Here is a 129,750-nt window from a genome sequence, read left to right on the forward strand (position 1 = left end):
CTGTGGCCTCCTGTGTCCTGGATGCAGGCCAGCTCTGCCTCCCTCAGGCCCCTGGCCACTCCCTGGTGCCCTCCTGGTGGAAGCTGCTTAATGGGGGTGGAAACCCTGGTCTCAGCTTTACTTGAAGTAGTCTAATTTTGCAGTGTGGCTGCTTGTCCCCACCCTGAATCTCAAGCCTTTGAAGGCAAGGTCAGGGCCAGCCAGGGAAGGGGGCAGGGCTCTCCCCAGGACCATCTCTCCAGAGACCTCAGCCTACATTCACAGGGTCTGGTCTGAGCTCGGATTGGTGGTGATGAAAGCTCAAATCAGGAAACACAGCTGAAACATTCTAAGGCTGCCTGGGACACTCACCTTGTATACCGGGTGAAGGATATGTGCATTATCTATGAAAAAGGCCTAGCAGCCAGTGGCTGGTGTAGATTCTGTGAAGTCCTGAGCACAGCCAAGGGACCCAGTTTGGAGGGTAGATGCCTTCACAAGCTGTCTGTCAAGGCTGCTGCCCATAGCAACAGGAAGTGCCAGGTGGTCACTTGAGACAATCTCATTTCACATGCACCCGTGCTGGGGCCCAGCTGTGAGGCTCTTGGCAGGGAGCAGATCCCTTGCAGGAAGGAGCTGCTGGTGAGGATTCCAGAAGGTACCAGGGGCCACCTGTTGTTTTTGCCACCAGCAGCCATCCCTTCACCCTTCTCTCGGCAGTAATCTCCTGAAACAGGGTCCAGTTTGCCTCCTGGAGAACTTCTTCTCTCCTGCTCTCAATCAAGCCGAATGGGCAGAACACGTGACTCCATCCTGGCCAGTCAGTGCTCTGAGCCTGTTCTCCCTGGCCATACTGATTGGCTCAGAGCTGGCACATGACCCAAGCTGGTGACTGAATCAGAGTGAGCCCTGGGATTTTAGATTCAGTTGCTGGGAAGGGAAGAAACTTGGGCCTGGGCCTTGCGCCTTGAACTTAGGCAGCTGAGTGAGAGGCAGAGGCTGTAGCCCATGCAGATAGAAGCAGAGTTGAGCCAAGAGGAAGAGGAACTCTAAGTTCTGACAACATTGCTTGAGCCCCTGGGTCCAGCCATGCCAGAAGCTAGATCAATCTCTGGACTTTTCAGTTATATATCAATCAGTTTCTTCCTGGCTTAGGAAGGTTCAGGTTGGGTGTTCTGTCATCTCTAACTGAGTGATACCAGTAAACAGGAGATTATGGGGCTCCCAGCTCCAGTCTCCAAGACCAACCAGGCCTCCATGAACACAGACAACTAGAGGAGAGAGGAGCTCAGAGTTGTGGGGGATTGCTTCCCTGGTGTGGTCTCAGGTTGATAGGGAACAGAAGGAGATGAATGGGCCTCAGAAGAGGCTGTGATGCCCATGGTCCAACTCTCAATGGAATCGCAGAGTACTGCTTGACTCATTCCCAGCCAGGTGGTGGTGGTGCGGGGGGTGGCCCAGGGTCATCTGAGCTACCCACCTTGTGTCCCCTGCCTGGAGTCCACTTTTCCCTCCTCTCCAGCTGGCGGTGCTCTTGGGTCCTCTGACCTCCCAGGGACCCTCTGAACCTACACTGTTCCCACCCGTGCCTCACAGCCAAACACAGTCTCATTGAACTGAGTCGATTGCTCTGTGAGGCTCCTGGATAAGGGGTGAGACCCCCATCTTCATGCAGCCCGGCGCCTCCTACCTGTCTCTCGGCCCCAAGGTCTGCCTGAGAGATGAGATCCATCCCGTTTGGCAAAGTGCTGGGGTAAGCAGTGTTAAAAGGGTTTTCTTTCTGCAGAACTCATTGGGTCTTTAATAAACCGAGGAGTCTCCAAGAGGAAGGTTTAACATGCAGCTCATCTCAAATTTATTTGACCTGGAGTTTTTTCACCAAAAGCCTATTAACATAGTGAAGGACATTAGTGTCCAGAAAAAGCTGATCTTGCACAACAAGGACCCTCACCAGGGCTCAGGAATATTTGCTGAACTAAACAGATGATGGAAAAGGATTCCTTTTGGGAACCAGTTCCACAGTCTGGCTCTTAGAACCCTGCGTGGGCCTCATGCAGGCTCCCTTGGCTGCAGGGGTTCGGGGCCCTGTGCTCACAGTGGTGTCCCTTGTCAACACAGCCCAGGAGGTGACTGATGTCAGTAGGTCGGGGGACAGTAAAGGGTGGAAACTGGTACAAACCTTTCTGGAAAGCATTTAACCCTATATATCAAGATCCAAAAAATTTACACATTTTTTTTTTACCTAGAAATTCATCTGCAGTCCCATTCTGTATCCTAGGAAAACATCTACTGCTTCCCACAGTTAGTTATTCTCTGGATCCTTCTGGCCAGCCTCCCCACAATGTCCCAACTCTGACTCCTGTGGCTTCCACTGGAGCCTGGGGCCGTGGCCTGCTGGACAGTGATGCTGGGCCGCCACCTAGAAGGTGCTGAGGAAGGACAGGTTCCAGTCCCATAGGAGAGGTGGCAGTGGATTCTACAATTCTGAACCCTTGGGCAACAGTGTGCCTGGTGAGCTTTGAGGGCCTGCTAGCTTCTCTACCGGTCAACCTCTCAGTAACCATCTCTCCCCAGGAGATGCTCATTCCTGTCCTTGGAGACAATGTAGTCTGAATCCATTTTAAAGGTTTTTTTATTTTTCTTTTTTCTCCCCAAAGCCCCCTGGTACATAGTTGTGTATTTTTAGTTGTGGGTCCTTCTAGTTGTGTCATGTGGGATGCTGCCTCAGCATGGCCTGATGAGCGGTGCCATGTCTGCACTCAGGATTCGAACTGGTGAAACCCTGGGCTGCTGAAGTGGAGCGCATGGACTTAACCACTCGGCCATGGGGCCAGCCCCTGAATCCATTTTAAAGAGAGAACATTTCCTGACCTTGGCATCAAATGGGCCCCATTACTAGGTAGGTGGGCTTTCTGTTAATTTTCTGCTCAGCTCTGGGGCCTGCCAAAATCACAAACAGCGACTTCACTTTTAAATGCTTATTCTCTTGTTATGCAATGCCATGTTTTAGCTGTGGCACTTCCAATGGTTACTTGCCTCCCCAGGGAGGCTAAGGAGGTGCCTGTGGGCAGGGGCAAGGTTTTCCTCATCAAATGATTGTGCACCTCCTCCAGAACCCCGCCAGATCCACAACTGAGGTCCCAGAACTCCTGCCATAACAATACCATTGGGGCCAGGAAGTGTCTGAGGATCACTATTGTCATACAAGCATTTCAATATCATAAAATATCTACTTTTAAGTAAGTGTGAACCCTCCAAGAAGAACCTTAGCCTGATTGTGGCAAATGCATTGTAGACTGTTGCTGAATCTAAGCCAATTAAAAGAGAGTAACGATTAGTAGACCATCTGCCAGAAGAGATGGTTTGGATTCCAATCCTGACCAAGGGCTGGGCCCCCAGTACACAGTATGTATGACCAACAATCTCCCATGAAAGAAGAGAAATGACCATTATCAACCTCTGTGATAACATAGAACAGTAAAATGCAATTCTAAGTTCTGTAAATAGGTAGACCAACCATGTATAGCTCTACTACATAGGGGTGCCCTGTGTACCACAAATATTCAGATGCCATAATGTTTAGCTCTCATGCACATAGTTTAGCCCAAAATCAAAGTAATGATTGTAATATAAATGAAACATCCAAGTGACAATAATTTTGCTTATCCTCTAATAATTGAGAAGAGCTATGTGGGGGATGATTTGAATAAATCAAGTCACTTAAAAAGTCATTCTAGGAAATTTGAGTAAATGCATTCTCTTTCTTTGAATGCATTTCTTTAATAAGTACAAGAATTCAAAAGCATTCCCTGGAACCAAGAGCTGTCTCAGAGTTCAGAAGCGGGTGCTGCAGGGGAGGAGGAACTATTCCTGTGCCCTCTGGGTCCTTCTGGCTGGTCTGAGACTTAAATCGACATGAGGCAGAATAACAGGAGGAAATAAAAGTTTAATAACACGTATACATGGGTGAAACCCAGGAAAACTTGAGTAACTCTCCAAAACAGCCAAAGCCACCACCTTAAATACCATCTTTAGCTAAAGACAAAGGAGGATGTTGGGGGTAGTGGTTTGGGACTTCAAAGGGGAGGAAGGCAATTTATATGGAGATGGAAAAGCAAATGTTTGGTAAACAAAAGTTTGCTGGGCCTCTATAGACAATGAGAGCAGAGAACTTTGATAAAAACGGGCTTGCTAGTCTCCTCCTGCACCACACCTAGTTTATATTATGCTAGGGCTATCTTATTGTATTAGCTACTTCCTGGAACAGGCCTTCTATCTTAAATTCTTTTAGGCAATTAGGGGGAAGGTCAACGTTTCTTTCAGAGTCTTTTGTCTCTCAAAATAATCAAGCTAAAGAGACACATTTTGGGGTGGCTAGTTCTGATCCTCCACAGTGGTCAATACCCACTTGTTGTTGCTGCCATCAGTGATGTATGTTTCTATAAGCGCGGGCCCTCCACAACCAGTTCAACTGACCCCATCTTGTCAACAGAGAAATTCAGAGTGGTTTTCTCAGGAACTGAGACCCCTTGTCCAGTTCAGGCCAGTTGAGACCACCAAGCCATCAACTGGGCCTGTGCAAATGCTCAATATTATTGACATCAAGGAGCTAAACTCCACCCTCTGTCATGGTAACACTGCCATTTTGTGACCATGCGTCCTAGAAGAGGCATGAAGCTTGACTGTGCTTGCACAGATCATCAATTACCTCACCTCTCCTCACCTCCCATCATCTATCTCCACACTTCAGACCACCCTGCCCTTCATCCCATAAATTGCCCCATACCCAGGATCAAGGAGAGAGATCTGGGGGGACACACCCTCTATCTCCTTGCAGATCAACCTCGCAAAATAAAGCTGATTTCTTTTCCCAAAAGCTGATGCCATAATTAGCTGGCTTTTTTATGTGCATTGGGTAGGAGAACCCCAATTTTGTGTGCAGTAACATTTCTAACCCTCTGAAAGGCATATTTTAAAACTAAGGGCTTACCAGAGTTCTCCAAACTTTCTCTGTTCCAGCATACTTAGTGTCTTAGTAACTTTTTCACAGTGCAAGTTGACCAAAATAAATAACAATTCTCTTTATTAAGTACTTATATCTTAGTAGCTGTTGTATTATTTTGGAGAAAGAAAAGCCACATCAATTGAGAGGAAAAATACTTTTATTTCATTTATAATCACAATGACTTACTAATGGAGTGAGTGTGCCTGTTGGGCACTGCACAGCTTCTCAGACCTTGGAATCAGATTGGACACCACCATCCTCACTTCCTGTTCACAGTGACTTTTGAAGGGTACTTGCTTTTTGTCACCAAAACCTTCAAAAATCAGGTTTCCCAAAGATAGTTCATCAAAAAGAATGTAGTGTGGTCTAATGTTGAAACCGAACTATCTCAAGCTAATGGTTTGAGCAGCGTGCGACAGATGTCTCGTATTGCTGTGTTTCCTTTGAAAATTAAAAGATCCTGAGGCACCCCTGTGACTTTGCTGCAGTGCCCTGGGGTGCCTTGATGTACAGTTTGAGAACCAAATGTATCCACCAAATCTCTGCTTCTTACTCCATTGTACTCTGCGCCTCAGTTTATTCAAAGCTACAGTCGAAGCCACTGTTTCAGACCAAATAAAAGCACCAAAAGAACTGCTAAAGCAGATTATGTCTTCACTTTGAGGGCCATTGTAACAGTGCATTTTGAATGCTGCAAAACAATTACCAGGGCACTATCAAGTTCTAAAAATAAACTTGACAGTACCAAGGGATTGGTGACCAGATGCACATCTTGGGGCTCTCTCTTGTGATGTGAAGGATAAATCAGAAGGGGAGGCAGTGCCATTCATTGGCTGGACTGGCCCCAGATGGTTATAGGAAGTGCGCCGGGGCAGTGGGGATGGAGGACACAATGGGGGAGATGTTCCTGAAGCTCAGTCAATAGGCCTCCGTCTACTGGATTGTGGGGCAGCCCATTCTCCCCTCTAACCTGCAGGAAGTTCTCATCTTTCTCCCACACCTGGGTGGTTGTTTCTATCTACCCCTCCCGGCCAAGCCTGGGGGGTGAAGGAAGCAGGACATCAGCACCTGACCTCTTTGCCCCTCGTCTTCCTCATTTCTCCTCTCTAACCTGCACCAGGCTGGAGGGGCAACCTTCACTCCTCCCACAAGGCAGGCCTATCCTGTCACATCCTGGGTTCTTTGTAGTAAAGGAGACAAAGGGGGGTGGCACGCCTGATTCTTGCATTGTTGATGATGGTTTAAGGGATTTAAAAAATCTTTTCTTTCAAGTAAAATGTGGCTTTCCAGACTACTGACATGCTGGGGACTGTCCCTCCTGTTTTGGTGGTCAAAAGCTGAATCCTGACTTCTCTCTGTTTTTTCACCTCCTCACTCCAGACTGATGCTGCCATTGTGCTGTGCTGTTTCTTCAGAGTGTTGATTACCACCTGAAATGGTTTGCTTTCTGTCTCCTCTCGTTAGAATCTAACGGTAGGAACTTCACTCATCTTGTCCAGCAAGTATCTCCATCATTTAGAACAACGTCTGGTACATAAAAAGTGCTCAATAAATATGCATGGAGGGAATGTATAATGCTTCAAGAATTTGTACATAGCACGTTCTCAATATACAACAGCTAGAAAAAAAATCCAAAATCCACCAACAAATATTTTAGGGACAAGGCAGCTGGAAGAAAATAAAGAGCCTGCAAAGGAGCAAGGAGAACACCCAGGAAAGGGGCTCCCAGAATCCAAGAAGAGAATTTCCAGGAGATGGCGCAAGAACGGAATGCAGCAGATTAAGCAAGGAGGACTGGAAGGGGTAGATCAGTGGAGTTCGTTGATGCACCCCAGTGGAGGAGAACACTGGCCGGAGCCAGACAGCACGGGCTTGAGGAGCAAATGAGAGGTAGGGAGTGGAGACAATCCCAAGAAGTTTGGATCTGTAGAGAAAGAGGATGGAGCAGGGTCTGAAGGCGATGCAGGATTGAAGGAAAGCCTTATTTTTAAAAATTTATTTTTTAGGGTATCTTGAACATGTTTTGTAGGCTCAGAGTTGAAGGATCCAGAGAAGAGAGGGCTTTCCTGATTTTTCTGAATTGTGTGTAATCTCTTTTTCCTTTAAACTCCCACCTTGTACTTCCCTGCTGGCAGGCATTTCTAATTACTTGTCATATCCCTCTGCTGGAGAGGAAGCTCCGTCAAGGCAGCCCTGTGCCTCACACGACATCTTGTTGATACAGACAATAGGCCTGTGAGTGTGGCCGGAGTGTGGCTAGATCCCCTTTGGTAGACTTTGCTTCCTGCTACCCCCTCATGCCCAAAGAGGGTCAGACTCAGTGCTTCACCACACGCCCCACCACACAAGTCCAACTCTCAAAATACTGCCAAGTAACACAGATGGGGAGATGGATGCACATGGCAGAGGTTAACCACGATTCTTGAAATAGAAATCTATGTTTGAAAGAGTCTCTAAGTTCTCCCAAATCCCTCTGCAGGGCTGTGCTTCCTGATTCTTCTGTCCTCTCCTCCCCACACGGACTCTAAACGTCTTCTTGTTGCCCTGAGCGGCTGAACGCTTCCCCTCAGCCTCACAGGGCAGGACTGGGCCCACACTTTGTTCCTTGAGCATGCTGCTCGGAGACCTGTTTATTTTACGGCCATCGCGCTTGTACGTACGTCTCTAACATTCACTAAGTGCCTCGACCAGTGTTTCTCCAAGTATGGTCCACAGGCCACCTGCATCAAAACCTGGGTGCTTTCACAGGCAGATTTCTGGGCCCCATATCTACTGAATCAGAATCGCTGGGGTGCGGCAGGTGCCCATCAATGTTTGAGAACCAGTGGCTGTACACCGTGCCAGGCCCGGTCTGCATGCTGCTGCTTCCAATAACATTCTGTGGCCCTCGATGTATCCACAAAAACCCCAGACGCAGGCATCTGCACTTGCACCCACCCTACAGGGGCCACCCTGGACCTACCAAGGGTCTTCGTCCCCGCAGCTCCTGTGTCCTCTCCTCTTGCTTGTGTTCACCCCGGCCTGTACCACTTCCCTTGTGCTCCCACCGTAGCGTTCAGCCGTCCCCTCTGCCAGCTCAGATCCCACCTGCACAGCTTACAGAACCCCTTGATCAGTGCTGTCCCTGGAGCACACACTTTTTGCCTTGCTCATTTCCTAATAAAATGATAAATATTTCCTGAGCATATGTATTGTTACCCAGAGAGATGGTAAGCTTCTAACTACAATTGGGCTATAATTCTGTGTTCTCAGAGCAGCTAGCAAAGCAGTGTGTCCCTGACCGTCCGGGCTGGGTGAGCAAGTGGAGAAGACAGTGAAGGAGGCTCTAAGCAGGTGGAGAATTCGCTGGGAAGCCCTTTCTCCATGAGAATGTGTCCCGTGCTCTGAGAGCCTTCCCTGATGGAATTCTGGGGAGCAGATATGGTTCAGGAAATGGGAAGGAGATGGGTTCACTCTGAGAATATTGATGGCATTTTTAGAACGCAAAAGGAATCCTTGACTCATTTTTACCTTGTTTTTTTAAATCCAATCTTTGGTATTTAAAAATCAGCTTTTGGGCCGGCTCCGTGGCCGAGTGGTTAAATTCGCGCGCTCCGCTGCGGCGGCCCAGGGTTCGGATCCTGGGCGCGGACATGGCACCGCTCGTCAGGCCACGTTGAGGCGGTGCCCCATATCCCACAACTAGACGGACATGCAACTAAGATATACAACTGTGTACAGGGGGGGTTTGGGGAGATAAAGCAGAAAAAAAAGGAAAAAAAATCAGCTTTTGAAGACAAGAGATCTAACGTGAGGAACAGAATCATCAGGGAAAGGTGGCGAGAGGATGCTTAAATATACTGCTTCTCCTCCCCCCGCATAGATGCAAACAGACGCTTCAGGAACAACAGAGGAGAGCAGGAACCAGAGCAGGGGCACACCAAAGAAGGCCCATCTCTTGGTGTATTCTGCTCTCCTCTGGCTCAGATCTTACTACTTTGGGAACCAGAAAACTTTTAATTGTTGGTATTTTATAAAGGACAGTGAAGGCTCCTGGTAGCTCAGAGGTAAGTTCCTAAAACAGAACGCTTTTTATTTTTCTCTCTTATGCCAGACTTGAGAGCACTGCAGATGTAATCACTGCTCCCCCACACTGGCTTCCTCTGACCACGGTTTGTAAGGCCTCCCAGCATCCCGCCCCATCCCAATGCTTGCCCATCGTCCTCCAGTTAAGTTCAGGAGATCTTTTCTTCATTTTGTAACTTCTATTCTCTCACTTAGTCCCTACTCTACCAGCTTAGCACTTCTACACTTTCTGGAAACCTCTTGAACAAATGCACATTATAAAGGAATGGAAAAAGTTAAAAACAATGACAATGAACAAACACAAGGGTGCATGTATGTTGTGGAAGAGAACCACTGACTATGCTGCCTGAAGACAAATGTTAAGGTCATGGGTCTTGTTCGGGTTCGTTGTACATTCTTGGAAAGCAGCAACTGAAGCACTCAGGAATCGCAAGATCTATCAGTTGATCTCCGGAGTACAATATAGTTGTGATCCGACGGTCTGATAAATCTTCCTTCTCGTCATGGAGCGAGGTTCACGTTCCAGAAAAAGGAGAGATGAAAGCAGTGCCATGCTAAAGACTGTAGGAATGTTTTAATTCATGTTTTAATTCAGTACATAATAATAATATCACAGTCTATTTTACAAGTTAAATGTATGAGAATGTATGAAATAGAAATGGTAGGAAAAAACTAAACATGGGTCACGAACGTGAAGTTTTCCAAAACGGGGGGCCAAAGGAAGACATGTTGCCTACCGGGCCCAAGGAGGAGGTAGGGAGGGTGACAGGAACAGCATCAGCTCGTGGTATGTGTTCGTCCCCAGGTTTACTCTGGGAGGAGTCGAGGCACGTCCTCTGCCCCGGTCTGGGGTTGGGAATTTAGTCTGGTGGGTGGAAGATGGCAGCTTGAGAGAAAAAAGCCATCTGGCTACCTACACAGAGCTGGTCCCCTGGTGGCCGCAGGTGGGTTTTGCCATAGAGGGAATTAGGGGTAGAAGTGTCAAAAATCAAAAGTGTGGAGGAAAAAAGTAAACCATTTCCTCCTTCCCCCAAAAAACCCCAAATTCTTGAAATGCACACACATTCTTCTCTCAAACGTAGAAAAGTCTCACTCTGGATGTGCTTACAAGAAGGTCGTCGTCAAAAAACTTTGTCTCTATGATAACATTCCCACTATAAGGAAGAAGAGAGGGCGAAAGAGCGAGCATGTTAGGCAACCAATTTCATTGGCGCAAAGTGGTTTCAATCTGGGTCTGCTGGGCCCACGGACGTGCACCCATCTAGAACCTTGGCTCGAGGACATTAAATCTGTGTCCATATGGGGTTAGAAGTCTAACATGACATTTAACTTACGTGACTAGGTGTGTCCTCCTCGAGTTCAGAAATCAGAAGAGAGAGCACGTCTTAATCCTTGGTACACTTATGGCCCTTAGCAGGGTGCTCTGCACACAGAGGTGCTTAGGATACGGCTGGCCTCCTGATACACATGGAAGCCTGCAGAACTCAGAGGGTAGCTGTCCCTCCAACGCCCATGTCAGTCGACAGCTGTGGGTTGGCCTGTCCTGCATCTGCTCTCCTCACTTGCTCTTCTTTTGGGGAACCACCCCATCGCCAGTCCTTGGGTCAATCAAGTGGTCCCTCCCTCACCTGGCAAAGGGGTGGGCACAGGATGGAATTTGGGCCAATCAGACTCTCTCTCCTGAGCAGGATCCTTCCTATGGTTGCTCCTTGAGGAGGAGACCACCCCCACGTTGCTCCATCTTTCTAGTTGCCCAGGTCTTAGCCCTACCCTTTCAACTCTGTCACGTTAGCCAGAGTCAGTTTCTGTGGCTTCAACCAAAGAAACCAAACGGCACAGTTGTATTGTGCAGAGTGGGATTTCATTTTTCTTGGTGGGTATCTCAGGGTTTCCAAACCAAACCACACTTGAATCATGATAAGGGCAAGAGAGGCACTGTTTTGGGTTCTAAAAAGCAAGACAGGACTTAACCTAAGTATGTTATCAGACTTACCGGTTTTAGTACCTGAAAGAAATCAGGCCTGGCCAAGAAGAAGTCAAACGAAGTTTAATGAAACCTAAAAAATGCCCTTCTACATACTATACTGTACTTTCCCAGGGTAATTAATAGCCAGCAGATACTTTTTTTTAGTAATTAGTTATAAAATAGATAAGGAACTCAAGATCTGACTGATTGATAGAATATAAAAATACCCACTATTGTAATGAAAAATCTATTAAAGACTTATAAAGTAAATAACCTCTGTGTATAAATTTCAATGTGGTTTTCCTAAAGGACCTGTTTAAAGAGATGGGCCAATACTACACAATTATCTGTGTGAATAACTTATTACTAGGCACTATGACCAAAACCTTTGAAAGACTGATATCTTTTCCCAAGAAAAAATGGTAGGTGGGCAGTTATTGACTATTTTTGGACAATGGACAAACTATTCTTTGAGCAGGAAGCATAGCTAAGCTATGCTAGTCTCTGAAAAACTGCAACCAAACATTGTCCTCTGAAACAGAATTAGGACTTTGCCAGATTCCATTAAAGGCCATCCAAACAAAGTATAGAGTACCAAAAGTTTGGTAGTCAGGAAAGGGAGCAAATTAGCATAGATTTAATATATATTATATACCAGTTTCTTTCTGTATCATCTCATTTTATCCTCACTACACCTTGGCGAAAGAGAATTATTAATTCTCTGTTTAGAAAGGAGAAGAATAAGGCCCAGAGAGGTAAAGTACATTGTCCCAGATTATATAGCTAGTGAGGGTTAATCAGGAATTTAGTCTAAAAGTCTAATCTAAATCTTTTCACTCTCTCCATTCCATCACACTGTCTTCTTCACATGACAATGTCAGTAACCGGTAACCCGGATTCCCCTGGATACTCTTTTATTCTTATGTTCAGCCTAGGTTGCCTTCCTGCTAAATGGGACCACGAGTCCCACCTGCCTGGAATGCCTGCTTCTAGACATACTCCACAATTCCCGTGGCCTGTCACTCACGTTAGCACGCTGGCTGGCATCATCTGGGACTCGGGTGCTGCCTCTATCAGGGACTGCCAGGTGTTTGTGGAATTAGGGATCACAAAGCCAAACTCGAAGAACCATTCTGAAGGAAGAAGGAAAAGCAGGTGAGAGGGCACCCCAGAGTTTCAGGGCTCCTTGTCCCCCTTATTTAGAGGGAACCTCTTCCTACCTGGAGAACCCGCAAAGAACCCATCAGAAACCTCCCAGGCCAGAGGCATAAGAAAGGACACGGAAGCCCCCTTCAGCCTGTCCTTTGAACCACATGAGGGGCCTGCTCCCTATGCTCTGGGGTCTAAAGGACAAGAACCAGTAGGAGGATACAGTACAAGCAACACTTTCTTAGAAGTAGGCTGGATGTAAAGTATAAAGAGAAGTACAGAATAGGCCCTTTGACTTGGAATTTCAGCTCTGAGACACACATGTGCACTCTTACACTTGTGCTGAAAACTCAGTGCAGAGTGGCCTTGTTGGTCAATCTGTAGGAGACCGTATGGAGAGCACCGTACCAGGCCCTAGTCAGCAGCTGCCTTGTGACCATGTTACAATAACATGTCACTGACAAAGGAGGCACCAACCCCAGGCCCACCAGTGTCAGAAACCCTTTCGTTGGGCTCAAAGCCCCTTGTAGCTGTCAGCGTTGTTTCTGTTTGTTTTCGCTGGGGGTCCCAATCTCACAGGGCGTAGGAATCCTATCACAAACTGAGTTGCAAAATGAATGTTACCGAAGCAGTGCTTTGGTCCCTTGGGACGTGCCTTTTGTCCCTGTGACCTAAGCCCAGATTTCAGGCACGCAGGCAGCAGAATACCTTCTAGGCATTGCCCTTTGAAGTAAACTTTTTGTTCCAAGCGGAATTTTTCCATTTGCTCTGCTGAAGAGAAGTTCAATTCTCGAGACACTGCCTTACACTTGAGGATTTTCTTGGGAACACGGGCTGGTAAAGAAAAAGAAATATCGAAGTCATTCTAAATGAAAACCCCATGCCTGTGGTGCTTCAAGTTTCTGGGAGCTTCTGAGAGCTGATTTAGAGAGCACATTATCTACGTTAAATTTCAGAGAATGCCTTGGTAATAGAATTACAGAATTTTTAGTTAAAGGCAGAGGTCCCCACGTGGTCGAGTGCATTTGAGCGCAGTGTTCGAGGTCTGCCCGATTTAGTGCGTCTCAGAGCCCTACCTACCTACTCTCATCAGGAAGGGGGCTGAATGGGCACCTTCTCTTTACTCTGCTCTGTTGGTTTTAACTCCTTAGTTTTTCTTTTATTGCAGGGAGATAAAAATGCAAATTTTCTTTTGGAAAAGAAAGTTGAGATCTTAGTTTATATATTTGGGTATGTTCTAATGCTAAAATTTCAGCACAAAGTGGGTTTTGGGAAGTGGGAGAAAGAAACAAAGAAAGGAACCGGAAATCTCAACACCATGTGGACCAACATGTTGTGCCTCCAGGAGCTTGCCCCCTGTGAGGTCTGCATTAACTCAGCTCCCTGACGCCTAGGTCCTGCTCCGACTGCCCAGTGCAGACAGACAAAGGGGTGGGGAATACCTTCATGCTCCACTCCAGGGATGGACAGGTCTTCTGTTCCTTGCCAGAGTATCTTCCCTGTCTCAGCATCCCGAAGGTTCATCCAATTTCTGATCAAATATATTAAGGAAAAACAAGGCACTCAAAGTGACTCCTACTTTGTACTCTAGGTGTCTCAGATTTGCTCCTACCAACTCTTGTTTACTTTTCAGTAAGTCAGTCTAACTGCTAAGTGCCATGAAAGTGAATAAGAATGTGTAGGAGAGTCCAAAAGGCAGCTAGAGGAAGAAGCAGAGACCCAGAGGAGATATTTTTGTGTACGACATAAGAACCCAAAGACTGTACACATCTAGAAATGGTAAGAAAGAGGGAGAAAATGAACAGTGCAAAATTTAAAAATTTCCAACAGAATCTGACCAGCCAAGATAAAAGACCTAAAGAAACGGACTTGAGAGGCATCCCAGGAAACGACCCAGGCAGATCGCCCTACAGTGAAGATCATAGTCCAGGAGCTTCACCCACACGCCCAGAGCTCTCCTGTAGCTTGTTAGTGGTCTGCTCTTGAATGTGAGAAGACAGCCAAGCATCGCCAGAAACCCAAGAAAGCATTTACCATGAAAGACAGACCAAGACAAAGAGAAAAAAGCAACTGAGAGGAAAAAAGAGACTACTGAGGAAGACACACTTTTAAAAAGGAGCATTATAAACAAACAAACAATCAGAGACAACATAACCCTTACAGACAGTAAAAATTATATACAATTGAATTTTGTGTATTTTAGGTGATTTTCTCTGGCTCAAGGTTAAAACTTTTGAGGCTGGTGAGTCGATAATCTCTTTCAGTCAGAAAATACCTCTAACTTAAGTATTTTTACTTTCTAGGTCCTGTATTGTTCATCATACAAGATGTGAGGCAATAATACGAATTTAAAAAAAGAACAGAGAACAAAGAAGAACTCCAGAAAACACACATTTTGATGGCAGAACCAAATAACTCAATCCAAGGGTTGGAAGACAAAGTTGAACTCTTTCAGAAAGAAAAATAGAAAGATAACAATGAAAGAAAATAGGAGAGGAAAGATACGAAAACTGGACATTAGTCCAAGAGGTCCGACATCTCGCTAACAGGAGTTCGAGAAAGACAGAGCAGAAAAAACCAGGGAGAGGACGCCATCAGTGAATTAACTCAAGAAAACGTCCCCGATTGAAGGGCTACAGCAAGCGCCCACGCCACATCATTGTGAACTTGCAGAATGTTAAGGATAAAGAGAAGCTTCCAGAGGGAAAACAAGTTCTCACATAAAAGGTCAGAAGTAGAATGGGGAAAAAAAATCAGAGTGAATCAGACTTTTCAATAGGGGCGCCGGAGGATAGAAAAAAATGGAGCAGTGCCTTTAAACTCTCAGGGAAATGATCTCCAAAACTAATGATAATATGCTCTTTCAGAATGACAGGGAAGACCAAGGAAGAGGATGACATGGGATCCAGGAAGCAAGGGATCCAAAACAAGACACAGCTGAAGGGGTCCTGGGAGTGACAGAGAAGGAGACTCCAGAACAACAGCTCTTTAGCAGGCCTGGAGGGCAACTGGTCCGGGGTCCAGACAAGAGCAGGTCAGACGCTCAGGGACAGATTTCCTTTAAAAAGGTGAAATTCATAGAATATCTAATGTGTTTATATGGAAAGAAGATTTATACAATTAGGGAAGATTTGGGGGTTAAATTAGTGAGAAGCACAGAAAATCTAAGCAAATGAATAAAAAATCAAGACAATTAACATCAGGGAAGAATCAAAGGTGGTACGGGAAGAAGGCAATAGTCACAGTATACCACGGGCTTCACCGCAAGCAGAGCTGACATAGTCATAACAATACGGGCCGATGCAATTATCCTGCGATGGGGGAAGGAGAAGAGCACGTAGGTGCGGTTAGGCCTAAAGTGTTGAGAAAAACAAAATTCATTTTCCATAGTAGGAAGTAGATAAATAATGCCTAAAATGGCAATATGAAGACATAGCCACAGTGTACCATTTAGAAATATCAAGATAAATACTGAATAAATCAGCGAGAAAGAATTGAAAATAGTTTTCTCTGGGGCGAAAACAGGAGTGGGAGGACATGGAATGCTGCTCCTCATTAGAAACCGGTAGAACTATGGTTCCAAACAACGTACACATACAACTGTGATAAAAATAAAGACAAAATTTAAAAAGATAGTTCCAAGTTCTAAAAAATTTTAAAACAATGGATGAATCATTAAAGGAAAAGAAAGTGAATATTATCCATGCATGGAGGCTAAGTCTGAGAAAGATGGTTATTATTTGTAAAGAGACTGAGCTTCATATAAATACAGGTGATACAGTTTACAAGCGTCTTTTTTTTTTTTTTTTTTTTTTTTTTGCTGTCTAGCAACCAAACCCTCTTCCCAACAGCACCCTGCAGCCTCGCTTCCCCATGGGAGGCAGTGACTGCTTTGCACTATAGCAACTAGATGATCCAGATCCTTCTCTCCCGATTCTGGTACAGCTGGGGGCAAGCATGTGACCTGGGCTTTGACATCTGGGTGCCTCATTCTGGGGCCCTGAAGCTGTAGTCACACAACGCCTTGAGGAAAAGTCAGCAGTTCTTCAGGGTAGGGCAGTGGGTAGTGCCAACCTGACCCTTCCTTTCATGTCAGTGGCTCTGGTCCTCCAACCGCCAGTCAGTTCTGAAAGGCCCAGAGAGCCTGCGAGCCCCTCCCACTGTTGGGCAGCCTGCAGTGGGGAACCGTGAGCAACACAGGTGATTCACATCGTTGTGTGTGCAATGGTACTACATTTAAGCCTCTGGAGAGATTGCTGCTACATAAAAGAAGTCACAAAAGATACCCAAGGGTTCTCCAGTAGAGGCCTGTGATGTGATGTGGACCCTAGCTTCCTGTGCCCTCAACCTGTGCACTGCCTCCCCCACGCATGGACCTGTCACTGCTTTGAAGCTGTGTTGGTTGTGCTACTCTCCCCTCTGTGTATGCAATCCTAATAAACTCTCCTGGAATGCTCATTACAGTCATGCGTTACTCAGCGATACGTTCTGAGACACGCGTCGTTGGGTGATTTCATTGTGTACAAACAGCAGACTGAACTTATGCAAATCTAGATGGTACAGCCTACTACACACCTCATCTATATGGTGCTAATCTTATGGGACCACTGTTGTATGCTCAGTCTGTCATTAACTGAAACGTTGCTATGTGGCGCATGGCTGTATATTGGCAGATACTGATTAGGTGGTTCTCTCTCCTCTGCTTCATATTTCCAAACTCTACTTGTTTTTTTTCCTCAAGCTTTCTTAATTTTTCCTTTTTCTCCCCAAAGTCCCCCAGCACAGAGTTGTGTACATTTTTAATTGTGGGTCCCTCCAGTTATGGCATGTGGGACGCTGCCCCAGCATGGTTTGACGAGTGGTGCCATGTCCACGCCCAGGATTTGAACTGGTGAAACCCTGGGCTGCCAAAGTGGAGTGCACAAACCCAACCACTAGGCCATGGGGCCAGCCTCACCACTTTTTTTTTTTTAATAACTAAATTCAAAAGCAAGTCAAAAGTATACATACTTGCTTAGGTCATGTCTTAAATTCTAATTACTACAAATATCCTTACCCATTCTGGGGGTCTCCACATATTAAACATTTTATTTTATTTTTTCCTTTTTCTCCCCAAAGCCCCCCAGTACATAGTTGTATATTCTTTGTTGTGGGTCCTTCTAGTTGTGGTATGTGGGACGCTGCCTCAGCATGGTTTGATGAGCAGTGCCATGTCTGCACCCAGGATTCGAACCAACGAAACACTGGGCCGCATGCAGCGGAGCGCGTGAACTTAACCACTTGGCCATGGGGCCAGCCCCGGGTCTCCACATATTAAAAGAACGCTTCCCCAACTGGAGAAATACAACAACACATACTAGTGCTCTAGCAAGTCCACCCTGAACTCAGATCTACACAGAACTGCCTTAGATATTGAAACCCAAGGTTTCCGAAGACACAGTACTCATTCAATCTGCTCTGTACATACTTTTCATTCCTTCTCTACACATAGTCTCTTATGTACCAATACAGCCACATTGGACACCAGACTTCTTAAGTTAAACAACAAAACCAAACAAAACTAAAATTACTTCTAAAGTTCTAAGCTCACAAGCAAATGGGGCATTTTAGCAAAACTACTGCAAGAAAAGCATTGGAGAAGGGACTCCACTCACAGAGCAACAGCTGGATCACACCCAGCAGCTTCCAGAAAAAGCATTACTGCCGCGGGCCCAGGTCAGCAAAGACAAGCCTGGGACCAGGACTTACTCTTCATTCTGTTGGGGGATAATAAGAAAAAAAGCCTTAAATTAGAGGGTTCCTTGTGATAGTTAGCGGGTAGTGGATTTAAGATCCTTCCATTTTATAGCAAGGGAGAGAACCTGCTAAAAATACATGGTTTATCTCCCTAACATAAGCATCTCTTTTTTTTTTCCTTGAGGAAGATTAGCCCTGAGCTAACATCTGCTGCCAATCCTCCTCTACTTTATATGTGGGACGCCTACCACAGCATGGTTTGCCAAGTGGTGCCATGTCCACACCCGGGATCCAAACCGGTGAACCCTGGGCCAGCGAAGAGGAATGTGCGAGCTTAACTGCTGTGCCACCGGCTGGCCCCCATAAGCGTCTCTTGTCTTTATAAATAATCAGGTTAAGGACTTAATTATCTTTTAGGAAAATATATTTTTTCAAAATATCTTTAGCCAGTTCAACGATTAGGCATTTCCTGCAAGTCTTCTAATCTAGAAAACTGTCCATCAGTGTCTATATCACATGCTTCATTTTATAATCCTAACAAGACCTGTAAGATCCTGTCCTCAATAAATGATACACAATTAGAGACGTACAGACAGAGCTCCATCCAACGAGGCTGGGATGGAGGCTACTAGAGCCCCTCCATGTTCTGCAATTTTAGGGGTGAAAAGGAAAGTTCCTAGTTCATGGTAGAGATGCAGACATTTGGGAACAGCTTTACAAATTATAAAAATACAAATCTATGATAGCCTATTAGTAAAAAGAAATAAAAATTATTGAGGTAGGTGTCTTAAAATAGTAACAGAGAGAAAAGCTGGTCCTCAAAAGAGGAAGCATGTTTGGCTAAAAATGTTGGAAATTAAAGGCAAGTTTTGATGGCTGATCATCATCTGGCTGAAAATATTTTTGTTTTAACAGCTTTTTGTTAACCAGAGTTTTCAGAGAAAAAGAGCCTGAGTTTTAAGACTCAAAGGTTAAGTCACTTCCAATCTTGAGAGAGGAGAGGATTAGGTGGACAGGCTTTAAGGAGGGGGCTGGAGGACTATTTATAAATACCACACCTTCTGGGTCAGCCAGGTCTTTTCTCAGTTAAAAGCTCCCTTGCGATCTATACCAGGATGAGCACAAAGGAATGCTCCTGGACCCTGGGAAGCCTCTGCTCAGAGGAGAGCTGTCCCTGGGAGCCTCTTCTTGGAACCAGGAGGACAAAAGAAGCACTCTTATATTTAAAAGTAGGAGCATCTTAAAAATAAGCTTCAGAGCCAAATCAACAGTTTGTAAAGTGTCAAGTCTTAGGAAAGCTAACAAAGGAAATCAACTGAGATAAACATTATGGAAAAATGAGAGACACTTGGCTCAACATGGAAGGATGCATGGTCCTCATGCTTTAAAGAAGTGATGTGGTCTGGAAGGATTTAGGGGGCAGGCCATTGCAGGTGCCGGGGGCAGACCTGAGACGGAGAAGGTGGTCAGGGAGGTGGTGGGGGAGTGGCAGGGGAAGGCTTGGGGACTGGAAGAAACCAGTCAGATGAATGGGGTACTAGGTAAACTTCCTTGAGATGTGAATGCAGGAACTGGGATAAAAGGATTTAAAACTTTTTGTAACAATCATCTATAGAAGCATTTTGGAATGAGTACACTGGCTCTTAGAGTCTTAATGAGTTTTAAATGGAAATGGTCAACATCAATTTTTATATATTAAACAGAACAGATCCACTGTACATGCCAGTGCTTCCCTGGCCAGTTGAGGAAGGAGGAATGCGGGACATCAGGGGAAGGGAAGAGCAGAGAGAGAGGGAATGGGGAAGGCAAAGAGTGGAAAGAGGAAAGAAACACACAAAAACAGAGGGAGAGAGAGAAAGACCCAAGGGAGGGAGGGAAAGAAAAAATGAAACTGAGAAAAAGAGACAAACAGAAATGCCCACATATAACTCAAAACCAAGAGACAGGGTCAAGATAGAAGGGAGCAAAAAGGAAGAGGCTCCGTATGTCTGGAGATGACATTCCACAGTTTTTCCTACTTTAATACTGGATTATAGGGTTGTCTTAGATAGTGGCTGTCACAGAATGGCTTGAAATGGACGGTAGAGGACGAAGACCAAGCACTCCAACCGTTAAGTCCCTCTGAAAATGTTAATTGGTTGGTTGATAGCTTTCTGTAATTTGTCATCCAAGCTGTGGCACTGCTGAGAATGAAAGCGGATGCTAACTGCATAGCACACTTAAATGAGCTGGTTCATGTTTAGTGCTTACTTACAACAGCACCTGGGCATTTTCAGTAAGCAGTGTTGGCTATTACTATTATTATTAATTCATTATCATCTCCTATTTAGCCTCCTGATTGTTTTCCTTGCTTCCTTTCTTGACTCTCCCTCCAATCCATTCTCCTCACAAAAGGAAGTGGTTTCTTAAAACTGTAAGTCAGGTGTCACTCCCTGTTTTCCTTTCTGAGTCCTCTGCATGGTCAACCGGGCCCCGTCACTATGCTCTAGCCACATGGACGCCTTTCTCTCTCTCCAACACACTCCAGTCTCTTCCGCCTGTGATGCCCACCGAGTGTTCTGGCCCTTACTCTCCATACCCTCAGCTCCTGGCCTCAGTGGTTTCTTTTCAGAGAGGCTCTTGGGACCACTCAGTCTACTTCAGTCTCTGGATCCAGATCTGCCTGACTCCCAAGTCAGGGTTCCTATTGTGCCCCCACACCAACAACTGGCCACACCCTGGCCTCCCCTAAGCAGGCAATTCGTGATATCTCCATCTCCCCTGAGAAGAGCCTAAATACACTCCAATTTGGTGTGTTACTTTCCCGGCCAAAGACCTTCAATGGATCCTCACAGACTGATCTAGGGCTCTCTATCTATCTGATCTCAAACTACCATTTATTCACTAAGTGCTTATTGACAACCTACTACGAGTCAGGTATTGACATCAAAGTTGCATGTAAAAAATTTGGGCAATATTGTTTCAGAAAAAGTGACAGGTGAAGGGGGACAGTATTTCTAAATTCATACATTATTTTATAAAATTTATGGTCTTAAATATATATGTGAAAATATATATTTGTCTATTCTATCCACATCTCTTTTAAAAATATTTTTTCACTGGAAAGATAAGATATTACCTTATATTCAGGGTCAACTTATACAGTATTTGGGCATTTTTCTGATAATTTTGTGGGTTTCCTCTGCTTAAAACCAAGTAACTTATTTACTCATCTCCTTCAAAACAATTTATACTCAAGCTGGATAATTCTCAAGGATACTGAGATAATTCTCTAATGATATTAACCCAAATCCTGATTACTAATCTAGGGCTGGAAAATTTACAACATTTCAATTCATAACAATTCATCAAGAAGGGAATTGGTTTATCAGGTGTTATTCTAATCTTTTTTAAAAAATAAACTTTAAATTTTAGAATAGTTTTAGATTTACAGAAAAGTTGTAAAATAGTAGAGTTCTCATATACCCCACACCAGTTTCCCCTATTTATAAACATGTTACATTTGTTACAACTAATGAACCAATATTGATACATTATCATTAACTAAAGTCACCAGGATCCTACATTACATTTAGTTGTCATGTCTCCTGAAGTTCTTCTTGCCTGTGAGTTTCTCAGACTTTCCTTGATTTAACGACCTTGACAGTCGAGGAGTACTGGTCAGGGATTTTCTGGGTGTCGGTGAATTGGGGTTTGTCTGATGATTTTCTCATGATTAGACTGGGGGTGTGGGTTTTTGGGAGGAAGACCACAGAGGCAGTTGTTTTGATTATATCACGTCAAGGGTACATACTATTAACATGACTTAGCACTGTTATGTTGACCTCGATGACCTGGCTGAGGTAGTGCCTGTCAGGCTCCTCCACTGTCACTTTCTCCCTCCTTTCCACATTGTACTCTTGGAAGGAAGTCACTATACGCAGCCCAAATTAAGGGATGGGGAGTCAGGTTCCACCACCTTGAGGGAAGAATAACTATGTGAATTATTTGGAATTATGTGGTGGAGATTTGTCTCTTCTCCCATTTATTTTTAATTCAATTATTTATTTATATCAATCCAGTTGTTTTCTTATCAAATGACTGTGCTCCGATACCTAAATTTTTATTTCCAATATGAAAATATTTCAACATTAACCAGTCTGCTTAAGAATATTTATTTAGGGCCCGGCCCCGTGGCCGAGTGGTTAAGTTCGCGTGCTCCGCTGCAGCAGCCCAGGGTTTCACTGGTTCGGATCGTGGGTGCAGACATAGCACCACTCATGAAGCCATGCTGAGGTGGCATCCCACATGCCACAACTAGAAGGACCCACAACTAAAAATATACAACTATGTACTGGGGGGCTTTGGGGAGAAAAAGGAAAAAAAAATCTTTTAAAAAAATATTTATTTAAGATGCTCATCTCTAAGTCTCAGGGATTCATCTGGGCTGTGGGGAGCAGATAGAGACCACAGGGTGTATTAGAGTATAGTCACAAGAAAAAGCTGAGGGCTGGCCCCGTGGCCCAGTGGTTAAGTTCGCGCGCTCCGCTGCAGGTGGCCCAGTGTTTTGTTGGTTTGAATCCTGGGCGTGGACATGGCACTGATCATCAAACCACGCCGAGGCAGCGTCCCACATGCCACAACTAGAAGGACCCACAACGAAGAAGATACAACTATGTACCGGGGGACTTTGGGGAGAAAAAGGAAAAAAAAAAAATAAAGAAAAAGCTGAGAGAGGGGAAAATAAAATTGGTTTAGAGCAGCACACCTGGATTGGAGTCCAGTCTCTACCACATAATAGCTGTGTGATCTTAGATAAGTCATTTTACCTGCCTGAGGTTAAATGTTTTAGTTTGTAAACTACAGATAATACCAAAGCTGTAAGGTTATCACAGGGTTATATGAAATGGCTACAGAAATGGTTTATAAATCATAAAACATAATACAACTGTAGGACATTATTACATTCTAATTATTCAGGATTGGAAAAAGCAAAAAAAAATTACAGAAATAACTTCTTATGAGTTATTTCAAATTCTCTAATAAAAGCACATATTATCTTAAACCCTCGATAATCTTCACTAAGAGAAAATTCACTGAAAGCTTAGTTGTATTAATTAATGTTTGACTTTGGTTTTATTCACTTAAAATCTTATAATTCTTAGAAAATCTGCTGTAGTCCCTGTGTTGCTCCTATGTTAATCAGCGTCCCTTCTCCCATCTTCATCTAAGAGTACAGATAAGACCTAATTCCATTTTTACACTTGTAAACACTTATATCCTCAATACTAGGTATAAAGAGAGTAGAAACTGTATTTGAGGGGTTTGAGTATCTTAAACTGAAAACAAATTAAAGGATGGGATGGCTCCCTTAGTTTTAGAACTTCAAATACAACCTAACTTTAATTCCTTATGGTTTTCTACTTTACCCACATTTGACACAGACCTCATGACTGATATAGATTAACTAAAATTAAGAGGTAGGTAGAATTTTTTTCAGAAAAATCACTAGAAAACAATGATTTTTTTCTACTCTTGGTACTTGCTGTTAAGCTGGTTCTCTTAAGGTATTTTTTCTCTTTTATATTGTTGATAAATAGCCTCTCAACTAATTTCTCTCCTTCAATCTCTGTTGCATTGTTTCTCAAAGTGTGGTCTGATAATCTTGTTAGAAATGCCATTTCCAAGGCCTCATTTCAGACCTACTTAATCAGAATCTCTCCAGGCGAGGCCTGGGAATGCTCCTTTTAAAAAGCAATTCTTATGTGCAATGAAGTTGAAGTACCTCTTGTCTAGCCTTTACAATTAATACACTGTGATTAGAGTTACATTCCTAAAATACAAGCTGGATCGTGTCATTACTTCTTCAAAAACCTTCAAAAGATTTTCAGTGTTCAGAGAAAATTTCCTAACTTCTTAGCTTAGCATTTAAAGTTCTTTACATTGTGGCCCAAACATCTCCGCAGTCTCCCTTCCTACATCCCACTCATCTAGGCACAGGGAATAAACTCTGCCCTCACACACGCCACGCTCTCTGGTTGGCTTGGACACTTGTCTGAAGTATCTCACAAGAGGAGCCAGCAAAATCAAGAGTTGAGTTGCCTTTTGGAGACCTAGTCAAGTGTTATGATCAGCACAAGGCCACACCAGACAAACTGATAAAAGGAGGGGGGAAGAAACCTTTCTTTAGTTTAGAGGACCCCTGTGGAGGCAATCGGGCAGAGAAAATGGGAGTAACAAAGACACAGTAATTATCACTGGCAGAGGTCAGCTATAAATGCCCCAGATGTACCATTCATACAGCCCCAAGAAAATCTCTCTAAAATACATCAAGTGTGACCAGTCTTCACTTCCACTGCTGAGAGAAGGAAACGCCCTTTGTCTTTTTTGTGTAACGCCATAAACACTGTGCACCAAAATCTGTTCCAAAGAATGGCAGAGATTTTCGTTGTGTGATGAGACTAAGAGAAAGGCAATGAAGCAGAGCTGTTAAGGACCGTAACCAAAGTTACACAGCTGGCAGTAGCAGCCCAGGATTTGGAAGGGTGGTCATACTTTGAAGCTCAAGCTTCTTTCACTATCCCCTGCTGCCTCCCCATAACAATGAAGCAATGACAAAACAAAGATCTTATTCTTCGTGCTCTGCCATCATCTTTCTTATCCTTTTCTCCAAAGATTAAAATTCACCTTTGGGAGGCCAGCCTGGTGGCGTAGTGCTTAAGTTCGCATGCTCCGCTTTGGCAGCACGGGGTTTTCAGGTTTCGATCCCAGGTGTGGATCTACATACCTACCGTTCATCACTCCACACAGTGGTGGTGTCCTACACACAAAATAGAGGAAGACTGGCACAGATGTTGGCTGAGGGCCAATCTTGCTCATACACACACCCCCACCCCCACCCCACCCCCGCCCTTCCCACTCCCAAATTCACCCTTGGTTCTATTACAACTTTTTAAATTACCGTGTTTTTCTCTTAATGAGATAAAAACAATTTATTTGTAAAAAGACTCAGGAAAACTAAGTCTTAAGTGTCTCTATAAACACCAAACTGCTCAAACCAATGGCAATTCTAATTTTAGTCATAGGCTCCCACTCTAGGCAAAGCTGATTGCTCATGAAAGTGATTCACAGGTAAAATACGCTTTTAATCCTTTCAACCAGTAGCAGTTGAGGTCTCCTTTAGTTTGCTCATTCTTGTATGTCTTGAGTTTTATGGTCTTTGGATGACATAGAGTTGAACATGAATATTAGGTGATGGAAGAGGAATATAAGTTTTAATAATGAGTGAAAAGAAATATTTGTATTCAGGGAAGAGAATGAGTCAAGAAATGTTGAGTAAGGAGAAATAAAGATGCTATGTATAAAGTAAGCCATGATTCACGCTTACTGGAGGAACACCAGAAGCACTCCCTTTAAAGTCAGAAATAGGACAGAGATACCGCCCAGCACCACTATTATTTAACATTATTCTGGAGGTACTAGACAATATAATATAAGAGAAAGAAATATAAAAATTGGAAAAGACAAAGTAAAATTATCATTCTTTGAAAGTGAAATGATTATATATCTAGAAAACCCCAAAGAATCAAATGAAAACCTATTGTAAATAATAAATAAGTAAGGCTGCGTGGCTCAAAATTAATATACAAAAAGTAATAAATGTCTTGTATATTAACAAAAATCAGAAAATGTAATGGAACAAAAAATATTGGCAGAAACAACAAAAAGTTAAAATATTTAGGAGGAAATATATCATAAAACTTGTGAGCTCTATAAGAAAAAAATTTTACATACTACTGAGGGACACAAAAGAAATCTTAAATAAATGGAAAAGAATACCCTAATTTTGGATAGAAAAAAACCTGATGTCATAAAGATGTAATACTCCATAAATTCATCTGTAAGTTTAATGCAAGCCAAGTATTTTTCTAAAACCAGATAAACTGATTCTAAAATTCGTATGCAAAGTATGAGAATCACCGTGAAAATTCTGAAGAGTAACAAGAAACAAACAACAAGAAACATATCCTCCAGATATTAAAACTTACAAAGCTACAGTAATTAAAATAGTGTGTAGTGCTGGATATGACTAGACAGTTCAATGGAACAGAATAGAAAGTTCACCAAGAAAACAAAATCGTACAGAATTTAGTATATGTTAATAGCGACACTTTTTTTTTTCTGAGGAAGATTAGCCTTGATCTATCTCTTTTTGCTGAGGAAGACTGGCCCTGAGCTAACATCCGTGCCCGTCTTCCTCTAATTTATACGTGGGACGCCTACCATAGCATAGCTTGCCAAGCGGTGCCATGTCTGTACTTGGGATCCGAACCGGCGAACCTTGGGCCGTCAAAGTGGAATGTGGGCACTTAACCACTGCGCCACCGGGTGGGTCCCAATAGCGACATTTTAAATCAGGGACAAAAAAGATGGACTACTGAATAAATAGTGTTGGGACAAAAGGGTAGCCATCTAGAAAAATTAAATTAAATCTCTCCCTTACTCTTTCCATTAAAATGTATTTCAGGCAGATCAAAGATTAAAAAAAGAAAGAAACCAGAAAAATACTAAGGGAAAATGTGGGAATCTTTTTTATAATCTAGCAGTGGGAAAGGTCTACTATGGCAAAAAATCCAGAAGCCTTTGTAGGCAGTCTCTTCCTTCTCTGACCAAACCTGCCAACTGCCAGGACTCTTACTTCAGTGCCACTGTCATTGTCTTATTCCTCCCACTTAAAGCCTGTAAAGGCTCCCTGTTTCTTTAATATATAATTTATTCCTCCACCTGATGTTTTTAAAAACATAGTCCATCTTTTAAACTGAAAAAACATTTTTGCTTAGGGGAGACTTAGTGTTCACTGTATAACCTTTCATACTGTTTGAGAAACTTTAAATCTGTATATTAGTTAAAAATAAAACCATAAATAACTTTGATAACAATCAACTCTTAATTATTAACCAAAGGACAGGCTTAGTTTTTCATACCCCAGGTCACCTGAATTTCCTTCTTTCACTGGAAGCTTTTCTCTTTAGTGATGATTCGGACCTGGGTTCCTCATTACTCTCATATACAGGAACCTCCTGTGGAAGGAGAGGATTCCAGCAGCATCTGTTGAATTTGATGAGACAATCTTTGCAGCAGCTTCTGCCATGTCGACTCTGATCTCGCTGATTTCCCCTCACCAAAGGCAGAGGTGTGTGGCTTCTTTAGAGGGGCAGAATTGCCAGGCCACACATTTGTACCTCCTGGCTAAAACAGACACTAGAGTCCTACATCTCTGAACCAACATTTAAAAATCAGCTTCCACTTGCCAGATGGCCCCTCCTCGATGCCTGTCTCTTGTCTTCCTCTGTCTGATTTTCTAGCACTACTTGCTCCCAATTACACTTCCTTTTATTCTGAACTCTCCTTGTGCTTTTAGTGGGTGTTTTGTCTACTAGTTACTGTTCCCCTAATTTGATTATGGGCTTCTTGAGGGCAGAGGTGTTTCCTCTTGTTGAGTTGATAGCAAAACAACGGAAATCTTTGGCTGTGAGTTCCTGGCATTTGGTTACGTCAATCAGTAACTTTCCAGTGTACCAAAAGTACTTAGCAAAGATTTTATTTTTCTTTTGGGTAATATGGCTAAGAAGAATGAGCAATGGAGAAGCTGCTTACAGATTATTAGGTTTGGGGTACTCTATATAAGAATAGTCAATATTAATTTTTTATAGGGTACATTTTCTAAGGAAGAATATTTTAGAATTATGTTTGAATTAAGGCAAAAAGAGGACTAATTTCTTAATCAGTATTTTATTTTTATTCTACTTTGTAAAGTCCAAATAAATTTCTCTCTTTTTCATGGCACTTATTAACAAGTATCTTAGAGTTATTGTACAGTTCTTATCTAGGACTTGGTTCTTATTTTCAATCTATTTAAAAAATAATCAAATTTTAGAAATAATGCTTTCCTGCCAGTTTAAGAACATTTTAGAATTATAAACTTTGGAAAATGGAATCTTTTAAAGATGCTACCAAAGTCAAAATAGGGGCACGTTCCTAAAGCTGTGCCAGAGAAACAAAGATCATTAGCTCTATTAGCATGAAACGACCAAGTGCAAAGAATTACTTTTAAATGGGATATTATTATTATAAATAATACAATAATTTAGAAAATATGACGAGTCTCCTTTATATTTTCATACCATTTTTAGAGATTTGCTAGCTTTTGAAAATAAATGAGTATGTCTGCTTGCTGGTCAGTTGAATGTACACATTTAACTAGAAAAAGGTACCATATCAAAAATCCTGTGAGATGCCTTAATGTATGAGCACAGAGAAAACACTTTTTATACAGGTGAATTTAATTTTAGCAATTTAAAACAGTTGTGTGAAAATGAAGATTTTTTTTTGTAAATTAAACAATTTTAAAAGCTCTGTAGGAATTTACTGTTTTTAAAGGCTCCAAATGAGTTATCTTATAAATGGAACAAATTTTCTGTCCTATTAACCTTTAAAGCCCCAATTTGAGAGCTGTAAGTGAATTTCTGTTTACTGTGATTTCTTAAGGCAGGGTGTGTCCATGGTAAGTCTTCATGTGATAGGGAAGAATTCCAGTCATGTTAGATGATAACAATTTCTAAAGATTATACCTCATTTAGATACATTCATATTTCAGATACTGAACCCCCTAAAAAGCCAGAACTTAATTTGTCACACCATTGTAATATATCTTTCCCTACTGCACAAGACCTCTCTTTAAAAAAAGAAAATTCCTTTGATGTCTTCATAAAGCTACATTTTTTTTCCTTTTTTTAAAGCCAAAGAACCTGAAATGCATCACTGTCATATTAATGCCACCTTATAATAACCATACACTTTCAATGTTGCCTCAAGCAAGGGCCAAGCCCCAATGATTTGTATGGGAAACAACTTCCAAGGCAGCACTAGCTTTGCTCCACCTAGAGAACCTGAAACTCTATGCTGTGTTAGGAATTGCAGGCAGAGGTGGCCACTGTCAATGTGCCCCTGTCATATTATTTTCCTTTGTCTCAGAGGCCACAGGGGAGGGCTACAGGGTTTGCTTTTGACTTGTAACAACAGCAGAGGCTATGGATTCCCTCCCCTGCCTAACCTGGCTCCTGGCTCCTGGCTCCTCCCCTGGAAACAGGGTGCAACTGGAGACGGAACATACCAAACAGGACGAGTAATCTGCTAGGTTGGCTACTTGGGGAACATGGAAACGTCTGTCAGAGGAAGGAACGAAAGGAAACTCTGGAGAGGTGGCTTTGACCAGAAAGTCCACTAGGTTCCTGGTGACCCTTTGTTTCTTTGCTCAACTTCTCACTTCTTTTAATATACATTGCTGAGTGTGACTGTAAATAAGACAGCTGAAAGCAGCCGGGTCCCCGACTCTTTTGCACAGTTATTCACAAGATGAACTCTCAGGGCAATTCTAGAATGTATGTTATCCAGGTAAAACGGTAGTTAATGGTATTGCACCAATGTCCATTTCCTGGTTTTGATAACATACTTGGCTATGTAAGATGTTATCATTGAGGGGCAGTGGATAGAAAAGGTCACTGTACTATTTTTGCAACTTGTGAGCTAAAATTATTTTAAAATGAAGTTTAAAAATAAAGAACTAGACACCCATATGTACATCCACACTACTAGTTTCTCAGACATTTAAGACTCTAAGGCTGTGCTTTTCTTTATGGCCTTCAATATCCCATTGTTGTTTTCTTGTGTTTAAACATTATCACTTCATTTTTTTCCTCAGTAATATAACAAAAATTTTCAATAGGGAAATAAGGCAATGAGAGGCCGGGAGGCTATCCAAGAGAAACTTTGGAAAGGACCAGGAGGAGTTTCCTGTCCTCCTTTGACTGGAGTTTTATTTCTCACCCTGAGAATTACAGGCTTTGGGCGAAGGGAAGGATGCAGAGGAGTTAATAGCCGTGGAGAGAGCTGCTGAGTTATAAACAGCTGGCGGTGGTTCTGAACCTAGTCACTAGAAAAATAATGGTACTTTATAAAAATTAAGGAATTCAAGAGAGAAAATTGATTTTATTTTAGAGAGGAGGGGAAAAGAGTTGGTAATAGTCTGATGGAGGAGGATGCCAACAAGGGAGGCCCTTCAAAACCCTCAAGGATGAAATTAAAAAAAAAGCTAATGTAGAACATGTAGGTGGTAGTGGTGGAAAGTACACTAAAGTTACTTCAAGCTACAATTAGTATGCTACTAGCACAAAAATAGGCAAATTGATACACCAGAAAACCTAACCATGACCCCTGCATAGATTAAGGCTTCTGTATATGCCAAATTCCAAATCAGTGAAGAAAAATGGATATCTCACACTGTTACTATAATATACGCCAACTGGTCTCGAGAGTTAGATATCAATAAAATAATATTTATATGACCCAAGGATGAGGAAGGCCTCTAAGCAGAAAAGCAAAAGAGAAGTCATAAAAAGACTAAAGTATATACAATTCCGTAGGAAAAGTTCAGGACCTGAGTGGTTTCAACAGGAGGGGGAGGGGACTAGGGGTGAGGACAGAGATCACGTAGTCGAATTGTTTTAAGTTTTTACAAGGAGAATGTATTTGTGTATTATTTGAGTTAATTAAATTTAATTTTAAAAGTATTTCAGAAAGTAAAAACAGAACATCTTCGACATCGCAAAATCATGATAAAGTCAAATTGAAAAACTAGAAGAATATTTATGACAAGCAAGGGGACAAGGTCTTTATGAGGCGCACTTATATAAGAAAAAGATAATCCGCTTTCAAAAGAACACTAGGCAAAACACAGGAGAAATGCAAATGTTCACCTGTTCAACTGGTCCCTTAGAGTAGCTGAGGGAGAGAGCTGTCCTCCCCAGGGTCCCCAGGGAGCCACCTCCCTGGGGAGGGTCAGGTTCCAGTGAGGCAGCAGTGAGAGGGAGGGGACTTTGTGCAGACTGGAAAGGGCTTTCTGACAGGTGGTGTTGGGGAGCAAGGGGATGAGACCCCCAGAAGGGACTGGTGCCTGGAGGAGCCTGTACTTTGGGAGGTACAGGAAGTTCACAGGAACAGAGTCATGGACTCATTTATAGCCTATTCTCAAGGTTTCCAACTTCAACACATTTATTTTGGTGCCAAAATTGCCTGAGGGCTTTGTCTCTTTGGGCATCGACCTCATGACCTTCCCTGACCTTCCTTTCCAGTCAGTCACCAAGCCTGCTATTTCTTCCATCTTCACGGTTTTTTCAATCCAATCTGTACACTACTGCCAGACTATTGTTTCTAAAATATCACTTGGATTGTGTCACCTCCCAGCTCAAAAACCTTTCAGTGCCTTCCACTGTCACTGGATCAAGCGTAGACACACACCCTTGTCCAACATCCAGAGTTAACTGAGGTGTCTCCAGTTCACCTCAGAAAACATCTGCTCCAGGGAAAGTGGTTCAACCCCTCCGACCTGCCTGTACCTGTGACACCATCCCCCGAAATCATTTCCCTGCTTTTCCCAAGCCTGATTTCCCCCCGAAACACCCTTTTCTTTCCCTTCTGCCTCTCCATATGCGGGCATTCCTTCACACGCAGTTGCTCCTCCCATCAGTGGACCGTGTGGGTAACGCACAGCGCCGAGTCTCATGGCCCTGGTGCGGATCATGGCTCTGCCATTTCAGTTTCGGGAACTCGGGCTTAGCTTCTTACGGCTTAGTTTGCTTCATCTCCATAATGTAATAACTACTTATCTCAGATGATTTTTGTGAAGTTTCAATGAAAATTAATTACTGTAAAATTATACAGTGCCTGGAACACAGTAAGTACTCACTAGATTAGTATTAATATTATTGTCCAAATACACTCTTTTCTCTGAGTATAAAGTCTTACTAGCGTGTAATAGTTTGTGTGCCCTGTTATTTTATCTCTTACATTTAAACTTTTTATACTTAGATCTTGTTTCCTCATACTTTATATACTTCATTTCAGTAACACTGGTGAGCCGAGCCCTGTATTAGGTGCTTTACAGACACAAACCCCATGAGTTAGGTCTCGTTATCTCTATTACTTCACTTTGGGGATGGGAAAACTAAGGTTTGGAGATATTAAAAGCTCTACCTAATATTAAACAGCTAGTAACTAGTGGGATGAGGATGCAGGTGGTTTTTTTGACTGATTTACTATTTTTAAAATTGAAAGTTGCCGAGGATTTCTACAAACGATCACTAGGCAGTCCTAATGAGCCAGTTCTGCTGCTCTTCCCTTACCTGGAGATTTCCCCCAGGAAGGACTGAGCACTGTCACTAGATGTGGCTTCAACATCACTCCCCAAACAGCCAGAACCTGTGTTTTCCTCCAGGGACTGCTGTTACCCTTTGACTTTCAGAAAGAAAGCATACTAGAGGCCCCATGTTTTGTTTTAAGAGAGGAAGATCATTTCCAGTCAGAAATCAAGCCATCAGACATCAAGAACAAAAACCAAGTTTCCATTAGCAAAAAGCATCCTTTATCCTCCTTTAGTTTTCTGGGGGGTGGGGGGGAGGGGGAGGCTCTTAATGGAAGGAGCCAAGTCTTCTGAGTATAGAAGAGGCCAACTTTTCCCAAAGGTAACATTCCAAAGAGTGTGAGTCTTAAGAGTCAGAAAGACAAAACCCTAAAAGGCATGGGAAGGATGGACCCCACTAGTATTTATCCTTTACTCTGATCTATTACATGAGAGTGCAACCACATACAAGTAGAATTTTTTGGGGGGTAAGAATTAAATGAAAAAAAAATGAACCATTAACTGATATTATAATTATGTTTACAAACTGATTTCCAGTGGCATCATCACACATTAGGCCTCTTTAGGAGCCTATAGTTTCCAGATGTGAAAAAGCATGGTCTCTGAGCTAAACCTGGAAATTTTACCTTGCTAACTCTCAAACTATTTTGGCTGATGAAGTTTAAAGAACTCCTCCAAGGGGCTGCCCCGTGGCCGAGTGGTTAAGTTCGCGCACTCTGCGTTCGTGGCCCAGGTTTCACTGGTTCAGATCCTGGGCGCACACATGGCACCGCTCATCAGGCCATGCTGAGGCGGTGTCCCACATAACACAGCCAGAAGGATCTACAACTATGTACTGGGGGGCTTGGGGAGAAGAAGAAGAGGAGAAAAAAAAAGAACTCCAAAATAGCCAAACAAAAGAAACCAACAACCTGCCACTAAGATATACAACTATGTACCGGAGGGGATTTGGGGAGATAAAGCAGAAAAAAAAAAAAAGATTGGCAACAGTTGTTAGCTCAGGTGCCAATCTTTAAGAAAAAAAAGAAGAAGAAACCAACAGCCATAAAACAACACAACAAAAAGCAAACTTCTCATGTCAGGAAAGTTAAAGGCTTAAAGGCTACAAAAACAACAGGTTCATCTACTTAGGAAATAAGTATGCCCCAGGCCCCACCCCTGGCTCTACTGTCTCTAACAACCTAGGATACTAGGAGTGGAATATACATCCCCATCAGTAGGGGACCAGTGCGCTGCCAGCCTCTGGAAACCCTGGAGTGGATTCTCGAAGGCTCTGTAGATTCAACTCCCTGAGCTGGGAGACTGGGATTCATGGATGACTAACAGCCGGTCTGAGGTTTCCCCCTTTGTTCATCCCCTTGTCAAACTCTCCCTAGAGGCTCTTTACTTGTGGAGAGAGAGCAAAGAACTTCTTTCTTTACAATGCTTTTTGTTATTCTTTCAAACAGGTCAAAAAAGAATTACATGGATTGAACAAATTAATACTGTTAAGATGGCTATATTCCCCAAGTTGATCTACAGATTCAACTTAATCTTTATCAAAATCCCAGCTGGCTTTTCTGTGGAAATTGACAAACTGATCCTAAAATTCATCTGGAAATCAAGGAACTCAGAGCAGCCGAACAATCTTAGGAGAACAAAGATGGACAACTCACACTTGCTGATTTCAAAACTTACTACAAAGCTACAGTAATCAAGACAGTGTGGTACTGGCATAAAGACAGACATACAGATCAATTGAGAATCAATAAATAAATCTCACATTTATGGTCAATTGATTTTTGACAAGGGTGCCAAGACAATTCAATGGGAGAAAGAATAGTCTTTTCAAAAAAATGGTGCTAGGACAACAAGATATCTACATGCAAAAAAATAAAGTCAGACCCCCAACTCTCACACAATACTTAAAAATTAACTCAAAATGGATCATAGCCCCAAATGTAAGAGCTAAAATTATAAAACTCTTAGAAAAAAATATAGGAGTAATCTTTGCGACCTTGAGTTAGACAAAGCCTTCTTAGATATGACAACAAAAACACAGTGAGAAAAGAAAAAACAAATTGGACTTCATCAAAATTAAAACCTCTTATGCTTCAAAGGACACTATCAAGAAAGTGAAAAACCCTACAAAATGGGAGAAAATATTTGCAAATCATAGATCTGATAAGGGAATTGGATCCAGAATATATAAAGAATTCTTACAACTCAATTATAAGACAAATAACCTAATTAAAAAATGGGCAAGAATCTGAACAGACATTTCTCCAAAGAAGATACACAAATGGCCAATAAGCATGTGAAAAGATGCTCAATATCATTAGTCATCAGGAAATACAAATTAAAGCCACAACGAGGTATCACTTTATACCCTCTAGAATGGCTATTACCAAAAAGACATAATAAGTGTTGATGAGGAGGTATAGAAATTAGAACTCCCATACACTGCTGTTGGAAATGTAAAATGGTGCAGCCACTTTGGAAAAGAGTCTGGCAGTTCCTCAAAAGGTTAAACATAGAGTCACCATATGGCCCAGCTATTCTACTCCTAGGTATATGCCCAAGAGAAATGAAAACATATGTTCACACAAAAACTTATGCATGAATGTTCATAGCAGCATTATTCATAATAGCCAAAAAAGTGGAAATAGCCCAAATGTTCATCAACTCATGAATGGATAAATAAAAACTGGCATATCCACACGATGGACTATTATTTGGCCATAAAAAGGAATTAAGTTCTGATGCATGCTACAACACAGATGAACCCTGAAAACATTATCTTAAGTGAAAGGCATCAGTCACAAAAGACCACATAACATACTCTATGATTCCATTTATATGAAATATCAAGACTAGGCAAATCTATAGAGACAGAAAGTAGATTAATGGTTTCCTAGGGCTGGGGTGGAAGGGTAGGGGAAATAGAGAATGATTACTGATGGGTACAGGGCTTCTTTTTGGGGTGATGAAATGTCCTAAAAGTGATTGTGCTGATGGTTGCACAACATTGTGAATACACTAATAACCATTGAATAGTATATTTTAAATGGGTGAATTGTATGTTATGGTGAATTATATCCCAATAAAGCTGTTTGTTTTGCTGAGGAAGATTAGCCCTGAGCTAACATCTGTGCCAATCTTCCTCTTTTTTGCTGAGGAAGATTAGCTCTGAGCTAACATCTGTTGTCAATCTTCATCTTTTTCACTGAGGAAGATTTACCCTGAGCTAACATCTGTTGCCATCTTCCTCTACTTTGCATGTGAGCCACTGCCATAGCATGGACACTGACAGATGAGTGGTGTAGGTCTGCACCTGGGAACAAACCTCAGGCTGCCAAAGCAGAGTGCACCAAACTCAACCACTAGGCAACGGGGGCTGGCCCATGTTTTTATATATATATATATAACAATTATACAGATATCAAGAACAGGCCTTCAAAATGAACAAAAGGGTCACAAAATGTTTCAAAAGCAAAAATCCAGAAAAGAATCAGAGACACTTGGTAATCATGTGAAAAAGGGGTCTGTAGGAATGGAAAGGATCCAGCACAAAGATGAAATATTGTCTTCGTCTGGATCTATTCTGAAAAACAAACATATGAAAAACAAAGTCACATTATAAGTCAATTACATCTCAATAAAACTTGGAAAAAATAACACTAAGGAGAATCTAGCGCAACCTGTTCCACCTTTGTTTGCAGTCTTAGTGTGTAAATAATAATAAAAAAAGAGTCTGGTCTGCACATGACCTCTGCATTTATATGAAAAGCTCAATACTAGTTATTTCTCAGGCCCAAATAAACCTTCCACCCTCATGTTTTCTAAACCATTGCTCTAATAATAACAAAAAATACAGAACTGGGCTATCAACCCCACTAAGGCCATCAGTGAAAATCCATCATTCATTTGCACAGCACCTTAAGTTTATAAATCACTTTTGCACACATTATCTCAGCTGACCCTCTTGAAGCAGGTATTATCCCCATTTAAAGATGAAGAAACCGCCTCAGAGACATTAGCAGACTTACTTAAAGCCTCACAGCTGGTGAGACGGAACAGAACCTAGATCTTTCTTCTACTAAGCCACTTTTTAACTTACAAAGAAATGGCTCTTTTGCGTAGAATATTCCTTTATTTTATTACAATTTTTTCTTGATGAATGTTCTCTTATATATAGTGTTTGGAACTCATTTAAAATAGTCATTTGGTACATACTGAAACACAGTTTAATATACAATATATATTTTACACTAATCTCAATCATATATTTCAATTTTTAAAAATCAAAAAACTATTACTCAGGATAAACAGATTCCAAGCTGACTACTACAAATAGTTTTTGACTAAGGGTTAAGAAGTCAAAACAATGCTTCAGAGCAATAGCTTTGCTAGGTATCCCAAAATCAAACATGTGTCTCATCCGTTTAATTTACCTAATACATTAACATCAGTGGTCAGAGCAATATTCTTTCCTTAATTTGAATTATCATATCTTATTTAAGAGTTAAGGCATTATGATAACAGACAGTACAGTATAGACACATCCTCTAAAACACAGTATCATTCTGAACATAAACAAATGTGGTCTAAAAATCGAATCCCCAAATTGTGCTATAATTTTAGATAAAAGTCTTCATAATTATTTTCCCTCCAGAAGGTCCAGAAGTCATCTGCTTTACAGTTGTTAAACACTGGTGTTAAGTAACAATCAACTTACAATTGGTTAAAAAATATCACGTTAACCCAGATTTGAATATGACCAAAGGGTTTTGGATTATAACAAGGCTAAATTGGACATTTCATTCGTCCAGCATTTACCGAACATTTGTGAGTCTTAGGCTCAGGGCTAGGATAGACTATGATTAATAAGACATGATTCCCATAGTTCTCCTCCACGTAGGGAAAACATCAGGTAAAAGAATAATTACAATGCAATGTGAGAAGGACAATCTATAAATGGAGGCTTGTACAAAGTACCATCTTTGGCTTGCTTGTGATCAGGTCTCGCGAGATAAGATAAGTATCAGTGTCTAGAACATGCCTCCAGAGCTGAATATCCACTCACTAACCTGTATCACCTTTCAATACCATGCCGCACCCAGAGGTCTCATCTCTTCCTGATTTGCATATGCAGACAAGATAGCCAAGGTCGATAGTGCTACCATCTCAGGTTAAGGCACAAACTCAGATCAAACTCCACCCTGTCATGACCTTAGTCAACAGGAACAGCTCCTGAAGTCTTTAGGTTGTGAAGTGCCTTGGAATGCTTCTCCTGAGAAGAAACGCTAAGTTTAAAAGCTCTTTTAGTTAGAACTTCAATTCTGTGAGTAAAATACTAAGGCTACTTCTCTGAAACTAAAAACCACCCATTTCTGAAACTTTTATATACAAGTTCTGGTAGAGAAAAGGTTAAACGAGGTAAAAAGTTGAGAAACAGCTTTTCTCCTGCAGAGTAACCTACTGTGCGTCTTTAGAGAGGTTCTCCAACTCCAAAACAAGTCTCCCTTCTCCTGATTGTAAAGAAACCATTAGTAAAATTATTCTTTTTCCATACAATGCAACTGGACCAGGTCAAGAACAGAACAATTTTATAGGCGAATCATTTTTTTTGAAGTTGTAGGACTGGTATTTACTCCCAAGGTTTGGGAAAGAGGATTACTTGACTTTCTTTGATTACAACAGAGCTTGGCCAACCACACACCACTGAGGTTTTCAAGATGTTGCTCTAAGGATTTTCCAGCTTTCCCTATCATAATGTACGTATTAATGCAGAGGAAACTCAAAATGTAAGAGATATTAGTTGTCCTGAAGCACAATTCCAACTAAACCAAAAGGATTTGAAGAGGAAGTTTAGAAAGATAATTCCCTCCACCAGGACACATAGGTTGCAATCCAAACATGGTTAGGAATTCCCTGGGGTGCAGCCTCTTCCAGGACGGTAAAGGCAACTCCTATGTGTTTAGGAGCTCAAAGAAATGCTGGCACTCAACTGACGACAGTTGCAAAAGCCTCTGGGAAGGTCTGCTCTGCCTCACTGCAGTTTCAGCAGCTCCTTGAACACCTCCCCTTCCGTGGACAAGGGAAGCCTCCGAACACGAAAGGTGTCCAGGAGTCAAACGGTCGGTCTCTCAAAGACCCCAGTCAGTATGCAAACGTAAGTTTTAAGGTAAAAATCCAGTCATCTTGGGTAAGGATTCACTTTAAACAATAAAAAGGCCTATGTAAGTGATATTTAATGGTAGGAGAAAATATTTCTAATATACTGATAGGTGAAAAAGGATAAAAATTTTTAAAATTTAAAAAGCAGTTTACAAAGCATGGATGATGTGACCACATTTATTAAAAAGTATATATACACATACGAAGATTCTTTACCAAAAGAATTCATGGCTATTATAGAAAGCTTGGAAAAATAGAGGACAAAAAACAACAAATAGTTGTAATCCATAATTACCATTTAATGTTTTGGTGTATATATTTCCAATTTTTTCTATGCATATATACTTCCTCTCTCATTAAACGGAATTGTAAAAAATATAGTGTTTTTAGTCATTAGTCTTGCATTGATTAGAATACACATGATATTCTAAGAAATAGGACAAATTAAAGATTTATGTACAACAGTGGTTCTCAGCCTTGGCTGCATATTAGCATCACCTAGGGAGTGTTTAAAACTCCCAATGCCTGGACCACCCCTCAGACCAATTACACCAGAATCTCCAGATAGAACCCAAGCATCAGGATTTTTCAAAGTTTCCCAGGTGATTCCACTGAACAGCAGGGCTGAGAACCATTACTTGACAGAGTTTTCCCCGTTTTGAGCAAAACATAATTTACAGCAATGCTTTCTTCAACTTTCACGTGCATACAAATCACCCAGGGATCTTGTTAAAATATAGATTCGGGTTCAGTAGGTCTGGGGTAGGACCCGAGATTCTGCATTTCTAACCAGTTCCTGGGTGATGCCAAGGCTACAGTCTTGGGGACCATACTTTGAGTAGCTTTAGGGTTCTGGGAATGAAAACTTTTAAAGAACAGAAAGAAAAAATTATAGCCACTGAAGCCCATGTTCTATACCACCAATTAGACATAGGGTGTCTACAGTAGATGAACAAAGAACTGATACTGGGAGTTAAAAGTTATTTCTAGGAAATAAGATTTTAGGGAACTGAAAGTCTGGAACAACACATTTTTCAGGGGAAAAATAGTCATTAGAGCTTATATATGTTGTGTGCATAAAGAAGGGCAAGCTAGCATGGGGGAGAAGAGAGGTGGGCAGTGAGAGAAAAAGATCAAATGTCTAAAAATTGTTAAGGAAGAAAAGAAACCCTTGGCTGCAGTACTGGAAAGGGATAGAGAAACACCGAAAGGGGATCTGAAGAATTCATTTCTCTGCCAAAACCATGTTTGAGAACCAGCACAGCTAATAAACTGAAGTTGGTGTAGATTAATAACCATCTTCCATCAACTCCCCGCTGGGGACTTAAGAAGAGACCCCAGGAGTCTAAGTCTCCCCTGGCAGTGCTTTAGGAACCAACAACAAACAGTGAACTGTATGCCCAAATGCTTCCCTTTGTGCGCAGAAAGAACGTCAAGAAGCTCAAGCTTGGGTTCCCTTTGCAGCTTCTTGACAATAGCCTTCTTCAAATTTCTAAACTTCACTAGAGCTGTAACAAAAAAGAGAAGGGAAAAACATTTTTTTCCTGAGGGCTTTTCCATAGAAGTTGGAAACGTTTAGTATATTTTTTAGAATGATAAACTCAATATTTAATATAAAAATATTCCTAAGTCACTACCAGATCGTTATTCCTCCAAAATAATTTCTAAAGACAGTAAAATAGGAAAACTTTCAAATAAAATTATCTGGAGCAATTATATGAATCAGCTGGCACACTTTATCTGACATTCCTTATCAAATGGGCCATATCTAAGTAAATTTCTTTTTTTTTTAAAGATTTTATTTTTCCTTTTTCTCCCAAAGCCCCCCAGTACCTAGTTGTGTACTTTTAGTTGTGGGTCCTTCTAGTAGTGGCATGTGGGATGCTGCCTCAGCATGGCCTGATGAGTGGCGCCATGTCCGCGCCCAGGATTCAAACTGGTAAAACCCTGGGCTGCCGAAGCAGAGCGCGCGAACTTAACCATTCGGCCATGGGGCCAGCCCCAGTAAATTTCTGTATAAATGAACAGAAAAAACTTAAAGGGAAGATTTTACCAAGAAATGGGAAGAATTCTGTCATCAGATGATTCATGTTACACATCTCTCAGGTGTAAGAATCTTTGGCAGAAACATACGCAATCATAACAGCACCACTGATCTTTACATCCAGCACCTCTTTACTGCATAATGACGATGGCTAACGTGTACTGAGTGCCAGATAATGAGCTAACTGCTTTATCTATATCTAAATTAATCCTCACAAGCCTATGAAATAGACATTATTATTAGAGCCCTTACATGGATGAGGAATCTCTGGTTTAGGGATGGCAAGTACCTTGCTTAGGAAGCCAATTAAGTGGTAAAGTTGGTTTTTGACTGCCTGATTTCAACATCCAGGCTCTTAACATTTATATGATATGATCAGCTATCCTACACACCCAGTTTGTACCAGGGAGAGGCTATCCTCAAGACTAGGGGATAGATGAATGAGTCATGATTCCTAAGCTCAGGGTACAGGACAAGCAATCCTTCCAAGACATGAGGCTAGAAAGGCACCTCCAAATACTGCAGGACATAGGATGCCTTTGGTGTCATGGAACACCGGTTCAGATTATGCTGCTAGTGTGTTCCACAGGTTAGAACTCACTCACTTTGGGGGTCCCTGATTCTTTTTTTTTTAAATTAGCATTATTACTATTACTTTTTAAAGATTTTATTTTGCCTTCTTCTCCCCAAAGCCCCCTGGTACACAGTTGTATATTTTTAGTTGTGGGTCCTTCTAGTTGGGGCATGGGGATGCTGCCTCAGTACGGCTTGATGAGCGGTGCCATGTCCGCCTCCAGGATCCGAACTGGGGAAACCCTGGGCTGCCGAAGCAGAGTGCATGAACTTAACCACTCAGCCACGGGGCCGGCCCCCTAATTCTTGATCTTTTATATATCCTTGATGTGTGATAGACATACTTACAAAGAGGACGTGTTGCGTGACTAGAGAAACTATTTTCTAGCTTAGGCAAACTTTCCAGAAATTACTGAATCACATCAAAATAGATAAAATCGAGACAGGATTTGAAGAGGAAGTTTAGAAAAATAATTCCCTCCAATAGGACACAAAGGTTGCAATCCAAACATGGCTAAGAATTCCCTGGTGTGCAGCATCTTCTGGGATGGTCAAGTCAAGTCCTATGACCACGTCCGGGTAGCAGATCTAGTACTAGTTGAGGCGTTGGTCTCTTCCACCTTTAAATGACAAGAGATGTGGCCAGACAATCCAGTCCAGTCAGGATTAGGAGAATAGACGCAGTCTGAGGTTCGGGTGTCTCTTCTGAGTTTCTATAAAATCTCCAAAGGCTAAAGGAGACCCCATTCATTGCATTAGCCTAACAATGCCTGTAAGGGTGGATAATTCTTAATCTATGGTTTATTATCAATGCAGACAGATAAAGCCCTCACTCTTGCCTTTTTCAGAGCTAGCTTCCTAACAGTCTTGTTTAACTTGATAATTGCAGACAGTATAAGGCCAGGGAAAAGGTGAACAATATTTCCAGGTTTCTCTGGCATCTGGTACATTCATCGCTTAAACCTAGTCCTCAAAGACAGAGGAGGCAGGGTAAAAGAATTAACATCTGAGTACCTACATTCAATACACATGCTAAGTGCTGTACTAAGAGCCCCTCTCTTTTTTATTTTTGAGTCCTAATACTGGCGCCCACATGAAATAGCGGTGTTCTCAGAAGTGAAATACATTTCTCAGGAGCTCATAGCTAGTAAATTACATAGCATTCAGACAGAGTTTGTCCAACCTACATACTCTTGGAAAGAGAGTGGCTTCAGTCATCTGCAGGGTCCTGGGTATCTTTGTAGCCCTCCAGAGCTACAAGAGCTGAGGGAACTGAAGAGAGGGAGAGCAAGGCAGGCAGACCCCCAAATATACCATGAAATGGTCCTTTTGCGCTTCTGAACAATGTTCTCTTGGGATATGCTTAGTAGAGAATGAGATGATGTATTGAGTTACTGATGCTGTACTGATCCATGATGGAAACAAAATTCTATTTATGGTAATAAAACTTCTATATTATAAGTTGCATTCAAATATTATTTGAGTTTAAATATTTCAAAATAATGTTCTCCTTCAAATGCAGCTATGTGTTTGAAAGTTGAAAAGCAGAACTCCTATTTTCCTATCCCCTGAATGATTCTGTGAATTCCTCTCATTTGAAGGGGATTCAAGACCTTACAATTTGCTTTTAAGAACTGAAAATCTGCAGTGTTGTAAGCAATCTGAAATTATCTTAATTGACATGGAAGCCTTATTTGTTTGTTACAAAGTTTTTGATAAGAAGACTTATTACCCTATTCAGCTAATCTTCTGAGAAGACACAGACGGAAACAAAATCTCAGGCCAGGAGAGCATTTGGCAGTATGGTCCTTATCACGACATGGAGAAACACTTTGATTCAAACAGCGGGGTTAGTATTTGAAATCAATCCTAGCCAACTGTACATTTGCTCATAAGAGCTAGTTCAGATAAGCAGGTTGATATCTTTCTGCCAACATTTAAGTTTAGAGAGCCAAAGGAACGATGTTCAGAGAGAGTGATGTGAAAAAGTTTGTTTTACATGGAGGGTAACATTATTGTAGTGCAATTTACTTTCTCACTTAATTATTTCCTCCCAATTCTCCAAAGACAGCTGCTACTATCATTTCTTCCTTCCTACTACTATAATCATGCTAACCATCTAATTCACATATTTTTTCCCCAAATATGCACTGAAGTTCTACTGTGTATCAGGCACAAGTTGTACTGGGGTTACTCAAAATGTGTCCACAGAATGGCGCTGGTTTGTGAATCCATTTTTTACCAGTCTGTGACAAGATAAACATTCCAATTTTTTAATAGCAGTTTAGCAGAGTAATCTGTTTGTTGATTCTAATAATAAATTTTTTCACTTTTATTTTATATGTCATTTGTCTAATAATTCGTTTTTATTTATTTTATAAAAACATCGATCTGAAAAATTAGAAGTAAAGACCTGGTTCTTTACCAGTGATAGTTGAATAAGCGCAGTTCTAGAGAAACTCAAGCTCTCTGCTTTGGACTCCGTCTCAGTTTAATCCTATGTGTGTGTCCAATAAAAAAAGTCCTTCCATCCTCAGACATACACATTTCCAAGGAACATATAAAGTTCAGGTTTTGTAAAGAGGTTTGGGGAATACTGACTTTTTTAAAAAAAGGGTTGTAAGTTAAAAAAAAGCAATAGAGAAGGGTGAGATAGGAAGGTAGTGTCAAGTAGAAAGGACAATTTGATAAAGAACAGGAAATCAACAGGCAGTAGGAAGGTTGAAGAAATCAACCAGGAGGCAGCAGGTATAATAAACTGCTATAAGCCTGGGGTGAAGAAGTCAAGAAGGCAACTACTGGAGGGAGGAAGACACTGAGTCTAGTGTCTGCATCCATTCCACTCTCCAGGGTCACCTCCTACACCAGCCCCTAGATGCACACCATCCTCCGGCCGTGCCTAGCTGCTGCACTTCCCAGACATTATATGCCTGTGCTTCAGTGCCTTAGCACAGCTGCTCCACTCTGCCTAGAATGTGCATCCCCCTCCAGTACTCTCCTTAAAGACCTAGTGCTGTTAACCGCCCCTCTAAGCGTGGCCCCTGATACACCCGAGGCAAAGCTATTGGATCCCTCCTCAGTGCTCTTGTACACTTGTTTACACCTGCATCACAGAATGTACTGTGCATATAAGCTTACAAGTGAGCTTCCATTGGCACTAGATTGTTTGTCCTTCTCTTCTCAGTGCTCAGCACATAATCGATACTCAAATATGTGCTGAACCGCACTGAGCATGACAGCAAGTCAGAGGGATTATTAGAATTTTCTTTCAGGCTGAGCAACTAGAAAGCAAGGCTCATTGAAGAGCGTCTAGGAACCAAAGCAGGAGAGCTACGCATTCAGGGTTCAGCGGGCCATGGAAAGGGCAATTTAGAGCTGGAGCTCAGCAAAAAACAAAAAGCAAACAAACCAAAAAAAACCTCCATTCTCCCTAAGGAGAACAGCTCAGTCAGTCAGCGAAATTGCAGGTGAAAACATAGTAGAATTTAAAAGCCCATCCTGCATAAGTTGAATTCATGACTTGGCAGAGTACCTGTAAATTATATACAGACATGCAGCTCATTACCTGTAGTCTGAGGAATTTCAAGGTAAGTCAAATTTTCAGGCAAAATGGCTGACTAAGCACATAATGATGTATGCTAATATCTACCATGGCAGACCACAGCAACGGGAGGCAAAGCTTCAACACCAAGGTCACGGGCATAAGAAAAACCTCTCCCTTCTCATTCCTCGGGGGTGGAAGAGCTGCAGTGACCAGCAGGAAACAAAGGGAGTTTGTATTTAGTGGTATCCTGAGCATTTTCATCATAGCAAGGCCTTTCTTTGCTCTGCTTTCCTAGTTTTTGGTTGTGACTTTTTCTTTTTCTTCTTGTTCTCTGTCTTTTAACACTCTGCCTTTATGATCTCTCCCCTCTCAAACTCTCTCCTCCTTACTCACTTTCTGAACTCACTTCCTTCTTTTACTCCCACCTTCATTACTTCTTAAATATCACTTCTGTCAAAACCCTCCTTCTAGGCTTCTTCTGTACCAGCATTGGTCATACAGAGCATCTTGTCTTTTAGTACATCCTTAAGAACCAATTCCAATTCAGGGACATTTAAACATCTTACTCTGCCCAATAATTTCCCGGTGACTTTCCCTGTGGTATTTTTCCTATTTATGGGGAACATGGTGAGGAAATATAGATGGAGCCCTGAGAAACCAGGCTTCAGTATCCTTGAAACACAATATGCAGCAGTGTAATCAGTGGTGATATCCCTGTAAAATAATACTCTGGCGCTGGCAAAGCTACTGTGCTTGGAAAGCACACAATCCAAATTCAAACTGGCCTGGGAAACAGTGGAGGCAAGTAATTTAGTAATGAGAAAAAGATCGCTATTTGAAACATAACACAGTCTTCTAACTAGCAAAATCAAACAATGAAACAAACTTTTCTTTTTCTACTAGGTCTATTATTCCACTGGTATGTGCAGTTATGTGCCTGAAACCGGTCAGAAACGAGCTAAAATAGACATAGCCAAAGAGATTCTTAAAGACTCCTTTTGCATTTTTATTTGCTTCCCAGAACCTCCTGATCGAAGAAGAGATAATACAAGGCCCTCTCCCAAGGGGACATTCCCAAAAGGATCAGCCACTGTTTCACATATGTTATTCGGACCCATAGAAATATTGCTTTGAATCCTATCAAAATCTACATTCAGAGATCCCTGAATTTAACCTAGTTTTAAAAAAAATGCTACAGTATTAAGAGGGAAATCAACTTCCTCAAGTTACAACCCTCTTACAAAAATAAAAGGTGGGGCCGCCTCTGTGGTTGAGAGGTTAAGTTCACGGACTCTGCTTCAGTAGCCTGGGGTTTGCAGATTCCGATGCTGGGCGAGGACCTAGGACTGCTCATCAAGCCATGTTGTGGTGGCATCCCACATGGAGGAAGTAGATTGACTTGCAACAAGGATGTACAACTATGTACTGGGGCTTTGGGGAGGAAAAAAAAAGAGAGGAAGACTGGCAACAGATGTTAGCTCAGGGCCAATCTTCTAAAAAATTTTTAAAAAATAAAAAGCAAAGCCAAAGATGATTTGGCTTTCAAACGGGACATATGTGTCATATAGAGGGCTTTCTTTGCTATCACTCAACAGCCACCATTACTTCCCAGAAGTGTGAAAAAAGGCTTCAGATATCTAAGCTGGAGTAAAAAAGAATCACTTACACTCTGGCTTTATCAACACCCTGAAACACGAAACCTATAAATTTGCAAAATAGAAAGCAACCTGAACTTTAAAGCAAAGATAAACAAATAATTGTAACAATGCCATAGTAAACATAATGGCTCTGTAGAGCTATGGTTTTTAAAGTGAGTTGGCATATATTATTTCTTTCATGTTTCATAAGATCTCTGTAAGGCTGACAGAGAAAGCATTATCCTTGTTTTATAGATGTTAAGCAACTTGCACAAAGCTAGACGGCTTAAACAAGTGATTTCCATTCTTTAATAAAATCTCTCTACCTGCTCAAGCTACTCCCCTAATGCCTGCTTCTCTAGAACACCAGGTTTCTTGAAAGAGTAATATATTCTTGGTGACTTTATTTTCTCATCTATATTCCATTTTCTAATCTTGGCAGATTATAGTTAATTTGTTTCCTCAAATAGCCTCTCTTCTCAAAAAGATCACCTCTGATCTAAAACGTATCATGGGGCTCTCAGTAGTCTCAAATATTCGTTGAATGAATGAAATTTCCAGAAATTCCAAGGACGTGTTTTTTGATCCTCATTCTTCCTTATTCTTGACCCCAACTCCCCTCTGAAACACTCTCTTCCCTCATTTTTCATGTCATCACTTTCCTTACTGTTACTCTCCAGTATCTTAAAAATTAAACTGCTCAACACCTACTCATCTTTCAAGATAGTAGTGACCTGTCCACGAACCATCCGTTCCCAACAGAACTGTCACCCAGGCAGCAGTGCCACACATGGTATAGTTATGACTCCCCTACCATTTGCCCATCCACTCTCTCTCCACCATGTGAGGACACAGGGAGAAGGTGGCCATCTGCAAGCCAGGAACTGAGCTCTCACCAGGAACCAAATCAGCTGGCCCTGGATCTTGGACTCCCCACCCTCCAGAACTGTTGAGAAATAAACGTCTGTTGTTTAAGCCACCCAGTCTAGGGTATTCTATTATAGCAGCTCTAGCAGACTAAGACTTTCTGGAAAATGTCCGTTTTTTAGGTAACTCTGATTGTTAGGAAATTCTTCCTTAGCCCAGTCTGAACCTTGCCCTCTGTATCCAAGAGTTAAGGAAAAACAAAGAAGAGTATAGGGGATATGACCACAATGGAAGAGAATAATTTTCAAGTGAACGACAAATCGTGACTTAAACACTGAGGAAAAATTTTAAACTCAAAATCAGCGATACAGCAAAAAAATAAATTCTCCAGATGGGCATTATGGTTTACTGTAGAAAACAGCAGTTTATAGAAGGACAAACCAAGGTTTAAATTAAGGTTCTGCATTTATCTGAGCGACATTCTCATCAATCCTTAATTCCCCTTCTATAAAGTGGAGATAATAATGTACAGAATTGTTGTGATAATGTAATAATGTATCTAAGTGCTTTGAAAACCTGAAAAAGACTACAAGAATGTCGGATATTATTAGGCCACCCCTTTTATCCTGGTGGCTATATTTATAGTGTTATTTATATTAGAGTTATTTATGTTTAGTTCTCTAGACTTTATCTAAATTCAGAGGCAATAACTGCTCTGTGTGACTCTGAATCAGTGGATCCACAATGCATTAAACAAATTACTTCACCAATACTGAGTATCTAAGAAAAGAGTCGTCTGAAAAACAAAAAGAAAGTGAGATCTTACTTTAATTACATCAAATCACAAAAAATGTTTTGCCTATTTTAGGTGTAACACATATCTTATTAGAAATATTTGCTGACAAGAATCCTAAGATTAACTAAGGAAGGTTGTGACCAAATCAAGAACTGCAGTGTTAGAAAGGATTTGAGTCCTTCTGGAGATCACCTCCTCTAATGTCTTATCTGACGCATACGTAATTTCCCTCTGCAATACACTTGATGGACAACCATCTATCTGCTGCTTAAAATACTTTCTGGAAAATGGTTTTTTTTTCCCCAGGTAACTCTAATTGTTAGAAACTGGGCTAAACTCTGTCCCCTGTAACTTCTACCCTTGAGTTTTGTACTCACTCTGATAGCCACACAGCACACATTTAATTCTTCCTCTTAAGAACAGTTTTTTAAACGTTAGAACACTCACATCCCTTGCTCAACTCTTTTCATCTTCAGTTCTGCAGTTATTGTATGTATGGCATGTTTCAAGCGCTTCTCCTCTAGACCAGCTCCACTTTGCCGTGCCCCAATTCACTGTAGACTAAATAATTCCTCATGTGTTCTTATAGTGGGATTATCACCTTCTTTGCTACAAACAGTGTGCTTCTTTAGTTCAATCCACTCAGATCTTTATGGATGGTGGACTGTAAGAAAATATATTTGCTTTTCCTTTCACCTTCAAAATTATCACCAGGTCAAAAGCAAGAAAAGAATGCTTCTCCTAAAATCTTGACAATTTGAGTTTTAAGCATTCAAGCAATGGTTTGAACAGTGAGATTACTAGACAAGATGGTCTTTAAAATACCCTCCTATGATGCTAAAGCTCAGGAACAAGGAGAGGTCCATATATTCAGAAGTCAAGTCCTCCTCTATCATGGAGAGTGCTGACAGTGAGGCCTGTGAGGCAAGAGTGAGGTCAATCCTAACAAGAACCTAGAGCTGCCAAACCTCAGCACCACTGCCAGCCCTCTGTCAAATACTGTGATGATACAACTGAATTTTCCATGAAAGTCTTACTGAGTTATGTTCCATTTCTCCAGAAGTTACTATCATGTTTCACTATAAACCACATATACAATCCTGGAAAGAAATTTAGAAGGTCTGAACAAGTCTGTAAGTATCTAATCATACTACAAATTCCTCCCAAAAATGTGAAAGCAGGAAAGCTGGTTTAAAAATCCTAAACACCACGGTCAATAGGACATTATATTTATTTAATCCATTCAGGATAACAATAACAACGTCTCAGAGTCCATGCATGAGGCTCTTGGAAAACAAACTGCCAATCACAGTCTACACGAAGTCCATCACTAGACAATTTGTGACCAACAGTGCTCACTGGCTGTATGGGTGGAATGCTTTGGTTGCTTTCCCAGAACTTTGGTTGACAGACAAAACTTATCATTTTAGAAAATCACAAACCTCAAACTCATTTTTAACATTTAGCCAAGGCATCTATTAGGCAATACTGACATTTAAGAGAAGTTCAACAGTCTACTACTCTTAATAAGAAAATCTAAGTGAATAGAAGATTTAAAGCCAACTATTTTTGACTGGAAGTCAAGTCAAAGATGAAGGTGCTATGAGAAAGAGGATATGGGGGATCCAGGAGCAAATTATGGGAGAGGAAATGCAAGAACACAAGTGAGAGGTGCTTTCAGAAACCTTCGGAGCCAAATTAGTTTTTTTTTTTTGCTAACCTGCCATAAAGTGGAATGTGATTTGTTCCTAGAAAACAAGACAAACACTAAGTCTACATCAATGCTTATTAACTGAATATTCCTTCAAAGAGGCAAAATAGAAATATTATAGCTTTGCAGTAAGAAAAGAGAATAACAGCATGAAGGCATTGGTTACATCTCAGAAAAATAAGTGGCTTTAAATAATATTAACATTACTCTTATTAACAACTTTAATAATTATTAATAAAACAAATACTAACAGCAGTTAATGTTTATTACTTATGATGTGCCAGGCACTGTACTAAGCATTTTACACGCAGTCTCATTTAATCCTCATAACCACCCTCTGAGGAAATGATACAGACATGGAGATTCAGACTCTGAGTGCTCTGCCTAGGGTCACAGTGGAGGCAGGAAGCCTGAACCCACAGTCCACACTCTTAACCTCTGCTCTAGGCTCTACTGCAGTTACATGTAAATTCTAATAGCCACCAATGACTCTCACAAAGGCTACACACACACACACAGAGGAAATGAAGTGTCCCTTTTCCCCAATAGCTACCAACACTGAACATTATCAATCTTTTTAATTTTTGTCAATTAATTGGGGAAAAAAGAGTTAGTTTGTTGTTTTAATAAGGTTGACCATCTCAATTTATTCATTGGTCATTTGTGTTTTTCTTCTGTATCTTTCTTCCTTTGTCCATTTTGAGTTAAAATATTTACCTTATTGATTTGTGGGCAGTCATTTTTATTAACATCTGGAGTATAGATAAATAAATAAATGTGGACAATTAGCTGATCTTAAAAAAATTAAATCACTATTTCATACTAAAGCAAATTCTGGATGGATTAAAAATAATGAAATCATAAAAGCATAATTCTTTCTTATGGCAGTCTGTCATTTTTCATTGATATCAGTTTAATAAAGTTCTATATTTATGTTGAAGAAAAAGTAATTCGAATAGGCAGAACAGTGCATTACAGACTATACTAGAAAACTAGTATAAGAGGACTGTGACAAATCTATGTCACTGAAAGCAACTGAAAGTATCTTTGGAAATTATGAACATGGTAGATTTGTGAAGTGAAAAAAGCAAGTTACAAAATAATACTTACGCTTCCATTTTATAAAAGCAAATATATTAAACATTAGCTATATTAAATATTAACAAACATCATTTCTGGGTGGCTGGAGTTTGTAGTAGAAAGATTAAATACTATTTTAAAAAAATCATTGCCTTTGAAGATACCTCTTCCAAACAGACATAAAGATGGTTAAGCTTCTGGAAAGAAGGGACTGTGACTCCTTCATTTTTGTATCCTCCAAGTGCACAGTGCCCTGTATAGAAGGCACCCAAGAGGGGCCAGCCTGGTGGTGCAGCAGTTAAGTTTGCACGCACTGCTTTGGTGGCCTGGGGGTGCACATACCCAGGTGCACCGCTTATCAAGGCATGCTGTGGCAGGCATTCCAAATATAAAGTAGAGGAAGATGGGCACGGATGTTAGCTCAGGGCCAATCTTCCTCAGCAAAAAAAAAAAGAGGAGGATTGGCAGCAGATATTAGCTCAGGGCTAATCTTCCTCAAAAAAAAAAAAAAGTCACTCAACAGACCTTTGTTGAATGAATGAAATGGGGACCATGGGATTCACAAACACAATATCTATATGAGCTACTTAAAATATTCAAATTCAAAAACTTTGAAGGAGAATCACATTTGTTTCCCAAGTAATATTGCATTCATAACTTTAATTTACGATTAGGAAATGTTATGTTTTTAACAAAGAAGAAAAAAAATGCAAGACTCAATGTGTATGAGCTGAAAGGGGATAGAATGGAGGTGATATGAGAAAGAAATCTTACAAATATTCCTTTTTTGAAATAACTTATGGGAAATACAAAAGCTTTTACTGAATTCTCTCAGACAAAAACTATCCCTGATTTATGAAGTATGTTACTCATACTTATTGAGTATCTATTATGGGCATATGGGCAAGGTTCTATGTGTATAAAAGGGATACAAATATTTATAAGGACCTTATAACATGACTTTAAACATATACACTCTATTCATGACATATCAATCCTACTGTTAACTATGCTAAATCATACCATAAAACAATAATAATTAAACCAATGTGTACAGGCATGGGAAGAGACAAATGGATCAATGAAACAGAAATATTCCAAAAATAAACTTATGTTTTATGTAAAGTATGTATACGACAAAGATAGCATTTCCAAACAGCGGGGAAAGGATGGACTAACTACTTAGTAAATAGTACTGGGACAAGTGGCTATCCAAACAGCAAAAGAAGTTGGATTTCTACCACATACCATATGTGTAAACACATTCCAGGCGGATTAGAGAGCTAAACATTAAAAAGAGAAGAAAACATAGGAGGATATTTAATTAATCTTGGGATAAGGAAGGTTTTCTTAAACAAGACACAAAATGCAGAAGCCACAGTGAAAATACTGATGAATTTGAAATGATAATGTAAAATTCCTTTTCGACAAAAAAAGAACACAAGCAATACATTGAGGGAAAATATTTGCAAGATACTTAACAGGCAAAGGATAGATATTAAAATAAAGAACACCTACGAAGCAATACGAAAAATAAACAATTCAATAGTGAAGTGAGTAAAAACAAAATTAACAAGAAGAAATGGTCAAAAAGAACATTTTGCAACTTCTCTTACAACAAGAATAATAAAGGTTAATACATAATGCTTACTAGGCATCAGGTGCTTTTCGAAACGCTTTAGATATCAACTCATTTAATTTTCACAACAACCCTATGAGACAGGTACTGTTTTTATCCCCATTTACAACCGAGGAAATTGAGGCAGAGGTTAAAGAAGTTGCTCAGGGACACACAGCCAGGAAGGCAGGGCTGGGATTCCCATGCAGGCAGTAGAGCTCTATAGTCCAGTACAGCCCGTAACCGCTATGCTATATTACCTCTCCTGCAATCTAGAGATCCAGGGAAATACAAAGTAAAACAAGACATCATTTGTTGTCCAAATTGGCAAAAATAAAAAAGATCGATATAGTCAATATGGAAACAGTATTGTCAACACTGTTGATAAGAGAATATAACAGTGCTTTCCTTTTGTAGTAAAAACTTCTTAAAACAGACACTCTGAGAGTTTACAAAAAGAATTTACCCAATAAAAGGTAGACAATAGGTAATTTCTTCCTAAAACATTAATTTTATTTTTTTCCTGAAGGTAGCAGCAAATCCTAGAACTCCCTTCCATTTCCGTCATAATCCTCAGATGCCAATAAAGGCTATCAGAGGATAAGCATTCCATCGCTCCCACGCTAACCTTTTATGTGGCGGCTTCCCCTGCGATTTAATCAGCTAAGGTTAAACTTTCACTGAAAGCCCGTTTCTTGATGCATTAACGTCATCACTGAATTGGTTCATTTACCTTCCCTTCTAGTGGGCTGACACAGGCTCTGCTTTCTACTCTTTCCCAGATTTGTCCCTTAGCCTCTTTCTCAACAGGTGCAAGAGCCAAAAGTGTGAAGCTCGAACTTTCCCTTTCTGCTTTGTTCAAAAGCCATTAAAAGGACCCCTTCTTGTTTTCAGCAACATGTTAATTCCAATCAGACAAAAAACTTCTGAAATCTCTCCATTCTCCATAGTCTCCAGTTTACTGTCTATAGCATACATGCTAAGTAACAATACAAATTACTTAAGGGAAAAATAAAATCCATGTCACAGCTGTTGAAACACTTCGGCCATCCCTATCTACTTATAGGCACCGTTATGAAGAGCAACACGGAAAGGTACAGGGAGCTATAAAAGAGCCTGTCATGAAACTTCACTGCATAAAAGTACTGAAAGTATATCATGAATGGCAGTATGCAAAGGCAATAATGCTGTCCATTTAAAAAAAAATACACAGCAGGTCAGCTTCCATTTGAAAAATCTCATTTGTACATCGAAACTTCTTGGAACTTTTTTGCCTTTTGTGTTCTAAAACTGACTGCCAACTTGGTGTCTGATTATGACGAAGTCAATTAAAATGTGCAGGGGTGAAATGGGCATTGTGAACACACACAGGCAGCTCGGAGAACAGCGCTTTACTAAACCTCCAGGGGAGGAGCCCTAAAGGGACGACTACATTTTCACTGAGAGAGGAATTTAAGAATGTTCCATATTGTACGCAGAGGATGTAAGAAGAGATTAAGGTCAGCAGGAAAATGTAAAATTGGAATGCACAAGATTGCATTTTTTTCATCCGCATCATATGGTTAGAGATTAACACTCCAATAAAACACAAAACTTCCTCACTACATTAAGAGGCTTGCACAAGAGGCACCACACAGGCCTAAGGCAATGATTTCTATATCCTATCGTGCCCCCAATGTAATCAAATAATTGCTGGACAGCTCCACCACGTCTACGCGTTAACCACACACGCGAGCACGCAAAGACCCCTTTGCCAAGAGTTCCAGGACAAGACCAAAACCCCTCAAGGCATCTCACGCAAAAGTTTGGGGTCCTCATTTTCTCTGGAAAGAAAACTGGAGGGAGAAGCAGCGACCTTCCAATGCCTCAAAAGGCCAAGAGAGTTCGATCTGGGACTTCCCTCTCCCCACCTTGCTCTGCTCCAGCCCTGGAAGGAGCCACAAGTGAGGAAGAGAAGTTGCAGAAACAAGACGGGGGTGGGGTGGGATGGGATGAGATGCGGGCACCCGAGAGAGTTTAACACAAGCATTTGCGTTTGTCCCACACAAGGTCACTCGCTCCAAGCCACTTTTCCCTGCTCCAGCGGAGGGCTTCCCGCCCAAGAGGCTGCTGGGCTTCAAGGCCAGCCCACCGCGCCCCCTCGGCCCTTCCCCGCGGGCCGCAGCCCCTTCCCGGCTTCCGCGTGCGGGCCGGAGCTCGGACCCACGCTGGCCTCCCTGCCACCCGTTTCCCACGCCCGGCGCCTCTCCCTGACCGATTCCGGGGCTCCGCCGCTTGCACCCCCGGCGCTCCCGTCAACGTCCCCTTCATGCCTCAGGACGCCCCCTTCCCCGCCGTCAGAACCCGGTCCCGCCAGGGGCCCGGGACGCCGCTCCTTCCTTCTCCTCCGCCCGCCCTCTCCTCGGCACCCACCTGGCGCGGCCCCCGTCCCTGGCCCGTGTACTCCACGAGCGGCCACCTCCCAAGTCCTCCCGGCCCCGCCCCGCTCCCGGGCGGATACAGTTTGAAGCCCCTCAGGATCTCCCTGGCCCGCTCGTCCTTGGCTGACATGATGCGGCGGCCGCCGCCTGCGGCTCTCCCACGCTGGCCCGGAGGAGCCTCGTAAACGGTGCCCAGGAGTCGTGGATAGAGCTGCAACCCGGCCTGAAGACCTCGGGCGAGCAGCGGTAGCGGCCAGACCCGGACTGGCCTCTCTCTCCCCTCAGCTCCCGCTCCTGATCCCTTCTCCTTCCCTCTAGCCTCGGAGCGCCCGCCCCGAAGCCAATGGAAAGCCCGTCTTTGCGATTGGCATCCTGACCAGCCAATAGAAACACTCAGCGGCTTCGAAGGGAGACGAGGAGCGTCAATGGGAAGGGCCCTCCCCTGGAAGTCCCGTAGGACAAATTTTTCATTCGGTGTTGTTGCCTAGAGTTTGCCCCAGCGGAGGGTTGGCTTCGGATCTGCAGAGGCTCGAGGGGCCCGATTCTGCTGCTGGGCACACAAGGGCTCTGAGATGACAGCGGGTTGCACCGTGCGATGTGGTGGAGACTACATTTCCCAGCATTCTAGGGGATTGCTCGGGGGACCACAGATCCCAGCACGCAACAAAAAGGCCCAGGGACTACAAATCCCAGCATTCCCTGCAACCTAGTCCTCTGTAACTTAGACTCCAGTGTGCCGCGCAGTGTGCGCAAATTCGTAAACCTTACCTCAGGTTTGGTAGTTTGTGAATCCCGGGACTTGAAACCAGGCGGGAAGACCCTCTTCACCCTCAAAAGAAGATGACAGCCCACAGAGAGGTAACTTCTGTTTACATGGAACTCAGAAGTCTCCTGCAAATCATGGTAAGCCTGCAAACACCAAACAAAAACACTAATTAAACCATGAAAGATAATATTAAAAAAATGACTCCTTCAAGTCGTGGTTGTTTGTTCGTGTGGGGCGTCTTTTAGTGTTTTGCAGGGGTTTTTGGTGTGCTTCTGCGTTGGGCTGGGAGAGATATCAATAGTGTACTCAGAATATCAGTACAGGAAGGGACTTTAGAGAATTTGCTAATCAAACTCCTGTTGTTTTACATATGAGGAAACTGAGGCCCCGAGAGGCGAAGAGATTGTCCATGAAGTTAGAATTCAGCCCTCAGTCTGCTGACCCGCAGTCTGGACTCTTTGCACCACACTAGGGTGGCGATATTTTTAGCAGCATGGCTACGTGATTTTTATTCTTCCTGGTAAAGTTTCCCCAACCAGGTTGAAACACCCAGAGGTTAGGTAAGCATTTATTTGGTGGATTTCCTCCAAGTGAAGGAGTGTGATGTTTATCTTCAGTCTAGGTAGGACTTGGTGTTTGGGTTTGTTCTTTGTTTGTTGCTCAAGGTGACATTTCATGTGATTTCAGGAACTAGGTAATATTGCAGTGTAAGCTAAGGTTTCCTGGGAGATGTTCTATCTCTTTTCCTAGGCCTGCCTTCCTCTTCCTGTCCCCCTTTTACCCCTCTGGGCACCCACCCAATGTTTCCTTCCGTGTAATTCAACAAACAGCTTTTTCAGCTGTCGTTATTTGCCAGGCTCTCTCTGGGTAAAAGATGAAAGTCATGGTCATTGCTGCCAGGAAGATAACCATCTATTTAGGGAAATAAGGAGACTCAACTGAGATTCAAGATGGACTGTGATAAATGTCATTTTAAAAAAGGCCATCAGAATGCTACAGAGGCTCTGATGGAGAGATTTATTCCACATATTGATGGAGGAGGTGGCATTTGAACTTGAAGGATGGGTAGGATTTTTTTCTCTGTTAAAAAATTTTATCTTTACATTTTTTTGTTAATGAGGTATAACACATACAGTAAGGGCACAATATTTGCATATGTATACACCTGTGTCACTGCCCCCCAATCAAGATACAGAACCTTTCCAGCACCCCTTGTGCTTCTTTCCAATCAGTACTGCATCCTCCCACCCAGTAACACTCTTCCGACTTCTATTACCACAGCTCAGTTTTGTCTGTTCTTGAATTTCATTTAAATGTAATCATACAATATGTACAGTATGTCTGGCTTTTTTCATTCATCAATATTTTTGTGAAATTCATCCATGTGGTATGTAGCAGTAGCTTATTTTTTTTAATTGCTGAGTAGTATTCCATTGTATGCACATAGCACTGTTTATCTATTCTATTGTTGATGGGCATTTAGGTTATCAGTTATCAATTTTTGGCTTTCATTAACAAAGCTGCAATGAATTCTTATATGTTGCTTCTTGTGGACTCGTGGACTCATTTCTAGGAGAGGAGTTGCTGGCTTGTATGGTGTGCATATGATCAGCAATAGTAGATATTGCCAGTTTTCCAAAGTGTTTGTACCAATCTTCGCCTTCATCGGCAATGTAAGAGAGTTCTAGTTGACTCTTATCCTTGTCAATAGAGGGTATTGTCAGCCTTTTAATTTTAGCCATTTTGGCTAGATGTGGTATTTCATTATAGTTTATTTACATTGTCTCTGGTGTTGAGCACCTTTTCATATGCTTACTGGCTATTTGAATGTCCTCTTTTTGTGAAGTGCTTGTTAAGTCTTTTGCCCACTTTTTAAATTGGGCTGTTGGTCTTCTTACTGATTTGCAGTTCTTTATATAGTCTGGATATAGAATTCTTTGTCTGATACATGATTTGCAAATATCTTTTCCGAGTGTGTGGCTTATCTCTTCAGTCTCCTCCTGGTGTCTTTTGATATACATAAACTCTTAATTTTAATGTAGTCCAATAGTTCGGTGTTTCTTTTTTGATCAGTGCTTTTTTATTTATTTATTTATTTTTTTTTTTTAAAGATTTTATTTTTTCCTTTTTCTCCCCAAAGCCCCCCGGTCCATAGTTGTGTATTCTTCGTTGTGGGTTCCTCTAGTTGTGGCATGTGGGACGCTGCCTCAGCGTGGTCTGACGAGCAGTGCCATGTCCGCGCCCAGGATTCGAACCGACGAAACACTGGGCCGCCTGCAGCAGAGCGCGCGAACTTAACCACTCGGCCACGGGGCCAGCCCCTTGATCAGTGCTTTTTGCATCGAGTTTAAGAAACCTTTGCCTACAGGGTTAGTAGGATTTTAACAGGCAAATATGAGAGAAGAGCATTGCAAAAAAGAAGAGAGAGCAAGCTTGAGCATAGACCCTGGGATCAGAGAGGGAGGGTGTAAATCATGTTGGGCATGGGAAGGCGTGGAGTTCCGGCTGTAAACAAGCTAGGGTGAAACAAAGCTGGAAGGGCAAGAGGGAGGCATACTGAGAAGGGCTTTAACTGCAGTCTTGAGCCTGGACATTATTCTGGAGGAAGTGGAGGCTCTGCCAGAATATTTATGAATTCAAATAGAACTTAGTTGTCTTCCTTCCGCCACCAAATTTGCCTCTTTTCCTCCACAGCCCTGTTCACACCACCTCCAGACAGCTCTGGCCTCCCCAGCCAGAATCCCGGGTGACATCCTCCTTCCCTAGTCCTGCATTCAACTGGTCACCAAGTCTGACAGATTCTATGGTCTAAATGTCTCCAAAGTGTCCCTTCTTTTTCATGCACAACTGCCGCTACCTTTGCTCAAGACCTCTCAATCTCTTATCTGGAGTATATCAGTCACCTCCAGAGGTCCCTGCTTCCACTACTCTCCACATCCAATCCATTCCTAGAGCAGTCAATGTGATCATTCTAAAATGGCAATTATTCATACCTCTCCAAACCTTAAAAACCCTACATAGCTCCCCAGTGCTCTTAAAATGAAATAAAAACTCCTTTACGTGGCTTACGCCCTTTATGATCTGCTTGCTCATTCTTCCAGGCTCAACTCGAGACTCGTCTCCAGAAGTCTGCCTTAAATCACCTCTCCCCAGGGCACAGTCAGGAGAGCCTTATCTGTACCCCTAGCGTGTGTGGTAGCCAGACAGGCCTGTCTCTCCCAGGGGGCTATGAGCTCTCCCAGGTGGGAACTTTGCTGTATTTAGGTTTTTACTGGATATAGTGACTTGCATGTGGTCTCCAAGACCCTTGATGACCCGACTCCAGCTCTGTAGCCCTCGTTTCTCACCCCTGAACACAGGATTCCAGCCACTCTGGGTTTCTTTCCGACATCAGTATATGCTGCACACTGCAAGCCTCTGTGATTATAGTTACTGCCCCCTTCTCTTCCCCTTTTTGCCTGGAAGATGCCTTTTTTCTCTTCTTCGGTATTCTCTTCTGTGCTTCCAAAGTGTTGTCATCTCTCTCTCCTAGCACTTAATACATTGAAGCTTTCTGAGGGCAAGAACCTTATCTTCATATAAACTTCTAGAACATAACAGGTGCTAAAGAGATTTTTTGAATAAATGAATAGGTTGGTGCCAGGCTCCTGTGCATCTGTCTGATTTCTGCACTCTAATGGGCAAAAGGCAAATATGCACTCTAAGGCACAAAAGGCACCAAGACCTGAAAGTCTGTGGCGCATACTTTAAAGGAATCAACTTAGGCATTCAGTTTATGTAGCATTCTTTAGCCGTCTTCCAAGGGAGTCGGTAACTACCAAATGCAACCCCACGAATGTCATTTCGGTCACAGAACCATAGTTGGCTCAACCCACCTCTTGTTTATTTTAAAACGCTTTTTGAATAGAGTGCGAGAACGTGGTCTTTGGCTTCAGATAGTCTGGGTTCCAATCGGACTTTGCCACTTAGTGGATTTTGGATTTTTAGGTTTAGTTAACTCACCTGAAAAATGGGAATAATATTACAGGCCATAGAGGAGTTATGAGAATTCGACGAGGCAATGTATAGTACCTGTCGCATAGGAAAACGCTCAATAAACGGTATTGTTAATAGGCTTAATATGTCTCTGGACCCCAGGGCAGCGGCAGTCGCCATAGGGAGCTCCTGAGGGGTAAGGCTCCGCCAGACGGGTGGATTTCAGGCCCAGGATGGTGATGGCGATGGTTTGGGCCCCGGTACTGCCCAGGTTGGATTGCTCTGCTCAGGTCCCTCCCCACCCTGCTCCTGGATTATACCCCGGGCTTGGACCCTCTGTCCCCGGCCCGGGCCTCACGGGAGGTCTGAGACTGCGAACGCGCCCGGGGGAACCTAGTGTGGGCGGAACTCGAGTGCAGCGGCGGGAGGCTTCCGGGGGAGCCGCAAGGGCAACGGGTCGGCGGAGGCAGAAAAGCGTCGGACGCCGGGCCGATCATGGACGCTTGACAACCTGCGGGCAGGCGCCGGGAGGCTGAGCCAGCGACCCAGAGGACGGAGAGGCGGCGAGGACAGGTAGGGGCTGGCGAGAGGGCAGGGCCCGGCGCGCCAGCCTAGTTCGAGCCGTCCGACTTCGCGCTCGCCGCCGGGAAAGCCCGCGGCCCCACAGCCCCGCCCCCGCCCCGGGGAGCGCGCCCCGCGGTGCCTCCCTCCGCGTCCGCGGCCCTGCCGGGAGCACGCTCCCTGCCTGGAGTCCACCACGGCTAGCGACCCTCAGCTCCCGCCCCGCGGCTGCTCTCCCTTCCGCACTGCCGAAGACTGCCTCTTTGCCCCTCTGCCGTTATCAAAATAGCGCTCCCCACGATGGGAAGCCATCTCCCTGTGTCCCTAGCCTTCTCCTCGGGCCCTCCCACTCCAGAAGAAAGCGACCAGCAGCGCCTCCTTACCTCTTTGCCTCCACGGACTTTGCTCCTTAGGCCGAGATTATCTTGAGGGACCGAAGTTTCTGTCCATTTCTGTACCCTCTCCCCACCCCCAGGCCCTTCCCTTCAGTCTCTTCACACGTGTCCACTTGGAAGGGAGGTTTTCGGTCCTCCTCTCCTAACCATCACCTCCGCCCCTTCTCCCTCTCCCCCTCTTCCTTCTCTCTCCTCCTTCCCCTTCCCTCCTCAGCAACCTTTATTCCCTAGCACTTCGCTTTGCTGTTTCTGATAAGAGCTTAGGTAACCCTAAGTGAGGCGGCATGCTTGTTTCTCTAATACTGTGAAAGGGCTGCCGCTCTGTGTGCCTGCCTCCACAGGAAAACTTAGTTTCTCTTGCACCCAACTATCCTTCTTTGAATGGTTCTCGGTTTTAGTCTCTTATACCTCTTTTCCTTCATTTTGTCACGCTGCCCCAATATGTATCATTTTTAGAGGAATAATCTTTTCTTATGCAGGATCCCTGTAGAGTAGGTAGGCAGTGTGTGTTCACATACACTCAGCATGTAATTAGATGGTACAGTGGAGGGACCCTCATGTACCTAATGTCTTCGGGATGGCAAAAGAGTATCTTCCTTGTTTTCTCAAGTCTTTTTATTGTCTTCTGGAGGTTTTCTACAAGTTCTGAAGTCATGTTTGGTAAAATGTCGCATATCAGTAGAAGGCCAAATAGAGGGATTTTCCTCGTGGACAGCATGTATTTTCTTAGTTTGAATATGTTATTGCTTATCTTTCAAGATGATTTTTCCGCTTTTTCTATGCTTCAATAAGTTCTTTGATTAAATTCACGTCTTTCTTGTCTGCTTTTTGTGTCTTTTTCTTATCCGTACTTGGCTGTAGGTGAGATTCTAATGACACACTGGAAGCTATAACTGATTGCTTTTGCTCACACCTGCTGCCTCTGTGTATGGGTGAGATTCTCTGTTTCTTAACTAGAGTCTATAAATGAGGTGGATATAAAACGGCTACTGAGAAACTCCTGTGGTTTCTTTAGCTCCTGGTTAGGTTTAAGGGCTTAGAAGGTGCTGCCTCTGGGAGAGGGCTAGATGGGGATGAAGTGGCTTTTACTAAGTGTGTTTCAGACCTCAGAATAAGGACAAAATCTGTTTAACTCCAGGTTGAACCCTACCCATCTCACAAAGTGGTTATAGCATCCGAACTCAGGAGCTGTTTTTCCTTTTTGAGTTCTATAAAGTTAAAGTATTCTGATGTCTGACCCAGCATTAAATAAGCATAGACTTTGTAGAGGAGAAGGAGGAATGACTGAAGCTTTCTTTTGGACAGATCTCAAGGCTGGAGAATGGCAGGTGAACAGAAACCCTCAAGTAACCTCCTGGAACAGTTTATTTTACTAGCCAAAGGTACCAGTGGCTCAGCCCTCACTGCTCTCATAAGCCAAGTCTTGGAGGCTCCTGGAGTGTATGTCTTTGGAGAACTGCTGGAGCTGGCCAATGTGCAGGAGGTAAGAGCATTTTCCAAACAGTTTGTCTTCTTTGTTCTAAGCCTTCCTTTGATTCTCCAGGTTTCCAAGGAGTTCCAGGGCTGAAGCATTATGGACCTGTGAGGTGCCCTGTTGAGGGAGGGCTGGGGATTGGTGGGGCAGGGGAGGAGAGCAAGGATGATGTCCTAGGTTCCTTCTAGTCAATATTTTCATCGGAACTTGGGGTAAAACTAGGTTGGGTTGCTAATTTGAAAAATAAAGAAAAAGCTAATTGAACCTGATAAATTAGAGTATAAGCATGGACTAATGTTGAATGGGTAGTTTCAGGCATTCTTAGGGACAAAAAACCTCCATTGCAAATATAGACAAGGAAGATTGGTTAGGTACATCCATAGCAGAAAGTGATTGCTCCTGGACGTGCAGTGGGTATGAGTAGGGGATATGTTATTCCTGTGGAAAAGGGTGATGTGCTAAAGTAGATGTGTGGAAAAGATACGATGTGACTAGCTGGGAAGCAATCCTTTTTGTTTTGTTTGCTTGTTGTTGTTAAAGCCTTAGGTATCTGATTATGTTTGTTGTGCCTTAAAAATGAGATCTGGTGAAGAATGACCAGGTGGGAAAAAGAGATGTAAAGAAACCTAGACTTTTGCAACCCCTCCTTCCCACTTTGGATACTTTTGTATTGATTGATACTTCTATATTGATTGATTGAAAAGTCTGGTGACATCTTATTACTTTGGTGGTTGTGCTCAGGGGTTCTTGGTGGGGTAGGTTGGTTTCCTCTTCATCATCACAGCTTCTTTCTGACTGTCCAGGATGGTGCTGGCTCTGTGGGTGGGTGCCGGCTCTGCAGATGGCTGCCATTTGCAGATCTAGGCGGTACTTGTTCTTGTGGATCATGTGCATGATGCTGCTGAGGGCTGCCAGGGCGTTCCTGTTTATGGTAATCCACACCTAGGAGGTGGCTTGCTTTTTTTTTTTTTTTTTTTTTGAGGAAGATTAGCCCTGAACTAACATCTGCCACTAATTCTCCTCTTTTTGCTGAGGAAGACTGGCCCTGAGCTAACATCCGTGCCCATCTTCCTCTACTTTATATGTGGGACGCCTCCCACGGCATGGCTTAACAAGCAGTGTGTAGATCCGCACCCAGGATTTGAACTGGCGAGCCCTGGGCCGCTGGAGCAGAGTGTGCAAACTTAACTGCTGCACCACTGGGCAGGCCCTGGGAGGTGGCTGGCTTTTGCTGGCCGGTTCTTCACGTCATGACCACTAGGACACCTTTGCTGTTGGCTACTGGCTCCATGCCCACAGCTTGGTGGTGAATCAGCCCATTGTAGCAGGAGTTGTGGGCCTTCAGGTTACTGGACTTGCTGTTGTATGTGTGCTTATTCCTCTTGATCCGGAAACTGGATCGGGTCCCCATGACTATCCGTTGCAGATGTGTGGACATGGCGTCATCTCCTTTGCCTGCCACAGCTGGAGACAGAAAGAGCCACTTTTATTTTTTAATTGTGAATTTTTATTTATTGTGAGTCTTGCTTGCCAGACTGTAAGCTCTGTGAGGGTGAGATCTACTGTGCTCCCCATTGTTTCTTTACATGAGCTTAACATGTAGCCTGACACACAGTAGGCTTTCAGTAAAAATTTGATATATCAGGTGGAAAAGGAATCTTGTGAGGAAAATATAAGAAAACTGAGTTCATTAAAAAAAAAACTGTATTTTTTAGAGCAGTTTTAGATTCACAGCAAAATTGGAGGAAGGAACAGAGATTTCCTATATGTCCTCTGTCCTCACACATTTATAGCCTACCCCATTATCAACATCCTTCACCAGAGTGGAACCTACACTGACACATCAGTATCACCCAAAGACCACAGTTATGTTAGGGTTCACGCCTGGGGTTGTACGTTCTGTGGGTTTGGACAAATGTATAGTGACATATATCCTCCATTACAGTATCATACAGAGTGGTTTCACTGCCCTAAAAATCCCCTGTATTCTGCTTGTTCATCCCTGTTTCCCCTCTAATCCTTGGCAACCACTGATCTTTTCATTGTTTTGTAATTTTGGCTTTTCCAGAATGTCATTTATGTAGTTGGAATCATACAGTATGTAGCCTTTTCAGATTGGCTTCTTTCACTTAGTAATATGCATTTAAATTTCCTTCACATCTTTTCATGGCTTGATAGCTCTTTATTTTTCAACAGAAGAGATGACCAAGGAGTAATATGTTCCTTCAGGTTCATGAAAGCCTGAATGAATTTCCCAAGCAGTTGTTTTTTAACGATGGAAGATTGGCTAAGAGGAGATGGATGAAAATTAAAGCCTGAAAGACCTTATTGATTTAGGCCAGTGGGAGACATTTTGGAGTATCTGCTCTCGAGAAGATATTCTCAATATGGCTAGTTTTGTCATTGTCTGTTTGAAAAGTAGGGGCTAGATTTGATGTCTTTCCACCTCTGGTTCAGGACCTCAGGAGGTTCTTGATAACCTGAGAAGGTAGACTGCGTATTCGGATGCCAGAGTTCTCACTGGGGTGCTTAGCAAATCACCTTTATCTCCCCACAGTTTGTTTTTTTCCACTTGTGAGCTGGGAATAAGCTAGTGGCCTTTCAGTGGTCTGAAATTATGGATGTAGTTCTTGGAACCTTTTTTTAAAAACATGGTTAGAATTGAGTAGTATTACTATTGATGTCCACAGAATACACTTGGATATTCCTATTTAGACTCTATGAAGTTTGGTAAATTGTGAGTAAAAGAAACACCAGTTAAGGTAACTGACAGCAGAGCAGAGCAGTTCAAAGGAAAACAGTATCTCTTTTGTTTTTCTTCTACAGATGGCTCTTTGCCATCAGCAAAGAGTAAGTAATAAGGAATAGTAATGAAGAATAAGTAATTTTAATGAAAATTTTTATTTGGGGCAGCCTGATATCCTGGGTTCCTGTCCCCACCAGGCTTTTCTGTTGCACCTTAAGCTGTGCTAATCTCTCCCAGCGTTCATGGTACCCACGTAGTCCTGAGACTTGGAACAACCCCTGCTTTGTTCTGTTTGGATTGACAGTGGCTGTGCTGTACCTGCCAGGCTGGTGTGTAGACAAGGCTGCTCCAGTCTTCGTTTTAATGGCCAGGGAATCCTGAGAAAACACAAACTGCTTCCAATACTTACTGCTTTGTGTGCACACAAGTGTGACAAAAGCAGTTACTTGGTTGTGCTATGTGGAGTGTAAAATATGTATTCCTGAGAGAGAAAAATTAATTTTGGGGCCATAATAATCGTATTTATTTTTTTCCCAAAGAATCAAAGAATCAGAAGGGACCTCAGGGACCAACTAATAAAGCTGTACAGAGGCATGGCACCCCCAACCCTCTGCTTGAACCCTGCGGGGCTTGGTAGCAGCTTGGTCTGTGAACTGTTTTCTTTCCTTTTTTTTTTAAGATTTTATTTTTCCTTTTTGTCCCCAAAGCCCCCCGGTACATAGTTGTGTATTTTTAGTTATGGGTCCTTCTAGTTGTGGCATGTGGGATGCCATCTCAGCATGGCCTGGTGAGCGGTGCCATGTCCACACCCGGGATTCGAACCCGTGAAACCCTGGGCCACTGAAGCGGAGTGCGCAGACTTAACCACTCAGCTGTGGGGCCAGCCCCTGTGAACTGTTTTCTTTTCCTCCTCAGCTTGCAGAAGGAGCTAATGCTGCTTATTTGCAGTTGCTGAACCTGTTTGCCTATGGAACATACCCAGATTACATAGGTGAGTTGGTTAAGATCCTCCAAAGATTTGTCTTAATTATGTTGCTTGTTTTGATCTGTTCCCTCCATGAGGATCACGAAGGTCTGGGACGTAAAGTACAGTGTGGGCACTTCTTGACCTGGCTGCTTCCCATTTTACTGTGCGCTGTAGGTGACCCCACAGGAAGACTTTCCCTTTTCACCTTTTATTCCCTCTGGGTAAAATGGGTACTGTGTTTGTGCTCATCCGTAAATGTAGCCCCTGTATATTTTTTAGATGAGATTCTTGAGGACTGGTATTTGTAGAACGCTTGGAGTGCCGTGAAATGTCAGAATACCCACCTGTAAAGTATTAAGCCATTTAAAATATTATCTAAATAATATGACTATATTGAAAATTTGGAAAATAAAAAGTCACTCATGGTTGTACCACCATTAAACACTGTTAGGATTGTGGTGCTGGACTTTTCCCCTTGCACTTTCTATTATGTAGGCGTAATGAGATTATGTCTACAATTTTGTATCTTGCTTTTTCCTCTTATTTCATTGGCATTTATCCATGTTTTTAGTCTTTTTAGTCATTTTTACTAGTCCGTAATCTAATACTCCATAATCTATTTCACCCATTCTATTTTGTAGGTCATTTGAGTTATTTTAAATTAGAATCTTAAATATCAGGAATGAGGTGCATGCACGTCCAAATGCTAACTTACCTTCCACCCAAGCCGTTTTTGTCTGGCTTCCCTTGTTTATTTTAGTGGTCTGACAAAAGCCTGGTAGTTTATTTTAGTGATATGACTCAAGGCCTCCCCTGCTACATCCCTGACTTCCCCTTCTGCCTCCCTTTCTTTCTCACTGGTCACTTCTACTTACTCTGCGCTGCTCTCACACTCAGTAATTTGCCACTTGCCAATCTTTCTGACCTTCTCTTTGTTCCAACGAGTGTGTCTTCTGTTTCTCTCCTCACTAAAGAAGCAGCATTGCACAGACTGTGGAACCAGACTGCCTGTATTATATTCCACCTCCACTTCCACTAGTTGTGGGTCCTTTGGCAAATTAAATAATCTTCTGTACCTCAGTTTCCTTATCTGTAAAATGGGAGTAATAATACAGGTCCACAGTCCCTTACCTGCACTCTTTGGGTTAGAAGTTTTGGAATTTAGAATTTGGGGACTTTAAAAAGGTAATATGATGCATATACCTTTTTATGTAACACCCTCGAGGGATATGGGCAGCACCTGTTGTTAAACACATTCATAATTTTGCAGCAAAACAAGTGAATATTCACAAGTGAGATGAAAAGCCTGCCTCAAATCAGGTCAGGAGTTGCCACCAGGTGAATTTCAGCACCATGCTCAAGAGAAAAACATTAGTTTGGATTCCCCTTTTTGGAATCCAGGATTATGAATAAGGATTTGAAGACATTTGGAATCTATCTCATGGGATTGTTGTGAGGGCTGGCTGGATGAGCGCGTACTCATGGATCTGTGTGTGCATTTGCACTAAGTAAAGCTTGTTGTATATGTTACCCATGGCTGCTGCCATTGCTTCTATCATCGTTATTGTTACTACTAAAATTTTCCCATCCTTCAAGGCTTATCACAAACTCCATCATTCTTCCTTTTCCTCTCTTGTACTTCCCCAGTGTGATTGCACTCACTTGCTCTCTCTTTTTCCCCCTTTTTCTTTTTCTCCCTTTCCCCCTTTCTCCCGTTCTGTCTCTCCTCTTCCTTCTCACCCTTTTGTTCTCTTCTGGTAGTTTGTACCTTTCTTCTGATAGTTCTGTCCTGCATTTGTAACTGTTGAAACATCTGATTGTAAAACTGAGGACAAGTCCAGGGCCATTGAGTTGCACAACTCTGGGTGGTTGCTGCCCCTTGAGCTGTGTAGCATAGCAACCTGGACAAGGCCAATCTGATTTATCTCTGATTCCCCTGAATCACTTAAGACAGTGCATTGCACATAGCAGATGCTCAGTAAAGACGTGTTGAACTTGATTGAATGTCACAAAGGGCACAGATAGTATTCTATTAAGAAAATTGTCGAATCGTTTTGTGCATTCATGGCTGACTCTTCAGGAGACTAAGCTCCTTGAGTCTATTCTTCTTTGGAAGACCATGGGCTTCTCGTGGAGCATTTGCATAATGAATAAGTGAGTCACTTATTCAGAGTCATGACAGTGATTCAGGGGTAGTAGGTTTTGTGTGGGGAGTTAGCTTATTCCATAAAGAAATCCTAATTTTATTTTGTGTCTTGATTTTTGTGGTGGGTGGGACTGAGCAGCCAGCAAGGAGAGCCTGCCAGAACTGAGCACAGCTCAGCAGAACAAGCTGAAGCACCTTACCATCGTGAGCTTGGCATCGAGAATGAAGGTCAGTCCCAAACCCCTTCCTGTCTACCTCCTCACCCAGAGGCAGGTGTCTCATTGCATCAGTGTGGGAGCTCCCAGCTACACACAGTGCAGTCACATCACAAATGCGTAAAATTTGCTTGGCAAAGGACAAAAGAGAAAAAGATAATTAAATTAGTGTAGACAATTACTCACCATTCCATTCAGGAAAAGTATGCCCAGGAGGGATTGTGAATCAGCAGGTCTCAGTTCTGGCATGCCGTGGTGCCTCACTTGGTGTGAGCATTTTGCCACCCTAAAGGGAGACTGCTTAAAGACACATGTTTAAAGATACATGTTTTCCTAACAGCAGGGCGTCTCAAGGCAAGTTAACCACTTCATCTGTTGCTCAGTGCACAGTGAACTGTGCCAGTGCTGGAAGAAAACTTGCTAGATCAGACTTACTGAGATGTAGATCTTTAATATGCTGCCTTCCTCTGGGGATTTTCAAGGTTAATTATACTGATCGGAATTTTTGCTTTATATGCTAAATTTAGACCTTAACTTCTGTAGGATACCACTCCACTACATCTCTCTGAGTTCTCTGCCCCACTTGATTTAGAAGAAGCCTTGCGACCAGCTGCTCATAGCCATTAACAAAGAAGATCCAGGTTCAGTTGATTTTTAATTGATTTTGGCTCTCTGCCCAATCTCAGCCTAAGTGTCTAAAAGTTTTTGTGGGGCTATTTGCACTTTCCCTCTGTGATTGAACTTGAGAGAGATATATTTATTCTTGGATTGCGCTTTCAGTTGCTGAAATCATTGTACCTGCTTGAATTACAGATTTCTCATTCTCAGCCTGGCATTTCGGGTGGAAGGCTTATTTTGTTAGGAAATGAGGACCTGATCTTTTTTCAAATCATGGACTTCTCAAGTGTAGCAAAGAATAGGAGTAAGTTTTTTTCCTCATTTCTGCAACCTGTCATTGTCAGCGCACTTACTGCCCTGGGATTTAAGATGTTTAGTCATCAAAAACCCCTCTAGGAACATTTGCTGTTACTCTCTTCTCTGTATACCTCTTCCTCCTGTCTCTGCAGATTTGATTGCTCTGTTAATTTCCAAACTAATAGTGATGTGTCAGAGGATTTGCAGAGAACTGGATGTTTAGGTATCCAGTGGTCTTGGAGTCATGCAGAATGTTGGTACAGCCCGATAAAGGACTATTGTCGGGGAACTGGCGTTGGTTGCAAGTCTGAGAAAACCCATGTAAACTTGAGGATGACCTCTGAGCTGGCAGTTCCCACTGGCCATCTGTAGGGTGACATGTTACCCTGCAAGTTGTTTCGCTTGCTCTGCTGGGCCCGCAGGCAGTTCGCCTCTCCAGTGTCTGAGATTGTTTGGTGTTTTGTGATGATCTGACATTTTATGCAAAGTCTGCAAGCTTTCAGAAGGCAGTAGAGTGGCATATACCAAGTATTTCCCTTTTTCCTCTGGAAGGATTCTTTAGGGTCTCTAAGAGTATGCTTCATAGCATGAAAGCTGAAGGCTGGGTGAAGTCCAGGAGGCAGAGAATCTAGGAGAATGCGTTCCTAGGTGCTGTGGTCTTGTTTGGATCCCACAGGTCTCACAGCTCATTTATCCATCTCTTGTTGCCGTAGAGGTTGATAATTACCACTAAACTGCATTTCTCAAAGCCCTGAGGCAGCTGTTGGCTATGTGGGTAATGCCTGCATTTTCTTGAATGTTTGTCAGTGGTTTTTGTAAATACCACATGGCCTTATCTACAGTGTATCCCCTACTCCGTGCTGCTGAAGGACCTGGAGATGCGGAATCTCCGGGAATTGGAAGACCTCATCATCGAGGCTGTCTACACTGACATTATTCAAGGCAAGCTGGACCAGCGAAACCAGCTGCTGGAAGTGGATTTCTGCATTGGCCGTGACATCCGAAAGAAGGACATCAATAATATTGTCAAGACCTTGCATGAATGGTGAGGCTGAAGGAAGGAGGGATCCCTTCTCTCTAGGGAGGGGGATATCTAGCATGCCCTTCGTGTATCTGCCTAGGGAAATCTGGTCTCCAGGTATCAGCTGGTGCTGCCTGGGAGCTGGGGCCTTGCGACAGGAAGCCAGAGATGGGCGCTGCATTTGTGACTACAGCTGTGTGGCAACAGGAATCATTTCAGGTCTCCCAGTGCCCTGGTTGTAAAACAGTTCTTGTCCTAGTCCAGCTGGGGGCTACTTAATAGTGGGCCGTGAAATGCCCAGGGTTGGCACATGAAGCCTCTGAAGCCCGGCTGTGTGTCGCTGATCCCAAGCTTTCCAAACTCAGCCGCAGAGTCTGAACCAGCTCAGGAAGTTAGTGTTGGTAAGATTCCTTGGATAAGAGAACCCGTGTTCAGTGTCAGTAACATGTTGGACTCGTGTTTGTAAAACAGTGTGAGGGATATTGAAGTTAAGGATGGGTTATTCTCAGTTGGAACACAGACTCAAACGCAGAATATTTGATAACCGCATTCTGGTATATAAAAGGAAGTGAAATGTTTGCATGTATTCTATTTTAATAGAATTTGATGTTTGCAAGAGCTGTCGCATGTTCTGCAAAGATTTGTTATGGAGTTACTTAAATGATTTGGGGCTTATGAAGCCACCTGGGCTTAGGGGTAAAAGAGGTTTTAGGTGAGTTTTGAAGGAGGTCCAGGGTTAGAGTATGATTGCAGGTGAGGAGAGTATGTTTCCAGGCAGACACTTGGTGTGTCGGGGGTCATGAGGCAGAGCAGGCAAGCTTTGTGCAGAGGGCTGGGGAAATTGTTTTCTTTAAAACAGACGGAATCTCTGGCCTGTCCCCAAGAGGAGTAGATCCAGAGGTGTATGGCCCAGTGTTGATCCCCTGGGGTCCAACGCCCCTGAGTTTCCCTCACTTCAGCTACTATTGGTCCCAAGGACATGTATTGTTCACCCCTTTCCCCAAGTTCTCTCCCAAGTCTGGCCCCAAACACCTTCGCTTTATGTCCAACACAAACAGGAGCTTTCAAAAGATCATAAAACTGTTAAATCAGAATAAATGAGAAATAAACTTAGAAAATACCCCCGACATGAAAATTGTCTGGCGTAGAATCTAGGCTTCCACTTCTACTAAAGTGGGCTCTCTTACTCTGTTTTTGAGATGCTGACACAGTTTTTACTGTGTCCATAGTCTGGCTTCCCACTTTTTAGCCCCCAACATCTTTCTACCCAGAGGTGCCATCCCAGGATGCTTACTAGTGCAGATTCTTAAAACTTGTGTTTAGGTGCGGGAGTTAGATTTGAAACAGAATTGGTGTGTAGAGTGGTACCGTAAATATGGCAAAATGTTCACAACTGTTGGATCTTAAGTGGAGGGTAGGGAGGTGTCCATTGTACTGTTCTTTCAGATTTTTCTTAGGTTTTAAAATTTTCAAAGTAAAAAGAGGAAATAAAATAATGAAGAGGGGGATGGCAATTAGGAAGTAACGTAAGTGTCTGAGAGAAGGGGCGATCTCCAAAATAGGATGCTTTTAGAAAATAATGTTTTCTCTTGGGAAAAGTGGTGAATCAGCCCCCCACCCCCCCGCCCCCGTAAAGTTTCCTAATTCATTTCATCTCACATTCTGTAAAACTTTCCCATGGGATACAAAGTTTGGAAATTAAAGGTATATTCTAAGAATACCCCACAACCTCCATGTTTGTCTCCACGTGCCCTGTGTTATGTATTCAGAAACACTTGTCTTTTGGAAGGAGTGGAGGGGCAAGAGCCCTGGCCAAGGGGGTGTTTCAGGAAGTCCTGGGAGGACTCGGGGAGGGAGATTTCGGAGGCTGGAGGAGAGCTTCCAGGCCTTTCTGTGGCTCAGGGCTGGTTATCTCCTTTGTAGGTGTGATGGCTGCGAAGCAGTTCTGCTAGGCATCGAGCAGCAAGTTCTGCGAGCCAATCAGTACAAGGAGAACCACAGCCGAACTCAGCAGCAGGTAGAGGCAGAGGTAAGGAAGGGAGTGTTTGTTCCCCACTCCAGGGTATCCCTGTCTGTTCCTTTGCCGTGTGAGTCTTGGTGTCGATGAAGCAAACAGTCACCAACAGATAGGCAGTGGGCTAGGTGCTGGGCCAGAGATGACTGGGACATGCTCCCTGCTCTTGGTGCTCCCTGTCTCCTTTCTGATTCTGGTTGGGAGCGGGGGAGCAGGCTTGAAGAGCAGAGAATGTTGTAATTCCTCGGCACATATGCACTCTGCATCTATAGAGCAAGAGAAATGAGTTTGGGGATGGATGTTAAAGACAGATGGAAGGATGGTGGTCACAGGCGCGGTGGAGAGGGGTGCAGTTGGGCAGAGGCATGTGGGGCTTCAGGGCCCTGGTATGGCTCTGCTTCTAAAGCCATGTGGTAGGTGCACAGTTTCATTTTATTCTTCTTTTCTAAACCGTACATATATGTTACAGCCTTTCAAAATGTATGATGTATCTTGTACTGAAAAAGAAGAAAGGGAAAAAATTCAATGGATAAAATGCAAATGATGTGTGTGATTGTGGTTTAGGAGCACCTGGGTGTTCAGGACACTTTTAGCCTCTTGGAGGGACACAGCCCCAGCCTTGAGTGCATGGGGGTTTGTTTGTGTGCCTGTAGCCTGGACACGTGTGGAGTGGCCTCAGAATTTGTTTGGAGCCCTTAAGATCAAGATGTTAGCATTGGAAGTCCTTTTCTAGCATGATGGGGCTTGATGTGTTAATGGTATTTAATGAGTTTTATAAATCAAGTGTCCTAGAGTGTGGCAGATTGGGGCCCAGGGTTACAGCTAAGGAACGTAAGAAATAAGTAGCTGTGCCTTTCAAAGGGGGACTTGTGAACTTTGAAGATTTCTTCTCCTCTGTTATATGTACTCCTTGAAAATAAAACCTGTGTTGTATTTGTCTTTGTTAGACCAGTTCCTTGTCCCATCCTACCCGTAGTAGGTCCTCAAGTGTTTGAGGTACTGTTTCTGGCACACCCTGTAAGTGTGTCAGTGGACTACTGAACTCTGCTTTTTGTGGACTAGAGCAGGTTTATTTTGGATATACACCCCCCACCCCACCCCTGTGTACATATACATACCTACACTGTGGATTTTCAGTCTGTTGTTAATTTCTAACCCTACTTCTAGCCAAAGGTTTATGACCGACATTTCATTTAGTGTTAGCCAGAGACAAATACAGTGAGGAAAGTGAGCCTGCTGCTCCTCTAATAAGCTGTGTCACCCCCCTCTTCAGTATTGTGGCCTCTTCTCTGACCTGGGGTTGAGGTCTGAGCAAAGTAGGAACGGCTAACCACTCTCTCCTCTCCATTGATTCTTCCCTGTAAATCAAACCCTGGAAACAACTGAGGTTTGGAGACGAAACATGCCCACCTGACCTGCGGTGGCCTGCGTGAAACAAACTGTCTTTAACCTGATGGGTAGCCCAGGAGGACCCTGATCCCTGCTGGCTGCCCCATGGTACCTGGACTGTCACTCACTGTGTGGTAGGTGATAGGCTTGGCTTGTGGTCGTTAGCAAAGATGGATGATACTAGTTTTTGGAATTTGAATGGTTCAAGTGTATTTCCGTGACAAATGGCATCTGAAAAAAGAAGGCACTGACTGCTCTTGAGGCATGACCAATCCTTAGACAATAGTGTAGGCTCTTCAGATTATGGTTATTAAAGACAAGAGAGAGCCAGCCCTCGTGGGTTTGTTACTATGGCCCACTGTTTGCAAACACAGCCATGGCTTCCCCTGCTGGCAGAGCCTGATGCTGCCACCAGGTGGCAGTAAGGATTTGAATAAGGTTGAGAGAAAGAAATTTGAGGAAAAGACCAAGGCTACCTCTGCCACCAATTAAAGCACTCTCCTGACTTAATAATCTTCTAGAAATCTGAAACAGACCCGTATGAGAAGAGAAGGCATGTGGTCAAAGCCTAGAGCCTTGTCAGTTTTTCCATTCTGTGAATGTATGATCTGGCTACTACGTGTAGGATGCTGATCCTCAGCCCAGCTTAAGGCAGTAGAAGGCTTGCCAGGTATCTGTTGACTTGAAAACAAATCTACACAGAACAAAGGTGTAATTCTGTCTTCTTTTGCTTGTATTTATGCTTCTGTTACCCTTGACCTAACTTTTCTAGCCATTTTCTCAACTAAGTTGATCTTTTCTTTAATTGTCCTTAAATTGGATTGTTCTCAGAGGGAAAACCATGATGTTTTCCCCGAAAATCTTGTAACAGCAGCTTTTTTCTGGTGAGTATTAGCTTCAAGAGCCTTCCCTCTTAATGAAGTCACCCTATCACATGCTCTCTTTCACAGAAATAACACATATTAGTTAGAATTCCAGCATACCTGGGGGAGATAGAACAATAACATTATGAGCTGTTTCATTATCTCTGAGCAGTCACTCTGGAGGGGGACAGTGATTAGTCAAAGCATTGCAAAGCACCTCATTTATATTTGATTTTGGAGTGTGTTTTTCTTTGTATTTGAGTGTGCTTATGTCTGATGTTCTGTGCAATGTCAATGTACAGCTCTTGCTACATTCACAAAATAGGCTGTGTTCCGGTGATGTAGGTAAGAAAGCGTAATTGGACAAAGTAAGCTCTGTTTTCCATTATGTAGGAAATCCCACAGGAGTTAAGTAAGTGACAGATCTTGATGCTTGTTGGCTGTTAGAGTGCAAAACGTGTGCCTCCTGGTTCCTCCCGGAGAGCTGTTCTCCGTCTCCCAGCTCTCCATGTCTGTGTTGCACTTCTCCAACTGTGGACTCTACTTCCTGTTGTTTACCTTTGCCTTGCCTCACAACTGGAAGTTTTCCTTCCCCAGGAGGCTCCTCTTTGTCCTTTTGCCTGAATATTTAAGGTCTCTGATAGAGCTAGGCTGCAGTTTTGTCAGCTAGTGCAGTCCTGTCAGAAAATCCCCAAGGCCCGTGTTTTGAAGGGCTTGACAAACTATAGGTCATCTGGAGTAGGTAGGACAGAGATGGCCTGCAAGCCAGACCACTCAAGGAAGAAAAGTGGAAAGAACCAGGGACATTTAGGCCAAAGAAGACAGTTTTGTGGGGATTTTTGTCATCATTTGAAGGGCGGCTCTGTGAATAAGGAATTAGACTTCTCAAGAATATTCCACAAAGCCGAAACAGGTTTAATTGGTGGACCTCTTGGGGCAGCCACTCTTGGGTCCCAGAAGGAGCCATCTACAGTTAGACTGCAAGATGCTAGTTCTCTCTTAACTCCCCCTCAACTATGAGAGTCTGCCATTGGTCCAGCAGTCTCCTCTGTGAGTTCTGTGTGTTTAAAATGCTAGTGATCAAGCTGGCTTGAGCAAGGCACATCTGTAGTGGAACCCAGTGTAAGGGCCACGTCACTCCTGTGCAGGCTGAGACTTTGTTGAGCATAAAGGGCCTGATTTCTTAGGCTAAGAGACACTTGCCCAGGAAGGCCTGTTTTCCTCTCTGGGGTGTTTACACGACTATGGAGGCCTTCCATTTGTCAGTAGTCTGACTGGAAGCTGGATGTGAAGTGGCACATGAGGCCGTCTGTCTAAGAGTGAGAGGTACTGCCAGGCAGGCCTAGGTTGAGGGGAGGCAGCTGGGCTTGGCCTAGGAGGGTCAGGACACGTTTGTGGCAGAGGTGCTCGAGTCTGCAGGAAGGGTCGGGGGTGGCTAGCTGAGGAGGAGGCTCGCCCAGGCTAGAGTAACAGGGTGCAGGGAAGGCAAAAAGGTGTAAGTGGAATGCCTCCCTCGGAGCATGGTGCACCAGACTAGCAGGGCTCAAGTGGAGGGCGTGTGCTAAGGAGGAGTGAGGAGGTACAGGATCTTGAGTGACATTTCCGAACTGGAGAAAGAACCGAGTTTTCCTTTGGGGTAAGTCTCATTCCTTTTCCTTGTGCACCAGGGTCACTGGGCACCTACAGTGATAGCTTGTTAGGAGCGTGGTTTCTTTAAGAGAAAACTGCTTGCGATACATAGCATTTGAATGATGAGGGCGTGGTGTCCGTGCTTCTATTTATTCGGTCAAATGCTTTTGACAGGATCCTGAATCAAAGGTGTTTAAATAGAATCGAGCCTCCCTGAGATGGGAGGCTGCATTACCATGGTGGGGAGTGATGGTATAGACCGAATGTGAGTGTGAACAGGCCCTTCTGCGAATGGAGAAGGGTGATGAGCAGGAAGTTTCAGAACTTTTTGAGGGGAAAAAAAAGAATATACACAGCAAAAGAGTCAAACAGCAAAGCACTGGGGTCAGGTAAGCTGGTCAGCTGTTGAGAGGCCGACAGGGGAGCTCTGCCTTGGTGAGTGGGCTGAATGGGGTGCATGGGGTTCTAGTCTGCTCCTTGGGCTGGCAGGTCGGGAACTGGCTTCTCAGCTCAGCCACAGATACTCGACTCCAAAGCTAGCCCAAGTCACCTGAGGCCACGATAGAAAGAGAAATGCCAGCTAATTTCTGCTAGGCTTGAATGACTTATTCTACAGAAACTTAGGTGCAAGAGATTGAAACTAGAACCATTATTTGAGGATTGATTAAATACTTTTTCCTTATTCATGTAGGGATTATGAGACTGAGTAAACCTAAAGATACATTAAGTGGAAGAATCGATATAGAAAACCATTTGTAGTATAAGCTGATTAGTAAAAATTACTGCACAAAGAACTTGAGGAAATAAGGTTAAATGGTATTTATCAGCCAAGATAAAATTAAGGAAACTATACTTTTTAATTTATTTTTAATAAAGCTGTCTTGCTAAATGGGAAAGGTAATCATTTGCTTGGAAAGATACCATTTTAGGGGTGCCAGCCCCATGATGTGGTGGTTGGGTTCAGTGCACTCCACTTTGGTGGGCCAGGTTCGTGGGTTCAGATCCCGGGCTTGGACCTACACCACTTGTCAGCCACACTGTGGCAGCGACCCACATACAAAATAGAGGAAGATTGGCACAGATGTTAGCTCAGGGCAGATCTTCCTCAAGCAAAAAAAGAGGAAGATTCGCAACAGTTGTTAGCTCAGGGTGAATCTTCCTTAGTAAAAAAAAAAATGCCATTTTTGGAAATACAGGCCTGGTAACAAAAACGTATTAGTTTTCTAATGTTTTACTTAAAAATAAAATTTTATCAGCTTTCAGGGAAGCCTTAAAACAAATTTCCCTAGACAGTGCATCTCAGGTACTGAAAATATGAGGCATGGGTCTTTGTCTTTTTCATTTTCTTAATATGTTTTTAAGTTGTAGGATCTTTTAACACATTGGGAGTCAGAAGTAATTGATATACAAAGAAATAAACTTAAGTGATGCTGTTACCGCCTATTAAGATTTTAATTAATCTTTCTCAGAATACCTAGAAAGCGTGTCAAACTGGAGAAACCTTGGAATGTTATTTGATACAGCAGTGAAAACTGAGAAATCACATTTCTTATCTCCTCCAAGGCCGTCAAAATATGCCTTGAAATAAAACAAACAATAACAAATCTCTTTTATAAGAGAAAGCGTGGCGAGCCCTCCACTGCTCCAGATTCTTCATGCCCTGTCTCACCAAGTAACTACCGAACAAGAGAGACAAGCATCACTGAGCCACCGGGAGGAGGTCGCCGGGTTCCAAGCCGGCGCCGCATCGTCCGGCAGGACGCTGGATAAACCCTGACCAGACAGGCTGCCCTCTTGGTTCACAGCCCACACTACTCTGTCGGTGCTCCTTTAAGAAAGGTTATAGTGTTGATTGAAGTGACAGCAGGGTGGGGCATGGCGGTTCTATATCTCAAAACAGCAAAAATCAGAATAAAAAATGACCTACAATCCAGTTGAGACTCCTTCTGCAGATGTTAGATCCTCTCCAGCAAGCTACGTGTGTCTCACTCTCACGGTGTTTCATCTCTGCGGTTGCACTCTCTCCTGCTCCAGCTCCTGATGCTCTGACTGCTGAGAACTTTTGACCCTGATGACTCCCTTCTCGTTTCTATAGAAAACCAGACCTGCTTCCCAGGAAACATGGAAGCACCTTCCTTTCTCACCAACAAACATGTACCTTACTCGGCACCAGCCATATCTTCTTTCTTCCTTTTAATGATTAAAGAAAAAAAAAGGCTAATATTTTCTCTTCTGTTTTTTTCATCCCTTTTTTCTTCCTCTCAGCTAGCTGATGGGCAAAGGCATAGAAGACCCATTAGAACTGGGTTGGGGAATGTATATATAAACAGGCACAAGAGTACACAGTTGGTAGAAGTACGAGTTGGTCCAGCACTTTTCAGAAGGCAGTAGAGCCATAGTTATTAAAAAGGAATGTGCAAACCCTTTGATCTGGAAAGCTCACTTCTAGGAATATGTCCTGCACAGATGTTCACAAAAGTACACAAGGTAAGCACAGAAGGCTGTTCCTAGGAGCACTGTGTGTAAGTGAAAAGCAGATGGCAACCCATGTAAAAATTGTCGAACATCCCTAATGGGATTGTACAGATGCTACAGAGGATGTGCCTTCGGACATGGAAGAATATTCTGGAGATGCTTAAGTATTTCTGAGCCCCTCCTTTGTTAAGTGAAGAAGGGTCTACTGGAAACGGTAGAGGGATTGAATTTTGCCAGTTCTTTTACTGCATTTTTGTCCTTTGTCACTTAGTTGGCTGAAGTCCCTTCTCTAGTTTATTCAAGAAGGGCTCATGGAGCTGTATTCCCAAAGTTGTTGTGAAAATCTGTGGTTTCATATATGAACAACGATAGTTGAGCATAGCATTCTTGGTCACCCTTTCTTTTTCTAAGGCAGCTTTAACCGGTGTTTCTTTCATGTTCTGTGTTGTACCTCTTTGCAAAATGGTCCACTTCCACTTGGGTTGTTCTCTCTTTTCAACCAATAAAGCATTAGTTTTTCAGATTTTTAAAGTAAGTAATTAACTTGCTGAGGAAGATTGGCCCTGAGCTAACATCTGTTGCTAATCTCCCTGTTTTTGCTTGAGGAAGGTTGTCACTGAGCTAATATCTGTGCCCATCTTCCTCTATTTTGTATGTGGGATGCCACCACAACATGACTTGATAAGCAGCGTGTAGGTCTGCGCCTGGGATCCGAACCTGTGAACCCCAGGCCGCCAAAGCAGAGCACGCCAAACTTAACCACTACGTGACTAGGCTGGTCCCTGAGGCATTAGTTTTACTTTTTTGCTTGACCTATTTCCACGTATCTTCCAGGAGTAGCCCCTGCTTGTTTCTCCTCATCTGGGTTTCTGAAGATAATCTCAGATTTTCTTGCAGAGTATTCTGGCTCCTTCCCTGGGTGGCTCCCTTTATAGTAAGAACAGGTCTCAGTGAGTTTCTCATGCTTACAGGCTGAGCACACCAATTCTGTCTCTCTCTCCAGGTTACCAACATCAAGAAGACACTAAAAGCCACCGCGTCCTCCTCAGCACAGGAGATGGAGCAACAGTTGGCCGAACGGGAATGTCCCCCTCATGCTGAGCAGAGGCAGCCCACCAAGAAGATGTCCAAAGTGAAAGGTCTGGTCTCCAGCCGCCACTAGGGCCGGCTGGGGCAGCTGGCACTCACCAGGCCTGGGTCAGGTGGGGAGGGGACACCAAGGGCCTATTTCCTCCCCTCTCTACCTTCAGTGAGTTCCAGACCTGCCCGTCCCCTCACCAGCACCTCCCCACCCTGTTGGTACTGTTCCAGAAGAACCGTTAACTCTTTTTCCCTCGCCCACTCCCTCCTTCCCAGTTGTTCCCTTCAGACTCAGGGGCTCCACTGATGCCATCCCAACAGGGTCAGACACTGCCCAGCTTCCCTCCAGGAGGATCTCGTCTCTGTTTAAGGGCTTGTCTCCTTCCCAGTTTTCTTTTGCTCCGTGTCATTGTGTCAGGCTGGTCATAAGCCGGAGGCATCTTTAACCGGCCCACCGGGATGACTGCGAAGGAGGCCCCTCTCTGATGAGGAGGGGGTATTCCTCCTCCAGCCCCGTGTACCACAGTACCCACAAGGGTGCAGGCGATCTCTAGCCAGGTATCAAATGCTTGTCCCTCTCCTGCCTTGTTCCTTGTTGGCAGCTCCGATCAGGCCATGGAGGGATGTGATGCTGGGCTATGTTTACTAAACCTGCGGGTTTTCAGCCTCTTAAGCCCAGCTCTGATCTCTCAGTTGGGAGCACTGGGTTGGCTAACATCTGGTATCCTGGCACCAGTGAAGGGTGCTGTGGGTCTGCCTGGTGGCAGAAGTTTCTTCCAGCTTGGTGTTCTCTGCTGGCCATGCTTCCTGCTGCTTCTGACTACTCAGACTGGTTTTCGGTGTGAAGTCCCCAGCTGCACACTGGGGCTGTCTGCCAACGTTTGCTCTCCCAAGATCTTTAATTCCTCCTGGCTGCATTCGTGGTGGGGCTGGTGGTGCCAAGGCCCCCCTATCTGGTGAAGGACCTGTTGCTGCTTCTGTCTCTTTCCACCCCTTCCTGGCTGATGACCCAGAGCCCTCTGATGATGGCATTCTCCTGGCAAGAGAAAAGGACTTGACTAGCCTTTCTGAACTTGAACAGTTTCAGGTTATATTTTAATTTTTTTTTTGTACAGGTTCTGATTAATACATTTCAACATGCTTTTTTTCCCCTTTGTGTCAATATTTGTTATAGACTAATCGCCGGGGATTTTTCACCTGGTTGGAGGGTGGCGTGTGTGTATGTGTGTGTGTGTTATGTCTTTTTAAAGGGGAGGTGGAGGTCCTGGACTGATATTAAAGTTCGTTGAGGGAAAAAGCACATTTTAGAACAAAAAATAAAAGTGTAGATTTACTGTATCTGACTTTGGAGTGCGGGGTTGCCTAGCTGGGGGATCTTGAGGGGCTGGGATTAGGGCGGTTCAGGGAAATGTGATGCTGTTTCACTTCCATAGTTAAAAAGTGGATTTCTCCTTCTTCCAAATTGTCCAGTAGCTGCCTACCGTCGATCAAGTGTTAACAAAGTATTCTCATTTCCCTTTGCAGCTGGTCCATATGCCCATATAATATTATGCCCAACTGGAGAGTCTCATTGACAGATGCTCTGTGGAAAAGGGGTTCTGTTGTTAAATAAATTTGGTACATCCTGCATCCCATATTCTCATCGGAAATTCATTATTATGGTCTCAGAGAAGGCCTGGGTGAGGAAGCCTGTTCCCACATGAATGTCACTATCAAATTCTTTTTGGTAATATCTAGTGGAACACATTTGGGGGAAATTTTTGGAAACATTGTCTTTCTCAAAAACACCTCCCAGCCTTATAGGTGTTTTCCACCTATTCTTTCCAGACCCCAGGCAGGCACTCACTCTCGGCAAGTGATCCTTCATCCTTATCCTTCCCACTGGTGAGTAGACCAGGAAGCTGGCCTGACCTACCCTGTGTGACCACTTGTTTGCCCACAGCCCTCAGGATCTCTAGGGTCACCTTCTCAGTGGTTCTGCTGTTTCCCTAAAATTGGAATGACAATAGTGACGCATTTGTAAAGTGCTCTGCAAAGTCTTCACATATGGTGAGTCATTGAATCCCTTCCACCCAAACAGTCCGCTGAGGTCGGTTAGGGTAAGTGTTATTTACAGTCATTCTCACTGTGCATATGAGAAAATGGAAACTTGGAGATTCAAAGGACCCCGTGGTAAGTGGCAAAAGGAAGACTCCTGAATCTCCTGACTTGTGTGTCCTGCCATCTTATCTGTGTTACATTCTCATTTAGAGTCTGCTCTCCAAACTGACCGTTGATATCACTCTACCTGCTTGTTCCTCTGAGGGCTCCTCTTGCTTTTAAAACTGATACCAAATACACCCCAGCCTCTGCTTCTCAAACCCACCCAGCCACTTTATAAGGAAGCAGAGAGTATGGGGGTGGGACCCCAGGAATTGCGGGAATAGCTGGAATGTTCACTGCTCTGTTGGGACTCTGGTAGGAGACCTGGCCTCCGAGCTCTGCAGTTTCCCATCTGGTGTGCTGTGACTAGGCTCGGATTTTAAACGTATGTAGATATTTTGCATATAAATAGAACATTCAGAAGAGGAGTCCTCATGAACAGTGAAACATCTTAGGTCAGGAAGGAGACGCTGCAGGATTAAACAGACTTAGCTTGGTACTAGTGCCTGTGGGCTGGCTCTGCCACCTTCGTGAACTCTGAGCTGTCTGCCTCCTGAGGTCCTCTTTGGTCTTTACTGTCTGTCCAGATGGAAGCATTATGGTTTCTACTTGGGTGACATTAGGGAGATAGTCAGAAGTCCCCAGGACAGGCCATTCTTGTGTTCCAAATCTGGGGTGACCACCATAAAGAGTAGGATTACCCCCCAAACTTTTGAGTCTCAGAAAATGGGGTAGTGAGCAAAGAACCTAATATGATCAACTGCTCGTGATATTTTACGTATTTGCTGTTTTCTCTCTCTCTGATAGGCTGGGTTTCCTGAAACCAAATCACATCCCCATTCTTGTAAATGGAGTCATTATGCTAACAGCCTGAGACTTCAAACAATTTTTTAAAAATGCAGCAATTGGTCAACTTTTACTGGAAGACTGTCACACTACTCATGTAATTGAGTTTCAAGCGTAGCACACTTTGGCCAGTCTGTGACTGTCCCCGAGTCTTCCTGGGGATTCTTTGTAAGACATGAGCATCTGACTGCTTCGTTAAATCTTTCCTTGTAGTTATGCTTGAGATTTACATATTGAAACAGATATTTTATTATAAATTTCACTTTACATCTCCTTTGCATTACCCTGAGGGCATTATATAGATTTTTTAAACTTACGTCTTCTGGGTAGGTTATATATGACTGGACCTCAGGACAGTAAAGGTGGTGTTAACAAAGTGTCCATTATAAAAAGGGAATGTTGGGACTATTAAGGATGAGAACTGTTGTCCTTGGTTAAGGATGAATCACACAAGGAAGTAAGTGAAGGGGAAGGCAAAGATGGGAGGCAGCTCAACTCATTTATGCCCATTCTTACATTGCTTTTCCCTAGCAAAAACCCCACTAGGGGGGCATTCATCTCATTACTTACCTTTCCTCCTCATACAGCTCCTACATGGTGGTGCTACTACATACTTGTTGTCACTAACCTTAACTGGGTCCTCGGAGTTGTTGGGCCATCTGTCACATGTCCTTAGTTTTCACTCATCCCCTACAGCTCTTAGAGAACGTCATCATTCTCTTAGAATAGTTTACCCCATCACACCCCTCTCACTCTCAGTGGATGACTGTATTTTCCTACTTCATAGTGAAAATAGAGAACATTAGATGGGAAAACCCTCAGTTTCTTGTTTTCCACCTACAAAGTCATCTACATCCATCCTTACCTCCTTTGTTCTTATCAGGGTGGAAAAGGCATCCCTCCTTCCATGTGAGTGTAATTTGTCCACCTGTGTGGTATCCATCCACCTCAGCTTCTCTCCCAGGAGTTTTCGCTTCTGCATCTTTAGCCTCCTCTAATGGCTGTATGAGATGAATTTCACACATTAAGGAGACTCTCCCTGAAACCGATGTCTCTCCAGCCACCACCTTTTTTTCTTCAACAAACAAGCTTCTTGAGTTATCCACCCTACTTTCTCCCTGTTCGCACCTAAATTCTTTGCCACACAGCTTCTACTGCCAGCCATCTGATGGTTTTCCTGTCAAGGAGACCATTGATCTCCAACTTGCTAACCTTTTCAGTCTTTATCTGGCTCGATCTTTATGTTACAACTGGCACTGTTGAGTCCACTTCAAGTGTTCTTCTCTTAGTTCTCATGGTCCCAATCTGTCAATTTACCTTGTGTTTCCCTGCCTCTCCTAAAATTTCTTCAGGGGCATCTCTTCCTTTAGAGTCCAGTTGGAGGTGTTTGCTCGGGTTCCATTGTGAGCTTTTTATTTTATGTCTATGTATTCTCCATAGGTATATGATTCACTCCCATGGTTCCACTTCCATTTATAACACCCAAATCTCGATCTCTGGTTCATTCTGTCAATATGTAGAGTCAACAGCCAATTGGGCATCTCTGCTTACCATCTCCCAGATCTACTCATCTAGTCAGTAAATGGTGCCCACCATTCACCTAGTGTATTATTTTGTAGGGCTGCCATAACAAAGTACCACAGACTAGGAGGCTTAAACACAGAAATGTATTTCCTCAGAATTCTGGGGATCGAAAGTCCAAGATGAAGGTGTTCACAGATTTGGTGTCTCCTAAGCCCTCTCCTTGGCTTACAGATACCCACCTTCTTGCTGTGTCCTCACATGGCCTTTTCTCTGCGTGTGCATCCCTGGTGTCTCTTCCTCTTTTTTTTTAAATTTTTTTATTTTTCCTTCTTCCTAAAGCCCCTCAGTACATAGTTGTGTATTCTAGTTGTAGGCCCTTCTGGTTGTGCTACGTGGGACACTGCCTCAGCATGGCTTGATGAACAGTGCCAGGTCCTCGCCCAGGATGCGAACCGGTGAAACCCTGGGCCACTGGAGCAGAGCGCGTGAACTTAACCAGTCAGCCATGGGGCCGGCCCCCTCTTCCTCTTCTTATAAGGACAGTAGTCATATTGGATTAGGGCCCTGCCTTTATGACTTCATTTAACCTTAATCACCTCATGAAAGACCCTATCCCCAAATACAGTCACACTGGGGTTAGGGCTTCAACATAGGAATTTTAGGAGGACATAATTCAGTCCATAAAACTTAATTACCTGAGCCAGAAGCTGGGGTTCATCCTTAACTCTTCCCTCCCCCGCATCTGATTCAGCACATCCTGACTCTTCTACTTCTGTTATTTTTGAACTCATCCTTTTTCTTTCCTCAGCCACTTCAAGCATTTCAGGATTCATTCATTCATCCAGTACACGCTTTGGATACCCATTATATGCTGGAATGCAGCCAAAGAAGGTTAAAAAATACAAGATTAAGAAAAGTAGATAGAGGGGGCTGGTCCAGTGGTGCAGCGGTTAAGTGCGCACGTTCTGCTTCGGTGGCCTGGGGTTCGCCAGTTCGGGTCCCAGGTGCGGGCATGGGACAGTGTGGCAAGCCATGCTGTGGTAGGCGTCCTACATATAAAGTAGAGGAAGATGGGCATGGATGTTAGCTCAGGGCCAGTCTTCCTCAGCAAAAAGAGGAGGATTGGCAGATGTTAGCTCAGGGCTAATCTCCCTAGGAAAAAGAAAAAGGAAAAAAAAAGTATATAGAAGGAAATGGTAAAGATAAATGCAGAAATTAACTGGCAAAATCAAAATCATAAGTCTAAGAGGGTTTTTTTTAAATAATGAAAAAAATATACCTAGCAATCTAATTAATAAAAGATAGCAGAGAATAGTTAATGATTTTAAAAATATAATGTGTTACCTACTATCAATTTGAAACTCTTAATGATATAGACAATTTTCAGGAAAAATATGAATGACCATAATTTACTCATTAGAAATAAAATGATGGAAATGGCTAAAAATCAAGAAATGAAGTTTGGAAGCTACTGAAGGTGTACCTCTAAAAAGGCTCTCTCATCTTGTTCGCTTGGTAGATTCTTGTTATTAAAAGATTCAATGGTTCCCTTTCATCATAAGCTGACCAGGTTTTAGAAAAGGAATGGAAAACTCGGTTTTAAAAAATGTTTCTGGTTGAGCCCTATTACTAAAATGCAACAAAGATTTTTTTCCCTTTTAAAGTAACCTTGTTTATGAATGTAGATGAAAAGAATTCTATAAAATTAGACATACAATCCTAATAAAATCTTTTAGGAAGCTAAGAAAAGGATGCTCCCTTAACATGATGAAGTGTCATATGTATTTAAATGCAGTGACCACATTGACATTTCAGTAAAAACACCAAGGTATTCCCGCTAAAGAACTCCTTTATCTTTTGTCTTGCTTTTATTGCACTTATCTTGCTATGCTGCTGACCTTTCAGAATGAGTTGTAAATTTGAGCAGGGACTGATGGTTCTGGCAAGGAGAGCACCTCCAGCCATGGACAAGTTTCTTGAACAGCTGGGGTCTTGGGTGAGGCAGGGCCAGTGAGAGGCAGTATTGCCTGATGGTTAGGGGCGAGAGGCCTGCAGCAGGGAGTGCGACCTGCCCCTCTTGCCTCTTCCACTTCTGGAAAGAGAGCAGAATAGTAACACCCTCTTCCCAGAGGGGTTGTGAGGATTACAGGAGGCAAAGCCAGACTCGCTGTGAGCATAAGTTGCAGCAATTGTTACTGGTGTTCATATTTTTGTTGTAGATGTTTGGATTCCACTGGTGGTCAGGATCACAGCACACTTTGTTTCAGAACCCTCTAGCTTGATCATTTCAGGATAGAGTGGAGTCAGCAAGATGGGCCCCAGGAATTAGGCTGACAGCTCTGCAAGCCCAAATCTGCCACACCCCAGTGTTCTGTCCCCATGCTGCTTGTTCCTCCCCCTGTGCCCTCGTCGCTTCACTGCAGCCCTCCATCCTTCCCTGCTCTATGGCAGCAGCCTCTCCTGCCATCAGTGTAACCTCCCACTGCCGCCTGCGTTATCTTTTAAGTATTAGTCTCCACTGCAGACTCTCCAGCAGTGTCCCCTCCATAAAGTCCAAGTCTATCAGGGCTTGAGAAGCCCCTCATGCTGGACCCAGACCTTGTCGCATGCGCCCGTCCTCACCCATTCACTTCAGTCTCCCTGAACTGCTGTGGTTCAGAAAGTGCTATGCCCATCTGGGCCAGCTGACCTCTGCCTTTGACTGCTGTTTGCTCTGCCTGCGTTTCCTCCCTTCCCTCCCCCTTGTCCACCTGGCAAACGCTCATCCATGAAACCCTTTTCTGATCTCCCATTGAGGGATAATCCCCCGCTCTGCACTGTTTGGTACCCCACACCTTTTTCTGTGTTCCTGCCTGTTCCCTGCATTACAGTCCTTGTTAATTCTTCTATCCTCCCACTAGCGTGTGAGTTCCTGAGAGCAGAGGCTGTCCTCTCCTCTCCTCATGTCTGCAGCGCCTTGCATGGCGCTCAGCATGTGGAAGGCCTTGCCCAGCCCAGGAGGCCTGTCCTGTGGGAATTGGCAGAGGCACAGTCTGGTCCAGGTGTGGTGGAGAGTGGCTGCTGTGGTTACCCGGAGCTCCAGAATTTGGAGTCACACTCCACTGTGGTGGGACTCACACTAGTGGAACAGCATCCAGTCACTGCCAAAAACGTTCACCAGGGTCTTAGCTCCCAGTGTGTAGGCCTGTGCCGGTCTAGGCTTGTCCAGGTGGAGCCGCTAGCACCTGAGCGCTTACTGTGTACCAGGTGCTGGGTTAACACTTGGGTAGCTCACTGGATCCTCACAACAACTCTAAGGTGGGTACTATTAGAACTCTGGTTTTACTACTAAGGGAACAACTCTGAGTTACTGTCTGGGGGAACAGAGATTATATCCGGATGTGACTCAGCCTACACCTGGAGCTTAGACATGGCTGTACCGCTGGGAGGCTGGGGTGGCCAGGTTCCTTCCGGTCCCAGTACTGGGGGTGGGTGGATAGCAAAGGGGCTGCTAGCTTGGCCAGGCTGTTCATACTGTTCTGTAATTTGCTTTTTTCTCTTAATATATTGTGAACATCTTTCTACGTGGTGGTTTTACTCTATGTCTACAAATTCTTTGACACTCCTCTCACAAAAGACAGAGCCTGAATCCCCTCCCCTTGAATATGAGCTGGTCTAAGTGACACACTTCTATTGAAGAGAACGTGGCAGAAGTGATGCTGAATGACCTCTGAGTCTAGATCAGAGAAGGCAATACAGCCTCCACCCAGCTCTGTCTTTCTTGGCATGCATGCCATGGGATCCCTCAGCTTTGCTGAAGCTGCCCTGCTGGAGAGATCACAAGGAGGGGCAGGGGCAGGACAGGGGAGGGAAGAAGGGAGAGAGAGGGATGCCCAAGGAGTCCTCACAGTCCAGGTGCCACCTGGGAGTGAGTGAGCCTTCAGGAGATTCCAGCGGCTGGCCTTCAAGGTGCCAAATGGAGCAGAGACAAGCTCTGTCTGCCAGCCCTCCCAGACTGCAGATTGGTGAGGAAAATCAATGGTGCTCTTATTTAAGCTCTAAGGTTGGGAGTGGCTTGTTACCGAGCTTTAGCAGACTGGAACAGATGTCAGTAGGAATAGTGCCACTCCCTCCCTTTGAATTCCATCATGTGGATGTATCAATTTGTATAGCCATTCTCCTACAGCTGGTCATCCAATGTTTTCTCTTATCATAAGTAACCCTGTGAAAAATATCCATGTTGATGTAGAGGTTTACACAGATGTAACACAGATGTCAGCCTCCTGTTTTTGAAGGTTGTCACCTTCCTCCAGCATGTTTGGGAGGGCAGGCTATTGTCCCACATCCACCTGGGCCAGTTCTAAACTGCAGCTCCTCAGTGCTCATTGGGCTACTCAGGCTCCTGTTTACTCCCCCGCTGCTGGCCACCCCTTGGAACTCCTGGACGGCATCTCTGCCTCCATTCAGCTTTTGTTCTAGTGAGGAGATAGACAATAAAGGAAAGAGTAAAACAGGTGGAGACTGGCCCCATTACTGTGACTGTGGAGGGGGGTGGGGGAAAGGTTTCAGGTAACAAAGGGCCCCTTGGCGGTCAGCTTCAAAGGAACCACCAGCCTGGTTCTAAATTTTGAAATGGCTGCTTGGTTGGCTTCTGGGAGAAGGATGGGGGCATCTTGTCTGAGAACGTGGCAGTATGAAGATTGGCTCTTCTGCTTATAACTTCTTCACTCAATTGTCTGATAACTTCTTTAGGAAAAATTCCTAGAAGTGGAATGTTTGAGATTCAGAGTGGTTGGAATTTTAAAGGTCATTGGTACATGGAACCAAACTGCTCCCCCAAAAGACCTTGCCGACTTACCCTCACTCCAGCTGTGCAATCCCAATGGGGTACTGGGGCGCCAGAGCCCGGGTGGGTTACAGGGGGTGCCCGGCTGAGGTGATCACTTTCTGTGCATGCCTTGTTGTGACAAGCCAAGTCCCCAGCCCGAGACGTCATTCTTTTCGCTTATCATGAATCTGATTGAGGGGGGATAGTACCTCCTTGCTGTTATAGTGTGCACTTCTTTAATTAGCAGTGAGAGTAAATCTTTTTCATGAGCTTATTATCCCATTGCATTTCTTCTTTTCTGTCTTTCTTGTTCTTGTCCTGTACTCATTTTTCCACTGGGGCTCCGGCTTTTTTCTTCGGGTTTCCAAGTACTGCTGAGAAGCCAGCAGCAGAGGGCAGCAGAGCATCAGGGTGCTGAGGGGCTGTGCTGGAACCTGAATCTCAACAAGACGTTTTGGACAAAGGCAGAGCCGGGGCCCTGGGGCGTTGGCACCAGTGGACTCAGGGGAACTTAGAGCCGAGAAGGTGCATAATTTCCTCTCCCAACTGAGTTATTTGTCTGAAAGTCTATGTATGGGCTAGGAACAAGAAGATGACTTTGAAAGGTCGAGAGTGTAGGTCCCAGAGTGGTAACTGAATTCTGATAGGAGACCTCCGGGAGCCCTTAGATGGAGGGCACTTTTCGTATTGTGGCACTGCATGAGTCTCAGGTTGTTGCAGAGTACGGGGGTGGGTGTGTGTGCATGCACAAATGCCCACCCCGCCCTCAAGAAAAGTAGCTGAAAAGCTTTCACGTATGCTCACCTCTCTCTTTGAGCTGCCTTGTTCTCAGTCTCACTGGGAAATTGAAGCAGCTTAATAGGGAGGGCCTGGGTGGTGATGGTGGGGTGTGGGGTTGTGTGTGGGAGGACCTGTGAATACTGCCCTGGCCTCCTTTCATCCTAGCAAGCTAGATGAGCCCCAGGAAGTTGTGAAGTCCCTGAAATCATGTGCAGAATTGTCCATGCACTTACATATCTTCTTTTTTAAAATGTTTAATTTTGAAATAATTATAGATTCAGAAATTGTTGCAAAAATAATAGATAGGCCCCGTGTACTTTTTACCTAGTTTTCCCCAATGGTAACATCTCCTGTAACTTTAGTACAGTATCTTAACCAGGAAATTGACATTGGTACAATCCAGGCCTTATTTGGATGCCATGACATTCGTTCATACATGCATTCATGTGTGTGCGTGACACCACTGAGCTACGGGAGCAGTTCTGGACCATCACCTTTCCGACTTCATATTTTGTGTAAAAAGTATACCTATATTTGATTAAGTCATTGTTAGTAGAGATTTCTGTTACCTGCAGCCACATGGTTCCTAACATGTCCAGTTGCAAGGTGCAGAAAACTTGATGCAAACTGGTTCAATTAAAAGAAAAAAAAAGGAAGAGGAGGAATATTGGTTCATGTAATGAAACCCAAAGGAATGACTGAACTGGCCCCAGAGGTTCAGAATGTCTTCAGAGAACTTGCTCCATTTCTCTGCAATGTCCATCGCTCTGCACACCTCTGAGTTCCAGCTTTATTCTCAGGGCACCTTCCCTCAAGTTCCCAATAGTGGCTGTGGTAGTTCCAGACCTTTCATCCTCACCCCACACCATGCAGAAGATAGGGAGTTGGGGGGGGGGGGGGCGGGGCGGGGGAATGGAGTGTCTCATTCCCTATAGGAGTTGTAAGGTTCATTCTGATTGGACCAGCCTGAGTCAAGTGCTCATCCCTCAACCAATCACGGGCCAAGGGAACAAGATACAGTGGCACATGCCTGGACTCCTAACCCCTCCATGAACACCTGGCAATAGGCTTAATTTGTTGGCTTAATCCAGTCTCAAACTGCAGATGGGGTTATCCCACCCTGACCACATGGGAGAAGGGAGGTGTCTGAAAAGAAATTTGAGGTGCTCTTAGCAGAGGGAGGGGAAATAGATGCTGGGCAGTAAAGCACATGTGTCCACTACCTCCAGCAGGGGTTTTGTGTCCCTCCCTGGTCAAATCAGCTAGGACCAGGAGGACAGGATCACATAGTACAGGCATGTCTACTGGGTTGTGGGTACAGTTCTTGATGTGGAGAGGTGACAGCTGGACAGGTACCCCCCGAGGTCTCTACCACACTCATGGCTTTTGCCTCCAAGACACTTCTGCTGCAGGTTTCTGTGTACCTCAGGAAGTTAATCTAGCTGTGGCATCTCTGGCCATCCCCACTGGCCTCGCGCAGTTCTGCAGGGGCCAAAGTGGGCTGCCGAGGAGATGCTATGGTTGAAACGGTCCCGGGTTTCAGCCGCATATGTTGGGTAGGACTTGGGATGTATTTAGATAGGAGCTCCTCCACCCACACCATGCCCACTGGCTGTCTCTTGTATCCTCAAGCTGTCCAATACAGACACTAGTTTCCTGCTGTACTCCTCCCCACCCCCGACCTTGAAGTCCATCCACTCCAAGTGGGCACAGAGGGCTTTAGAGAGAGACTTTCCTGGGGCAAGGTGGCTTCTGGTTCCCAGTTATACTCAGGTTTATGGCAAAGGTCAATGTTTCCCAAAGTGTGCTATTCATATGTGCTATATGAATATATGCTAGTCAATATGAATATATGCTAGTCACATATGAATAGCACACACGTGCTATATGAATATGAATATGAATATGCAGTATGTGACTTATTTTAATAGATATGCATCATTTTTTTTTCAAAGATTTTGTTTTTCCTTTTTTTCCCCAAAACTCCCTGGTATATAGTTGTATATTTTTAGTTGTGGGTCCCTCTAGTTGTGGCATGTGGGATGCCGCCTCAGCACGGCTTGATGAGTGGTGCCATGTCCGCGCCCAGGATCCGAACTGGCGAAACCCTGGGCCGCCAAAGTGGAGCACGCAAACTTAACCATTCAGCCACAGGGCCGGCCCCTGCATCAGTTTTTAAGCATTCCTTTTTAAAAAATCTTTTTTTACAGTAAAATAAAATAGAGATACAGAAAAATACACAAAACAAACAGAATTTAATGAAGTAGTGTAAGGCAAACACCCAAAAGCTCTTGTAACCCAAGAGATAGGATGTTGCAGCCACCCCAGCAGCTCCTTCCTGTTCCCTGTCCCAATCGCATCCCCCCCCTCACCCCCCGCAAGAGTAACCACTACCTGGCTTCTACAGTAATCACTTCCTGGCATTTCTTTATAGTTTATCATCCAAGTGTGCATCCCTAGAAACTACAGCTCAGTCTTGCCCACCTTAAAACTGTATCTTTTACCTCTCTTTTAATCTATAGCTTCTCACTTCATCCCTTTTTTTTTCATTTCATGTGTTGAAGAATCCAGGCTCTTTGACTGTGGGTTTCCCACAGTCTGGAGTTTGCTTGCTGCCCACTCATGGGACAGTTTGATGGACTCCACTGCTCATGGTCAGCTGGATCTAGAAGCTTGATCAGACTCAGCTTCTGTCTCTTACACAGGACTCATGGTGGTGATGTTTTCCTTCATCAGGGGCCACATACTGTTGGGCTGCCTCTCCTTCTGTGGTGTTCATAGCCATGGATGCTCGGTCCCTAGATCCATTAACTCACTGGGTGTCCAAAATAGTGACATATATTGTTTTCATTGTGCTGTGATTCAAATTTTATTGCTTATTAATTTTGTCATTCCACACAATTTATAAGTAAATAGGCTTTGAGAAAATATACTGAGAGTGTTAAACAGATGATGGCAACATTGATGAGACTGTTCCAGTGTTTTACATAAGATAATGAAAAGAACCACAGCTGCCACCGCTACAAAATGATATTTTAATTCCATCATTTCTTTTTCATTTACTTGCTGGAATTCTCTATAAACAGATGCTTCCTTTCATCTACCATGAAGTTACCCAGTGATATAGCTCATATAGGAGAGGCAGGATAAATGTGTCCTTCTTCCCCTATATTTACCAGTTTGCAAAATAACAAACTAGTTTTTTATTATCCTCTGGAAGTGACCAATTCATTTTTACAATATATTATGAATTCGTGGATTTACATAAATTTGGTGAGTTTCAATTTGTTGCAATTCTGACTAGGATCAAAGCTCAAATTGTGCTGTCTTTGCCCACTGGCAACCTCTGTGGGTTGGCTCGTGTGTTCTTTTGACACTACCCCACCTACGCATAGCCTATCAGTGATGGATTCCATGCTGTCGTTTATGTCAAGACGTTCCAGACTCCTTTTGTACTTTTCCTCCTCAGACCTGCTCTCAGTCATCTCTCCACACAGCCCTGACTTTTAGTGGGAAATGGCATCTCGTGACCACAATGTGGACTCCAGAGATGCTCGCTCTTACTGGGTTGGTCATTTTTTCTGAGCCTTTTCAGTGGAAAGAGTTAACAGATATAGGTAGAAGGATAGATAAATACCTCATAAGTTCATACTGTTAGTTCCAATTAAATATCAGGGCTACAGATTTTTTATTTAATCTTTAAAAAAATTACAGCTGTACCTCCTTTCTTCCACACTGAGAATCCTGATTTTTTAGGACACAGGGGATGATAGTTAATATATCCCATAATTACTCATTTATTTCAGGCAACATTACACACACCACAGGGAATCACAGTGCTAATGCTGCTGCCACCAGCATGATAACTCAGATAGTTGAGAAGTTCTCACCCCACCTTTTATAGCTGTTCTATATCTACATCGATAGAGCGTATAGCCCTCCGACACCATGTTCTCCTCCTTTTAAGCTTCATATAGTTTTGGTTCTACAAGGAACTGTGTATTTAAGGCTCTCTGCTAGTTCTTATGCTGATGTCTAGAGATTTTAGCAGTCTGAGGCTTGTTTTCTAGTAAATTCTTCAGGAAGTGCTCATGAGAACAATATTCCCTGAGTTCTTGTACACTGATAACAGTTTGTACCTTTTATACTTGAACGTCAGTTTTCCTGGATGTAAAATCCTTGGCTCACCCTTTTGCCCCTTTCAATAGGTCACAGCGCTTTCTTCTGGCACAAGGCAACGCTGTTGTCTATAGAGGGCGCTGTAGGGGCGCCAGAGGAGGAGGGGGTTTCCCTTCTTGATTCCAGCGGGCCTCACGCACCAGGCTCGTGCCGTGCATGCGGCCTCTGCAGTGCTTCGTTCCAGCAGCACCTGGTGGTCAGCAGCACAGGGCCCTTCCCCTTGGAGAGTGTCCCTTGTGCCCACCTTAGGTGGCCCCACAGCGTCAGCAAACTTTTCCACTTTCCAGTGAGTCACAGCTGTGGCCTCTCTGACAACATCTTCATCTCAGCGCTGGGGGTGGGGGTCCTTTTCTTGGTTCCTCTGTCTCAGCGGTAGGTGTGGAGGCTTCTGCCTTACTGTGTTCTTTAGATTTCCTTTTACTCCTTACTGGGCGTTCCTCCCACCCATTACCCCAACCCCACGTTGTGGTTAGTAATTCTTTATGTGAAACGTTCACTCTTCAAATTACTTTGTGGTTTCTCCCTTCTAGATGGATCCTGACTAGTGCAATGTATCAAATCTTCTTTTTTCCTTTTTTTAATTTCAGGAAAACTTCCTCAAATTTTAGTTTTAGTATTTGTTCTGTTCCCTTGCTACAAATTTCATTTTCAGAGACTTTGTCTATCTCCAATACTTGCCATTTTCTCTTGAACCCTTTTAATGCATTCTTTTCTTTTTGATTTAAAATTTTTCCTGCTTTTCACATTCTATTTTTCATGAGGCATCATCTCACTTGCTCTTGTTTCTTCCAGTTTAATCTTTGTACCTGAAATTATTTTTTCTTTTCTTTTTTTTTTGTTTTTTTAAAGATTGGCCCCTGAGCTAACATCTGTTGCCAATCTTTCTTCTTCTTCTTCCTCCTCTTCTTCTCCTTCTCCTCCCTCTTCTTTTTCCTCTTCTCCCCAAAGCCCCACAGTACATAGTTGTATATTATAGTTGTGGGTCCTTCTGGTTGTGGCACATGGGACGCCACCTCAGCATGGCTTGATGAGCGGTGCCATGTCTGCGCCCAGGATCTGAACCAGTGAAACCTCCGGCTGCTGAAGCGGAGCGTGGGAACATAACCACTTGGCCACGGGTCAGCCCCTTTTCTTTTATTTCTAAATCTGTCCTAAGGGCTGTCATCTTATTTCTGAATTTTTCTAATCCTGATGTTTCTAATATCTTTTTCTTGGCTGGAATAGTTGGTATAGTTTTGCTCGTTGTCTGTGTGGATGTTATTCTGCTTCTTATTCTCTTTTTTTCTTACAGACAGTTTGAATGGGATTTGACATTGATACTTTAGTTCAATTTTGATACTTACATGCAACACTAGTTCCCTTGAACTTTCAGAATGAAGGGAGTTGAGAAAACTTTCCTAACTTCTCCTGTTGTTTTCATATAGTGTAAAAAAAAAAATATATGGCAAACTATTGGAACTACATAGTCACCCCCTTATCCCTGGGGGATATGTTCCAAAACCCTCAGTGGATGCCTGAAACCACAGATAGAACCCTATATATCCTGTGTTTTTTCCTATACATACATATTTGAGGTGCAACAGCAAAACTAGCACAAATTTCTTTTTCCTTCTTTACAATTTCACAGATAGAAGATTCATTCTTAGAGTAGATCTTAGCAACCTCAGCATATGATTTTTTTTCTTTCCTTATTAAGTCGAGAGCTTTCACCTTTTCATCTGAAGCAGTTTATGGCTCCCTTTCGCACATTCAAATTGCCCCATCACTCTTCTTGTGCTTTGGGGCCATTATTAAGGAAAATAAGGGTTACTTGAACACAAGCACTGTGATACCCTAACAGTTGATCTAATAACAGAGATGGCTACTAAGTGACTAACCGGCGGGCAGTGTATACAGCCTGGATATGATGGACAAAGGAAGGAGTCAGGTCCCAGGTGGGATGGAGCAGAACGGTGGGAGATTTCATCATGCTGCTCAGAATGATGTGCAATTTAAAACTTATGAATTGTTTACTTCTGGAATTTTCTATTTAGTATTTTCAGACCACAGTTGACCATGGATAACTGAAACTGAAGAAAGCAAAACCATGGATAAGGGGGGACTACTGTAATATACAGGTTCAGCAAGGTTGCAGGATACAAGATCAATATACAAAAATCAATTGTATTTCTATAAACTTGCAATGAACAATCTGAAAATGAAATTAAGTAAACAGTTTCATTCACAATAACATCTAAAAGAATTAAATGCTTAGGAATAAATTTGACAACAGAAGTTATAAGACTTATACTCTTAAAACTACAAAATATTTTTTAAGGAAATTTAAAAATTCCGAATAAATGGAAAGATATGTTATGTTCATGGATCAAAAGACTTAATATTATTAAAATGGTGATAGTCCCGAAACTGATCTGCAGACTCAATGTAATCCCTCTCAGAATTCTTACTGGCTTCTTTGCAAAAACTGACAAACTGATCCTAAAATTCATATGGAAACTGAAGAGGCCCAGAACAGCCAAAACAGTCTTGAAAAAGAATAAAGTTGGAAGACTTCCCGATTTCAAAACTTACTAAAAAGCCACAGTAATTAAGACAGTGGTGGTGGCATAAGGATAGACATATAGATCACTGGAGTAGAATTCAGATCCATAAATAAACCTCACGTTTGCAGTCAATTGACTTTGACACAGGTTCCAAGACAATCAATGAGGGAAAGAATAGCGTTTTCAACAAATGATGCCGAGGCAACTGGATATCCACGAGCAAAAAAAATTCAAATTGTATACCTATCTCATACCAGATACAAAATTAACCCCAAATGAATCATAGATCTAAATATAAGAGCTAAAATTATAAAATTCTTAGGAAAAAACAGGAATAAATCTTTGACATCTTGGGTTTAGTAATGCCTTCTTAGATATGACCCAAAAAACACAAGAAACCAAGAAAAAAATAGGTAAATTGAACTTCTTCAAAACTGAAAACTTGTCCTTCAAAAGACACCAACAAGAAAGTTAAAAGACAACCCACTAAATGGGAGAAAAGGTTTACAAATTATATATCTGATAAGGGACTGGTATCTAGAATATATAAAGAACTCTTACAACTTGATAATAAAAAGACAAGCCAACAGTGGTATAATAAGAAAGATATTTGGTCCTCGTCTTCAATTCCTGGCACAGAATTCCTAAAACCCTTGGAATTTCTTGAGTGGAAAGGTGATAGGAGCGTCTTTTATTCTGAGAAGTGACCCTTGGTGCGCCTCTAGGTAGCTTTGGAATGGGGGCTGGTTCCTCGAAGCCTTAATTAGAAGCTTGACATTTTCAGCCCCACCCCCTAAACCTCCAGGCAGGGGAGATGGGCTAGAGATTGAATTAATTACCAATGGCACAATCATGCATACATAAAACCATACATCCATAAAAATCCAAAAAACCCCTCAATGACAGGGATCAGAGAGCTTCTGAATTGGGGAACACATCCATGTGCCAGGAGGGTGGCACACCCCAACCCCACAAGAACAGAGGCTTCTGTGCTCGTGACTCTTTAGTCATTTTTCTGAGTTCTTTGAGTCATTTTAGCAAATTATTGAAACTGGTGGTGGGGGGTGGGAACACCCAACTTTGTAGCCAACTTGAAGAGAAATATAGGTAAACTGGGGCCCTGATACTTGTGGCTGGCATTTGAAGTGAGGACAGTCTTGCGGCACTGAGCCCTTAAAGCTGTGGAGTCTGATGCTAACTCCAGATGCTTACTGTCAGAATAGGACTGAATTTTATGACACCCAGTTGGTGTTGGGGAGTTGGAGAAGTGAGGTTGGAAAAGACACCATGTATTTGATGTTAGGAGGAAAAACCTCTCACCAATTTAAAAATGGGCAAAGGATCTGAATTAACATTTCTTGAGAGAAGATCTACAAATGGTCAATAAGCACATGAAAATATGCTCACATCTTTTATCAGGGAAAGTCAAATCAAAACCACAATGAGATACCACACTACACCCACTAGAGTGGCTATAATCAAAAAGACAGTTTATATATATGTCAATTATAGCTCAATAAAAAAACAATTATCAGTAAAAAAAAATAACTTGATAAGAATGTGGAGAAAGTTGAACCCTCATACACTGCTGGTGGTAATACAAATTGGTGCAGCCACTGGAAAATAGTCGGGCATTCAAAAAGTTAAATATAACCATCAGTTGACCCAGCAATTCCACTCCTGGGTATATACCCAAGAGAATGGAAAACCTAAGTCCACACAGAAACCTGTACACAAACATTAGTCATTATTTCTGTTGAGGATGGTGGTGGTCACTCAGGGTCAGGCAGAGTCCTGATTGGGTCCATACACCAGGCCATCTGCTCTCTAGGACAGACTCACATTAGTCAAACTTATGAGATATATCAATCCAAGAATTCCAATTTAGTTCATTTTTTTTGAGAAATGTTACTGCCAAAGGAATTGGAAAACTCTTGGCCCTACAATCTATAAACTGCTTTCTCTCTTGCTGACCCACATTTGGAAAAGCAAACCACAAACAGAAGATTGTTTTGGGAAGATGGAATCAGGACAGGGAAACTTGATGAAGTCAACAACTAATGGCGTCGTAGCCAGACACATCCATCTCTTGAATAGGCGGTGTTGTTCATGGGTCAAGAACTCTAGAGGCCATAGGCAGAGCCACTACCCATCAAGACTTTGGTGGGACAGACCCCACTGTGGCTCCTTTTGTGTAGTCTGTGTCCTTCTGGAGGACATGGTCTCTTTTGAGATATGTTCATCCATCCGGGAAGCTCCTAGCAGAGTCTTAGAGGCCAGAAAGCCATTCTAGATCTTTCAGATGGGCTTGAATAGCTCTGCCGTATCCTTTCCAAGCTCTTTTTTTGTTGTTGAGGTCATAATAGTTTACAAAATTGTGAATTTCAGTTGTACATTATTATTTGTCCGTCACCATGTAAGTGCTCCCCTTCACCCTTTGTGCCCACTCCCCAACCTCCTTCCATCTGGTAACCACTGAACTGTTCTCTTTGTCTGTGTGTTTGTTTATCTTCCACATGTGAATGAAATCATATGGTGTTTATCTTTCTCTGTCTGGCTTATTTCGCTTAACATAATACCCTCAAAGTCCATCCATAGGGTTGTGAATGGGATGATTTTGTCTTTTTTATGGCTGAGTAGTATTCCATTGTATGTGTATCCTACATCTTTATCCAATCATCAGTTCATGGCACTTGGGTTGCTTCCATGTCTTGGCTATTGTAAATAATGCTGCAATAAACACAGGGGTGCATAAGTCTCTTTGTATTGTTGCTTTCAAGTTCTTTGGATAAATATTCAGTAGTGGGAGAGCTGGGTCATATAGTATTTCTATTTTTAATTTTTTTTTAGAAATCTCTGTACTGTTTTCCATAGTGGCTGCACCAGTTTGCATTCCCACCAGCAGCATATGAGTGTTCCCTTTTCTCCACAACTTCTCCAACATTTGTTGTTTTTTGTCCTAGTGATTATAGCCATTTTGACGGGTGTAAGGTGGTACCCTAGTATAGTTTTGATTTGTATTGCCCTGATGATTAGTGATGTTGAACATCTTTTCATGTGCTTATTGGCCATCTGTATATCTTCTTTGGAAAAGTGTCTGTTCATATCCTCTGCCCATTTTTTGATCGAGTTGTTTGGTTTTTTGTTATTCAGTTGTATGAGTTCTTTTATATTATGGAGATTAACCCCTTGTCAGATATATGATTTGCAAACATTTTCTCCCAATTGGTGGGTTTTCTTCTTGTTTTGATCCTGGTTTCCTTTGCCTTTCTGAAGCTCTTTAGTCTGATGAAGTTGCACTTGTTTATTTTTTCTTTTGTTTCCCTTGTCCCAGTAGACATGGTATTTGAAAAGATCCTTTTAAGACTGATGTAAAGAGTATACTGCCTATATGTTCTTCTAGAAGTTTTATGGTTTCAGGTATTACCTTCAAGTCTTTGCTCCATTTTGAGTTTATTTTTGTGTATGGGGAAAGACAATGGTCTACTTTCATTCTTTCGCATGTGGCTGTCCAGTTTTCCCAACACCATTTATTGGAGAGACTTTCCTTTCTCCACTGTATGTTCTTAACACCTTTGCCAAAGATTAGCCATCTGTAGATGTGTGGTTTTATTTTTGGGCTTTCAATTCTGGTCCGTTGATCTTTGTGTCTGTTTTTGTACTTGTACCATGCTGCTTTGATTACCATAGCTTTGTAGTACATTTTGAATTCAGGGATTGTGATGCCTCCAGCTTTGTTCTTTATTCTCAGTATTGCTTTAGCTATTTGAGATCTTTTGCTACCCCGCATGAATTTTAGGATTCTTTGTTCTATTTCCGTGAAGAAAGTTATTGGGATTCTGATTGGGATTGCATTGAATCTGTAGATTGCTTTAGGTAGCATGGACATTTTAACTATGTTTATTCTTCCAATCCATGTGCATGGAATATCTTTCAATTTCTTTATGCCATCTTTGATTTCTTTCAGTAATGTCTTATAGTTTTCATTGTATAGGTCTTTCACCTCCTTGGTTAAAAATATTCTTAGATATTTTATTCTTTTTGTTGCAATTGTAAATGGGATGTATTCTTCAGTTCTCTTTCTGTTAGTTCATTATTAGAGTATAGAAATGCAACTGATTTTTGAAAGTTGATTTTGTACCCTGCAACTTTGCTGTAGTTGTTGATTATTTCTAATAGTTTTCTGATGAACTCTTTAGGGTTTTCTGTATGTAAGATCATGTCATCTGCAAACAGCAAGAGTTTCACTTCTTCATTGCCTATTTGGATTCCTTTTATTTCTTTTTCTAGCCTAATTGCTCTGGCAGAAACTTCCAGTGCTATGTTGAATAAGAGTGGTGAGAGTGGGCACCCTTGTCTTGTTCCTGTTCTCATTGAGTATAATTGTTGGCTGTGGATTTGTCATATATGGCCCTTTATTATGTTGAGGTACTTTCCTTCTATACCCGTTTTGAGAGATTCTATCACAAATGGATGTTGGATCTTGTCAAATGCTTTCTCTGCATCTATCGAGATGATCATGTGGTTTTTATTCTTCATTTTGTTAATGTGGTATATCACATTGATTGATTTGTGGATGTTGAACCCTCCCTATGTCCCTGGTATGAATCCCACTTGATCATGGTGTATGATCTTTTTAATGTATTGCTGTATTCGGTTTGCCAATATTTTGTTGAGTATCTTTGCATCTATGCTCATCAGTGATATTGGCCTGTAATTTTCCTTCTTTGTGCTGTCCTTGTCTGGCTTTCATATCAGGGTGATGTTGGCCTCATAGAATACGTGTTAGGAAGTGTTCTGTCTTCCTCAATTTTTTGGAATAGTTTGAGAAGGATAGGTAATAAGTATTCTATGAATGTTTGGTACAATTCTCAAGAGAAGCCATCTGGTCCTGGTCTTTTATTTGGGGGGAGGTTTTTGATTACTGTTTCAATCTCTTTATTTGTGATTGCTCTATTCAGATTCTCTATTTCTTCTTGATTCATTTCTAGGAGGTTGTAAGAGTCTAATAATTTACCTATTTCTCTGGATTGTCCAATTTGTTGCCATATGGTTTTTCATAGTATTCTCTTATAATCTTTTGTATATCTGTGGTATCTGTTGTAATTTCTCCTCTTTCATTTCTAATTTTATTTATTTGAGCTTTTTCTCTTTTTTTTCTTAGTGAGTCTGGCAAAGGGTTTGTCAATTTTATTTATCTTCTCAAAGAACCAGCTTTTTGTTTCATTGATCCTTTCTACTGTTTTTTGTTGTTTCAATTTCATCTATTTCTGCTCTAATTTTTATTATTTCCCTCCTTCTGCTGACTTTGGGCCTTGTTTGTTCTTTTTCTAATTCTGTTAGGTGTACTTTGAGATTGCTTATTTGAACTTTCTCTTGTTTGTTAAGGTGAGCCTATATTACAATGAATTTCCTTCTTAGGACTACTTTTACTGCATCCCATATGAGTTGGTATGGTGTGTTTTCATTTTCATTTGTCTCCAAATATTTTTTGATTTCTCCTTTAATTTCTTCAATGATCCATTGGTTGTTCAGTAGCGTATTGTTTAGTCTCCACTTCTTTGTCCCTTTCCTAGCTTTTTTCTTGTAGTTGATTTCTAGTGTCATTGCATTATGGTCAGAAAAGATGCTTGATATTATTTCAATCTTCTTGAATTTATTGAGGCTTGCCTTGTTTCCCAATATATAGTCTATCCTTGAGGATATTCCATGCATACTTGAGAAGGATTTGTATTCTGCTGTTTTTGGATGGAGTGTTCTATATATATCTTAATATATATATCTTAGTATATCTATTAAGTCCACCTGGTCTAGTTTTTTGTTTAATTCCACTATTTTCTTGTCAACTTTCTGTCTGGATGATCTATCCATTGATGTAAGTGGGGTGTTGAGGTCCCCTACTATTATTGTGTTGTTGTTAATACCTCCTTTTAGGTCAATTAATGGTTACTTTATGTACTTTGGTGCTCCTGTGTTGAGTTCATAAATATTTATAAGTGTTATGTCTTCTTGGTGCAGTGTCCCTTTTATCATTATATACTGCCCTTCTTTGTCTCTCTTTACCTGTTTTATCTTGAATTCTACTTTTTTTTGCTATAAGTATAGCAACACCTGCTTTCTTTTGTTTGCCATTAGCTTCGAGTACCATCTTCCATCCCTTCACTCTGAGCCTGCATTTTTCTTTGGAGCTGAGATGTGTTTCCTGGAGGCAGCATATTGTTGGATCTTGTATTGTAATTCATCCCACCACTTTGTATCTTTTGATTGGAGAATCAATCTATTTACATTTAGAGTGATTATTGATATATGAGGGCTTAATGCTGCCATTTTATCACTTGTTTTCTGGTTCTTCTGCATTTCCTTTGTTTCTCGTCCTGTGTATTTCAAACAACCAATTCAGTTAGGTAGTTTTCTATGATAGTTTTCTTAGTCTTCTTATTTATCATTTGTGTCTCTGTTCTAATAATTTGTTTAGTGGTTACCATAAGGTTTGTATAAAAAAATCTCATAGATGAGGTAGTCCATTTTCTGATAGCCTCTTATTTCCTTAGACTAAGCCAACTCCATCCCTTTCCTCTACCCCTTCTAAGTTGTTAGTGTCACATCTTATTCCATCATGTGTTGTGAGTTTGTGGTTAAAATGACAAGATTATATTTATTTTTGGTGTTTTCCTTCCCTTTATCTTTAATGTTATAATAAAGTGTTTGCTAACCTGTTCTGATGGAGAGCTGCAATTTTCTGATTTTGTCTACTTATTTATCTCCTTTACAGGACTTTGTAACCCCTTTCTTTCTTTCTTTCTTTTTCAGATATGAGGGCCTGCTTGAAGATTTCTTGGGTGAGGGGGTCTTGTGGCAATGAACTCCTTTAGCTTTTGTTTACCTGGGAAAGTTTTTATATCTCCATCATATATGAAGGATATTTTCACTGGATAGCATATTCTTGACTGTAAGTTTTTGTCTTTCAGGATTTTGAATGTATCATTCCACTCTCTCCTATCCTGTAAGGTTTCTGCTGAGAAATCTGCTGAAAACCTGATAAGGGTTCCTTTGTAAGTTATTTTCTTTTGCCTTCTTGCCCTTAATACTTTTTCTTTGTCATTGACTTTTGCCAGCTTTACTACTATATGCCTTTGAGGTCTTTTTACATTGATATAGTTAGGAGATCTATTGGCTTCTGTCACTTGTATTTCCAGCTCCATCCCCAGGTTTTGGGAAGTTCTCAGCTGTTATTTCTTTGAACAAGGTTTCTGTTCCATTCTCCTCTTCTCCCTCTGGAATACCTATAATCCTTATGTTGTGTTTCCTAATTAAGTTGGATATTTCTCAGAGAATTTCTTCATTTCTTTTTATTCTTAGTTCTCTCTCCTCCTCCATCTGAAGCATTTCTATATTTCTGTCTTCAAGATTGCTGATGCATTCCTCCATAATATCAGCTCTATTGTTCAGGGAATCCATATTTTTCTTAATCTCATCTATTGTGTTTTTCATCTCCAATATTTCTGATTGGTTCTTCTTTATAGTTTCAGTTTCTTTTGTGAAGAAGTTTCTGATTTCATTGAACTGTCTATCTGTATTTTCTTGTAACTTGTTCCATTTTTTAATGTTAGCTATTTTGAATTCTCCATCATTTAGATGATAGATTTCTGTGCCTTCAGGATTGATTTCTGGGTACTTGTCATTTTCCTTCTGGTCTGGAGATTTAATATATTTTTTCATATTGCTTTACAGCATGCATTTGTGTCTCCACATAGTGGTAATATGTGGTCACAGCTTCCACCTACCACCACTGGGTGGGGGTCAAGAGTTGTGTATTCTTCTCTCTCCATGATCCGCAGCTCACCTCACAGCCATGGCTTTTCTGGATTGGCTGAACTTGGATGCCAGGCAGGGGGAGGGGCACTTTCTTTCACCTGCATGATGCTGGGGGCTTCTCACTCTGCCCTTGCTATCTGCTCTCCTGGGGTGCAAGCTTGCTGAAGACACCCCCCTGATAGCTAGTCACCTCTGATTGGGGCTTCCCCTCTGGCTGTGAGGGACCTCAGAGAGGGATGGTGTTCCCATGGAGGGCTGCCCCTCTCCCATTTCCTCTCCAAGCTGCACACAGTCCCAGGGTTGCTGCCACTTGGGATGTAGAGGAGATTTCCTTACCTCCTTCCACTTCTTCTGGTGGTTCCAGCACCTCTACCTTCAGACGTATGGCTGCATGGGTCTCTCAGACATCTGTTTTGTTGTGTGGATGTCTTCTATTGGTATATGAAATTTTTTTTTTTTTTTTTTTGTATCTTAGAGGGGAGAGTTTAAGGGGGGAGCTCACTCTGCCCTGATGCTGACATCACTCCTCTCCAGGCTCTTTTTGATAACTCTTGGAGGGCAATCTTTTTTCCCCCATCTTCCACATTCTTGGGTAGTTGGGAAAAGCCTTATTGTAAGCCCCAAGGAGTGCCATAAAACACTAATCTATAACTAATCTAGGACTATAGCAGGGCCTCTGGGTATGGGACCTGAAATGTGCCTAAAGTCATGTATCATTTAATAATAGTGGTACGTTCTGGGAGATGTGTCATTGGGCCATTTCATTGTTGTGCCAACATCACAGAGGGTACTTACACAAACCTAGATGGTACAGCCTACTACACACCTGGGCTCTGTGGTACTAATCTTATGGGACCACTGTTGTATATGTGGTCTGTCATTGACCAAAATGCCATTATACAGCACATGGCTGTATAATCCTACAAAATCAGTGGATGTGCTCACAAGTGTGTGCACTTCTGACTATTTGGTCAAGCATCCCACAGGGACAGGAGGGTGATTATCAGTCATTCTGTGCCATGAGGAGTGAGTTCAAGGGCCTCCACATTGGAAAGTAAACTTTTCCAAAAGTATTCTAACACAAGAATGGCAGACTGTGGGTGGCTGTCCACCCAGCTGGGCTTTCCTTTAAGAGGCAACTGGGAGAGGATTCAATACCATGCATGAGATACTTATTCAGAGACATGAGTCAGCCCTGACATTTTGTGACCTCATAAAAGTGCTAACACCCTTTTTCTCATCCATACATAACCCTAGAAAAAAATAAACCTGGCCTCAGCCATAATTTATGTGTGTATATTATACCCCACTTATACTGTAACACTGTCATGGAAAAACTTCCTTATCTTTGTCACCTAATGACACAACAAAAGTTTATTATCTAGCACTCAAGCTTTCTTTTCATGGCTCTTATAAGATGTATGGCCCTCCAATACAAACAGGAGAATCAAACACTGCTACAAAAACAAACTAGCCTAACTTTCACCAAGAATGCACTCCTTTCTTAGCTAAATTCCTTTAGAAATAATATGTTTCTAAAACAATGATTCTTCTTTTCAACTGTCTCCTGAGGGGGGGGGGGGGGGGGGCTGGTGTTCAGGCTACCAAGTGGAGGCCTACATAGGGCAGGACTTACTTTTGGGGAGTGGCATGTGGCATGTCTGAGGTCTGAGGCACCTTTGTGTAACAGGGCAGGGTTGTTTCATTGGGAACTGGGGCCAGGGTGTGAGCTTGACCCCTCTTACCCTCTGCCCCACCCCCAGTGTAAGTGTGTGCCCTGCAGTATGGCCAACTCCCTCCCCCCAGCACCCCCGCCCCCAGCAGCATCTCTCACAACACTTTAGCTCAAGTGAATATTCTCCTGTCCTCTGGTTCTCCCTCCTGCTGCCAGACTTCCCTGTCCAGGCTCACCTTCCTTCAAAGCCAAGTGCTCCATGAGACTTCTCCTCAGAACCTAACCTCCACCCAATGCCTCTCTCCTTCCCTACCTCACCCCTACACCCATTCCAGGGGCCTCTCACTTACCGAAAATGTTAGACAGCTCTTCTTGGAGCCCTTGTCCACCCCGCTCTGGATTCTAGGCTCCTAGAGACTCTGTATTACCTCTACCCACTGCCCTTCATAGGTGCTCAATTTGATAAGAGGCGAGCGATGGTCCCTCATTGTTGGTTTAAGTTGCAGATGCTTTTATTTCTAAGTGGACTATATTCCCTATACTTGTGTTTTCTCTGAGAAGGGCCCATTTTTACCCCTTGCCCATTTATCTTTAAGGCCTTAGTGTTTTTATCAACCTTTAGGAACCCTTTATAGAACATTAATGTGAATATTTTCCATACTTGGATAAGCCTTATTATTGTGGTAGGGTAAAAGAAAAACCTGTAGAACTTGTAAATTCCTGTATAATCACATCTGTTCATGTTTTCCTTTGTGATTTCTTCCTGTGCTTCTTGGTATATTCCTTCTGTTAGCAGGGTTTACTCAATTAAGTTTTCTTTGGGTCTTTCTGCCTCCAGTCTACCTGTGTTCTGGGTAACACTTCCAATGCCGATCTGCTAATAACCCAGGAGAAGCCTCGGGCGGAACAGGCCTCCCTGTCCTTCTCCCCTAGGAAAAGGGGCCCTGATCGCCTGGAGAGAGAGAACCCCCTACTGTTCAGGGTTATCCCCATCCCTGACTCTATATTCACTTTGTGTTAAACATTGCCTGCATCTTGCCTCTAACTGACAGATTGTACGCTTCTAAGCACATGGACCATTTTTGCCTCGTTCACTGCTACAGCCCAATTGTTGGAGAAGTAATTAAAAATAAACTCTCCTGCTGCTATGGTCTGAGTGTTTGTGACCTCCCAAAATTCATACGTTGAAACCTAACCCCCAAGGTGACGGTTTTAGGAGGTGATTATGTCATGAGGGCAGAGCCCTCACAAAAGAGACCCGGGAGCGCTAGCTCAACCCTTCTACCAGGTGAAGACACAGTGAGAAGTCTGCAAACTGGAAGAGGGCCCTCCCTAGAGCCCGCCCTGCTGCCCCTGATCTCGGACTTCCAGCCCCGAGAACTGTAAGAAATAAGTTTCTGTTGTTTAAGCCCCCCGTCTGTGGTATTTTGTTATAGCAGCCCGATATAACAAGACATCTGCCAACCCAGAAAACCTCTCCACAAAGGTACAAGAGAAAGAAAACAGTTTTATTATTGAATGAACATTGAACCAGGCTGTCGTGCACATTCCAGGCAATCCGCCAAAGAGACTGCAAAGACAGACAGAAATCTCACCCGTCTGTGTGGCCAGGCAGATGCAACCCATTACATACGTGTTCACCATCTGTATCCAGAGGGAGGATGAAACACCCTGAGTCTCTTCGACAAGCAGGAAGTCACATCTGGAGCCGCACACCTAGGCTACGACTCCCACAGAGACAGAGAGAAGGGGCCACCCTTCTCGATGTTCACATCTCAAAGAGATGGCTTCAGGGCCCCCAAAAAGGAATTCCTGGGACTGCAAAACTAGCTAGAGGCTCATCCGGCTTTTAAAAAGATTTACATGCATCTCAAAAGACAGAAAAAGCATTCCAATTTCACGTTTTCTAAAGTGAATGCCAAAGAGGAGGGAAGTTCTCTTTGCCTTTGGCATCAGGGAAATCTAAAATTAATTTTTAAGTTAGATTCGTATTTACCCTATACGACAACCTAACAGAGCTTCTGATGCGTAGTACGTGCTGCATGAATGAATGAGTGAGTGAATGAGTGAATCCCTTCCTTCTGCAGAGCAAAAATTCCCTGTCTGGGTTCAAGGAACAAAATGCCAGCTCCTCCCTAGGGCACTGTGATCCCCCAGCCTCTGAGCTCTGGCCTCCTCACCTTCTGTTCCTGGCCTTTCCTCCAGGACTCTGCTGTCTCAGAGGACAGGTGGGACCAGGAGGGACAGAGCCTCTGGGAGGGCGAGCCTGGGTTGGTGGACAAGGCCTCTCCAGAGGTTTGGGGGCCCTGGTAGAACCCTGGGGGCTCAGGTCTGGGCCCAGCAGAGAGACCTTGTTGCCCACTCTGGGAATCTTGTCCTCCGAAGCCCCTTGCTCTCACACAGAGTCTGCCCTGATGCCTAGGGATTTCCAAACAGTCGACTGTCAGTGTGTGGGCAGTCTGCCCAGACCCAGGAACAAAGCCCATGTCATTCAGCCCAAGGATCCCAACAGGGACCTTGGGACCAGGGGCTTGGACCTGCAGGATATTGGGATTTTCTGCCCAGATGTTGACAACGGTTTCTCACTTTGGGCCAGCATGAAGTCAAAAGCTTTTCCTCGAGCATTTTCTTCAACTACTGAGAGGGGGTGGTGAGTGTGAAATCCAGGATTTGGAGGTAGCAATTCTCCTAGCAACCATTAAAAACCTACAATTTTAGTACTTGCTTCAGACAAAAACTGTTTTCTGAAAGAATTTACATCTTTATATAGGATCACTAAATTAAGAGTATTTCAAAGCAGAAAACTGTCAACTTTTAAATTGAGAGTTAACATGGCTTCTGAACTTGTCCATCATTTGCTTCATTCGTACTAAGACATCAGAGTCCACACGGAGGCGCCCGCCCAGCCCACCTGTCAACCCTACTCAGGCCACCACCACCTGCACAGACCTGCTCCTCTTCAGCACAGAAAAGAGAAGAGTAGAATCAACAGAGGAAAGCTAACCTGAAGGTCTTCCATCCACTCTGTTCACTTTCAAAATAAATGTTCATAAGGATTTTGTTCCCCGCCCAGACTTTCCAGTTTTGAAAATATACTGTGGGGTTCTCCCACTACATCTTCTCCCCCCACGATGGGAGGCCCTCTTCTGGTCCGTCTGCTGCTTGAGAATGTTGATGGCACACAGTTGCCACAGTCACTGCCTTTTTTTGGATGCAGATCTCCAGGTTCAGCATTTGCAGCAGCAGTGCTGCTGGAAGACAGCTCCTTCACTCGTTTAGAATCAGTGACTGAGTGACAGGAGGGGCTATGCGTTGGCACTAGGCCGTGATATATGTTTCAAGAGCAAAATTGAAACTAGTCTCCCATGGTTTGCAGCTGTAGATCATTAAACCATAGGCTATTTTAAAGAGCAAAGACTCACTGGGCACTGACGGTAGAGGCCAACAGGCTCTCTCAGACCTTGCTGCTATAAACTCGTAAAATCCCTCTCCCCCACATGGGGAAGTCCTTCGGCAGGAACATTGGTGTTTTACCTTTCTGACCCACTAGTTCTAGGCATTTTATCCTAGGAAGATAATTCTAAACATGGTAAAAGCCCAATTATATTTAATATAGTATGATTATACTAGGAAAAAAAGCAAAAACAACCTAATTATACATGTGTGTGGCGTTAGGTAAATACTTCATTTACTGGTGCCCTACTTTGGTTTTCCCAATTGCAAGGAAGAAAGACTCACGTGGAGTTTGTTGCAAGGGGACTGAAGCCTGGGACAGGAAGCGGGCCGCCCTGGGCCTCTGCCCTTCCTCCCTGGGCTTCCTGCAGGTCTCGCCGATGGCCACTCCGCTTCCTTTGTGTATCTGCTCTAACCTCCGCTTGCTCCTGACAGCCTTCACGGAGCACCTAATGTCCATCGCCCCTTTCTTCCGTGCTAGCTGCTCTTCTCCCCGGCTCCTTCCCCAGCCTCCCTTCTTGGAATTGGGCTGTGCTGGGTGCCGATTCTCCTTTCTGTTTTCTCCGCTTCTCTCTGTAGCTCCGAGACAGAGGCAAACTGAATATTCCTAAAAACGCCGTCTGAAAACGAGATCGAAACTGCTTTCGAATTCTTTTAAAACCATTCCAGAAAATACAGATTGCTTGTGTCAGTTTATAAACAGTGAGAAGCAATGAGTCTGGTACATTTGTACATTTGCTAAATTCATCAGATTGGTCATTCAGAGAAACTGGTAAAAGAATCCTAAAAATGCTAAATGTTGGCAAAACAGAAAATGACTTTTAAAAGAATTCAAGAAAAATCAGTATAAACTGAGAATTCTTATATGAAATGTAAATTGGGAATGTCATCATATAAAGAGTGCAGTTAAAAAGGCTAAATTGACCTTCTAGTAAAATGCTGGTAAGATATTTTAGAAGAATATTAAATATTAAAAAAGCATATTCCCTAAAACGGTGCTTGGAAAATCAGTGTAGTAACTAAGTTTGTCGAATTGGCCTTTTGGGGACCAAAAGATAAAAGATAATGGATTCTCATGGAATCTATTGTGAGAACCACAGCTGGGTGTCAGGGGCCTGGAAAGTCGTGGGCAGTTTCTCTCTCTTGTCTCTCTGTGTCTGTCTCCATCTCTGTCTGTCTTTGTCTCTATCTGTGTCTCTGCCCTTCTCTGTCTCTCTCTGTCCCCCTGTCTCTCTGTCTCTATCCTTCTCTGTCTCTGTCTCTCTGTGTCTCTGTCTCCCGGGGACAGTCAAATCCCTGCCCCTCTCTCCCCTCTTGCCCCGGCTCCTCTCTGTAACTGGGCTCCTGCACTCAACTCTCCAGTCCAGTTGGCAGGTGGGTTCAACCTGCCCAGTGACCCCCCAGCCTCATTCCTTGGCCCTCCCGCCCCCACCGCTCAGTGCCCCTTTACTCAAGAACTCTGCTGTGTGTCCGGATTTCAAACTCCTGGAGAGAGAAACTTCCCGACTGTCTCAAGTCAGGTGTCTCTCGCTAACCAGGCGGGGCCACGCGGAGCTACACCCTCTGGGGCAGGAAGGCTTCACCAAAAAAGGGAGTGCAGGCGCGAGGAAGTGATGGCGTCTGGGGTTCAGCCTGGCCTCTCCCTGCCTGGCACCTCCCCCTTCTTCCCGGGGATCTAGTTCTGGAGATGCATGCCCTCACCCCGCAGGATCCCACAGCAACCATCCCGTCTCCTGCGAGGGCTCCCCTGCCTCCTGGCTCTGGCTGAAAGCCTGCTCTGCGTCAGTCCTCGCAGCACCTTGCTGTGATAACAGGATTCCTTGTCTATTGTCTGCCTCCCTAACGTCAGTTCCCCGGGGCAGGGACTTCGTCTTGTCCAGTGCTCCATCCCTGATTCCTACAATCCTGCCTGATGCTTAGTGACTATTTGTTGAACGACTGAAATGAACTCGCATCGTCCTCGGTGGGAAATGCCAGAAGTCTTGTCTGGGAGTTGCCCTGGGACTACTTCAAAAGCTCAGGGACCACAAGGCCCCGGTGGTGGCCAGCCCACTGTCCACCGCCATCTATGCCCCCTCATCCAGCCCAGACCTCCACCTCCCCAGCAAAATTATGTCTCTTTGTCTCTTTATTTTTCCTGTGCTTCAGAATCATTTGGACACAGTTCCCAAAAATTTCCATTAAGATTCTGATTGACATCACTTTAAAAGTATACATTGATTTGAAAAGAAGTGACATAGTTACAACCTTGAGTCTTACCATGAGCATGACATGTGTCTTTACTTTCCTGTTTTCTTTTGTAACTCAGTTTTCGTATAGTTTCTGCATATTTACTGTTAAACTAATTTCTAGGATACTTTATTTTCACAGTTGCTATGGGGGTCTTCCTCCATCCTTTTATTTTCTAATTCTTGGTATATAGGAAAGGAAGTGATTTGTGAATGTTGACTTTGTATCCATTCACTTTAACTAAACTCTCATTAGCCCTAAAAATTTTTCATTTAATTATCTTAGGAATAAAATCACATTATCGACAAGTGATAATTTTATCTCCTTCCTTTTCCTTCCTCTAGTTGAATCTCTTTTTCAGCTGTTTTTTATTGCGTTTGGCAGAGCAGATCCTTTCTTAAATAAGCCTTTCGTTACGGAAGACATTTAGGACTCCACAGAATATTTAAAGGACAAAAACATGAAAGTAACATATCTCGATTTCTGGGATGCTGCCAATGCAGTACTTAGAGGAGATTTATTGCTCCCAGCGCTTATATTAGGGGGAAAAAAGAGAGAAACAATAAATCAAGTCAGTACCTGATGAACTTTGTTCCCTTTAAGTTACAAACCAAGAGAAAGGAGAAAAAGGAAGTAATAAATTTAAAGAAAATGGAGGAAGAAGAAAGAGAATTGATAAACTTAATCAATAGCTCGTAGGAGGAAATGGCCCTTCTGCAGAGCAGGGCAAAGAGGGACAGGATGGAGGAAGGGGCCCAGGTCCTGCCAGGCAGCCAGGCTCTTCCTTCCCATCAGATACCTTGAGGCAAGTGGGCTTGGGACCCATGGTCACCTACTGGCCATGGACTCCTGACTGGAGTTCTTGCCAAAACCAGAACCCAGGAAGTACTTGGGATGGGATAGAGAATGCTCCAAATCAGGAAGCACCCAGCAGACCCCAAATCCATGGAGAGGAGGGTGCAAAGCTTAAGGCAAGCAGTGAACGCACCCTCTCCTGGGGCCCACACCTGTACTGTGTAAATCCATCTGGTCCTACACTGCTTATAGCATCTTCCTTTCCCTCTGTCTTGTTTGTTTTTAATACAAAAGAACATTATTTTTTACATTTCACCCTGATGGAGAAAAGGTCAAGTCCTTGGTTTTGCCTGCCCTCGGGCCAGAGCATCTGGAGATCAGACACCTCAGGCTGGGTGTCGTGGGGCCACAGGTGACCAGTGTGGGCACAGGGAGGGCAGACTGGCTATGCTGGGCTTGCAAGTTCCTTTTGGGCTGACTTTTTTTTTTCCTTTATTTTTTGGTATGCTTTTTGATGAGGAAGATTGGCCCTGAGCTAACATTTCTTGCCAATCTTCCTTTTTTTCTCCACAAAGCCGCAGTACATAGTTGTATGTGCTAGTTGTAAGTCATTCTAGTTCTTCTCTGTGGGATGCTGCCACAGCATGGCCAGATCAGCAGCACTAGGTCCACGCCCAGAATCCAAACCAGCAAACCTCGGGCCGCTAGAGCAGAGCATGAGAACTTAACCACTTGGCCACAGGGCCAGCCCCTGGGCTGACTTTTTAGAGGATTTAACATTATGTTTATTTGAAGGGAAAGTTCCCTTACAGTCAGTCTTAAAATAATTAATAAGCCATTAGCCAAATTCTAAAAAGGAGCAAATGCAAATTAATATACTCTGGGAAAAAGAATGAACTAATACAAAACATGTTTTACAAGCAAAATGAGGGGATCAGATTCTCAGCAGTCTGCTGGTATGTTTTTGTAACAAAATGGAAATTAATATCTTCTCAGGGGCTCATCCTCTATTCCTCTCAACTCAGTGTAATATGGAGCAATTTTTTTAACAGAGAAGAGAAAGCTCCCAGCTGCTTTTTTGAACAAGCCAAGACTGAAGGACATCTTGGAGTAGATCTGGGTCTGCTGAGAGTCACTGGTGGCCCCTTTGTTGTACACTGGAAGGAGAGTGGGCTCCCATTTTCCAGGTGGGGGTCAGTGAAGAGCAGGCTTAGCAGGAGCCGACCTCTCTGGGGTGCAGAGTTCTGGCACAAGCCTCCTAGGAGGTGAGAACCGAGACCCCAGCCCCTTCTCCCTGAGATCTGAAGTTAGGGAGGCCTGTGGGGTCATCTAGTAGGCTCTGGACAAGGTGTCCTGGCTGAAAGGGCTGTGCTGCTCCTGGCAAATGTGGCCTGAGGCTGGGAGTCCCCAGGCTCAGTCCCCCAGCTGGCATGGAGGTTTGGGGAGAAACCAAAGCTCGTGAAGATGACCCAAGGAAACTGAGGCCTTGGAGCCCAAAAGAGGGGTACCTGGGGTCAGGACCAGTAGGGACATCCCTGAAGTGGTCCACAGCCTCCGGCAGACTTTAGGACCCATTTTCAGCAGTGACACGGTGTGGCAGCGTCAGAGGCAAAGATGGCAGCTGATTCTCTTTGCCTGGTGTGGGGTGTGCGTCAGGGAGGCCTCAAATGGAAACACTGAACTTCCTGCTAATAGAAGCGTCTGGAGATGTAATTAGAAATTCAAAGAGATGTGACTCCCTTTGTATGCTAAGCTGGTGAAGCTGGTCATGCTATTCCTCTCCATGCACTTAGCAGCATATATTAATTTTCAGCATTTTGCAAAATCAGTTTCATTTGGGAAGCTTTAAGAAAGGAAACAGATATTTACCACAAACACATCTAAGTTTAGAAGTTTTGGAACAGAATGACATTTTCTCTAATGGTCAAATATATGTTCCAACTGGCTTTACTTAAGGTAATGCTAGCTGCTGTAACAAATAAAGTCAAATATATAGGGCTCAATCACGATGGAAAGTCCAAAGTGGGTGTTGTGCTTGCAGGCTGGCTTTCTTGTAAGCACTGGATCTTGGACCCAGTATCTTGCCATCTTACAGCTCTGCTACCTTTAGCATGTCACTTCTAGGGTCACCATGCTCGTCCACATCAAGCTGACCGAGGGGCAAAGAGCATGAGGATGACACACAGGAGCTTTTCATGGGCCAGGCCTGGAAGTGGCACATGTCACTTCTGCCCACGTTCTATTGACTGGAATTCAGTCTTATGGCCATACCCAGCTGCAAAGGAGGCTGGGAAGTGAAGTCCTGGGAAGAAGAAGAAGTTGTTTGTACCTCACAGTGACGCAAAATGTTTCATTGTGAATATTTTTACAGTCTTAAAAATCCTCTGGGTCTCCACCACCAGGAACTTCCCCTATACCTACCTCTCTTGACCATCAGGAGGGCGCCCCCCCCCACCAACCCCCAACATGCCCTGATTCCATCTGGGGGTCCTCCCTTTGCCTCCTTCAAACTCAGCTCCTCATTACGCCGAGCAGTTTAACTCCCCTCCACACTGGGTGCTGGGCCTCCCTGGGCACCCCCAACCCCAATCATATTCTCTGCTTCACAGAAGGCTCTCATCCCACCATTCGGAAGCGCTGAAGGACTGCCAGAGAGCATTACCCTTCCTGCTTTTCCTTCTCCCTGCCCCACAGGCCCCCTCAATGAGGAGAGCTGTGTAAAGATTTCCTTCCCCACTGATAGGAATTGGGCAGCCTCCTTCATTCCCCTCCCCAACCCCAGGCAAACGTGGCCAAAGTCACCTGTTTGCTTTTATGACAGGACAGAGAGGGGTCCTGCAGCAGTCCAAGCACAAGTACCACAGTGTGCCTGCCCCGTGGAGATGAGCTGTTGTGGATTCAAGGCGGCACCAGGACCAGGTATTCTGTGGTCTGTTCATAAGACAACCCAGGGCTTCTCCACCAGGCTTCATCGCTGTCTACTGAGACCCAGCTTCTCCCCAGCGCCTCCCCAGCCCACCCCTCTTCAACTGTGTGATTTGCTCCTTAATTTTCCCAGTTCAGAGTTCTGAAAGGGAATTCGATTGGCCTAGTTAACTTCCACTCTCCTTTCATGCCAGGCACACTTAGGTCAGATGCCCACCCTGACCAACCAGCTGTGGCCAGGGTAGTCCAGAACATGGCCACCCTGACTAGGAACTGCCTCTTTCAGAAAGGACCAAGGGAGTGGGACTCCCCTGAGAATGGGGCTCCCTCTGCTCCTGGGACTGACCATGTCGTCCCATCCCCTGTTAAGTGTTGGAGGCAAGTTTCAAACCCAGGTCTGCTCATGCCAAAGCCGCTTAACCCTCAGCCCCTTATTCTGCACCGGCCTACCAAAGGTAGATGTGGGAGACACAGGAGGTTGGGAAGTCCTTTGGCCAAGACTAAAATATGGCCAGAATGGTGTAAATAAAGTGTTATTTTTTTATTTATATATATTTTTTAAAGATTGGCACCTGAATTAACATCTGTTGCCAATCTTCTTTTGTTTTCTCTTCTCCCCAGTCTTATATTTGGGGAGAACATAGTTGTATATTCTAGTTGTAGGTCCTTCTGGTTGTGCAAAAGTGTTATTTTTTGATCACTCCTTTAGTAGATACATTTACAAACCCTCTACCAGGAAGAGTTATCAAGCCCCTAAAGAAACAAAAAACCTCACACTGCAGGATAATGCAAGGAAAAAAAGCCAATAAATCATTACCCAAATTTTAGAAAAGTGGCGTGAATTGCATATTTAAAAAGTCAAGGGAATGGGGTGAGGTCATCTTAAAATGGTCATCTCAAATTAGAGCCAGCTGTGCTCAGTCTCACACCTGGCTCCACACACGGGCCAGTCCGCGTGAGAGACGAGTCAGGAATGGAATAGAAACCATCCCGGGAACCCACAGGAAACGCAAGTCCCTGGCCAGGTGGGAGCTGCAGTAGGAACGCAGTGAGATTAGCAGCCCTTCCAGCTCTCCAAAGCTCAACACTTAGAGAAATCTGCAAGGGTTTTAAAGCTTCCCACCTTTTTGTTTTATTTTATGAATTTTAAAAACTGCCTTCTCCCAATCTCTTTTTCCTCCTTCGGTGTCATGGTTACTTCCTGTTCCAGACATCTGCGAAACAGTCCCAGTTTCCCCTGATTAAGAGCCCTGATTATTTGTCCTAAGTTCCTACAGCGAGCCCTGTACCCATGGCACCCTCTTTGAAGAAGGACTGTTCATGGAAGGGCTAGATGATTCCATCCAAGACGGTCCGGGTTTGAATCCCCATTCTACTTCTCACTAGCTGTGAGCTCGGGCCTATGCCTTGGTGTTCTCATCTGTAAAATGGAAATAAGTACAGTAATCACCTCATAGGATCCTTGTGAGGATTAAATGAGATGATTTATGTTAATTATTGGCACAGTGCCTGGCACATAGTAACTGCTTAATAAATACCAGCTGTTTTTATTGTGAAGTAGAAGACAAGAAAGGAGTTGCTTGATGTTTTGTTGGATAACAGCCTTAGCCATTTGGGCCATTCCAGAGAAAGGCCCAGAAAGGAATGCCATGAGGCTGCCTGGTCTGGGACATGCAAACATACCCCTGGCATCTCCCTGTGGGTCTTAGTCCTCTCTGAACATCATGGCTCAGAGTGATTCTGTAAACTGTCATCTTCCACCACTGCAATTACAGAGTTCAGTGATCTTCCCCTCATTTGTCTTGGGCTCTTGTTTTATGGCCATCAGATGTTCATTGCCCTTTTGAACATCCTCTGATCTCTTTTGGGGGGTTTGCCCCTATCCCACTGGCTGCAGTCACTGGGGAGCAGTAGATCAGGAAATTCCTAACCTCGTTGCTGAAGAAACCAAACAGGTCTTCAGAGCCCATCACAGAACTCAGACTGCCCATGAGTCCTGGGGGCACAGAACCAATGATCCATCAGACTCCCCTGGGATTCTGAGATACCAGGGCAAGTAGAGAAACACAGGACAGAGAAGAAAAGGGTGAATGTTGGCTCACTGAAGTTGCAGCACCAGCCTGGTCCTTGCCCTGGTTCTGAGCTCATTTCTTCCACCTTCTGATGAGCCTACTGAGTTACCCAATAGCCTTCCTATATTTCCAGCTGCCAGAGTCACAGACTCTCTTGCTTGCAACCAGAGACCTCTGACTGACAGTCATTTGTTGAATTCCACTGAGAGCTGTTCAGTTGCACAGCTCTGACAGATTAAAGGGTATGAAGACCACTACTTGTTTCAAAACAGCTCCTGACCCACGAGTTGGAACCCAGATGGAAGGCTGAAGAAGAATGACAAGGTCACAGAACTTGTGTTTGTATTCTGATTCTTGTTCGTCTGATTAGAATGCTTAAAAGGGATCACTTAGGCCTGCTGTCTCCCTAAAAACCTTCCACGTGACCCATAATCCCAATAAGGAATCACCAGATCTGTCAGGCAGAATATGGCAAAGTGGCCCATGGAAAAGGAATCAAATATATAACCTTTGCTTAACACCAGAATCTCCTCACCACCCAGCTTTATTCTTTGCAAACTCACTTCCCTCTTTCCATTCCCTGCCTGCTCTCCTGTATGCTCATCTCACCGGTCTCCTGCCTCTGGTCGCTATCCCTTCCAAAGCCATCAGACATGAAGACTCATGATGGCTAGAGCTGGAGGAGCCCTTGGGAACCAGCCAAAACAACCGTCTTATGTGGAGGAAGAGGGAAATTGAGGGTCTTGAAGATGAAATGACTCGCGGAGTTGGAGTCAGAACCCAGGACTCCAGATCTTCAGCACTCCTTTTGTTATACCACATGGCCACTCATGAGCCAGGAGCTAAAGCTGTTGAAGAAGGTAGGTTGGTGACGGCGGTAATCAAATCTTTGTTTCCAGTCTTATGTCCACACCCTTTTTGGTGAGATGCTGACTTGCCTCCCAGCAGAGCAGGCAGAGTGTAATTCTCAGCTCTGTGGATGTTGGGTTTGCTGTGTGACTTGCTTTGACCACTGGAATATGGGCAGAAGTGACAGTGTACCAGTTCCAAAGAGCATCTGTATTGCTACCCGCCCCCCTTGCACTTTCTGCTACTCACCATAGGAAGAACGTACCCCAGGTGGCCACTGGTGCCAGAGAGACGTGGAAGAGAACTGAATGCAACCCAGAGCCTGCAGTAGGGCTGCTCCGGACGGCCTGCAGTCCTGTGAATGTGAAATAGATGATTGCTGCTCTAAGCCACTGAGATTTCTGAGCGTTTGTTACCCAGCACGACTCAGCAGGAACCTACTGAACACAATGTGCTCAAACTCAAAGGATGAGCACAGTGTGAACTGCAGAGCCTGTGGCTCCAGACATCCCGCAAGCTGCTGCCTGGAGAGACTTCTTAAATCCCTCCTGTTCCCCAGGGCCTGGAGGACTAAGTCCACTCTCCTTGGCCCTGCAGTGAAGGCTCTTCTCACCTGAACGGCAACCAGTTCTCCAACGTCATCTCCCTCTTCCTCTCTTTACCTACCTTCCATTCTAGCCACACTTAAACCATATGTGTGTTCCTACCCCATCCTCTCTACTTCACCTAATTGAGCCCCAAATGTCTTGAAGACAACCAACCCAGTTCCACTCATCCCTCCTTTGTCTGAAGACAGACTGTCAGAGAAAGCAGAGACCCAGCGATGCTTCCTCACTCTCACACTCCCCCTCACCCTGGGGCCCTGCCCCTCCATCCTTCTGTGTTAGAATAAGTGTCTGGCACAGCCCTACCTGCTCCTAACAGATCCCTCTGACGTGCAGGCCTGGCTGCCCTGCGTCATCCCCCAGCCACCTCTGGGCACTCTCCCTGGCCCCTCCTTATGTTAACAGGACCTGGGTGACTCCAGGCACAGCGGAGGGGATGATGGAAGCTGAGAAAAAACCCTCAAAGGGGCGAGAGAGACAAAGGGAAGAGGCCAGGCAGCCTCGGGGCTTTGAGAAGGCTGACCTGGATGTCAGGCCGAGTTTGCTCACTGAACCTGAGAGCCTGCGAAGGAGGCCTGATAAAGCCCTGACGGGACACCTGCTGGTGGCCTAGAGCACTTGAAGGCCCTTCTGCTCCTGGCAGGTGGACATCAAGAAGTCAACGCATTCAAAGGAGAGAGGGAGAGAGGACCTGCCTGATCACGACAGAGGAAACTAGCCACCCATTTTTTTATCCAGTGGTTCACTGAAAATATTTTACCGAATAAAACTTCTCCTAACTGGCAAGAGCTGTCTAGACGTGGACCGCTCAAACCGTGGAGGAATCCTCTTGAGGCCAGTGCAGTTCCTGACGCCCTGATTCAGGACATCAAAACCACCACCGGAAAAGCTGAAGACGCCAGCCACAGCCTCCCATCCGTCGGGAGAACCTGCAGCCCTCCGGGGCCCAAAGCCAGAGAATGTGCCGGAGGAGAGTTTTATAGCAGGAACCTAAATTTAACCAGCTGGAGTTCTTTTTAAACAATCATCCTATTCATATATTTAAAATAAATTGTGCATCTTTTAGCAGGCAGTCAGCATTTCATTATTAAGATGGAAGATGGAACAGAGTGTTCTTGGCTGGGTCGGTCCCAGAGTCCCAGGCTCCTTTTCAGGATTTCTCAGCATGTGGTAAAGACATTTATTAAGGTAAATGCGTTTCAGGCCTGACAGATTGAAGGCCCACATACCTACACAGCAAGCAGCTGCCAGCCACTAAGTGATGGCACTGAGTGAAACCTTTCCGAAGTGATGTCATTATCTCCTGACGTTCTACCAGGAGCCTGGAGGGAGCAAGGAAGTCAGAGAGAAAAGGGAAGTTTTAGAGACTCAATGGGTTTACCAAAATCTCTGGGTAAGAGATATTAAAATGCTTCACAGAGCTATAATAATTAAAACAGTGTGAAATGGTCAAAAAAGAGACAGTTCCAACGCATTAGTTTTTTCAAAAATATACCTTAGGATACATAGGGAGTCAACATAGAATAAAGAGGAAAAATAGAGGTCATTCCTTGAAAACATCAACAAATGATGAAACTTCCTGGCAAGTTTTACAAAGAAAAAGTACACATAATTAGGTCTGAAGATAGAGAAATCACCCCTGATACCAAAACCTGACAGATCTGCACGAAAAGACAATGTGGAGCAATCTTCCTTACTTCTGAATATTGACGTAAAAATCCTAAAGACAATATTAGCGAATGGGATTCATGAGTATATTTAGCCTCAGTCTTATTATTGGAGTGCAAGAGTTGTTGAAAATTTGGGAAACTTGGTCTTGTAATTTATCACATTAATAGGATAAAAGTCAAAAAACCTTATATGTAATTATCTTCAGTGCTTCCAAACTTTCACGCATATAAGAATCATCTGGGGCTCCTGTAAAAATGCAGATTCTGCCTCAGTACGTCTGGGCTGGGGCTCAGTGTGTGCATTTCTAACAAGCTCTTGGGTGCTGCCAATGCTGATGGCCTAAAGACCCCACTTGTAGTAACAAGAAATGCAGACTCTCAAGCCCCAGACCTCCTGAATCACAAGCTGCATGTTAGCAGGATCCCCAGGTGATTCACAGGCACCTTGAAGTCTAGAAGGGAAGCTCTAGCTCAATGGTTCTTACCCTGGGTGGATGGTAAAGTGACCAGGAGAGCGTCCAAAAGTGGTGATGCCTAGGCGCCACTCTGGACCCGTTAAATCAGAAGCCAGGTGACAGGGCACACAAGCAACAGTATTTTTTAAAGATTTTGGGTGATTCTAATGTGAAGCCAGTATTGAGAGCCACAGACCTAGGTACATGCTAAAAAGACATCGGATGTAATTCAACATCCATTTCTGACCAAAAAGCTAAAAACCCTAAAAACAGGAGGGTAATTCGTTAGCGTGCTTAAAAATATTTATCAGAAACCAACAGCAAACATTGTACTTCACAAAGGAAAAACAGAGGCAACCTCATTAACCTGAGAACAAAACAGAAAGGCCCACTATCATTGCAACTATTCAAAAGCTCTAGATGTTTCAGATGATGAAATCAGATAAGAAAAAGGAAGTCAAGGTATAAATTGGAAAATAAAAGACAACCCATGACGATGTCCAGATAATATGATTATCTGCCTAAAAAATAAAATCAGCTTAATAGAGTACTAACTCTAAACACTAAGAAACTTATGTAATATGGCCAGATACAAGGCAAATAAACAAAAATCAAGAGCTTTTTCATATATCTGAAATGAGTTAGGAAATATGATTTTTAAAAGAATCCTTTAACAATAGCAACCATATATAAAATACATCCTAAGATAACTTCATAAGAAATGTATATGGCACACATATCCTGTGCATGACAAACTTTTACCAAAATGATAAAAATTTACCAGAGAAGGCTTAAATAAATAAAGAGATACATCCTCTTTGTGGATGAAAAGTCTTAATGATATGAAAGTGTCAGTTCTACCGCAAATTAATAAATAAATTTAACACAATTCCTATCAAGAGCCCAACAAAATTTTTTAACATTTTATAAGGGTATTCTAAAATTCACCTGGAAGAGTAGTTATATAAGTATAGAAAAGCAATTTTTGGAAACAGCAATGAAATAAGGAGGAGACTTGCTTTATCAGATTTTTTAATTGAAGTATAATTTACATACAATATAATTAATGCATTTTAAGTGTATAATTAGATGAGTTTTAGCAAATGTATACACTCTTGTAACCATCAACCCAGTCAAAATGTAGAATTTTCCATCTCGCCAGAAGGTTCCTTCTGCCCCTTTATGGTCGACCTTTCCCCAAATCCCCTCCTCCCAGCATCGGGTGTGACTCAGGGAACCGCTAATCTGCTGTCCGTCACTGTAGGTGAGTTTCGCCTGTTCCGGGATTCCATCCAAGCGGAACCTTCCCCAGGCAGCGGTGCTCAACCCCAACCATGGCCCAGCCCTGAGAGTCTCAGAGATCACATGGGGGAGTCCATGGTTGGGGGCGGGGACCCCACATCTGTCCGCTGAACCGGGACATGGAAGGGAGCAGCGAGGACACTGGTTACTTGGTGATTTAAAACACTGTATTTTTTTGAAGTGGACATTAATTATTGGCTCAAGTATGGCAAAAACCTGTGTGACACACCTAGAATGTTATAGACCTTTCCCCACCTGTATACAAGTACATGTAAGCTTCGGGGGTGTGTGTGTGTGTGTGTTTATGTGTGTGTGTGTCTGTCCGTCGGGTGGGCGTGTCTCTGGCCCCTTGAACTTAATAAAAGCTCGGCCCGGGGCCCATTTCATGCCCTGAGGAGTTTCCAAGGAGTCTTGCAGCAGGTTCCCGCAGCATCCAGTGGGCCTGCTTTCCCCAGGTCACTCCTGAGTGTGGACGCTGCGCTGCAAGCAGGGGTCAAAGTGGAAGGCTCAGGCCTCCCCTGATTCCCCCTCCCTCCAAAGAGCCCACCCACAAGGGAGGAGGATTGACGTCTCAGCAAACACGGCTTCAAACTGACCCTGAGCTGCCCCTTTGTGTTGATGTCCCACCTCCTCCTTTGCTGGCCCAGGTGATCCTCCAGCTCTCGCCATCCTGCCATCCCCTCCCCTCAGCTTCTGTCCCCTCTGTCCTCACTCTCTCCCCATCTCTGGAGCAAAGCAAGTCCCCTCCTTGTCTCAGACAGAACCACTCAGCCAGCTCTGCTGACTGGATGCCCGTCAGCTTCCATGTTCTCTATCTCCCCCGACGGGTCCAGTTGCTTTCCTATAGAAAGACAGCTCCTCAACCCAGATGGTGTCTGCTGCCGGCTGTTAAGCTGAGAACAAGTTCGCTTCCTCTCACTCGACTTGAACCTCGGCCTCAGGACGCGTGACTGGACAAGGGTGAGCTGTTTGATTTCAGCCATTTATTTAATAACCACTGATAAGATGCAATCATACTTTATAGAAGCCTCTGGAAATGTATTTGGAGTTTGTTAATGGAGAATGTTTCAGAGGTTAAAAAGAGGTTAAATGGAGACCATTTCCAGAGGTTGTAAACCCATCCTTAAAATTTACAGTGAATTGTACACTTTAAATGGTGAATTGTATGATAACTCAGTAAAACTGTTAGAAAAAGTTTTTAAATTCTGTGGCAGCTCAGAGACTTTCCAGGCTGTCACAGCATATTCGATTCCTACGGCTGCTGTAACAAGTTACCAACACTTAGTGGCTTAAAACCACACGCATTTATCTTACGGTTCGGCAGGTTAGAAGTCCAGCCTGGGTCACACTGGGCTCGAATCAAGGTGTTGGCAGGGCTGTGTTCCTTTCTGGAGGTTCTTGGGGAAAATCTGTGTCCTTGACTTTTCCAGCTTCTGGAGTCCACCCACTTTTCCTCCCACGGCTGCTTCTTCCATCTTCAAAGCCAGCAACGCTGCATCTCTGTGCCTTCCTTCATAGCCACCTCTCCCCCGACGGACTCATCTGCCTCCCTCCTCCCCTTTTAAGGACCCCTGTGATCACATTGGGCCCACCAGATAATCCAAGGTCATTTCCCCATCTCAAGGTCTGGCCCCTTGAGGTGTGACTACACCTGCAAAGTCTCTTTTGCTATGTAAGGTGACACATTCACAGGTTCCAGGATTAGGATGTGGACTTCTTTGGGAGATCGTTATTCTGCCTCCCATACATGGTTGGGCTGCCGAGAAAATCTGGAAATGACGGGAGAGTCTGGAGCTGTCTACAGCCACTCCACCCATCTCCAAAAACAGTCAGTTGCATTTGGGACCCAGATCTTGGGGAGGGCCCGTGATTAATTGCACTTAGTGTGGCCGCTCCTCAGCTTCCAGAGGCCAGAGTTCTTCCAAGCAGCCCGTGTAGCTGTCCAGGGCCCAGCGTGCAGGCAAGGCCAGACCTAGTCGTGGCCCAGCCTGGGCTCAAAGGGAGAGCGGGGGTTTTCCGGGAGCCACTGGGGGGCTGTGGGTAGTGGGCAAGGCCAGTGCCTGCCTCTCGATCTGCTCTCCAGTGAGCTGGGGGGTTGGCTTGTGGGTCACTGGGGCCCAGCAAAGTATCTATGGGCAAGAACCATGTGCATGGGGAGGTCTTGGGCTGGGTTGCGGGCTGGGCCTTGTGGGCTGGGCTGCTTGGCAAAGATGCACAGTGCTCCACCTTCACGACCACTTCTGTCTGGGGAGGAGGCCGGAACCACCAAGCATCCGAGAGAGAAAGCTGGGGGCTGAGACTCAGAATAGGGTGTCAGTCTGGGGCTGCGTGCAGCTTGGGCAGGGCCCCCAGCAGGTGCATGCGCCTTTGTGAACTAGTCACCGGCAGGCCCAGAGATGCCTCCAGTCAGGGCCCAGCCCTCATGGGCAGGAGGCCCACCTCCTGGCATCAGCCAGAGCAGGGGTTCCCTCACCTCCCCAGTTTCAGCAGAGGTGGGAAGGTGTCTGTGGCCTCCGGTGAGGAAGGGGTAGGGATGGGAGACGGTTCCACCTTTTGGCCACCTGAGGCCCTCCAGGAGCCCTGTCCTCCAGCAGGAGAGTCCACCCTGCCAGCACCTGCAGGGGGAGGGGCACTCTGCTCTGGTCAGGGGTGGGGAGCTCTGAACAGGAGGCATCCCTGTTCTCTAGCGCCCCTACCTGTCCAGGAAGGGGCAGCGCAGCCATGTGCAGAGCCCAGATGGGTTATGTCAGCCACAGCAGGAGGGAGAGCCGGCCACAGAGGGAACCTGGGCCACCGTGGGCATTGCCTTGGGACTGGATTCAAGCTCCAACCCCTAGGAGCCAGGGGAATGGTGTCCCATTCCCACGCAGCACTTTCTGCCCAGCTCCCTTTGGGAGGGTGAGTCCTGCTCCCAGCCAACCAAGTGCAAGTGGTCCTCGTGGGGAGGGGGTGCCTAACACAAGCCGCCTGGACTCTGGCCACAGTCAGTTGGCTCAGTGTGGGTCCTTGACCCCAGCTAGGGCAACTGGGGTCCATCCTTGGGATTTTTCTTTCCAGAGTGTCCCCCAGCCCCCAGTCCTTTCTGATGATAGAGCCGGAAGGGGGATGTGTGGGAACTGCCAAGTTCACGGTTCTCTCAGGTCTAAGAGAACCCAGCTGACCCTCAGAGAGAGCCAGAGAGTTGATGCAGAGAAAGTCCCTGCGGTCTTGGCAATGCTGATTCCAAGCCCTTGTCCCCACCCCCCAGCCTGTCTTCTCCAGCCCCTGAGGTGTCTGGGAGTTCTCCTTTCTGCAAAGCCAGTGGGAGCCACGTGTCCTCATCTGCAGCCCCCAGTCTGACCCAGCAGTAGACAGGTGGGGCGGGGGCTGGGCCTGGGTCTCAAGAGCTCCTGGAGGAGCAGCCTGAAGAAACGCAGAACAAGGGCCTGCTGGGGGCGGAAGAGGAGTGGGTCTGGAGTCCCCCCAGCAGAAGGCGAGAGCACCAGCCCAGAGGGAGGAGAGGTGGCTCCTCCAGGGCCCAGCTTGTATTTGGGGAGCCAGCCCTGCGGGGTCAGGGCACAGCCCACATCCTTCCCGTGCAAGAACAGGACCTCAGATGGAAGGCTATTAAAAAGGCAAAGGAGGGCCCCAGTCTGAAGTGCCCAGTCCATCTTCACAAAGGTGGGCTGTGCCTGCCTCTTGGAAGGGCACTGTGGTGACAATTCTCCAACAAGAGTGGATGTGCTTTGGGTCTTTTTGTTTTGCTAAAAAAAAAAAAGCTAGGGGCTGGCTGGTAGAGTAGTGGTTAAGTTCTGCAGTCTCTGCTTCAGTGGCCCCCCACGTGGACCTACACCACTCATCAGTGGCCGTGCTGTGGCAGCGACCCACATACAAAACAGGAAGATAGGCATAGATGTTAGCTCAGGGCTAATCTTCCTCAAGTAAAAAAAAAAATTTATAACCACATTGCAGAATTTGCAAGATCAAAAAAGTCTCCCATAAACTACTGTTGAGATATAGAAAAATGCTTGTTTTAATTAATTTCCTAGCGTCCAGTCTAATATGAGAGAAGCAAGGTGGTGGGGTAGATAAACCTAAACCAGTGATTCTCAAAGCATGGCCTCAAGAACAGCAGCAGCAGCAGCGGCACCTGGGAACTTGCTAGAAATGCATATTCTCAGGCCCCACCTCGGACTTTCCAAATTAGAAACTGGGGATGGGGCCCAGGCGCTGTGTTCTGAGAGATCCGACAGAGCTCTGGGTCCGAAACCACCGGCTTTAACCTTCGGAATCCCATGCAGTCCTGCCCCCTTACCACCAGAGGGCACCAGCGGGCTGTGGTTTTCCCCTGTGGCCTCCGCTGTCAGATTCTCTAAGGACCTGCAGGTGCGGCAGATGAGAAGCCCTCGCTAGACGCCCACCCCGCTCTTTTTTCTTAATAAAGAATGACTGACGGTATGCTGGGAATTAGTGGCTAAACTTAAATGCCGCCGCGTTTGGACCAAATTGTGCTGACGTCCTAGTCCTTGCTTAACTTTGACCCCCAGTGCCTGTTTTGTTTGGAACATAAAGTGTCAAAGCATTGGGGTCAGCAACAAAGATTGTCTCCTATTAAAATAACTTATATAAGTATAATGTTTATATTAATGTAATATATTCTATTATAATGTTTAATATTATAATAAAACATAAATTGTAATACAAAATAAAAAACATTTATATTCTATAAGAAGCAGGACACAGCTCCACGTGAGCCCTTCCCTCCTTTTGATTCTCCTACAGCCCCTGACCTCTCTCTCCGCGGAGGGTCACCTGAGCTGAGAGCCCCGCTGTCGTCAGCAACACCCCTCCCTCTGGTTACCTTTCATGTTGTTATTTTCCAATCAACTGTAGTGAGGTATAATTTAAACATATTAAGTGTACCCATTGGAAGTGTTCGATGAGTTTGAACTTCAATGGATCTTGACAAACGTAGGCACCACCCCACTGACTTTGAAAAAATGAAACTTGTAACAGAGCCAGTTATTTGCCTCTCTTTCTGCCCCCCTCAAACACAGGGTTTGGCTGCTGTTCTGGCACACGAGGGCCTCGACCTTGACCTCAGAACAGAGGGCTCCAGGCGAGGAAGGCCTTCTTAGAGGTGCCCTTTGGGGCTTCCTGAGAGCTTGCCAGAGAAGGACCAGGGTCCAGGACTGACTGGGTGGATCTGGCTTCCTGCCGCCTCCCAGGAGCCTTTGACTTTCTCCTTCATGGCCCTGAGCTCCCTTTTCTAAGAACAACTCAGACCTCATCGGTGTCTCTGAGTAGCTTTGGAAGTTTCCAGACACCTCCCTGATATAGCCAGGCCGCTCTTCCTGTTCACAGGACTTTGCAGGGTTTTTAACAGGATGCACATTTAAAAGGACAGATTAGATTTTCAGAACTGGCTAAAAGTTACTACCATTAAATTACTTTTTTTTTGAGAGAGAGAGATTGGCCCTGAGCTAACATCTGTGGCCATCTTCCCCTCTTTATATGTGGGACGCCTGCCACAGCATGGCTGGATAAGCAGTGCAGAGGTCTGAATGGCAAACCCCGGGCCCCTGAAGTGGAGGGCATGAACTTAACCGCTATGCCACCGGGTGGCCCCAACTCATGTGTTTTTTTAACTTGCTTGTAACTGAGTGCTTATGCAAGACTCAGCTGTACACATGATGAATTATTCATTTGACAAATCTCTATTGAGCACTCGTGTTCTAGAGTCTAGATGCTGGACTTCCAGTTAAACAAGACAAAATCCTGCCCTGATAAAATTTACATTTTAATGGGAAAGGCAAGCAGTAAACAAATAAGCACATAATGTCAGAAAAAAAATAAAGGGGGTTCCCGGTGTGTGGGATGGCAAGGTGGAAGGTGTTCCAGATAAGATGGTTGGGGAAGTGAATGCACCATGAAACTATCTGGGGAAATAATGTCCAGCAGAGAGAACAGCAAGTGCAAAGGCCCCGTGGTGGGAACAGCTACTTGGGCTTCCAAGTGGAGAAGAGAGAGGAGTAAGACTGGAAGCAGGGAGCCCCATGAGGAGTCTCTGGTGGTTGTCCAGGCACAAGACGGAGGTGGCCTGAGCAGGATGGGAGCAGAAAAGAGGCATGATGTGGTCAGACCCAGGATGTGCTTGGAAGGTCAGGTAGGCAGCTTTTGCTTCTGCATTACATTAGAGTTAAAACCGTTCTACTTAGATGTTTTCAGGTATCTTCCTTAGAATTCTGTTTCTGGGAAATATGTTTTCACTTGAAATAAGTATAACCCAGGAGCTGCATATCCACCCCTGTATTCAGTGCCCTTTGCCAGGGTAGCCATGCACACTTTATCCTTCTTGCTGTTTATTAACTGTTCCAACAGCTAAGAGCCTCACTGGGCCATCTGATCCTCCCCACAGCCTTCTGAATTAGGTGTCATCCCCATTTTGCAGATAAGGAACTGAGGCTCAGAGGGGCAAAGATACTGTTTAACCACACATGTCCTAAGATGTCTGAAGTGCGAAGGGTCAGAGAGACTTTCTCATCACAGGAAAAGCCCGCAAAACGGAAATGGTGCCAGAAGACAGATGGAGGCCGTGCGCCGGGGAAAATGGGCTTCGCAGGGTCGTAAAGGAAGTCTTAGAACGTTGACACGGGCGGTAACACACTGAGCAGCCTTCTCTGCTGCCTTGGAGCACAGAGATGTGCAGAGAGGGAGCCCGGAGCTGAGACGGAGCACTTCCTGGCGGGGCTCTCCTTACTCACGTGCCTCAGCTGAGAGCTGCCCTGGGCACGCTCTGTTTCTGAGACCATCTCAAGGGACAGAAGCCAACCCCCCAGCCAGCCCCTTTTGCTTCACTTGCAGATAACAGAACGTGGCCTGCTCACGGCCTCCTGTCCCTTCCGGGAGTGGCCCCTAAGAATCACCCCAGGGGTCTCGCCAGCGAGAGTCGCCCAACTTCCCACATGCAGGGATCAGCACTGGAGCCTCCAGGGGGCCCTCTGCTCCCACAAACTTTCGTCGAGGATCTAGGATGTGCCAGTAACTGGGCTAGATGCTGGGAACATAGAAACAACAGAGACGCCATCTCTGCCCTTTCGGATAACACAGCATCTTGGCTCTGCTCCAGGGGGATGGCTCCTACGGCCCCAGGGGCTAATGGCCCTTCTGGCCGTCTAGTAGGTGTCGATCAGCACAAAGTCGTTTGCTGCTTGGCTGAAGGAGGAAGAAAGAGTTTTGAGGGTGTGTTGGAGGTGTTGGGTGGGCTATAAGGACAATGCAAAGGATGCATCATGGTAAGTTAAGGAAGGGAGGAATGTCTGGGGCCATCTGTCACCCTCTGCCTCTGCCCTCTTCCCGCCATGGATTGGCTTCAAGGCCCACAGGCCAGGGCGGCTGGTGGCAGCAGCTGCCAGGGCAGCTCACAGACCTGGATCTGGCCCCGCAGCCCCGCTTCGGGATGCAGAGCCTCTCCCACCCCAGCCATAGACGTGGGCACCCAGAGAACTCAGGGCCCAGCAGAGCACTGTCCCTGGGGGGCATTGACAGTGTGGCAGTGGCCAGTGTCCCCTCTGAGGACTTGTGAGCCATCGACTGTCAACCTGGAGGAAAAGGGAAGAAAGCGTGTGGTGCCTCTGGAGTTTCCCTGAAATGAGCAGGATGACTACTGTGGGCGGCAGGAGGCTACGGGCTGTGGTCACCCGGGCATCACCGCCAACGATGGGGTTTCGTCCACAGTTGGGGAAGCCTGGGTGCTCAGGCGGCGGGTGTGCAGGCACCTCGTCTTATAGACTCCTCGCTCTCCATGTGCCAGGGGCCAAGAGCAGACCCTGACACACGTTGTCTCCTGTAAGAGTCTTCTTTCTTGAAATTTTGAAATTCTTCTCTCT

The 129,750-nt window shown here is 43.9% G+C and overlaps 2 protein-coding genes and 1 pseudogene across 14 annotated transcripts; 1 reads left to right on the forward strand and 2 right to left on the reverse strand.

Annotated features, from left to right (window-relative positions):
- Positions 1-9,616: 9,616 nt before the first annotated feature.
- Positions 9,617-54,901, reverse strand: PDE6D (phosphodiesterase 6D). Of its 9 annotated transcripts, none has more exons than XM_070270662.1 (7): positions 54,666-54,800; positions 37,206-37,294; positions 17,819-17,920; positions 13,607-13,695; positions 12,873-12,998; positions 12,043-12,148; positions 9,617-10,203 (listed from the first exon to the last, which is right to left on the reverse strand). In XM_070270662.1, the coding sequence occupies exons 3-7, from the start codon at positions 17,860-17,862 to the stop codon at positions 10,122-10,124; spliced, it is 447 nt and encodes a 148-aa protein (XP_070126763.1). In that variant the 5' UTR covers positions 17,863-17,920; positions 37,206-37,294; positions 54,666-54,800; the 3' UTR covers positions 9,617-10,121. The 9 variants fall into 9 exon arrangements, with proteins under 9 accessions (XP_070126763.1, XP_023498326.1, XP_070126764.1 ...); XM_023642558.2 differs by lacking the exon at positions 17,819-17,920 and adding an exon at positions 35,682-35,719; XM_070270663.1 differs by lacking the exon at positions 37,206-37,294 and having other exon boundaries at positions 51,796-54,851.
- A 296-nt stretch (positions 54,902-55,197) lies between these two features.
- On the forward strand, positions 55,198-80,554 carry COPS7B (COP9 signalosome subunit 7B). 5 transcript variants are annotated; one of them, XM_005610714.4, is made up of 7 exons: positions 55,198-55,488; positions 61,588-61,765; positions 65,418-65,493; positions 67,755-67,843; positions 69,588-69,790; positions 71,690-71,795; positions 79,140-80,554. In XM_005610714.4, the coding sequence occupies exons 2-7, from the start codon at positions 61,604-61,606 to the stop codon at positions 79,296-79,298; spliced, it is 795 nt and encodes a 264-aa protein (XP_005610771.1). In that variant the 5' UTR covers positions 55,198-55,488; positions 61,588-61,603; the 3' UTR covers positions 79,299-80,554. The 5 variants fall into 5 exon arrangements, 3 of the variants coding, with proteins under 3 accessions (XP_005610771.1, XP_023498325.1, XP_001498559.1); XR_011439881.1 differs by having other exon boundaries at positions 55,270-55,488; positions 71,690-73,303; XM_001498509.5 differs by lacking the exon at positions 55,198-55,488 and adding an exon at positions 59,606-59,899.
- LOC111773861 (large ribosomal subunit protein eL28-like) lies at positions 62,388-63,194 on the reverse strand (annotated as a pseudogene).
- Positions 80,555-129,750: the final 49,196 nt, after the last annotated feature.

This window comes from Equus caballus, chromosome 6 (assembly GCF_041296265.1).
Source record: "Equus caballus isolate H_3958 breed thoroughbred chromosome 6, TB-T2T, whole genome shotgun sequence".
Lineage (NCBI taxonomy): Eukaryota > Metazoa > Chordata > Mammalia > Perissodactyla > Equidae > Equus > Equus caballus.

Coding starts and splice junctions, on each gene's coding strand:
- COPS7B (XM_005610714.4), top strand. CDS start 61,604: ATGGCAGGTGAACAGAAACCCTCAAGTAACCTCCTGGAACAGTTTATT. Junction 65,494..67,754: donor AACATACCCAGATTACATAG/GTGAGTTGGTTA, acceptor GGGACTGAGCAG/CCAGCAAGGAGAGCCTGCCA. Junction 69,791..71,689: donor GTCAAGACCTTGCATGAATG/GTGAGGCTGAAG, acceptor TCTCCTTTGTAG/GTGTGATGGCTGCGAAGCAG.
- PDE6D (XM_003365136.5), bottom strand. CDS start 54,715: ATGTCAGCCAAGGACGAGCGGGCCAGGGAGATCCTGAGGGGCTTCAAA. Junction 12,149..12,872: donor CAAAGGGCAATGCCTAGAAG/GTATTCTGCTGC, acceptor TTCTTCCTTCAG/AATGGTTCTTCGAGTTTGGC. Junction 10,204..12,042: donor ATGCCAGCCAGCGTGCTAAC/GTGAGTGACAGG, acceptor TCTTCCTTATAG/TGGGAATGTTATCATAGAGA.